The sequence below is a fragment of the Narcine bancroftii genome, chromosome 6 (genome assembly GCF_036971445.1).
Source record: "Narcine bancroftii isolate sNarBan1 chromosome 6, sNarBan1.hap1, whole genome shotgun sequence".
Lineage (NCBI taxonomy): Eukaryota > Metazoa > Chordata > Chondrichthyes > Torpediniformes > Narcinidae > Narcine > Narcine bancroftii.
The window spans coordinates 22,451,931-22,596,109 of NC_091474.1; the positions used below are offsets into that span (position 1 = coordinate 22,451,931).

At 44.1% G+C, this 144,179-nt stretch overlaps 2 protein-coding genes across 14 annotated transcripts; one reads left to right on the forward strand and one right to left on the reverse strand.

Annotated features, from left to right (window-relative positions):
• Positions 1 to 269: 269 nt before the first annotated feature.
• Positions 270 to 61,335, forward strand: ncoa6 (nuclear receptor coactivator 6). Of its 8 annotated transcripts, none has more exons than XM_069884244.1 (16): positions 270 to 289; positions 21,771 to 21,916; positions 23,071 to 23,331; positions 24,030 to 24,185; positions 25,887 to 26,000; positions 27,815 to 27,958; positions 31,645 to 32,406; positions 34,029 to 34,178; positions 34,707 to 35,817; positions 38,159 to 38,286; positions 41,378 to 44,302; positions 53,446 to 53,499; positions 56,107 to 56,172; positions 56,734 to 56,770; positions 57,193 to 57,409; positions 58,740 to 58,829. In XM_069884244.1, exons 3-16 carry the CDS (start codon positions 23,109 to 23,111, stop codon positions 58,740 to 58,742), a joined length of 6,090 nt encoding a protein of 2,029 aa, XP_069740345.1. In that variant the 5' UTR covers positions 270 to 289; positions 21,771 to 21,916; positions 23,071 to 23,108; the 3' UTR covers positions 58,743 to 58,829. The 8 variants fall into 8 exon arrangements, with proteins under 8 accessions (XP_069740345.1, XP_069740343.1, XP_069740348.1 ...); XM_069884242.1 differs by lacking the exon at positions 270 to 289 and adding an exon at positions 475 to 648; XM_069884245.1 differs by lacking the exons at positions 270 to 289; positions 57,193 to 57,409 and adding exons at positions 476 to 648; positions 60,231 to 61,335 and having other exon boundaries at positions 58,740 to 58,897.
• Positions 61,336 to 72,809: 11,474 nt separating this feature from the next.
• tp53inp2 (tumor protein p53 inducible nuclear protein 2) lies at positions 72,810 to 102,761 on the reverse strand. Of its 6 annotated transcripts, none has more exons than XM_069884252.1 (4): positions 102,491 to 102,761; positions 92,521 to 92,790; positions 74,798 to 75,125; positions 72,810 to 73,224 (listed from the first exon to the last, which is right to left on the reverse strand). In XM_069884252.1, the coding sequence occupies exons 2-4, from the start codon at positions 92,636 to 92,638 to the stop codon at positions 72,972 to 72,974; spliced, it is 699 nt and encodes a 232-aa protein (XP_069740353.1). In that variant the 5' UTR covers positions 92,639 to 92,790; positions 102,491 to 102,761; the 3' UTR covers positions 72,810 to 72,971. The 6 variants fall into 6 exon arrangements, with proteins under 6 accessions (XP_069740353.1, XP_069740358.1, XP_069740352.1 ...); XM_069884257.1 differs by lacking the exon at positions 102,491 to 102,761 and adding an exon at positions 102,327 to 102,411 and having other exon boundaries at positions 74,798 to 74,933; XM_069884251.1 differs by lacking the exon at positions 102,491 to 102,761 and adding an exon at positions 102,327 to 102,411.
• Positions 102,762 to 144,179: the final 41,418 nt, after the last annotated feature.

Below are 144,179 nucleotides of genomic sequence, written 5' to 3' on the forward strand. Positions count from 1 at the left end.
CCAACGGTAGCATTCCCTGTCGATGTTCTCAATGGTGGGGATGGTTTTGTTGTGACGTCCTGGGTTGTGTCCACTACCCTTTGCAGGACTTGACGCTCAGGGGTATTGGTGTCCCCATAACAGACTGTGATGCAACTGGACAGCACAGTTTCCACCACGTCTGTAGAAATTTGCCAGGGTTTCCAATTTTATACCAAACCTCCGCAAACTCCTGAGGAAGTAGAGGCGCTGACGTGCTTTCTTCACGATGCCATTAGTGTGTTGGGTCCAGGAAAGGTCCTCTGAAAAGGTGACTCCCAAAACCTCTCCACCTCTGATTCCCCCCAATGATAACTCGTTTCATACTCCCACTGTTCTCTGTCATTGGCAAATCCCTCCAACCTTTCAGTGCTCATCCAGGGGCAAGGCAACAGGAAGGAGGGTCTGTGACGTCATGGCGTCGACGGAGTGTACGTTGATTGGCTGAGTCGCAGGCCTATGGAAAGGCCTCTTACTGCAGCTGGGTCGCATCGAATGGGAGGCAGTTTGTTTGCGTGGTGGGTGAGGTTTCCCCCTCCTGATGCTGTGTTGACGGCACCGGGGGGACGAGCCGTCGGCGTGAAATCAGCGGGGCTTGCGAGCATCCCTCCCGGAGGAGGAAAGCGGTCGGTGAGTGTCCGGGCTTCGCCGCGTTAGGGAAGGGACAACGGGCCCCAGTCGGGGGAGGGGGGCGGGGTGGAGAGAGAGGCCGCCCTTCCCTTCCTTTCCCGAGGGGGTCAGCGGCTGCTGGTGGGGACAGGAGCCCGAGGCCCCGGCTTTGCCTCGTCCTTCACTGTCAGGCTGCGAGGCCACTCTCCGGCCCCCATCCTTACCCCGTGGAGCATTGGGGTGAGGGAAGAGGGGTTGTTGGTCGTAACCCCGGGAGGTGAGAAAGGAGTCGTGTTTATTTACTTTCCTTTTAATTGAACGCAGAACAGCTCTCTGGAGCTTCTCATCTCCAATACGCGCTTCCTACCTGCAGCAAAGACTCTCTTGCTAGCTTTATGATATGTAAATCCTTGTCTGTACCTTTCTCCTGTGTTACGCCTTTGTCAGACTGAAGTAAAACACTAGAATCTGCAAACACCGTGTGTGAAGTAAAAGCACAACGCTGGAGACACTCAGCAGGTCAAACGGTGTACTTTGTATAGCAAAGCTAGAGATACATAACCAATGTTTCAGGCTTGAGCCCTTTATCAAGGATTTTTTTTAAATCAATTTTTTTTACCTTGATGAAGGTCTCAAGCACGAAATGTTTGTTATATCTCTTTATCTTTGCTACATAAAGTTCTTTATCAACCTGACCTTGCTGTGATTGACTTTGAATGATTGGAGCAGTGCCCACCAGCCCATCATTTCTGTATTGGCTCAGGGTATCCTCCCTGTTTGCACGTTCCTGTAACTTGCAAAGATTTGCCATCTAACTCATGGAAAGTTGCTGTTGAATTGGGTTCCACCTAGCTTTTTTATTGCAGAGTGGGCAAGTTCCTCCTGCAAATTACACTTGTTTAATGGCTTGTGATTCTGCAAAACATGCTGGTTTTGAGTATTTTAGGAGGATGTGGCCATGGTGGGAGAATTTAATTGCAAGGAGTGATTGATTGAAGTTGAGGTTATTTCCTCAGGATAAGGGAGGTTGAAGATCAATTTTAAGCCATATAATGTTGCCTTGTGTGAACAAGGGAGATCTTTCCTTGAACAATGTTGTTAATATTGAGAGAGCTAAATTTGAAGGTAATTGACAAAGATTAGAAGGAAGTTGAAGAAAAGAATGCACTTGGAGTAGGAGTGAGTGATGGAGGTATTAATTGTTTTTCTTAAAAAGTACTTTGAGGATTATTTAAAGAACAATAACTTACAAGGCATTGGACAAGAAGCTCTCTTTTTGACAGGTACGTTCAATGAACAGGCCAAAAATTTCTGTTTGCTAATTTAGTGATACTAATATTTTTTTGCTAACACAATAATTTCAAATTGTACATGTATTAAAGCAATTTTTTTTTCCTTTGTTAAATCTTCAACTTTTGGTTTATATAACTGCAAAAAGTAATTATGGAACAAAGGTTGTCTTGCTTAATGTTGCAGATGTATATGAGGCAATGTTTTTTTTTTGGAGAAGAATGCTTTATTGCAGAAGTAGTGGTGTTATTGGGAACAGTACCTCTTTTTTGGTTCTGCTTTCTATGTACATTAATTCTTACAAAAGGTCCTGCATAGCTTATTTCAGGAATTAAGATTTGGAGTCTATACCTTGGCTTATCTCTAGATGACTAAAAGTTGTGCTGTCTTGGTCTTTTTGATTTGCTTTTCACTGATGGTTAATATTTTTAAGTGTATATTTGTAAAAGTCTTTGCTTTAATAACTGTAGTTTTAGTTTTTGTTCACAATATGTGGTGGTTACTATGGTTTGCAGCTTTTTAATATTTCTCATGAAACTTGATTTAAGAGTGCCACTTAGAACTCTTAATATGTGATACTTTTATGACTAAATTGTTAGCATTAACTTTGTAGCACTTGTTTACAGACTGAAATAATCAAGTTTCAGTAAAGGCACTGAGAATTTCAATATACAGATTTTATTTTTGCTTTTAATTTGCATAAGATTGTTTTCTAGATGGTTGCTCCATGCAATTCATTTGATTGTTTAGGCAAATTGAGGCTGTTTTTACAGTTGGGAAAAATTTTAGTCCCTTGAGTACTTCATGCATATTTTTATAAACTTGACATTTGGTGGGAGGAAGAGGAGAATATGAAATATTGAACCTTGTTGCTCTTTTCACCTGTTTCAATGCCTGAAGTAGACATGCTGGTTTTGAGGCACTGTTTTTAATTTTTTAATTAAATCTAGTTAAATGTTTAATAACTAAAATGATCAATCGTTGATGAATCGATTTTTGAACTGTTAACTTGAGGAAGGACTAGTTTATACTCCAAGGGACAAATGTTTCACTTGCCAAAATGAATATCGCTATAACAAATTAGCAGCAGTTTGTTTAATGTGAATAGATTGCCGATCCCTTGTTGCTCTTTAGATGTTGTCACGATCGATTGCTTCAGTCCGTGTGCTGAACAACCTCCCATCGTGCTGTTGTGTAAGTTGTTTCGTGTTTTTGGTGAAGGATCTCATTGCGTTTGCCAATGTTTTGTGCATACTTGAATGTTGTTTCAGTGTCGTCGGCATGGGTCTGCTTCATTTTCTGAGGAGAGCAAATTGAACATCCCATCTGATCAGTTGGGAAGGTTATTGTAAAGTTGAGTGTGGCAGAGCCATGACGAATCCTTGCGGTGACTGGTAATCAGAGTTAGAGAGAGCATTTTGGGAACAGTGATCGTAGCTCCCTAAATTTTCTGATAGTTATGGATAATGATGTGACTGGATTTGTGTGTGTGTCTGTGTCTCTCTCGGTGGAGTGCCAAATTGGTTAATTGTAAATATTATGCTAGATCCTGTCATTTTTAGAGTGGGAGCAGGTGTTATTTAGTAAGTCCATACCTGACGCTGGAGGAAGAAAGACAAACCTGAGGAAGTTCAGGATCTTTGGATGATGAGAAATGTCACAAATGGTCCAAATGAAAAAGGATGCATTTGCAAGATTTAGTACACTGAAATTGGACGGGGAAAAAGAAGCAGTAGAAAAAGAGGGAATCGGGGCCAAACAAGGCCATGAAATGTCTGTGGCCAATAGAATTAAAGAATCCCAACACCTTTTGTACATTAGAAGCAAGAGGGTAACTGGAGATAGAGAAGAACCACTGAGGACAAAGGGAATTTGTGCCTGGAGTTGGAGGAAGTGGGTGAGGTAGTAAATGTGTACTTCTGATTATTCACAGAAAGTGACATCGAGAATAGCAAGATCAAGGAGGGGGGTACTGCTAACAAGGAGGGGGGTACTGCTCTCAAGGAGGGGGGTACTGCTCTCAAGGAGTGGGGGTACTGCTCTCAAGGAGTGGGGGTACTGCTCTCAAGGAGTGGGGGTACTGCTCTCAAGGAGTGGGGGTACTGCTCTCAAGGAGGGGGGGTACTGCTCTCAAGGAGGGGGGGTACTGCTCTCAAGGAGGGGGGGTACTGCTCTCAAGGAGGGGGGGTACTGCTCTCAAGGAGGGGGGGTACTGCTCTCAAGGAGGGGGGGTACTGCTCTCAAGGAGGGGGGTACTGCTCTCAAGGAGGGGGGGTACTGCTCTCAAGGAGGGGGGGTACTGCTCTCAAGGAGGGGGGGTACTGCTCTCAAGGAGGGGGGGTACTGCTCTCAAGGAGGGGGGGTACTGCTCTCAAGGAGGGGGGGTACTGCTCTCAAGGAGGGGGGGTACTGCTCTCAAGGAGGGGGGGTACTGCTCTCAAGGAGGGGGGGTACTGCTCTCAAGGAGGGGGGGTACTGCTCTCAAGGAGGGGGGGTACTGCTCTCAAGGAGGGGGGGTACTGCTCTCAAGGAGGGGGGGTACTGCTCTCAAGGAGGGGGGTACTGCTCTCAAGGAGGGGGGGTACTGCTCTCAAGGAGGGGGGGTACTGCTCTCAAGGAGGGGGGGTACTGCTCTCAAGGAGGGGGGGTACTGCTCTCAAGGAGGGGGGGTACTGCTCTCAAGGAGGGGGGGTACTGCTCTCAAGGAGGGGGGGTACTGCTCTCAAGGAGGGGGGGTACTGCTCTCAAGGAGGGGGGGTACTGCTCTCAAGGAGGGGGGGTACTGCTCTCAAGGAGGGGGGGTACTGCTCTCAAGGAGGGGGGGTACTGCTCTCAAGGAGGGGGGGTACTGCTCTCAAGGAGGGGGGGTACTGCTCTCAAGGAGGGGGGGTACTGCTCTCAAGGAGGGGGGGTACTGCTCTCAAGGAGGGGGGGTACTGCTCTCAAGGAGGGGGGGTACTGCTCTCAAGGAGGGGGGGTACTGCTCTCAAGGAGGGGGGGTACTGCTCTCAAGGAGGGGGGGTACTGCTCTCAAGGAGGGGGGTACTGCTCTCAAGGAGGGGGGGTACTGCTCTCAAGGAGGGGGGGTACTGCTCTCAAGGAGGGGGGGTACTGCTCTCAAGGAGGGGGGTACTGCTCTCAAGGAGGGGGGTACTGCTCTCAAGGAGGGGGGTACTGCTCTCAAGGAGGGGGGTACTGCTCTCAAGGAGGGGGGTACTGCTCTCAAGGAGGGGGGTACTGCTCTCAAGGAGGGGGGGTACTGCTCTCAAGGAGGGGGGTACTGCTCTCAAGGAGGGGGGTACTGCTCTCAAGGAGGGGGGTACTGCTCTCAAGGAGGGGGGTACTGCTCTCAAGGAGGGGGGTACTGCTCTCAAGGAGGGGGGTACTGCTCTCAAGGAGGGGGGTACTGCTCTCAAGGAGGGGGGTACTGCTCTCAAGGAGGGGGGTACTGCTCTCAAGGAGGGGGGTACTGCTCTCAAGGAGGGGGGTACTGCTCTCAAGGAGGGGGGTACTGCTCTCAAGGAGGGGGGTACTGCTCTCAAGGAGGGGGGTACTGCTCTCAAGGAGGGGGGTACTGCTCTCAAGGAGGGGGGTACTGCTCTCAAGGAGGGGGGTACTGCTCTCAAGGAGGGGGGTACTGCTCTCAAGGAGGGGGGTACTGCTCTCAAGGAGGGGGGTACTGCTCTCAAGGAGGGGGGTACTGCTCTCAAGGAGGGGGGTACTGCTCTCAAGGAGGGGGGTACTGCTCTCAAGGAGGGGGGTACTGCTCTCAAGGAGGGGGGTACTGCTCTCAAGGAGGGGGGTACTGCTCTCAAGGAGGGGGGTACTGCTCTCAAGGAGGGGGGTACTGCTCTCAAGGAGGGGGGTACTGCTCTCAAGGAGGGGGGTACTGCTCTCAAGGAGGGGGGTACTGCTCTCAAGGAGGGGGGTACTGCTCTCAAGGAGGGGGGTACTGCTCTCAAGGAGGGGGGTACTGCTCTCAAGGAGGGGGGTACTGCTCTCAAGGAGGGGGGTACTGCTCTCAAGGAGGGGGGTACTGCTCTCAAGGAGGGGGGTACTGCTCTCAAGGAGGGGGGTACTGCTCTCAAGGAGGGGGGTACTGCTCTCAAGGAGGGGGGTACTGCTCTCAAGGAGGGGGGTACTGCTCTCAAGGAGGGGGGTACTGCTCTCAAGGAGGGGGGTACTGCTCTCAAGGAGGGGGGTACTGCTCTCAAGGAGGGGGGTACTGCTCTCAAGGAGGGGGGTACTGCTCTCAAGGAGGGGGGTACTGCTCTCAAGGAGGGGGGTACTGCTCTCAAGGAGGGGGGTACTGCTCTCAAGGAGGGGGGTACTGCTCTCAAGGAGGGGGGTACTGCTCTCAAGGAGGGGGGTACTGCTCTCAAGGAGGGGGGTACTGCTCTCAAGGAGGGGGGTACTGCTCTCAAGGAGGGGGGTACTGCTCTCAAGGAGGGGGGTACTGCTCTCAAGGAGGGGGGTACTGCTCTCAAGGAGGGGGGTACTGCTCTCAAGGAGGGGGGTACTGCTCTCAAGGAGGGGGGTACTGCTCTCAAGGAGGGGGGTACTGCTCTCAAGGAGGGGGGTACTGCTCTCAAGGAGGGGGGTACTGCTCTCAAGGAGGGGGGTACTGCTCTCAAGGAGGGGGGTACTGCTCTCAAGGAGGGGGGTACTGCTCTCAAGGAGGGGGGTACTGCTCTCAAGGAGGGGGGTACTGCTCTCAAGGAGGGGGGTACTGCTCTCAAGGAGGGGGGTACTGCTCTCAAGGAGGGGGGTACTGCTCTCAAGGAGGGGGGTACTGCTCTCAAGGAGGGGGGTACTGCTCTCAAGGAGGGGGGTACTGCTCTCAAGGAGGGGGGTACTGCTCTCAAGGAGGGGGGTACTGCTCTCAAGGAGGGGGGTACTGCTCTCAAGGAGGGGGGTACTGCTCTCAAGGAGGGGGGTACTGCTCTCAAGGAGGGGGGTACTGCTCTCAAGGAGGGGGGTACTGCTCTCAAGGAGGGGGGTACTGCTCTCAAGGAGGGGGGTACTGCTCTCAAGGAGGGGGGTACTGCTCTCAAGGAGGGGGGTACTGCTCTCAAGGAGGGGGGTACTGCTCTCAAGGAGGGGGGTACTGCTCTCAAGGAGGGGGGTACTGCTCTCAAGGAGGGGGGTACTGCTCTCAAGGAGGGGGGTACTGCTCTCAAGGAGGGGGGTACTGCTCTCAAGGAGGGGGGTACTGCTCTCAAGGAGGGGGGTACTGCTCTCAAGGAGGGGGGTACTGCTCTCAAGGAGGGGGGTACTGCTCTCAAGGAGGGGGGTACTGCTCTCAAGGAGGGGGGTACTGCTCTCAAGGAGGGGGGTACTGCTCTCAAGGAGGGGGGTACTGCTCTCAAGGAGGGGGGTACTGCTCTCAAGGAGGGGGGTACTGCTCTCAAGGAGGGGGGTACTGCTCTCAAGGAGGGGGGTACTGCTCTCAAGGAGGGGGGTACTGCTCTCAAGGAGGGGGGTACTGCTCTCAAGGAGGGGGGTACTGCTCTCAAGGAGGGGGGTACTGCTCTCAAGGAGGGGGGTACTGCTCTCAAGGAGGGGGGTACTGCTCTCAAGGAGGGGGGTACTGCTCTCAAGGAGGGGGGTACTGCTCTCAAGGAGGGGGGTACTGCTCTCAAGGAGGGGGGTACTGCTCTCAAGGAGGGGGGTACTGCTCTCAAGGAGGGGGGTACTGCTCTCAAGGAGGGGGGTACTGCTCTCAAGGAGGGGGGTACTGCTCTCAAGGAGGGGGGTACTGCTCTCAAGGAGGGGGGTACTGCTCTCAAGGAGGGGGGTACTGCTCTCAAGGAGGGGGGTACTGCTCTCAAGGAGGGGGGTACTGCTCTCAAGGAGGGGGGTACTGCTCTCAAGGAGGGGGGTACTGCTCTCAAGGAGGGGGGTACTGCTCTCAAGGAGGGGGGTACTGCTCTCAAGGAGGGGGGTACTGCTCTCAAGGAGGGGGGTACTGCTCTCAAGGAGGGGGGTACTGCTCTCAAGGAGGGGGGTACTGCTCTCAAGGAGGGGGGTACTGCTCTCAAGGAGGGGGGTACTGCTCTCAAGGAGGGGGGTACTGCTCTCAAGGAGGGGGGTACTGCTCTCAAGGAGGGGGGTACTGCTCTCAAGGAGGGGGGTACTGCTCTCAAGGAGGGGGGTACTGCTCTCAAGGAGGGGGGTACTGCTCTCAAGGAGGGGGGTACTGCTCTCAAGGAGGGGGGTACTGCTCTCAAGGAGGGGGGTACTGCTCTCAAGGAGGGGGGTACTGCTCTCAAGGAGGGGGGTACTGCTCTCAAGGAGGGGGGTACTGCTCTCAAGGAGGGGGGTACTGCTCTCAAGGAGGGGGGTACTGCTCTCAAGGAGGGGGGTACTGCTCTCAAGGAGGGGGGTACTGCTCTCAAGGAGGGGGGTACTGCTCTCAAGGAGGGGGGTACTGCTCTCAAGGAGGGGGGTACTGCTCTCAAGGAGGGGGGTACTGCTCTCAAGGAGGGGGGTACTGCTCTCAAGGAGGGGGGGTACTGCTCTCAAGGAGGGGGGGTACTGCTCTCAAGGAGGGGGGGTACTGCTCTCAAGGAGGGGGGGTACTGCTCTCAAGGAGGGGGGGTACTGCTCTCAAGGAGGGGGGGTACTGCTCTCAAGGAGGGGGGGTACTGCTCTCAAGGAGGGGGGGTACTGCTCTCAAGGAGGGGGGGTACTGCTCTCAAGGAGGGGGGGTACTGCTCTCAAGGAGGGGGGGTACTGCTCTCAAGGAGGGGGGGTACTGCTCTCAAGGAGGGGGGGTACTGCTCTCAAGGAGGGGGGGTACTGCTCTCAAGGAGGGGGGGTACTGCTCTCAAGGAGGGGGGGTACTGCTCTCAAGGAGGGGGGGTACTGCTCTCAAGGAGGGGGGGTACTGCTCTCAAGGAGGGGGGGTACTGCTCTCAAGGAGGGGGGGTACTGCTCTCAAGGAGGGGGGGTACTGCTCTCAAGGAGGGGGGGTACTGCTCTCAAGGAGGGGGGGTACTGCTCTCAAGGAGGGGGGGTACTGCTCTCAAGGAGGGGGGGTACTGCTCTCAAGGAGGGGGGGTACTGCTCTCAAGGAGGGGGGGTACTGCTCTCAAGGAGGGGGGGTACTGCTCTCAAGGAGGGGGGGTACTGCTCTCAAGGAGGGGGGGTACTGCTCTCAAGGAGGGGGGGTACTGCTCTCAAGGAGGGGGGGTACTGCTCTCAAGGAGGGGGGGTACTGCTCTCAAGGAGGGGGGGTACTGCTCTCAAGGAGGGGGGGTACTGCTCTCAAGGAGGGGGGGTACTGCTCTCAAGGAGGGGGGGTACTGCTCTCAAGGAGGGGGGGTACTGCTCTCAAGGAGGGGGGGTACTGCTCTCAAGGAGGGGGGGTACTGCTCTCAAGGAGGGGGGGTACTGCTCTCAAGGAGGGGGGGTACTGCTCTCAAGGAGGGGGGGTACTGCTCTCAAGGAGGGGGGGTACTGCTCTCAAGGAGGGGGGGTACTGCTCTCAAGGAGGGGGGGTACTGCTCTCAAGGAGGGGGGGTACTGCTCTCAAGGAGGGGGGGTACTGCTCTCAAGGAGGGGGGGTACTGCTCTCAAGGAGGGGGGGTACTGCTCTCAAGGAGGGGGGGTACTGCTCTCAAGGAGGGGGGGTACTGCTCTCAAGGAGGGGGGGTACTGCTCTCAAGGAGGGGGGGTACTGCTCTCAAGGAGGGGGGGTACTGCTCTCAAGGAGGGGGGGTACTGCTCTCAAGGAGGGGGGGTACTGCTCTCAAGGAGGGGGGGTACTGCTCTCAAGGAGGGGGGGTACTGCTCTCAAGGAGGGGGGGTACTGCTCTCAAGGAGGGGGGGTACTGCTCTCAAGGAGGGGGGGTACTGCTCTCAAGGAGGGGGGGTACTGCTCTCAAGGAGGGGGGGTACTGCTCTCAAGGAGGGGGGGTACTGCTCTCAAGGAGGGGGGGTACTGCTCTCAAGGAGGGGGGGTACTGCTCTCAAGGAGGGGGGGTACTGCTCTCAAGGAGGGGGGGTACTGCTCTCAAGGAGGGGGGGTACTGCTCTCAAGGAGGGGGGGTACTGCTCTCAAGGAGGGGGGGTACTGCTCTCAAGGAGGGGGGGTACTGCTCTCAAGGAGGGGGGGTACTGCTCTCAAGGAGGGGGGGTACTGCTCTCAAGGAGGGGGGGTACTGCTCTCAAGGAGGGGGGGTACTGCTCTCAAGGAGGGGGGGTACTGCTCTCAAGGAGGGGGGGTACTGCTCTCAAGGAGGGGGGGTACTGCTCTCAAGGAGGGGGGGTACTGCTCTCAAGGAGGGGGGGTACTGCTCTCAAGGAGGGGGGGTACTGCTCTCAAGGAGGGGGGGTACTGCTCTCAAGGAGGGGGGGTACTGCTCTCAAGGAGGGGGGGTACTGCTCTCAAGGAGGGGGGGTACTGCTCTCAAGGAGGGGGGGTACTGCTCTCAAGGAGGGGGGGTACTGCTCTCAAGGAGGGGGGGTACTGCTCTCAAGGAGGGGGGGTACTGCTCTCAAGGAGGGGGGGTACTGCTCTCAAGGAGGGGGGGTACTGCTCTCAAGGAGGGGGGGTACTGCTCTCAAGGAGGGGGGGTACTGCTCTCAAGGAGGGGGGGTACTGCTCTCAAGGAGGGGGGGTACTGCTCTCAAGGAGGGGGGTACTGCTCTCAAGGAGGGGGGGTACTGCTCTCAAGGAGGGGGGGTACTGCTCTCAAGGAGGGGGGGTGCTGCTCTCAAGGAGGGGGGGTGCTGCTCTCAAGGAGGGGGGGTGCTGCTCTCAAGGAGGGGGGGTGCTGCTCTCAAGGAGGGGGGGTGCTGCTCTCAAGGAGGGGGGGTGCTGCTCTCAAGGAGGGGGGGTGCTGCTCTCAAGGAGGGGGGTGCTGCTCTCAAGGAGGGGGGTGCTGCTCTCAAGGAGGGGGGTGCTGCTCTCAAGGAGGGGGGTGCTGCTCTCAAGGAGGGGGGTGCTGCTCTCAAGGAGGGGGGTGCTGCTCTCAAGGAGGGGGGTGCTGCTCTCAAGGAGGGGGGTGCTGCTCTCAAGGAGGGGGGTGCTGCTCTCAAGGAGGGGGGTGCTGCTCTCAAGGAGGGGGGTGCTGCTCTCAAGGAGGGGGGTGCTGCTCTCAAGGAGGGGGGTGCTGCTCTCAAGGAGGGGGGTGCTGCTCTCAAGGAGGGGGGTGCTGCTCTCAAGGAGGGGGGTGCTGCTCTCAAGGAGGGGGGTGCTGCTCTCAAGGAGGGGGGTGCTGCTCTCAAGGAGGGGGGTGCTGCTCTCAAGGAGGGGGGTGCTGCTCTCAAGGAGGGGGGTGCTGCTCTCAAGGAGGGGGGTGCTGCTCTCAAGGAGGGGGGTGCTGCTCTCAAGGAGGGGGGTGCTGCTCTCAAGGAGGGGGGTGCTGCTCTCAAGGAGGGGGGTGCTGCTCTCAAGGAGGGGGGTGCTGCTCTCAAGGAGGGGGGTGCTGCTCTCAAGGAGGGGGGTGCTGCTCTCAAGGAGGGGGGTGCTGCTCTCAAGGAGGGGGGTGCTGCTCTCAAGGAGGGGGGTGCTGCTCTCAAGGAGGGGGGTGCTGCTCTCAAGGAGGGGGGTGCTGCTCTCAAGGAGGGGGGTGCTGCTCTCAAGGAGGGGGGTGCTGCTCTCAAGGAGGGGGGTGCTGCTCTCAAGGAGGGGGGTGCTGCTCTCAAGGAGGGGGGTGCTGCTCTCAAGGAGGGGGGTGCTGCTCTCAAGGAGGGGGGTGCTGCTCTCAAGGAGGGGGGTGCTGCTCTCAAGGAGGGGGGTGCTGCTCTCAAGGAGGGGGGTGCTGCTCTCAAGGAGGGGGGTGCTGCTCTCAAGGAGGGGGGTGCTGCTCTCAAGGAGGGGGGTGCTGCTCTCAAGGAGGGGGGTGCTGCTCTCAAGGAGGGGGGTGCTGCTCTCAAGGAGGGGGGTGCTGCTCTCAAGGAGGGGGGTGCTGCTCTCAAGGAGGGGGGTGCTGCTCTCAAGGAGGGGGGTGCTGCTCTCAAGGAGGGGGGTGCTGCTCTCAAGGAGGGGGGTGCTGCTCTCAAGGAGGGGGGTGCTGCTCTCAAGGAGGGGGGTGCTGCTCTCAAGGAGGGGGGTGCTGCTCTCAAGGAGGGGGGTGCTGCTCTCAAGGAGGGGGGTGCTGCTCTCAAGGAGGGGGGTGCTGCTCTCAAGGAGGGGGGTGCTGCTCTCAAGGAGGGGGGTGCTGCTCTCAAGGAGGGGGGTGCTGCTCTCAAGGAGGGGGGTGCTGCTCTCAAGGAGGGGGGTGCTGCTCTCAAGGAGGGGGGTGCTGCTCTCAAGGAGGGGGGTGCTGCTCTCAAGGAGGGGGGTGCTGCTCTCAAGGAGGGGGGTGCTGCTCTCAAGGAGGGGGGTGCTGCTCTCAAGGAGGGGGGTGCTGCTCTCAAGGAGGGGGGTGCTGCTCTCAAGGAGGGGGGTGCTGCTCTCAAGGAGGGGGGTGCTGCTCTCAAGGAGGGGGGTGCTGCTCTCAAGGAGGGGGGTACTGCTCTCAAGGAGGGGGGTACTGCTCTCAAGGAGGGGGGTACTGCTCTCAAGGAGGGGGGTACTGCTCTCAAGGAGGGGGGTACTGCTCTCAAGGAGGGGGGTACTGCTCTCAAGGAGGGGGGTACTGCTCTCAAGGAGGGGGGTACTGCTCTCAAGGAGGGGGGTACTGCTCTCAAGGAGGGGGGTACTGCTCTCAAGGAGGGGGGTACTGCTCTCAAGGAGGGGGGTACTGCTCTCAAGGAGGGGGGTACTGCTCTCAAGGAGGGGGGTACTGCTCTCAAGGAGGGGGGTACTGCTCTCAAGGAGGGGGGTACTGCTCTCAAGGAGGGGGGTACTGCTCTCAAGGAGGGGGGTACTGCTCTCAAGGAGGGGGGTACTGCTCTCAAGGAGGGGGGTACTGCTCTCAAGGAGGGGGGTACTGCTCTCAAGGAGGGGGGTACTGCTCTCAAGGAGGGGGGTACTGCTCTCAAGGAGGGGGGTACTGCTCTCAAGGAGGGGGGTACTGCTCTCAAGGAGGGGGGGTACTGCTCTCAAGGAGGGGGGTACTGCTCTCAAGGAGGGGGGTACTGCTCTCAAGGAGGGGGGTACTGCTCTCAAGGAGGGGGGTACTGCTCTCAAGGAGGGGGGTACTGCTCTCAAGGAGGGGGGTACTGCTCTCAAGGAGGGGGGTACTGCTCTCAAGGAGGGGGGTACTGCTCTCAAGGAGGGGGGTACTGCTCTCAAGGAGGGGGGTACTGCTCTCAAGGAGGGGGGTACTGCTCTCAAGGAGGGGGGTACTGCTCTCAAGGAGGGGGGTACTGCTCTCAAGGAGGGGGGTACTGCTCTCAAGGAGGGGGGTACTGCTCTCAAGGAGGGGGGTACTGCTCTCAAGGAGGGGGGTACTGCTCTCAAGGAGGGGGGTACTGCTCTCAAGGAGGGGGGTACTGCTCTCAAGGAGGGGGGTACTGCTCTCAAGGAGGGGGGTACTGCTCTCAAGGAGGGGGGTACTGCTCTCAAGGAGGGGGGTACTGCTCTCAAGGAGGGGGGTACTGCTCTCAAGGAGGGGGGTACTGCTCTCAAGGAGGGGGGTACTGCTCTCAAGGAGGGGGGTACTGCTCTCAAGGAGGGGGGTACTGCTCTCAAGGAGGGGGGTACTGCTCTCAAGGAGGGGGGTACTGCTCTCAAGGAGGGGGGTACTGCTCTCAAGGAGGGGGGTACTGCTCTCAAGGAGGGGGGTACTGCTCTCAAGGAGGGGGGTACTGCTCTCAAGGAGGGGGGTACTGCTCTCAAGGAGGGGGGTACTGCTCTCAAGGAGGGGGGTACTGCTCTCAAGGAGGGGGGTACTGCTCTCAAGGAGGGGGGTACTGCTCTCAAGGAGGGGGGTACTGCTCTCAAGGAGGGGGGTACTGCTCTCAAGGAGGGGGGTACTGCTCTCAAGGAGGGGGGTACTGCTCTCAAGGAGGGGGGTACTGCTCTCAAGGAGGGGGGTACTGCTCTCAAGGAGGGGGGTACTGCTCTCAAGGAGGGGGGTACTGCTCTCAAGGAGGGGGGTACTGCTCTCAAGGAGGGGGGTACTGCTCTCAAGGAGGGGGGTACTGCTCTCAAGGAGGGGGGTACTGCTCTCAAGGAGGGGGGTACTGCTCTCAAGGAGGGGGGTACTGCTCTCAAGGAGGGGGGTACTGCTCTCAAGGAGGGGGGTACTGCTCTCAAGGAGGGGGGTACTGCTCTCAAGGAGGGGGGTACTGCTCTCAAGGAGGGGGGTACTGCTCTCAAGGAGGGGGGTACTGCTCTCAAGGAGGGGGGTACTGCTCTCAAGGAGGGGGGTACTGCTCTCAAGGAGGGGGGTACTGCTCTCAAGGAGGGGGGTACTGCTCTCAAGGAGGGGGGTACTGCTCTCAAGGAGGGGGGTACTGCTCTCAAGGAGGGGGGTACTGCTCTCAAGGAGGGGGGTACTGCTCTCAAGGAGGGGGGTACTGCTCTCAAGGAGGGGGGTACTGCTCTCAAGGAGGGGGGTACTGCTCTCAAGGAGGGGGGTACTGCTCTCAAGGAGGGGGGTACTGCTCTCAAGGAGGGGGGTACTGCTCTCAAGGAGGGGGGTACTGCTCTCAAGGAGGGGGGTACTGCTCTCAAGGAGGGGGGTACTGCTCTCAAGGAGGGGGGTACTGCTCTCAAGGAGGGGGGTACTGCTCTCAAGGAGGGGGGTACTGCTCTCAAGGAGGGGGGTACTGCTCTCAAGGAGGGGGGTACTGCTCTCAAGGAGGGGGGTACTGCTCTCAAGGAGGGGGGTACTGCTCTCAAGGAGGGGGGTACTGCTCTCAAGGAGGGGGGTACTGCTCTCAAGGAGGGGGGTACTGCTCTCAAGGAGGGGGGTACTGCTCTCAAGGAGGGGGGTACTGCTCTCAAGGAGGGGGGTACTGCTCTCAAGGAGGGGGGTACTGCTCTCAAGGAGGGGGGTACTGCTCTCAAGGAGGGGGGTACTGCTCTCAAGGAGGGGGGTACTGCTCTCAAGGAGGGGGGTACTGCTCTCAAGGAGGGGGGTACTGCTCTCAAGGAGGGGGGTACTGCTCTCAAGGAGGGGGGTACTGCTCTCAAGGAGGGGGGTACTGCTCTCAAGGAGGGGGGTACTGCTCTCAAGGAGGGGGGTACTGCTCTCAAGGAGGGGGGTACTGCTCTCAAGGAGGGGGGTACTGCTCTCAAGGAGGGGGGTACTGCTCTCAAGGAGGGGGGTACTGCTCTCAAGGAGGGGGGTACTGCTCTCAAGGAGGGGGGTACTGCTCTCAAGGAGGGGGGTACTGCTCTCAAGGAGGGGGGTACTGCTCTCAAGGAGGGGGGTACTGCTCTCAAGGAGGGGGGTACTGCTCTCAAGGAGGGGGGTACTGCTCTCAAGGAGGGGGGTACTGCTCTCAAGGAGGGGGGTACTGCTCTCAAGGAGGGGGGTACTGCTCTCAAGGAGGGGGGTACTGCTCTCAAGGAGGGGGGTACTGCTCTCAAGGAGGGGGGTACTGCTCTCAAGGAGGGGGGTACTGCTCTCAAGGAGGGGGGTACTGCTCTCAAGGAGGGGGGTACTGCTCTCAAGGAGGGGGGTACTGCTCTCAAGGAGGGGGGTACTGCTCTCAAGGAGGGGGGTACTGCTCTCAAGGAGGGGGGTACTGCTCTCAAGGAGGGGGGTACTGCTCTCAAGGAGGGGGGTACTGCTCTCAAGGAGGGGGGTACTGCTCTCAAGGAGGGGGGTACTGCTCTCAAGGAGGGGGGTACTGCTCTCAAGGAGGGGGGTACTGCTCTCAAGGAGGGGGGTACTGCTCTCAAGGAGGGGGGTACTGCTCTCAAGGAGGGGGGTACTGCTCTCAAGGAGGGGGGTACTGCTCTCAAGGAGGGGGGTACTGCTCTCAAGGAGGGGGGTACTGCTCTCAAGGAGGGGGGTACTGCTCTCAAGGAGGGGGGTACTGCTCTCAAGGAGGGGGGTACTGCTCTCAAGGAGGGGGGTACTGCTCTCAAGGAGGGGGGTACTGCTCTCAAGGAGGGGGGTACTGCTCTCAAGGAGGGGGGTACTGCTCTCAAGGAGGGGGGTACTGCTCTCAAGGAGGGGTTTTTTTGAAGAGCATTAAGGTGGATAAATTCCCAGGGCCTGCAGATCTTTCCCATATTATTGGGAGAGAGAAGTGAGGATGCTCCTGGGCCTTGACATAGATCTTTGTGATCTCCTTTAGCCACAGAGAAGGTTCAAGATGACTGAAAAATAGCTAATATTGTTTCTCTGTTTAAGAAGAGCAGGGGATACAAACCAAGCAATTAGGCTGATCAGTCTTGGATCAGTGGTAGAGAAATGTTTGGAAAAAAATCTTGGAGAATAGGATCCACTCTCATCTGAAAGGCATGGAATTATTAGGGGATAGTTACTATGGCTTTGTGAAGGTAGAGTTATCTCTTGAGGACAAATGTGATCGACCATGGTAGGGAAGTAGATGTTGTATACATGGATTTTGGTGAACTTCTTGACAGATCTCACATGGTAGACTGATCCAGAAGATTAAGACTCTTGAAGGCTTAAATATAGCTCAGGAACAGTCACTTAAGCCCACAATGTCTGTGCCAGCCATGATGCCAATTTAAACTAATCACATCTGCCTGCATATGGTCTGCACGCCTCCATTCTCTGTATATTCGTGTGTTTGCCTAAATCCTGCTTAAACTGTGCATTTGTCCAAAGAGCAGAATATTCCCATATTATTTGTTTTGCCAGGGTTCTTGATGCTGTTGATGGCAGTCTCTGGCCTCTGTGGTGCAAGGAAAAAGCTCATTTAAAGGAAATTCACAGAACTGAGGAGAAACACAAAGACTGCAAATGTTGGAATCTTGACCAAGCATTGAGCTGCTGGAGGAACTCAATGGGTCAGAGAGGATCCATGGGTAGAAGTGGTCTGTCAATGTTTTGAGTTGTGTCCCTTTATCTAAAGTAAAAGGGTGGTAATGACAGGTAAAGGAGGTAGGAAACTTGGGGAGGGGCTTAAGAGGTCTGAGATGTGTAGAAATAGGCAGAGACCACAGGGAGGGAGGGTGGGGATGGGAAGTAAAGAGACAAAAAAGTACAGACATCGGAATAACCTATTCAACACCCTATCACCTGCTGGCCTCTTCCCTCACTTATTGATGCACATATTATTACCATCCTTTTGCTTCCATCTCGATTAAAAGGTCCAGGCCAGTATTTAAGAAGGGTGGTGAGGTCTCATTGAATCCTACTGAATATACACATCGAGGTACTCAAGGACCTGTTATTCAACATTTCCTTGGCCAACTTCAAAACATTCTTTCTTGTTATACTGCAGAAAGTGAGATGATATTCAATGATCAAATTAGCAGTTCTTTGAAAATCACACAGTGATGTCTGTTGTGAACTCTAGTCTATTATGTGATTAAGGTACCATGTCTCACAACTGTCCATTGAATGATGGTTGTGCAGCATTGAAATAGGCCCTTTGTGCAGTTCATCTAGTACATTGCTGAACTGATTCCAGTATCCTGCACTCTGTCCACAACCTTCCATGCCTTGATTTTGAACTATGAGTAAATGGCGGATGGTGTCTTTCAGAAATTTGAAAATGACCAATTGTCACCAGTTGCATTTTCCCATCCAGGTGGAATAGGACTAAAACTTTTGAATCCAGCTTTCCTTTCTAGAAATCAGATCTTTCAATTTTTCACATGATCACTAATCTTCCCATTGATCTCCGATCAATCAGTACTACAATAGCAGAGGTAATAATTCTCTCTCAGATTTGAGAGGTGAATGTTCCTTTCTAGTTTTGGAGCAATTATCCTTTTGCTTCAGATCACCTTGAGTGCCTAGTTAATCTTGCATGGAAATATGGTCTGTGAACAGGTTCCATTTCATTCTGTATCTCTTAAAGCAGATTTGGTTGGCTATGAAAAGGAATGGCTGAATCTTTAAAAATGATTGATGTAGAAAGAAGTTATGAAATGTTTGCTCTTATCTTTGATATCCACTGTGGTGACGAGTATTTTGATAAGGCACTGAGAGGAAATTGTAGGTGCATTAGAGATGAGGCCATGTACAATTACAGAATATGACCGAGTATATTTTTGTTTCTTTTCATGGTGGAGCAGGAGGGGACCACAAGACATTGGAACAGAAATAGACTATTCAGTTCATCGAGTGTATGAGGGAATCTTAGCAATATTAAAGTGAGGAATTGAGAGCTGTAATAAGGAGCATGTGGATTTTTATAAATAGTAACATAGAAATAATAGGTGTGGATACATCTTAAAATCTTAATTCTTTCCAAAGAGAGGAAATTGCAGATTTGTTGGGTCATAATTTCCATGTCATTCTAAATTCAAAAAGCATGAATTTTTTTGGATTGCAGATTTGTAAATGTCAGTTTCTTGTTAGAGAAAGGGGAGAGCAACTGCAAGCTTGGCATTTTAATACCAGTTGTGTTGCAGTACTTGTACAGGATGGATCTGGTTAATCTCTGATGTTGGGAATGGTAGGATAAATTTTCTAATCTACTTTTTGGTGGGTGAAATCTGGATCTGAAAGGCTAAGTCCAACATTTATAATCAACTGGAACTGATTTGTCAGATTCCCTTTCTTCGTGGCTTTTCTCTTGTTCTTTCAAAATCACCACTTTCTTACTTCCATGTCCAAAAATAACTTTTTGAAACCCAGATGTTCAGTCACAAATTAAGAAAAAATTATTTTAAAAACAGAGGTTTTGTGTATGTTGATCCCTGATGGCGAGGTATTTAAGCAAGGATATTATCACTATTCGACATGATAGGCAGTATGTTAGCAACGACAGCAAACTTAAATTGACGAAAACTTGATGAGCATTAAACAAACAATAAATCTGCTGGCCATACTCAGCAAATCAGGTAGCATCTACTGGATAGAAATGGTCAGTCAACGCTTTAGGTCGGGGTGCTATATTGAGATTGATGTTTTGTGTTTCTCTGTAACGATTATTGAACCAACTTGAGCATAAAGGTATGAAATAAGAAAGTTACAGATCCCTGTGTCATTCATTTTATTTACTCAAAAATAAAGGGTGACTAATTGATCACAAGAAAATTGGAACAGATTACGCCATATGGCCCCCTCAGACCTGCTCTGACATTCTAGAAGATCACAGTTGCCCACAAAAATTTCAACTGCTTTTTGTGCCATTTCCCTGTTGCTTTCAATTCCTCGGTGTCCAAAGTGGAGGCACCCAGGGATCGGCACCGTGGAGGAACCCAGGGATCGGCACCGTGGAGGCACCCAGGGATCGGCACCGTGGAGGCACCCAGGGATCGGCACCGTGGAGGCACCCAGGGATCGGCACCGTGGAGGCACCCAGGGATCGGCACCGTGGAGGCACCCAGGGATCGGCACCGTGGAGGCACCCAGGGATCGGCACCGTGGAGGCACCCAGGGATCGGCACCGTGGAGGCACCCAGGGATCGGCACCGTGGAGGCACCCAGGGATCGGCACCCAGGGATCGGCACCCAGGGATCGGCACCCAGGGATCGGCACCCAGGGATCGGCACCCAGGGATCGGCACCCAGGGATCGGCACCCAGGGATCGGCACCCAGGGATCGGCACCCAGGGATCGGCACCCAGGGATCGGCACCCAGGGATCGGCACCCAGGGATCGGCACCCAGGGATCGGCACCCAGGGATCGGCACCCAGGGATCGGCACCCAGGGATCGGCACCCAGGGATCGGCACCCAGGGATCGGCACCCAGGGATCGGCACCCAGGGATCGGCACCCAGGGATCGGCACCCAGGGATCGGCACCCAGGGATCGGCACCCAGGGATCGGCACCCAGGGATCGGCACCCAGGGATCGGCACCCAGGGATCGGCACCCAGGGATCGGCACCCAGGGATCGGCACCCAGGGATCGGCACCCAGGGATCGGCACCCAGGGATCGGCACCCAGGGATCGGCACCCAGGGATCGGCACCCAGGGATCGGCACCCAGGGATCGGCACCCAGGGATCGGCACCCAGGGATCGGCACCCAGGGATCGGCACCCAGGGATCGGCACCCAGGGATCGGCACCCAGGGATCGGCACCCAGGGATCGGCACCCAGGGATCGGCACCCAGGGATCGGCACCCAGGGATCGGCACCCAGGGATCGGCACCCAGGGATCGGCACCCAGGGATCGGCACCCAGGGATCGGCACCCAGGGATCGGCACCCAGGGATCGGCACCCAGGGATCGGCACCCAGGGATCGGCACCCAGGGATCGGCACCCAGGGATCGGCACCCAGGGATCGGCACCCAGGGATCGGCACCCAGGGATCGGCACCCAGGGATCGGCACCCAGGGATCGGCACCCAGGGATCGGCACCCAGGGATCGGCACCCAGGGATCGGCACCCAGGGATCGGCACCCAGGGATCGGCACCCAGGGATCGGCACCCAGGGATCGGCACCCAGGGATCGGCACCCAGGGATCGGCACCCAGGGATCGGCACCCAGGGATCGGCACCCAGGGATCGGCACCCAGGGATCGGCACCCATCACTCTTGGGGGCAGATCATTCCATACAATTTAGTACTCTCTGAGAGTACTAAATAGTTTTAAATTAAATGCTGGTTCAACTTGTGAAGCTTTGATCCCTTGGATTGAAACTCTTATGTAACATGTTGGCAAAATTGATCTTGTTTCTTTTGGGCACCATCTGTTACTTTAGAAAAGTGGTTATTCATATATGAGCTTCAACATTGTCAATAGGATGTTAATTGGTGAGTGCAGTTCACTCAGTTGTTTTCTTATATGTAAGTATTGCAGAATGTCCACTTTTTTAAAACTTTATTTAATATTATAAAAAAAAACTTTTACAAAATCCATAACATAAAAATGAGAACTACAACTATCCCACCCCCTCCCCCCACCTTCAACAGACCCCACAAGGGAAGCATTAAAAAATAGGAAAAAAATGCATACAGCCGTTTAAGATATTACTAAATTCATACATTTCAAATAAGGCGACCACATCTTAATTTAAAAAATCATAATTATCATGCAAATTATTTGTTATATTCTCCATATAAATACAGGACCTCAACTCATTATGCCAACGATTTATATTCTTCTCATCTTCATCTTTCCAGGAAGTCGCGACACATTTACGCGCTACTGCCAATGCTAAACATAAAAAATGCTGTTGGAAACTTATCTAACCCCAAGTTCATAAATGGAACAATATAACTCAACAAAAAATTTTTAGGTTCAAATAAAAATTGAATTTTAAACAAATTTTGGAGAAAATCTCTAATTTTATACCAAAATGATTGAACTTTATCACAAAGCCAAACAGAATGTAAAAATGTTTCAACACATGATCCACATCTAAAACACAACTCTGAATTACTAAATCCATATTTTCTCAATTTCTCAGGGGTTAAATATAACTGATGCAAAAAATTATAATCAATCATACTATATCTTACATTAAACAATTTATTCACACCATCAAAACACATCATCCATAGGTATCATAACCCCAAATAGCAAAGTATTTTTAGCAACAAATACCTGACTAAGGTATTAAGACTTGAATTGGGTTGTAACCTGTCCATGCAATTTAATGTTTGGAATCTAACTATCATTCAAGTGAATCCATACAACACTCTCACCAAAGAGGTGTTTTGCCCAGAGGTGTTCACAGAACTCTGCAAATGGTCTAGTTAGGGCATTCTGTGGCTTTTTAAAAAATTTGTTCCACTCCCCTCTTTGGATACCATACAAATGACAGTTTTTATTTTTTTTGTATTTCTCTACCTGGGTCTTTGCATTTTCGCCTAATCTAAGTTTAGGACCTTGCAAGTTTTTCATCTGGATCACTGCTGGTAAGACTTTTCATCATTTGGGTTGAATTATTCTGTTTTTTAGGTCCAAAGTGGATGACTTCACTCTTCCCTCCATCAAGATCACCACAGCTTGCCAGTCAATTAATGCCCCTTTGAGACCTCCCTATGTCATCTGCAAACTAGGATATGTGGCTTTCTATCCCATCGTGTAAATGATTTATAAATATGGTGAGTAATAATGGCTCTAATATTGCACTATTCACTTCCTATCTGTCATCCCTAGTCAGTCAATTATCCAGACCAGCCATTCTCAACAGGGAGCCCTATGGAACTTCTCCCCCATTGAGGGCCACAGCACAAATGTAAAGGCCTTGTTTTCTTTCTACATCGTAACATAAATTGTTTTTCTTTTATGTAGTTGATCGGAGAGAAGTACAGAAGAAACCAAAACTTGACCACTTCACAGGGAAGGGGACCTGTAAACTTTGAGCAGAGTCCTAATGGGCTATTGCTTTAAAAAAGGTTGAGAATGGCTGATCTAGACAATAAATTGACTTCAGTTAATAAATTTAACAATGTGACTTTAGATGTGAGTTATGATAAATGTCTGCATCCTAGCAGCTCCAGAGAGAACCACCAGTTGGCTGCAATGAATGTGTCAGGGCTGTTTGAAACACCTGTCTAAACACTGCCATGTTGTTCACTGGAGGTCTGATGGCTGTATGCCTCTCTGCCTTCTGCTGCTGCAGTCAGCACTTGAGTTCAGTAGCAGTTCCTGATTGTACTGCAGCCAGACAACGTTTTGTATCTGGCCCCTCTGCTTTACGCCAGCCATAGCTGATGCATCCCAATTTGAATCAGGGTTGCCGATCTTCCTCAAAGGCAAGATGTTTTTAAATTATTGAACAATGAAAATATAGTGGCTGTGAGAATTCCGGAAACATTGCTTGCCTGTAGAATTAGAATTTATTGTCATGAATATGTCATGAAATTTGTTGTTTTGCAGCACCATTAAGAAGAAAATATTGCTATAAAATTGCATTTAAAAATGAATAAATTAGTGCAAAAACAAGAGAAAGTGAGGTAGTGTCTGTCGCTCATTGTCATTCAGAAATCTGATGGCAGAGGGGAAAAAGCCTCTAAGAAGCTTCCTATGGATGTTGCATGACCACCTGAGCTTCTACAACAATTTTGTGTATAGCGTTAATATATCACTACTTTAAATAAATGTCAGAGCAAAATAATTTTATAAAGCTATTAACACCCTTTGACAGCTGGCATGGCTGCTCAGCTTTCTGGGGATCTACAGAGTTGGTATTTTAACTTGTGAATTGTATGAGCTTGCATTACCTGATGTGTTTTTTTTTCAATTTGGCCAACAGCTTCTATGGCTAACCACCTGGCTTCAATCTGAAACGAAATGGGTTCGGCCGACCTACCTAATTTAGAAGGCATGTTTGGCTCCATGTGGTCTTCGCCCATTGAGAAAATGAACCTGGAGCTAGATGAGGGTCAACTGAATCTGGAGGTTAAGGAGGATGACTTCACAGTCTGGGTCGCTTTCAAAGGGAACATGAAGGATGTTGACTTTGCAAATAAGCTAGACCTCATCATTAGTAAAATGCCTTGCCTTCTGAAGATGGGTAAGAATTTCATTCCAAGAAATGCTTACAAAAAAAATCACTTTTGTCAAAACAAAATTGTCCATACTCTTCATGTGAAAGAATTTAGCTGATACTTTTATGAATGCTATTGAATATGGACTTGACGGAGGTTTCTGTGCAATGAAATGTTTAATATCTAATGGTAATAGTTACAACATTGCTCATTTCTAATTTTTAAATTTTGTTCAGTGGGTACTGTGTGAGCAACTGAAGTGGTTTCCTTCTCTCTTCTGGAAAATGATCTGGTGTGGAGCTCCTAAATTACTCTCATTTTTAAACAAAATGTTAATTGTGCTACACTTTCCTGGTACTTCATCTACTGGTCATTTGGAATGAAGATTTTAAGGCAGAAATATTTAATCTAAATTTTCCTGGAATGAGGAAAAATTTGACCAGCAACCATGTTAAAGATTTAAAAAGCCCAAGAAAGTTGGACTGACCAAGTATAATTGCTGTTTGCTATCCTTGGACATTGTTTATAGTCACTTTTGACTGCTGTTCTTTTAATAATGATTAGAATTTGAGAGTTTTAAAAAAGGGTAATCTTAACCCTATATAATCCTATATATGGTATAATCTTTGTAAACCAGCACATAACTGATAAACCGCAGTATGTCCTTTTGTAAGAAAAGGGTTAAAATCATTACAGATCATGAAATATTTGGTAACTTTGCTAGATTCGAAGAAACTGAAGCTTGAGAAAGTGGAACCATGGAACAGCGTCCGTGTAACATTTAATATTCCCCGAGAAGCTGCGGAGCGACTACGACTGTTGGCTCAGAATAATAACCAGCAGTTGCGTGACTTGGGCATTCTTTCTGTTCAGATTGAAGGTATCCTATCTCTTCGACATTTCATTGTGGGATAACTGGATAGTTTAGTTGTTGAGATTCAGCAGGAAGCTACAAGTGTGGATGGAAAGTTTGCAAATAAATACCAATGCACTGAACAAAAACTGAAAATTAATTTTGCTATTCTGAAGTGGAATCCATACAGAATCTGATTAATACCTGATGAGTTCCAACTATATTGGGATTGGGTCAGTTGTCAAAGGTGCAAGTTGTTGGGCTCAGGTCACATTTGGTTTGGTTGTGTCAGGCTTTACTTTTGTCTTTGCGCGTGATGTTTGATACGCAAAGCTATTGCGGTATGAATCAGTAAGATGAGCTATGGTAATTATCTATATAAGCTTCAGCCCAATGTATTGCAAAGGACAAATAATTTGATGGTAAACAAGAAATCTGCAAGTGCTGGGGTCTCATACAATGCACTAAAGAGAAGCTCGGCAGGTCAAGCAGGATCCATGGAAAGTAAAAATGCAGTCAACATTTTTGGCCCAAGCCCTTGTTCTGAAATTCAGGAGGATGGCCAAATAAAAAGATGGAGGGAAGGGAAGGAGCATAGGGTAGCAGGTGATAGGTGGATACAGGTGGGAAGGAAAAGAAAAGAGCTAGGAAGTGATAGGAGGAGAGGAAAGAGGGTTAAGAAAGATGGCTCTATAGGATATGGAAAGGAGATTGAGGGAAAGAGAGAGACTAGGGATGAGGTTAATTGAAATTTATACTTTGTGATTGGAGACTGCCAAGGTGGAATATAAATTAAGATGTAAAACCGGAAAGTCTGCAGATTGAAGTAAAAACACAATGCTGGAAAAACTCAGCAGGTCAAACAGTGTACTTTGTTTATGCATCTTTATCTTTGCTAAATAATGTTTTGGGCTTGAGCCCTTCGTCAACGTATGGAAAATGTGGGCAAGTGTCCGAACAAAGTGGTAGGGGAGGAGCACAATCCCATAGGTAGAAAAGGGGTGGGGGGGGGAAGGGGATAGAGAGCTAAGGGAAAGAAGACAGAGGGAAAGGGGAGGGAGAATGAAGAGTAGGCTAGCAGAAATCGGAGAAGTTGCTGTTAATGCCATTTGGTTGGAGAGTGCCTAGATGGAAAATCAAGTAGCGTTCCTCCAATTTACGGTGGTCTTAGTGGGATAGTACATGAGGCCATAGACAAGCATGTGAGTATGGGAGTGGGACACTAGGAGAACCCTGTCACTGGTGCAGACAGAGCGAAGATGCTCTAAAATCTGTAGATGCAGTGATTGAAGTAAAAATGCAAGTTCTATTCCAATTTGAATGGCTTAAAATTGGCAGTACATGAGACCATGGACAAGATGTCAGTGTGGCACTGGGGTGTGGAATTAAAGTAGATGTCCACTGGAAAGTCCTTGCTGTTGCAGCAGATAGACCAAAGGTTCTCAGAGAAGCTTCCCACCCCACCTGTGTTCAGTCTCCCCGATGTAGAGGAGGTTACATTGAAGCACTGAATTCACATTTCACAGGTGAAGCATTGCTTCACTTGGAAAAACTGTTTAATGTCCTGAATGGTGATGAGGGGTGTAGGTGCAACTGCAACATAGTCACGGAGTAGATACCAGGGGTGATTAGTTGATAAGGTTGAGTGAATCATGGAGTTGCAGTGGGGGCAATCCCTGCAGAAGATGTGTGTCGTTTGTGTGCCAATAATTTAATCTTTTTCTTCAGGTGAAGGAGTTATTAATTTGGCTTTAGTACAACAGAGGGGCCAAGAGATCAGAGTAAATGGGCCAGTGAATCAGATCCGAATGGAACCAGGATTTTCTTTGCAAGGAGGACAAGGTATTTCACCTAAAAATTCTCTTTGGAGCAATGCCAGAGTTGATTCTGATGCATTGCTTGAATTTGGCAGATGCCTGCACCTATGTGTCTGATGATGGAATGGGATCAAAGATCGCCAGATAATTGTGGATAGTCCATTTAAGCCGTCTTCATTCATTCAGTAAGCTCTCTCCATCATCCTTCTTACCCTTTCATTCCAGAATTTTACTTTCAAGCATCATTTTCTTGGGTTAGTTTTTTTTCTCCATCCCTACATATAAAGGTATATACTGTAGGCAGGTAAATATTTAGTATTTCTAATATTATCTGAATTAAATTAAGTAATGGAAGGAAGATGAGTTGTATCTAAATTCCCAAGTGCTGTTAGATATCACTAAATTTGTGGCTGAAATGAAGGCTACATTCACAATGGGATATTCTCAATAGGTTAAAGGATTATGGTGGATAACTAAGGGGAGATGACTAATCTCAAACTGATCATCTTTCACCCGGGATAAAAGTATTTGTATGCAAATACAGTAATTTATTTTAATGCAAGTTGGTCCCTGAATATAATGAGTCTTGTGAAAAGTGAAGTGGTAGTGGAAAATTGTCTGTCAGGTTGGAGGCCAGTGACCAGTGGTGTGCCTCAGGGATCTGTATTGGGCCCATTGTTGTTCGTTATATACATTAATGATCTAGATGATGGGGTGGTGAATTTGATTAGTAAATATGCAGACGATACTAAGATAGGCGGAATAGTGGATAATGAAGAAGGTTTTCAAGGATTGCAGAGGGATTTGGGCTGCTTAGAAAAGTGGGCTGAAAAATGGCAGATGGAATTTAATGCTGATAAGTGTGAGGTGCTTCATTTTGGTAAGAAGAATCAGAACAGGACATACGTAGTAAATGGGAGAGCATTGATGAATACAGAAGAGCAGAAGGATTTAGGAGTAATGGTACATCGTTCCCTGAAGGTAGAAACTCACGTGAATAGGGTGGTGAAGAAGGCTTTTAGTATGCTGGCCTTTATCAATCATTGTATGGAATATAGGAGTTGGGAAGTGATGTTGAGATTGTACAAGGCATTGGTGCAGCCTAATTTAGAGTTCTGTGTGCAGTTCTGGTCGCCTAATTATAGGAAGGATATAAACAGAGTGGAAAGAGTGCAGAGAAGATTTACCAGAATGTTACCTGGGTTTAAGCATCTAGAGTACAGGAAAAGATTGGGCAGATTAGGTCTTTATTCTTTGGAGCGTAGAAGTTTGAGAGGGGATTTTGATAGAGGTATTTAAGATTATGAAAGGGATAGACAGAGTGGATGTGGATAGACTATTTCCGTTAAGAGTAGGAGAGATTGAAACAAGAGGACATAAGTTAAGAGTTAAGGGGCAGAGGTTTAGAGGTAACATGAGGGAGAACTTCTTTACTCAGAGAGTGGTAGCGGTGTGGAACGAGCTTCCGGGAGAAATAGTGGCGGCAGAGTCAATTTTATTATTTAAGAAAAAGCTGGACAGGTATATGGATGAGAAGAAGGTGGAGGGTTATGGTCATTGTGCAGGTAGGTGGGGCTAGCGAGGAGTGTTTGGTTTGGTGCAGACTAGAAGGGCCTAATGGCCTGTTTCCATGCTGTAATTGTAATGTTATATGTTATGTATATTATTTACAGGTTTTAAAATTGCACGCATGTTTGTTGATAATTGTGAAGACCCACCTGAGCACAAAAGGAACTAGGAAATTTATGAAAAGTTCACCCATAATGCAAATATTAAGCTGATTATGATGTGGCAAATTATTCCCAGGATTGTAATTCCATGTTCTATTTTTGGATATAGGTTTGATTAGAGTTAACAATCCACCTGCCCCCATGCTCCCCTCGAGCAGCAACATGGCAGCTACCTTGGTTGGCAGTGGAGCAAGTTCCGAGCTTATGCAAAATAGATTGCCACATCCCTCAATTCGACCCACCATTCAACCTGGTAAGAAGGTTATTATGAGTATTAAAAATGTGTTTCTTGCTGATAACTGCTCTTGGACACACAAAATAGTTCTCATTTTGCAAAGTTAAAAACACAAGGCTGGAGAAACTCACCAGGTCAAACGGTGTAATTTATATAGCAAAGATAAAGATATAAAACCAACTTTTCGGGCTCAAGCTAGAAATTTTGGCTTTGTATCTTTATCTTTGCTATATAAAACACTGGACACCATTTGACCTGTTGAGTTTCTCCAGCATTGTGTTTTTACTTCAATCATGGTGTCTGTAGAATAGTGTTTTACTCTTCTAATTTTGTATCGTTCTTTGGTTTTAACTTTGTATTTTATTGCTGTAAATGGATTTTTTAAACTTTTTCAGAAGGTATTATAGCATATTCTCTATTATGAAAATGTATGTTTTGCTTTATTATGGAATAAACATGGAGTTTTTCACTCTCACTTTGGAAAATATGATATATTTCCATATAAACAATTATCATGCAAATTCTTGAATCTCTACTTTCCGTAACCAGATGTTCCAGTTTGAGCAGAGTACTTTGAACACTGTTGTCAGTGTGTGGTCTACAATTTTCGTTGCAAAGGAAGGATAAGCTATTTCGAAATAGTGGATTATTTAAAATGACACTAGTTGCAGGTTTCTACTGAAAAGCATTGACTATTCACACAGCTTCCTGTAAAATAATGCTGTTGAGTGGGATGACCTACCAGGTACAAGCCATGGCGATCACGTCTCTGGCATGAAGTCTGGTACTGTGGTTAAGAAGTGGTGGGGGGGGGAAGAGGTGGGCTGTCGTGATAGTTAGGAAGGCAGAGGTTTTGTGGAGGAGATCATGGATCACGAATGGTATGTTATCTTCTTGGGTGCCAGGGTACGGGATATCTCAGAGCTCACAATATTCTTAGGTGGGAGGGAGATAGCAAAATGTCATGGGTAGAAAGGGTGAGGAGGTCCTGCAAGGAGAGTTCAGGGAGTTGGGCACCAGGTTGAAGAAGACCTCAAGGGTAGTGATCTCAGGTTTGCTTCCCATGCCACGTACTGGAGAGAGTAGGAATAGGAGGATAAGGAAGCTTGATACATGGCTGGAGACATGGTGTAGGAGGGAGGACTTCAAGTTTCTAGATCGCTGGCCTGTGTTCCAGGGAAGGTGGGATCTGTACCAACAGGACTAATTACATCTTAACTAGAAGGGGATTAATATCCTTGCTGGTACTTTTGTTAGTCTTGTCCTGATGTTTGAACTAGATTTGAAGGGGGAGGGGAACCAGTATCTTAAAGTAGATAGTGAGAAAGTGGAGGATAAAGGTCATGCAAAGACTGCATGTATAGACAGAAATCATAGAAATTTTCTCAGGTGTCTATTTTAATGCAAGGAGTATTGCTAGAAAGGCTGACGCATGGGATTATGATATTGTTGCTATTAGTTTGACTTAGTTGCAAGATAGACAGGAGGACTATGTTCTGGGGTTCCATTGCTTCAGGCATAATGAGGGGGAGGGATGAAAGGGGGGAGGAGTAGCATAGCTAGTGAGGGAAATATCTCAGTTGTGTGAAATCCAGACAGCCAGGAGGACTTGTCTATAATGGCCATATGCGAGGAGTTGACAACGCTATAGGGTCGTATTATAGACTAGCCAATAGAGAGAATTAGAGGAGCAAATCTGGAGACAGCAGACTGATGTAAGAGTGGGAGATTGTGAAAGTAGGAGATTGTAACTTCCCAAATATTGATTAGGACTCCCATACTGTAAAAGGGCTGGATGGCTTGGAGTTTGTGAAATGTGTTCAGGACAGTTTTCTAAATCAGTACATACATAGAGGTACCAAGGGAGGATGCAGTACTTGATTTATTATTAGGGAACAAGACTGGTCAGGTGACAGATGTATGTGTAGGTAAACATTTTGGGACAAGTGACCATAATGTCTTTAGCCTCAATTTATTTATGGAAAAAGATAAGTCTGGTCCTCCTATTGAGATTCTAAATTGGAGGAAGGCAAATTTTGTGGAAATGAGAAAGGATCTAGGAAGAATGGATTGGGATATGTTGTTTTTTGGCAAGTATGTGATGGGTAAGTGGATAACCTTCAAAGAAGAAATCTTGAGAGTGCAGAATTTGCATGTTCCTGTTAGGATTAAAGGCAAAGTTACCAGGCATAGGGAACCCTGGTTTTTCAATGGATATTGGCAATGTGGTTAAGAAAAAGAGGGAGATGTATGGCAAATATAGGCAACATGAGGTTCTTGAAGAGCACCAAAAAAGCAAGAAAGAAATCAGGAAGGCAAATAAAATATTTGCAAGAAATCATAAACATTTTATTATTGCTTGGTAATATTGGCCAAAATATTAGATTTTGGCTTTTAAATGGGCTATTCTCCTTTGTTCTTATCGTTGGTTATCCCACAAGTGGAATGTCTTGTGTATTCAGAATCTTTCCATTACTTAGCTAAATGATAACATGAACTAGTGATTGAAGCATGGAACCTTTTGTGTGTGTGTTGTCTACTACCACATGTTGAACTACTTGTGTGTCTTGGCGGAAGACCAGACAACGCTCTGGCAAGGAGGCATGATTAGCATTGCGGTTAGCACATTGCTATTACAGTGCCAGTGACCTGGATTCTAATCCATTCTGGTCTGAAATGAACGTACTTTTTCCCCGTGTCTGTGTGAATTTCCTCCGCATGTTCTGGTTTCCTCCCACATTACAAAGACAATAGGACTAGCAGGTTAATTGGACATGGGTGTATTTTGGCAGCACAAAGTGTCAATGACCAAGAGCTCTTAATTTTTTTTTATTTTAATTTTTTAAATTAAAATGGTTGAGAACCTCTTAAGGAAACCCCTTCACTTGTCGTGGGTTTTGCAATTGAAAACTTGATAATTTCAATGTCTCAAATCTATAGCACATTGTATAAACTTGGTTTGCACATCCCAGTTTCTAGCAAGAAGGTGAAATTCAAAACCTGAAACCTGTCAAGTGCTGGAACTCAGAAATAGAAACAGATAATGCTAGAGAGAGAGAGAGACGAGAGACGAGAGAGAGGATTAATATTTTGAGCCAAAGACCCTTCGCGCTGAAATACTAAATCCATTTCAAATTTATTGTCAGGGTACATACATGACATCATATAACCCTGAGATTCTTTTTACCCACGGGCGCAGCCGAATTACCACTAATTGTTAGTGCAAAAATCAGCTACACAGCGTAAGCATGTAAACAAACTAACAAAAAGAAAATCCATAAAGTGCACAACTAAGAGTCCTTCAATGAGTCCCTAATTGAGTTTGTTGTTGATCTGATGCTGTTCCTGAACCTGGTGGTGCAAGTCTTGTGGCACCTTTACCTCTTTCCTGATGGCAGCAGCGAGAACGGAGCACGTACTGGGTGGAGTGAGTCTTTGATGATCGCTGCATCAAGCTGACCTGCTTTATGTTTTCAGTCTTCTGCTTTTGATTCTTGGAATCTTCAAAATGCACTCAAAAGTTGTATTTCTTGGTGCCTCTTAAAAAAAGGTAATTTAGCTTTGCTGTGTCAAATTTTAAAAATCTAACATGTTTAATCACAATTTCCTATTTGATTTTTGCTGGAAGAACTTGATTTCTGTAATGTTTCAATTTTTTTTAAATTTAAATTTGCAGTTTGAAAATTTCATTTTTTTATAACCAGGTATGGATTCTGTTCTCTCAACTCTTCACGTTCAAGCATCAGGACACCCCTCTGGATCATTGCCTCAACAGCCTCCCCTTGTGCAAACGATGTCAACCAACCGGCAGGTAGCCCCAGCCAATCTGCAGCAGCACCAATTGCAGGGAGGGCGTCCTGCATTTAATCCAGCTCAAATTTCCATAGCCGGCACCTGGAATCCAGTCCCAATAGCTGCAGTCCAATCCCCCTCCTCTCAGGGAGCCTTAGGAGCTTTGACAAATCCAGTATGGAAGAAGGTTTCTATGCCTGGACAAATCCAGCCTCAGCAACTTCAGGCTAGGCCACCCTTGGCAGCTGTGCAAACCCCTGCTCATCCTCCACCTCCATACCCATTTGGAAGTCAGCAAACATCACAGGCTCATCAAACCTTCTCTCAACCTTGCACCTCACCACAGTTTGCATCACCACCACCCAAAAACCATCAGGGAGGTCCGCCTCGTGTTCCTACGCCTCTGCAGCAGCCTCATCTGACCAATAAGTCTCCAGCCTCGTCTCCTTCTACTTTCCAACAAGGCTCCCCTTCCTCCTCTCCAACCGTCAACCAGTCACAGCAGCACATTGGACCGAGAACACCTCAGAGCAGTTCACTCCCTCAGACGTTTCAGCCAGCAGTGTGCCAGAGTTCTCCAAGTCGAGGTCCCATTGTTCAACAAGGAAACTTGCCTGCTGGATTTATGATGCAAGCAAATCAGGTGGCACAGAGTTCCCATTCTACTATCGGAAGTAAGTATTTTATGTATTTATTTTTAAAAAAACACCAAAGATTCAGTAAGAAAATATGATGCACTTTTACTGTAATTAGATAAAAAACTGAGTAAAATAAGTAAATAGTTTTTAAAGCTGATAAAATAGACACTTCGAGCTAATTCTTTCTATTCTATTTATTGATCTTTTGTCTTATGATTATCACTTGAAAACACAAGCCAGTTATTGTCAAACGGCACAGAAACAGGCCCTTATGCCCATCAAGTCCGCTTCAAACATCTAGCCATTTGCAGTATCCCTTTTCTCTTATGTTTTTTGGCACAAAATGCCTTGCACAATGAAAAGAGATTTTTTTTTTCCAATCAGGCTAATGTTATCTCTAACGTTAGAGGGATCATCTTTACACAGAGTGGTGGAGAGTGAAATGAGCTGCCAGCTGAAGCGGTGAATGTGGGCTCCGTTTTGACATTTAAGGGTAATTTGGATGGGGACATGGAGGGCTACGGTCTGGGTACAGGCAAATGGGAATAGCCAGAATAATAGTTCAGCAAAGACTGGATGTGCCGAAGGGCCCCTTTCTGTCCTGTAATGTTCTATAGTTATATTCATTTAGCCATCTAAAGAACACTATTAGATTTCAGATTTACTGTTAGAGTACAACCATGACATCACATACAACCCCAAGATTTTTTTTTCCCTGCGGGCACGGGATCCTATAAAGTATAGATCCTACATAGAGCAGGGTTTCCTAAACTTAAGGTGGTATTTAAGTGGGGGAAAAAGGTTGAGAATCACTGTTATTGAAATATTTTGCTTGAGAAAAATTGACATTGGTCCATTTCCTTTGAGGTTCTGAAACCGTGCACATAATGAGTCAATTACCTTGTATTTGATGGAGAAGAGGGAAGTTTGTGTTCTGACCTGCATTCACTACCTTCCATAGCTTCAGCTCCTATACCACACAGTGATGGATCAAACAAGTATGCTTCTAATGCGGCACCCATAGAAGTTGTTGAGGAACAATGGGCACATGCCGGATGTCCTTCGTCCTCTGAAAACGAGGCATAGGTGTGTTTTCTTGACCATTGTGTTGATGTGCCTTTCCAAATCAGGTCATAGGAGATGTTTACTCTCAAGAACTTGAAGTTAGTATCTACTCTTTCGACTTCAGTACCAGTAATTTGAGCAGGGGTGTGGACTCTGCACCCTCTCCTCAAGTTGATGACAATCTCTTTCATGGTATTGAAGTTGAGAGAGGTTATTATCATGGCACCAAGCCACTAGTCTGTCAATCACTTTCCTGTATTTAGTTTGATTGTTACCTTCTCACATTCCCATCAACACCCCTCATCTACAATTTATAGTAGCCCTTGCCAACTTGCACCTATTTGGGATGTGGAAAGAATCCACAGTCAGAAAGCATGCAGGCACCACAGGACATCAAGATTGAACCTTGGTGGTTGGAGTTGAACCAGTGGCACTACGTGCTGATTGTATCCTTGGCTGTAAAGTGTTTTGGGATGTCTCAGGGTTGTAAAATGATTTTTACAAATCAGAATTCTTTATATTTCCAGGAATATATCCAGAAATGGAATTAAGTTTGGCAATTGTAGTGAAATGTCCGTTTCTCCTTGTTTCAGGCATGCCAAAGCGTCTTCCCCCAACCTTTCCTACTGGTCAGCCAAATCAAAACTTCACTCAAGCACAGATTAACCAAGCTGTTGCATCTGCCACATCAATTAATAGCGGCATTCTGCAGGTGCAGCCCAATCAGAATGCACCACATACAGGTGGGCTTTCCTGCAAAGCAAGTTGCATTATGTTTGAGTGTTCAGGGAAAAGATTTGGGGCCTAACAATAATGGGCAATAAATGCTGAAATGACGTGGCCCTATTACAGTAAAACTCCCTGTAACCGGCACCCATAGCAATTTGTCGTTGCTGGATAAATTAATTTGCAGATTGCTTGAGATTACGTGTTGTATGATTGGTGAACTAACCGCTAGGGGCGCAATTTTTTTTTTAACCTATTTTATTTTCTCTCTCTTTTTTTTTTGCCAGTTCCTCAAGGCTGCCTGTTGAATTCTGGATAGCATGGATTTTACTGTATTTGTACTTAATCAGCATTTATGAATAGATCTTGCTGTTTTGAATATTGCCTAAAGAAAGGATTTCCTCTTTTAAGAGGGGTAATGAGATTTGCTGAGGCAAGTTGCCTCCTGAGTTGTAAGGAAAGAGGAGAAATGTGAGCAATATAAGAAATGGATGTGCAAGTTTTACTTCAAAAGTTTACAGTTCTTATGCTTTTTTTGTTTTTAGGTGGTCTAAGTAATGCTGCTTCTCAAAATCCTATGAATGTACAGTCTCATGGGCCGACTAGTGTAATGCAAGCTAATCTTCTTGGACTTCACGGGAACGTGGGTAATCAGCAGTCAATGAATACTCAAGTGAATATGGGTAATGCACAAGGGCAGCAAGGCCCTCAGTCACAGTTTATTGGGATGCATCAGCAAATCGCACCATCACAGGTCCAGGTGATGAATGTTCAATCTCAAGGTCCACATCAATCAAATCAGATGATTATTTCTCGCCCTCAGCTCATCCAAAGCCAAATGATGATGGCAACTTCCCAGAGTCACAATGTGGTGGCATCTGGACAGAGGAAGACGCCGCCAAAGCAGTTGCATTCCCAGCAGGGCCAGCAAATCATGACTACTCATGGGCAGTTGATAGGACCTCAGGGTCAAGTCGTTCTGCAGCAGAGCCAGATGATGGGGCTCCCTGAGCAGATTGTTGTCAGTCAGGTGCAGGGAAACAAGCAAGGGTTCAACAATCAGAACCATCAGAATGTAATAGCAGGGCCAGGTCAAATGATGCGGGGGCCTGCTACAAACTCGCAGGGTAATTTGGTTCAATTTTCCACACAGATGATCCAGCAGAATCCTCTGAATGGGAATTCTCAAGGGCTAGGTATACAGGGACAAGGGCTTAGACCTTCAGTACCTCACATAACTCAACACAGTGACCATACAACATCGGCCAGTGACGTTAACGTAACGCAGATGCTACCTGATCTTCAAATGCAACAGAGTGCAGTTTCCTCTCACTTACAAACAATGCAACCAGGCAACACTGCTGGGCCCCATTTTTCAGCCCATGGTATGACTTTCAATGCTCCTTATAGCACCACAGCAAGTGGAAGTCAGGTGTCTTTGGTCACTGCCTCTGGTTTTCCAAACAATAAAGATGTCACACTGACTAGTCCATTGCTTGTCAACCTGCTGCAAAGTGATATCACATCAGCACAGTTTGCTATGACCAACAAGCAGAGCAGCCAGACTGTCAACAAACCCAAGAAGAAAAAACCGTCGCGTTCACAGAAGAAAAAGAACAGTGGAACTCAGCAGCCAGAAGAGCAAATGCAGCATGTGTAAGTTTGAAGCAAACATTGCCAAGAGATCTCTGGGGAAGCATAGCCTTTGAAAGCTTTGGGTGTTGTACTGGTGGTACTGTAACTTGGTTGTGTTTGGGGAGGGAAGACTATCTTTTCATGAGGTTTATAAAAACGAGGCATAGATTGGGTGGATGGTCAGTCTTTTTCTCAAGGGTAGGGGAGTCTAAAACTAGAGGGTATGGGTTTAAAGTGAGGAAAAGATTTAAAGGGAAACTGAGGAGCAAGTTTAATCACAAAGGTGGTGGGTATGTAGAACAAGCTACCAGAAGAAATGGTAGACTGGAGGAAATGTGCAATTACATTAAACTTTCTATCTATATGCCTGTCCAGATTTTTTTTTAAATATATAGAATGCCAAATGCAGGCAAATGGGACTATCTTAGGATTTCACTTTGGTTGTTCTGGATGAATTAGGCCGAAGGCCTGTTTTTGTGCTGTCTGTCACTCTTAGACTTTGTTGTGTTTGCTTCACTCAGCCATTTTGTGATATAATTTTGGGGTGATTGGAATTGGCTAAAGGCTTCTGTGATGATGGGGGGCCTTTGCAGGAAGTTACAGTGGCCCACCTTTTATTGAAATCCCAATAAATTTCTAAAACTAATATTTGATTGTTCTGCACTTTGTATCCTTAAAATAAAATCCAATTTCCCTTTCGCACAACTGTGCGAAAGCAGTTCATGCTGCATTTTTCTAAGAGCTTTCCTGTGGCTCAGCAATGGATTTCACCATTTTCCTGATGACTGTTGTTTAAAAAGCCTAACCTGGCCTGTGGCTGTGTTCTTGTTTTATTGTTTTAAATGTTGATGACATGCTTGTCATTTATCAATCACTGGGACACTTTTGCAGTGACACTTTTAACACCATTTCCTTAAATTGTGCACACTTTTGTTACCTAGCCCTGCCTTGTGGGGTAAATAGCATTTGTACTTGGGAGTTGTTTAAAAAATGTAAATAATGTTTAAATACAAATGTCTTGTGATGTTTCAAGAGTATCAGCAGAAGAGAGAGATGCTCAACTAAAAATTAATTTGAGTATTTATTACACAAACTTCTAATTAGTTTTTTTGCAATACATTTCTGTTCAATAAGACCAAGTTGTATTCCAGTCACATTTTCTCAGTAGCACATGTGGAGACCGTTCCTCAGTTGTATTGGAATATGAGAGGTAGACCTCTTCCCTTTAGGCCGATGGTTATCAATCTTTTTCTTTCCACTCGCATACCACTTTAAGTAATCCCTTAATAACCGCTGAGAATTTATGGCATAGCATGCCATAGGTGCACTGTGGTTAGTAAGGGATTACTTTAGGGTGGTATGTGAGTGGAAAGAAAAATGTTGAGAACCACTGCTTTAGACTAGGCAGTGTACTTGTCCATGGCAGCCTTGATTGGAGCTTCACTCTTTACTCCCTGAGATGTGTGCTGCCTACTGTGCAAAGCAATTATGTTAATTCTTAAAATATATTTTGGTTAAGGAGAGAAAAAATGATTTTTTTTTTGCCAGATGAGAAGTCATACACAATCAAATGTTTTTTGTTTCTTTAAATTTGTGACGTGTGACTATTTTTGGATGTCAGCCCATGCTTGCGCCTGTCACCCTCTGCCATTTTTTTTTAAAGTTGAATGTATAAAGATGATTGCATCCTTTGTTTTGATTTTTCTGCTTGATATCGGTATTTAATGCCCTGATAAAATTTAAATTTAACTGACATGATAAACAAAGCCTCCTACTTCACTAAGGCTTAATTCTTAGACTTTCAACGTGTGATTTCCCCCTTGTCTCTTTCTCAGTAGAGTAAAAGCTTTCCTTTTGAAATCAGATTTGAGTAAAATGAAATGGAAGTATTTCTGGTGTTTTGTGTCTCCCTGACATCTGATCCTTGAATTTAATGTCTTTTATTTTTTTTCTACATGTTTTTATTGTTGCTAATTTATTTTCCCTCATGCAAAATACTTTCCTTTTTCTGTTCTTCCCCTCAGCTTGCTGTTGTGTCATAAATGTCTTATTTTTGTGGCTGGTAAGATTTGCTTGTACTATAAAATTCCATTCTCCATCTCTTCCCTGTTTGCACTATCCTGTTTAATTTGACTGCATGAATTGTATCTTGTGGATAATTATGGTTGAAGTGATTTCAGCTGCAGTTTTCGGGTCCACAGTATTCCATTTTATTTTTGCTTTTAATACCACGACTTATAAATTGCATTATAAACTACCAAATGCAATTCATACAGTTAATTTAAGCAGGATTTCTGCAGTAATGCATGAGAAAAGGCACCATTATGTGGTGGCATAATTAAAACTTCAATACTTGTTGTAGGATTTCAGATACCCGACAGATGCAACCAGGGCTAGATGATGGAGAACCACAGCAAATGGCAGGAGAGCAGGGTGTAGGCATGGATCCAGCAGCCAACAAATTGTCTGAATTTGCAAATCGATCTGCTGGTAAGTAACTTGTGTCATTTGGGTTTTTTTAAAAAAGTTGTATGAAACCTTAAAATTACTGCAAATCTGAAATAGCAACAGGAAACATTCAGTAACTCTTGTCAGCATCTGAATGAGAATGTTTCATTGTCTTGGATGGTGCCCAACCAAATTTCATTTTAGCGCAGAGCAAAAGATTTTTCTGAATAGATAACGTAAGTTTTGAGTAAAACACAAAAGTCTACACACACCCCTGGTTTAAAGGAATCAAATTTCTACTGCTTATGTTGTAGTCTTCTCTACAACAGAGACTGGACGCAGACTGGGAGATGGTTTCGTTGAGCTCCTTCGCTCTGTCCGCTGCAATAGCGGAGACCTCCCAGTTGCCATCCAGTTTAATTCCCCACCCCATTCCCATGTTGTCATGTCGGAGTAGGGTCTCATGCACTGCCAGACTGAGACCACACACAAATTGGAGGAATATCATCTCTTCCATCTGCGCACCCAACAACCAGGTGGCATTAACATAGACTTCTCCTCCCTCCCTCCACCCCATTCCCATGTTGTCATGTCGGAGTAGGGTCTCATGCACTGCCAGACTGAGACCACACACAAATTGGAGGAATATCATCTCTTCCATCTGTGCACCCAACAACCAGGTGGCATTAAAATAGACTTCTCCTCCCCCCCCACCCCCCTCTCTCCCCCCCCACCCCCCTCTCTCCCCCCCCACCCCCCTCTCTCCCCCCCCCACCCCCCTCTCTCCCCCCCCACCCCCCTCTCTCCCCCCCCACCCCCCTCTCTCCCCCCCCCACCCCCCTCTCTCCCCCCCCACCCCCCTCTCTCCCCCCCACCCCCCTCTCTCCCCCCCCACCCCCCTCTCTCCCCCCCCACCCCCCTCTCTCCCCCCCCACCCCCCTCTCTCCCCCCCCACCCCCCTCTCTCCCCCCCACCCCCCTCTCTCCCCCCCCACCCCCCTCTCTCCCCCCCCACCCCCCTCTCTCCCCCCCCACCCCCCTCTCTCCCCCCCACCCCCCTCTCTCCCCCCCACCCCCCTCTCTCCCCCCCACCCCCCTCTCTCCCCCCCCACCCCCCTCTCTCCCCCCCACTCCCCTCTCTCCCCCCCACCCCCCTCTCTCCCCCCCACCCCCCTCTCTCCCCCCCACCCCCCTCTCTCCCCCCCACCCCCCTCTCTCCCCCCCACCCCCCTCTCTCCCCCCCACCCCCCTCTCTCCCCCCCCACCCCCCTCTCTCCCCCCCCACCCCCCTCTCTCCCCCCCCACCCTCCTCTCTCCCCCCCACCCCCCTCTCTCCCCCCCCACCCCCCTCTCTCCCCCCCCACCCCCCTCTCTCCCCCCCCACCCCCTCTCTCCCCCCCCACCCCCCTCTCTCCCCCCCCCACCCCCCTCTCTCCCCCCCACCCCCCTCTCTCCCCCCCACCCCCCTCTCTCCCCCCCACCCCCCTCTCTCCCCCCCCACCCCCTCTCTCCCCCCCCACCCCCTCTCTCCCCCCCACCCCCCTCTCTCCCCCCCACCCCCCTCTCTCCCCCCCACCCCCCTCTCTTCCCCCCACCCCCCTCTCTTCCCCCCACCCCCCTCTCTCCCCCCCACCCCCCTCTCTCCCCCCCACCCCCCTCTCTCCCCCAACCCCCCTCTCCCCCCCCACCCCTCTCTCCCCCCCCACCCCTCTCTCCCCCCCACCCCCCTCTCTCCCCCCCACCCCCCTCTCTCCCCCCCACCCCCCTCTCTCCCCCCCACCCCCCTCTCTCCCCCCCACCCCCCTCTCTCCCCCCCACCCCCCTCTCTCCCCCCCACCCCCCTCTCTCCCCCCCACCCCCCTCTCTCCCCCCCCACCCCCCTCTCTCCCCCCCACCCCCCTCTCTCCCCCCCACCCCCCTCTCTCTCCCCCCCCACCCCCCTCTCTCTCCCCCCCCCACCCCCCTCTCTCTCCCCCCCCCACCCCCCTCTCTCTCCCCCCCACCCCCCTCTCTCTCACCCCCCACCCCCCTCTCTCCCCCCCCCCCCCCAAACTCAAATTCACAGAGGACCAAAATTAAAAACTTGGACTAAGTCGTAAGCTGAACTAAATATTTATTGAAAATTTTCAACAACATCTGCATGTTTTCTCTTCTTTCAACATATGTAATGTTAAACTTTTTCTTATTAAAATAAATGTTTAATAATAGTTTTGGTTAAACTCTTTCCAGAAGAAGGATTAACAAATGAGAAATAAAATATTCAATAAATAATATTTCTCTATAGCCTTTAAGCTCCTTTTAAATGTATTTTTTTTCACAAGCCAACAAGTCAAAAAAATAACAACTTGCTTCAATGAAAATCCAATCTTTCAACTCTGAACAGTCCAAAGTTAACCAAAGAAAATATTAATCCAAGCTTAGCTTGCTACACTGTGATTTACTCTGATGCACCTGGGTCTAAACCAGATACTTGGCATCTCTTCTTAGATGCAAGTTCATCAAACTCTGGTCTCTTTCCACTGGAGCCTCCCACCTGTCTTGAAAGGTCCTGTTTTCTGTCTTTGGTTTGGCCATTTTTCGTAAGGGGTTTATTACATGTGAGTTAGGCGACAGGTCGCAGATGGTAATGAAAGTAAAGAGAGGAGGTGGGGGCGATTAGTGGGCTGACAGGCTGGCGCCAACGCATTTGCAAAGCATTCTGGGATTTGTAGTATTAGCTGTGCATGCGCTATACTGGCGTGGCGGCCAGCGGGCCAGCTCTAATACATATTTCATATGATCTTGCGGGCCAAATTTGGCCCGCGGGCCTGTGTGCTTTAAACTGTTCAGTAACATCTAAATTTCCTAAATAATCATTTTTATTTTGGAATACTGTTTTTCCCAAATCCAATTTTTTAGTTAAGTGGCAAAAATGCCTATTACAATTAAAATGTGTCTGATTTCTCTGCCACCGATATTTCCTCCCCGCCCCCCCCGCCCCCCCCCCCCCCCCACAAAAGCTATAATTTAAAAGAGATTGACCACAAAATAATCATTAGTCATGGGTGAAATTATGTCAGTGTTGTCTGAGCAAGTTCTTATTTGCATTTTTGGCAATTTCCTTGTCATAAGTTTGTTTTGTGTACTCCATGCAGGATTCCATTTGCCGGCAGTTGATCAGAGAGTACTACAGCAGACAAGCATTCAGCCCATCCAACACTCCCAACAGCCACCCCAACAGCAGCAACAAATGATGATGATGTTAATGATGAAGCAGCAACAACAACAACAACAACAACAGCAAGACCCAACAAAATCCATTCGGATTCCAATGACCCCTAATACGCTTGCATCAAAGGCGACCTTAACTCAAGATGTGTCCAGAATGCCCATGGCCACAGCTGGTAATAAAGCAGTCATGGTAAGCTTGCCTGGCCAGAGTGGAGTTCCGCCATCACCAGACAAATCAAGAATGCCTTTGTTAGTTGGCCATCAAGCTGGCAACACGCTAAGGAAGATGACTTTTCAGGAAAATATTCAAAACATCCCATCGTCGGTCCCCGAGGATGGAAATCCAAATGCGCATCATTCTGATGGAATGGGAACTGAATTGTCACTTTCCACTGGAGCCCAAGTTAATCCAGGGCTACAGTCTGTTCCCCTACAAACCCAAGTGCTCATCACCGGGGCTAAGCCTGGACATTCTCAAATCCCAACACCACAAGGTGCAAGTCCACAGCAGCAGGGACCCCTTCCTTTACAAGGCACTCATAACCTTCATTTTCCTAATAATACTACCGCTACGACACAAACATCGAGACCAAAAACACCAAACCGAGCAAGCCCCAGGCCGTATTTTCCCCATACACCAACCAGTCGACCACCTAGTACAGAACCCTCTGAGATAAGTTTATCACCTGAAAGGCTGAATGCTTCCATCGCAGGTCTTTTTCCTCCTCAAATCAACATTCTCTTGCCTCCCAGGCAGCCTCCTTTAAACAGAGGGTTTGATCAACAGGGTCTCAACCCAACTACTCTGAAAGCAATTGGACAGGCCCCATCTAGTATTCCTCCACTTGCCACCAACCCATCTGTTTCCACAGCTTCACAAGCAAATAAACTAGATTCGGTAATAGTCAGTTCGAGTAAACAAGGTGCTGGAAAACGGGCAAGTCCTAGTACCAGCAGGAGAGCCAGCGCTGGGGCCAATAGAAAATCAAGTCAAAGTTCAGGCAGACTAAGTGGGAAAGGCTTGAAATCGACCCTGGCCCTTCAGCAGAACCCAGGCCTTGTCGCAAACATGGATGTACAAAAGAATATTCTAACAAACACTGCGCAAATTCTGTCAAATCCAGTTCCTGGAGGCTTGAATGATCCAGGCAATACAGTTCCAAGTACTCAAAATCCACCAATCTCTGTCCGAATTTTGGCTAATAACCCTGAAGAAGGCAAGGAAGGTCCAACAGTGTCTGGCAACAGTGTGTTGAAACAGATCTCCAAAGAACAAATGGCCTTCGAATGTAATCCTCAAAGCTTAAACAAATTAGAAAAGAAAAATAGTCCCGAGACTCAAATAAAAAAGGGAATTAAGCCACTGGAAGTCGGTAAAGCTGGAGGATGTGGAGATGAAAAAAGCCTCCCACCTTTAAGGGAAATTCCGATTTCACATCATCATCTTCTGGACATTTCTGGTAGTTCCGGTGCTGCTATTAAGGCCACTAGTTCCAATCAAATGGAACAATCTATACCTTCTGGAGATAAAGAGAAAGCAGTAACACTTGATGAACCCATGAAGGACATTCTTAGCACATCATCACAAACTGTTTGTGACAGCAGTTTAGCCCTGATTCGACCAGAGGCTGGAGAATTAAATATTAACGCAACTCAGAGTGGTACAGCAATGGTGCCCACGCCAGTGGTGTCTGCGTCCATTTCTGCTTCAAATCCAATTACAGTGTTTTTGAGTTCTAGTCCCATTAAATCTGCAAATAATATAAGTGCACCTGCACAGTCTCAGTCCCAGCGTGCAGTTGTTTCATCTGTAGTCACAATGCCAACCTTGGGTAACAAAATGGCATCTGATGTACAGCCAATAGTACAAACAGGTTCACAGCCAACATTCATCACCGCACCAGTATTTTTAAATACATCTGTATTTCAGGTTGTGAAAGAACCATTGTTATCTCAATCAACCACTGTTCCTAAAGTAACTTTACCTTCAACTTCTTCATTGGTATCCCAGTCTGTTACTGTAATCCAGGTATCTCACACTGCTCAGAGTTCATTGTGCTCAGCTGTTTCAACTTCCCCACCTGTTAATAGCTCCATTAACTCTTCTCCTGTACCAACGAGTAGAATGCTGGTTCAGAGGTCATCTGCGTCCCCAGTTCAGCCACCATCCACATCTCCATCTCCTTCAAACATCCCCTCATCATCTCCTCACAGGCCGCCTACAGACTTCAACCTCAGTGAATCTCTTCAGAATAACGGTGGCGCAGTTGACCAAAGTTCTTCAGTGTCATCCCACACCACTGCAGTTGCAACATCGCCTACTTCGGCTAGCCCAGGTAGCTCTAATAGTAGTAGGCGAAGTCCAATATCATCCAACAAAGGAAGAGGGAAAGTAGATAAGATTGGTCAATTCCTCATGACCAAGGCATGCCAGAAGGCCTCCCCAGATAAAAAAGATGACCCAGCAACATCTGAATTGGCTTCCCCAGGTGTTGATGATCAGGTGCAGAAATCAGCACTTCCTGGTAGCCCAGAAGGAGAAGTTCCTTCTATAGAAACTCATCCGACCAGTAGTCCTTCTCCAGCTGGTCAACCAGATCTAGGCACTTCTGTTAACATCACACTCGGTACAACTAGCAGCTCTACTACTTCAGTCTCAGTTTCCTCGCCTGCGAGTACATTGAATAGCACTTCTCAAAACAATGTCATGTCATCTGCCAGCCCTCAGAACCTTGAGCATGAATCTGTAGTACCTGCTGGTGATAGCAGTCTTGCAGTCTCCCAATCTGAGGGAAGTTGTTCGTCAGCAGAGAAAGTGGGAACAGATAAAGAACACCTACCAAATACAGGTATCTAATTAGTATTGTGCATGTGTTTGCAAAATTCTGTGTGAATTAAGTAAACATTAGCACAGTTTTATTTGTATTAATGTTAAGTTGCTTACAGTTTAACCATTGTGGCTACATCTTTTGAGTTGCTACTAAAATGAAGATCAATCATTTCCTCCTCTAATGAACCACATTCTGTCATTCCGTTCAGCTTGGAACAGCATATTTTCATTTAGAACCACCTTGCAACTTACTGGACAACTTTAGACTAAAAAGCAAAATTGACAATATAATGTCAAACTTCTAATCCAAAATATTCTTCAACTTTCTGAACTGGTGTTTAGATCCATTCTGGGTATGGTTAATTCATTACCAAATCTATGGACATTATTGTACAATTTCTGTCCATCTCTGCATGTCCTCTCCCATACTATTCAAAAGTAGATGTTTTGATAAGAATATCAATCATCTTACCTAGTTGAATCTTAAAAAGAGTATTTGGATTAAAATAGTGCCTTTTCCAAGCATGGAACATTCCAGATCCATACAATTTTCATTATTTTTTTTTCTGCAGGAAACTTTTAGCTTTTTGCTCATCAAGGTCCCACAAACACCATAAAGATCTAAATGTGCAATAAATTGACCAGACCATCCAGCTGCTTAGATAATGGCTTGAATTCTTTAACATTCATCTGAGAGGGAGCTGCTCGTGATTTTTGGTCTCTTCTTCCAAAAGGCAGAGTAATCCCTCCAATAGTTTGTGTCTAAATGTAGATTTCACTTCCAAAGGGCTTGGTTTTACACCCTGTTTATTACTTCTGGAACTGCCATCTGTATTCTGTGGTCGGTCAGTGCTCCAATATAAACAGTCATTCCCTTGCTTTAGTCCTGAGCAAACAATGAGCTACGGAAGGATCTCTGCAGCTTCAGCAGCGTCCATGGGTAGAAATGGCAAGTCAAAGTTTCGGGTTTGGGATTTTTTATTGTGTCTCAATAAAGGGTCCTGACCCACAGTGGTAACTGGCTGGTTCTATGCACGGATGCTTCCAGATCCGCAGAGTTCCTCCAGTGGCTCATTTAATAACAAAGGGTTATTCCGACCATCCTTGTTTAATTATTCAAATACATAGCCCACCGTCACAGCTTCAACTGTTGAATGACTCCAGGCTTGTGTGTATAAATTTTCAATGGTCCTTTGCTTCATCAAAACATGCCGCTATGCATTTCTTAAATTTCTCCACTGGTTGGTGCTGGAGAGATTGTTTCCACAGAGTATTTCCAGCAGGTAGATTGAAGTGTACCAAGCTATGATTCAGACTTGATTAAGCACCAATGACATTTAAAATACCGTATGCAGCATTTGTATAATTAATAATAATCTAATTTCCCTTGCAACCGCTGCAACCATGTCTGCCTGTCCCGCATCGGACTTGTCAGCCACAAATGAGCCTGCAGCTGACGTGGACATTACCCCTCCATAAATCTTCGTCCGCGAAGCCAAGCCAAAGAATAATCTAATACCAATGCTGTTTCCTTTGGAACAGGAGCACAAAGTTTTTTAGTTTATGGAAGGGTTTGAATTTGATGAATACAAAGTTTTTCCATTGAAGAAGTGAGAGGCCATCGATGTAAAGTTGCTTGTGCACAAAATTGAGAACTTTTCTGCAGAGGATTACTGGAGCATGGAGGGCTTGGCAGGAAATGGTTTAGTTAGTGGCTACTATCTTGAAGGGGAAACTAGTCAAATACTTTGAGTGCATCTATTGATTTGAAATTGCTTTAGTACATCTTGGTGTATACATAATGATCAGCTAGTCGTACTCTGTACCATGGTTGAATGCCTCTGAGAGCTAGGATAAGCAAAGAAGGCCCTTGACAGGGTTTGTATTCAACTTGTAGTTTTGTGGAAGGAGCAGTTGGATTCTCTCCATTAAAACAAGAAGATGGCGCAAGGCATTTTCTGACCTAAATATACTTGTCTTCTGATTAAGGATCTAGTATACATGTACTTCTAATGTTGCTCTGGTTTAGAAAGTAATGTTAATATCAGAATTGTGTGGCGTATATAGCATAGAATTAAGCTGTTTGGCTCAGTGGTTCATGGAATTTGAGCTCCACAAGCTCTTCCCATCATGCCACTTCTGGCCCTATCAATGTGATGTGCCTAACTAGTTCACTTTCATACATACATTATTTATCATTCACAATGAGTTCTACATACCAAATACTCTGGGCAAGTACATTTCATATGAATTATTCATTGAATTTAATATCTTATTACTGGCAGGCAAGTTTGATTCTTCTTGTCCCCCCTTTCTTTACTTTCTACTCTCCCCTTGGAAACAAGTAGTACTGTAATGTTAATATGGCTTGATTTATTTCAATTTTCTGTCGTCTTTTTGCTCATTTCACTGGCATTGCTAACTGCCTGGATGCTGTGAGATGTATCTATTGTATGATAAGATTTTATTTTTTCCAACACCTCAATCCTGACCATGTGTCTGGAAATGTACCATTTGGAGAAAGGCTGAATATGTTGTTTCACAAGTGGCTGGGATGTTGTGAATGCCCATGCTTGGAGAAATGTAAAATTGACCCCTTCTCATGTTAAAACAGTTTTACATTGAACAAACTCCAGTCATTTTTTGGTTACCTCCCTCATCTTCCTGCCACAACTAAAATCACTGCACAGAGATTGATTATTCTGTTGAAGAAAATTTTCAGCTTTAAACTTGCAAAGGCCCAGCAATGTCGCCGTATTGAAAATCAATTTTCTGAAACTGTTCAAGATCATCTGCTAAGAGATCTCTTCACTTGAAGTAGAAGTAAAGCTCCCTTTTGAAGCATATCTTGAATTAACTCAACATCTCAGCAGCTAAATCTAGATGGATATTAAAGAACATCTTTATGAGGAGTCTTGTTTAAAACCAAAATTCTAAAGAAGAGTAGAACTATGTGGGTAATCTACATCCACAATTCTATTGTGTATAAAATTAGATCTGGGCAGAAATTGTTTGCACTAAATTACCCAGTATTTTTAAAGTACACATTAATTTTGCCCCACCCTGCCCATTTTTCAGCTATTGAGGCAGTCTGTAAGGAGTTTATGTTCTCTCTCTGTCTGCATTGGTTTCCTCCCACCCTTCAAAGTGTAATGGGAGTTGTCGGTTAATTGGGGTATTTGGGTGGCACTGACTTGTGGGCCAGAAGGGTCTGCTGCTGTGCTGTATGTCTACGATTTTTTTTAATTAAAATATTTTGGATGATAAATGTAATTTTGTTTTAAATGTAGAAAGACTATCACCATTACATTCTTTAAGATGGATTACAAGTGCCAACAAGTCCTCTTTTAAAAAATTAAAAAAAATAACTAATAACTAGAAAGAAATCAGGAAAGATAAAAATAGACATGAGGTTGCTTTGGCAGACAATGTGAAGGAAAATCCTAAGGGTTTCTACAGGAATATTAAGAGCAAAAGGATTCCCTTGAAGATCAGAGTGGTTGGCCTTGTATGGAGCCAAAAGAGATGATAAACATTTTTTTAATCAGTATTCGCTCAGGAAATAGGCACAGAGTTGTGGAAAATTAGGAAAACGAGCAGTGAGGTCATGGAACCTATACAGATTAAAGAGAAGGAAGTGTTTGCTGTCTTAAAGCAAATAAGGATGGATAAATCCTCAGGGTCTGACAAGATATTCCCTCAGTCCTTGAGAGATTAGTGCAGGGGCTCTGGCAGAAATATTTGAAATGTCCTTAGCCATGGGTGTGATGCCAGAGGATTGGAGGGTAGCTCATGTTGTTCCATTCTTTTTAAAAACAAAAATGCTCTAAAAATGACCCTAGATATTATAGGCCAGTGAGCCTGATGTCAGTAGTAGGTAAATTATTGGAAGGTGTTCTAAGAGATCGGATATACATTTATTTGAATAACCAAAAAATTAATAGTTGGCATGGCTTTGTGCATGGTAGGTCATGTTTAACCAATCTTGTGGAGTTTTTTGAGGAGGTTATCAGGAAGGTTAATGAAGAAAAGGCTGTGGATGTTGCCTACATGGAGTTTAGTAAGGTTAGTTCAGAAGATTCAGACACTATGTATTCATGGTGAAATAGTGAACTGGATTTGAGAATGGCTGGATGGGAGAAGGCTGAGAGTAGTGGTAGAAGATTGCTTCTCAGACTGGAGGTCTATGACTAGTGGTGTGCCTCAGTGATTGTTGCTGGGACCATTGTTGTTTGTCATCTATATCAGTGATCTGGATGATAATATGGTAAATTGGATCAGCAAGTTTGCTAATGACACTAGAATTGGAGGCTTTGCATACCAGGATAGCAGGTTTTCAAAGCTTGCAGAAGGATCTGGACCAACTGGAAAATGGCAGATGGAATTTAATGTAGACAAGTGTGTGGTGTTGCATTTTGGAAGGACAAACCAAGCAAGAAAGGACAAACCAAGCAAGAAAGGACAAACCAAGCAAGAAAGGACAAACCAAGCAAGAAAGGACAAACCAAGCAAGAAAGGACAAACCAAGCAAGAAAGGACAAACCAAGCAAGAAAGGACAAACCAAGCAAGAAAGGACAAACCAAGCAAGAAAGGACAAACCAAGCAAGAAAGGACAAACCAAGCAAGAAAGGACAAACCAAGCAAGAAAGGACAAACCAAGCAAGAAAGGACAAACCAAGCAAGAAAGGACAAACCAAGCAAGAAAGGACAAACCAAGCAAGAAAGGACAAACCAAGCAAGAAAGGACAAACCAAGCAAGAAAGGACAAACCAAGCAAGAAAGGACAAACCAAGCAAGAAAGGACAAACCAAGCAAGAAAGGACAAACCAAGCAAGAAAGGACAAACCAAGCAAGAAAGGACAAACCAAGCAAGAAAGGACAAACCAAGCAAGAAAGGACAAACCAAGCAAGAAAGGACAAACCAAGCAAGAAAGGACAAACCAAGCAAGAAAGGACAAACCAAGCAAGAAAGGACAAACCAAGCAAGAAAGGACAAACCAAGCAAGAAAGGACAAACCAAGCAAGAAAGGACAAACCAAGCAAGAAAGGACAAACCAAGCAAGAAAGGACAAACCAAGCAAGAAAGGACAAACCAAGCAAGAAAGGACAAACCAAGCAAGAAAGGACAAACCAAGCAAGAAAGGACAAACCAAGCAAGAAAGGACAAACCAAGCAAGAAAGGACAAACCAAGCAAGAAAGGACAAACCAAGCAAGAAAGGACAAACCAAGCAAGAAAGGACAAACCAAGCAAGAAAGGACAAACCAAGCAAGAAAGGACAAACCAAGCAAGAAAGGACAAACCAAGCAAGAAAGGACAAACCAAGCAAGAAAGGACAAACCAAGCAAGAAAGGACAAACCAAGCAAGAAAGGACAAACCAAGCAAGAAAGGACAAACCAAGCAAGAAAGGACAAACCAAGCAAGAAAGGACAAACCAAGCAAGAAAGGACAAACCAAGCAAGAAAGGACAAACCAAGCAAGAAAGGACAAACCAAGCAAGAAAGGACAAACCAAGCAAGAAAGGACAAACCAAGCAAGAAAGGACAAACCAAGCAAGAAAGGACAAACCAAGCAAGAAAGGACAAACCAAGCAAGAAAGGACAAACCAAGCAAGAAAGGACAAACCAAGCAAGAAAGGACAAACCAAGCAAGAAAGGACAAACCAAGCAAGAAAGGACAAACCAAGCAAGAAAGGACAAACCAAGCAAGAAAGGACAAACCAAGCAAGAAAGGACAAACCAAGCAAGAAAGGACAAACCAAGCAAGAAAGGACAAACCAAGCAAGAAAGGACAAACCAAGCAAGAAAGGACAAACCAAGCAAGAAAGGACAAACCAAGCAAGAAAGGACAAACCAAGCAAGAAAGGACAAACCAAGCAAGAAAGGACAAACCAAGCAAGAAAGGACAAACCAAGCAAGAAAGGACAAACCAAGCAAGAAAGGACAAACCAAGCAAGAAAGGACAAACCAAGCAAGAAAGGACAAACCAAGCAAGAAAGGACAAACCAAGCAAGAAAGGACAAACCAAGCAAGAAAGGACAAACCAAGCAAGAAAGGACAAACCAAGCAAGAAAGGACAAACCAAGCAAGAAAGGACAAACCAAGCAAGAAAGGACAAACCAAGCAAGAAAGGACAAACCAAGCAAGAAAGGACAAACCAAGCAAGAAAGGACAAACCAAGCAAGAAAGGACAAACCAAGCAAGAAAGGACAAACCAAGCAAGAAAGGACAAACCAAGCAAGAAAGGACAAACCAAGCAAGAAAGGACAAACCAAGCAAGAAAGGACAAACCAAGCAAGAAAGGACAAACCAAGCAAGAAAGGACAAACCAAGCAAGAAAGGACAAACCAAGCAAGAAAGGACAAACCAAGCAAGAAAGGACAAACCAAGCAAGAAAGGACAAACCAAGCAAGAAAGGACAAACCAAGCAAGAAAGGACAAACCAAGCAAGAAAGGACAAACCAAGCAAGAAAGGACAAACCAAGCAAGAAAGGACAAACCAAGCAAGAAAGGACAAACCAAGCAAGAAAGGACAAACCAAGCAAGAAAGGACAAACCAAGCAAGAAAGGACAAACCAAGCAAGAAAGGACAAACCAAGCAAGAAAGGACAAACCAAGCAAGAAAGGACAAACCAAGCAAGAAAGGACAAACCAAGCAAGAAAGGACAAACCAAGCAAGAAAGGACAAACCAAGCAAGAAAGGACAAACCAAGCAAGAAAGGACAAACCAAGCAAGAAAGGACAAACCAAGCAAGAAAGGACAAACCAAGCAAGAAAGGACAAACCAAGCAAGAAAGGACAAACCAAGCAAGAAAGGACAAACCAAGCAAGAAAGGACAAACCAAGCAAGAAAGGACAAACCAAGCAAGAAAGGACAAACCAAGCAAGAAAGGACAAACCAAGCAAGAAAGGACAAACCAAGCAAGAAAGGACAAACCAAGCAAGAAAGGACAAACCAAGCAAGAAAGGACAAACCAAGCAAGAAAGGACAAACCAAGCAAGAAAGGACAAACCAAGCAAGAAAGGACAAACCAAGCAAGAAAGGACAAACCAAGCAAGAAAGGACAAACCAAGCAAGAAAGGACAAACCAAGCAAGAAAGGACAAACCAAGCAAGAAAGGACAAACCAAGCAAGAAAGGACAAACCAAGCAAGAAAGGACAAACCAAGCAAGAAAGGACAAACCAAGCAAGAAAGGACAAACCAAGCAAGAAAGGACAAACCAAGCAAGAAAGGACAAACCAAGCAAGAAAGGACAAACCAAGCAAGAAAGGACAAACCAAGCAAGAAAGGACAAACCAAGCAAGAAAGGACAAACCAAGCAAGAAAGGACAAACCAAGCAAGAAAGGACAAACCAAGCAAGAAAGGACAAACCAAGCAAGAAAGGACAAACCAAGCAAGAAAGGACAAACCAAGCAAGAAAGGACAAACCAAGCAAGAAAGGACAAACCAAGCAAGAAAGGACAAACCAAGCAAGAAAGGACAAACCAAGCAAGAAAGGACAAACCAAGCAAGAAAGGACAAACCAAGCAAGAAAGGATGTGCATGGTAAATAGTAGGGCACTGAGGAGTGTGGTTGAACAGAGGGACCTGAGAATACAGAAACATAATTCCTTGAAAGTTGCATCATAGGTGGATAGGGTTGTAAAGAGAGCTTTAGGCATCTTGGCCTTCATCAATCAAAGAATTGAGTATAGTAGCTGGGATGTTATGCTAAAGTTGTAGAAGACATTGATGAGGCCAAATTTGGAGTATTGTGTGCAGTTTTGGCTGTATAGCTACAGGAAAGATATCAATAAGATTAAAAAGAGTGCAGAGAAGATTTACTAGGATGTTGCCTGGACTTCAGGAACTGAAAGGTTAAATAGGTTAGAACTTTATTCCCTGGAACGTAGAAGAATGAGTGGAGATTTGAGAGCGGTATTTAAAATTATGAGGGGAATAGACAGAGTAAATGCAGATAGGCTTTTTCCACTGAGGTTATGTGAGATACAAACCAGGGGGTCTGGGTTAAGAGTGAAAAGGGAAAAGTTTAGAGGGAACATGAGGGGAATTTCTTCATACATAGAGTGGTGGGAGTGTGGAACGAGCTGCCATCTGAAGTGGTGAACGCGGTCTCAATTTTAACATTTAAAAAGAATTTCGCCAGTTACATGGATGAGAGAGGCTATGGACTGGGTGCAGGTCAGTGGGACTAAGTTTAAAAAAAAAAAAATGGTTCGGCACAGACTTGAAGGGCCGAAGAGGCCTGTTTCTGTGCTGTAATGTTCTATGGTTCTAACATTGGTGCCTTGAACATTGACAACTGGTCATTTTGATGTGTTGATTGAGGCAGCTCAAGGCTAGAAGATAGGTACCATAACCTAATCCTAATCGTGACTTTATTTTCCCCCCCCCCCTCCCCATGAGTGAATCATTTATAAAAGTAAAACATGTTCTTCCTGATGGGATTTTTTTTCTTGTTTTCCATAATTTGTAATCTTGATTTTCAGAGAAGAACATGATCTAGTTCTATGCAATTGAATATCACACAAAATAACTTCTCACAATTCTGAATGTTTTTCCTTTTCGAGGTGCAGTCAATTTCCTTTGAGTTGCTGTTAAATCTGCTTTCACAACTTTCAAACCAATTACACCATGCTGCAAAAAACTTTTCAACAATTATATTACACCAGCTCCTCTAATCGCTGATTTTCATGTCACTGGAAACATTGTCACGAACACAAAATATTTCAGTGGCAGTACTTTTAACTCTGGTTTCTGCGCTAATCTGATTTGTTAAATTGGTTCATGCCAGTGGAGTCAAGATCCAGATATAATTGCCCACAGAATAAGGCAGAGGTCATGTGTTTATTTTCTTTGCCCCAATCCATTTGGAATTAAAATTGTAATTCATTTATTTTCTTTATTACTGAAATTGGATGTTCTTAAATTGTATTTTAGTTGAACTGTGGTTCAATAAGCAATGTACTTCATCAGCTTGTTATTAAGCCAATAGTACCTTACCCATTGTTTATGAATGACAACCAGTGAAAATCCTGCTTTTTTTTGGGGGGGGGTGTCCAATTAAAAATGTATTTGATTCCCATTTATAATTGTTTCTGTGAACATACAAAATGTTGGCATCCCATCTGCTATTTTTATGCACTTCTCTTTTGCTAGTTGAACAAAGGAAAGAATCTTTGGAACATTTGGATGTGGGATTGACAGCCACAAGTAAGTAATTGTGCTTTTAACGATCTTTTGGGTACATTTGGAGTTCCTCCTGGTGGTTATATCTTTTAGTTAGAAATATCTTAAACTGACCTCCAGTTTAAATAAAAATGGAAGTTCATTGATAATATAATTTCCTCATAACAGTGCTTCCCACGATGTGGCTTGCAATACGACTATACTTACAGACTAATGGTGGCCATTTGTACTGAATTTTGGCTGATTTTACTGTTTTTGAGATAAATGTGTCCATGTCCAAGAACTGAAGGATATTCATCTGAACATTGTTTAACAACTTAGGGTTATGAAAAGTAGAATTTAATTACAATGCATTTTATTTTTGTTCCTTTCATTTATTTTCTTCCCTCTTTCTTCTGCACGCCCTCCCACCCCACCCCCCCAAAAATGTGGAAATATTCTGCTTTTGCTAAAAATGGAATAAACAAAAAAAGAATTCCCACCGTGAGTTGGCCTTTGATTTGCTTGATTGGGGCTTTCTTTTAGTGTGACTCAACCCCATACAACTTTTTTCATTTTCTGTGTCAGAGAAGGAAGCAATTTGGCTCTTTGAAACTTGATTCGCTCTCCGAATATTCCCATCACTCTCTGTTTCCATTTAATTCTTTGTAACTCATTCTCACTTGTAATGCCACATGATGCTCTTTCTGAATCCAGGCCAATCATGTATCCAGGACAACCTCTTTGTTCTGCTGACCATGACAGTCATAAAGCGTGGGGAACTCCCTTTGGCCCTACTCGTCCATGTTGACCAAGTTGGCATTTTGGTTTATTCATTTTCCTGCATTTAATCCGTACCCTGAAAAGCCCAACCTATCCATATATTTGTCCTTGTGTCTTTTGAATCTCTAAATTGTGTCCGCTTCTAAGGTTTACTCTGGCAACTCGTCCCAGATGTGGATCACCCACTGGAAAAAGTTGCTCCTTGGATCCTTCTTAAATCTCTCTCCCCTTATCTTACACTTATGCCCTTGCAGAATTATCGACCCCAGGGGAAAAAAGACTGGATAAAGAGAATGCTCATACACCTTATGATTTTATAAACTTCCAAGGTCATCCCTCAGCCTCTTGTAATAAAGATGCAGCTGAACTAAACTCTCCCTTTTACTCAAGCTCTCCAGTAACTGTAAAGTTATGAAAACATGCTTATCTCAAGGTGAAAAACACAACACAAAATAACCTACAAATTTTTGTATCCTCCAAAGCATAACTTAAATTTTGAGCTTAATTGAAACTTCATTGTCAACCTCTGCATCGTTGAAAGAAAAATTTTACAGGAGCCATTGATTGTGTGAACGGCCAAAATCTTTTCCCAGGGCTGAAGTTGCATGGTTTTAAGGTGCTTGGGAATCCGTACAAGCGGGATGTACGAGGAAAGTTTTTCACGGTGGTGGGTGCATGGAATGTGCTGCCAGTAAGGCAGGTGGAGGCAGGTGCAATCAAATCTATTGGATAGGTACCCAGAACTGAGAAAAACAGAGGGTGTTGCAGTAGGGAAATTCTAGGCAGTTGTTACTGCCAAGAGTAGGTTATTAGGTCAACACAATATTGTGGGCTGGAGGGCCTATGCAGTGCTATAGATTTCTGTGTTCTAAACTGAAATTGCCATTTGTTCTTCAATCAACAGCAGAATTAGTCATGAAAATGAAAAATTTGGGAATGCTCAGCAGGTCAGGTGGCAGTAAATGTAGCATTTCATGAGCAAGACCTTTGGTTACAACTAGGTGAGAGAGGAAACAAGGCAGTTAAAATTGGCTAATTGATCACTCAGGATATGGCAACTTAGTGGTCAAGATGGGCAGCACGGTTGGCGTAGTGGTTAGCCCAACACCTTTACCGTGCCAGTGATAGAGACCAGGGTTTGTATCCTATGCTGTCTGTAAGGAGTTTGTATATTCTCCTCATGTCTGCGTGGGTTTTCTCCGAAGGTTTCCTCTCACCATTTCAAATGTACCAGGTTTGTAGGTTAATGGGTGTAAATTGGGCGGTACAGACTCATGGGCCGAAATGGCCTGTTACATGCTGTATATCTAAATTTAAAAAAAAAATTAAAGTTCCTCTGCCAGCCGTGGCAGTTGTGGGCCATTGATCAAGAGAGGTGAATAATTCACCTATGGCATCTTGTAATGAAATATCAATATAAAATGTTCTCGCATTCATGCAAAGTGTGAAACTACTGGATTATCACAAAATCCCATATTTCACCATCTTTCTAGTATCTGCCAATGTTGTTCAATCTTTGCTGTGTCTTGAGTTCGGGAGCAACTCTGAATGGGCCATTGCAATCCAGCATGACCGGCAATGTACACCCACTGTATAAGGTGCCAAGGAGTGCCTGAAGGTGAAATTGCTGGATCGTTCCTGTCATTAATGCTTCGTTATCTGTGACTGACGTTTTTTGTTTGCAAATTAATTGCTGTGTTTATCAACCTGAAGAAAAGCTACATTTCAAAAGTGGCCCTGAGTGGGGATAGAAAAAAAAAGTACATCTTTCAACGTATCCATTTATTATTTCTCTATCTTGTGCAGTGATCCTAGTATAATCCTGCCTGAATGTTCACTGAGCTATATTCTATTTGCTTTTGTGTTCAGCACGTCCAGTTGTTCCAGAGCAAATATCCCCCAGTTCAGTGCAACAAGGGACCATGATGAAAAATGGTAAGATCACATTCAAAGCATTAATCTCCAAATAAATAAATACAAGCACTTGATTGCCACAGACAATTGCCTTATTACAATGAAACAATTTGCATTCTGAGCAAATTATATGGCAGCTTAATGTTGATATCCATTTGCATCAAAGAAACCTTTTATAAGAACTTCCCTGATTCTTCAGTCTTGGTCATTGAGGCATGCAGGGTTTTGTTAGATTCCTTTTCTACTTTGAGCTACCTGGTCTCAGCTAAAGTAGTAGTGGGGAATCTAAAATTATTATGGAAGCAAACCATTCCTTCGGATTCCCATTAGTGGCATCAAACATATAAGTAACATTGCAGTGACATTTAAATTAGTATCAGATTTAGCCTCCCAGTCAAGGACGCATGGTGCTGAGGTTCAAAAGGGGTTTTGTGCGCCTTCCCTTTGTTCAGTTTCTTTTTTTCTTTCTTTCCATTTTGTCTCTTGATCTTTCTTTATCAAAAGTGGTTAGCAGCTGTGTAATGAGCATTTCAAAATTAAAATTGTGTGTTTCATTAAGCAAATTGCCTTTCTTTTGTATAGGAGAAGATTTGAATATTGCAAATGAAATGGATCAGAGGTAAGCATAAAAATCAATCAAATAACTTCACAATGTTAGAAATGTCCTCTTTAGAACATTTCATGAGATTTAAAACTAAAGCAACAATAAGTTGCATGCTAATCCACACACTTGTCTTGGAATTTTCATTTTTAAGAAAGGATTTTGATTTTCAACTAGGATAATCCAATGAAGCATAATTAATCAACTGCTTCTGCATTCCAATTAGTTTTAATATTTTCAGCCCTCCTTTGCTCGCCATGAATTCCACGAGGCTGTCCGTTCTCCATTTGACAGGAGAAGTCACAGCAATCTGTTTGCAAAGTTCCTTTTATTGTCATTCCATAATGCTTTAAAAATGTAATATGCATAATATACGTTAACTTTTGCCTGCTATAAAGCAGCCAAAGAGTCACCATTAGTATTGCTCTGCACCCTTACAGGTGCAAGAGAAAGAGAAGCAAAAGAGAGTCCCTTCAAAAGCAGAGTGTCTGTGGATTCACCTCCAGAGCTGCTGCAGCCACACAGACTCCTGTTCGATTCACCGGCAACCAATGTTCCAGATCCAAACCTCCTCCACGATCAGGAATCCTTGGCCCAGTACCTTCCCATAAATTCTCTCTGCACAAAGCAGCTAATCAACTTTTCAGCTCACCACTGGTAATCTAGCAGAGATTTTGAGCTTATTTAAAATGTATACTCTAATACTACATTGAACCACACTGAATTCTAAAGATTTTTTTGGGAAAAATAACATTTTTTGATTTTTATTTAATTCAATATTTATTGTTTGAGGAAAAACAATGTTGATGGAATTCTGTAAATGTTCTCATTTATATTAAAAAAAAATCTTTAGCTGGAATGCTAGGATGAAATGTTCTTAACTGGGTACATGTCGGGCTGAGTCATTATTTTCCTTTTATATCAATGGTTTTGGGCATGTCATTCAGGATGTGGATGGGAAATTAAAATGTTCTGTTTGTGTAGCTTTCCAGTTTATTTTTAAATTATTTTCTCTCTCTAGTGATAAGTGAAGCAAAAAACACCAGAGAAATTTAAAAAAAAAAAGAAATTCCAAATAGCAACTATGTGGAGTCTGGCTTGCTGTCTTGTGGTGGTGTCTACACTGAGCTAAAGTGGTTCTTTTACAAGAGTGGTGTGGTCAAGAGTCACTGTCCTTCCTCAGATGCTGTGTATCTGGTGACAGTCAATCTAAAAGTTACCCAATCAGTGGTCACCAATTGCTGAGGTAATCATTGGGGATGCTGGAGCTGTTGCAAACCCGCGGAGAGCAAGGAGTGGAGACAAAACACTTCCGCAGGGTCCAACCGCCCTCTGTATAGGCTTTAAAAAGCCTGTTAAAAGAGCCAACAGTGGTTTTATTTAGGGGTCTGCACCCAAGATTGGCAGTAGCCACAAGGAGTTGCAAATTCCGGGGAACTGCAGGACTGTGGCAGGTCACCAGAAAACAGGGAGACCACCCATGAGACGGTGAACCAGTGAGGAACATATAAGTGGTGGGCCGTTTGTGACTTGAGGAGAGAAACCCATGCAGGCTGCTGGAGACTGGCTAAAGGGGTATCGGGTATCAGTCTGGGATGTGAGAGTGCCAAGGTTGCTGAAGGGTTCCTAATCGTGTCAGAGGTTGGGATCTGGACCCTAGGTTACCTATAGTTTGGACCAGCCTCTGTGGCTGCAGCAGCGATGGAGGTGAATTTATAGACACACAGTGGCTCTGGGGGAAACTTCTGCTTTTATTTTTAAGACAAAGAGGCACTTCAGGCAATTTCTGCCGGCCTTACAGCAAACAAAAGGCAATTTTGTGTAGTTTGACAGTTTATTTATTACATGATAATAAACTGAATCTTGAATTGTGATCTTGGTCAATGTAAAACAGAGCGATCGATTAAGACGAAGGTGGGAAATTTAACTTGCATCTTTAAATTTATTTGTGTGAATTTCTAATTTCTTTGGCTTTTTTTGTACACAGTGAAGCAAAAAATACTCTGGAGAATTCAAAAAGCCCCACCAGAAAAAATATAAGAAGTGAAAAAGAGAATGAGGAGGCTTCATCTCTCCAGGATTCTTCTGAAAATGGGCAAAGGAAGAGACCTTCACGGCCAGGCTCTACAGTGGGAGGCGCAAAAGGTACTCCTCATACTGCTATGCAATATTCCCAGCATCTTGCTGTTTAGTAGTCAGAGTCTTACAGCAGAGAAACAGGCCCTTCAGCCCTTCGCTTCTATGCTGACTGTTGTGACTACCTGTTCTAATTGCACCTGCCTCTGCCCTACTCATCCTGGTGCCTATCAGATGTCTCTAAAATGCTTTACTATTGTGCCTCCACCATCTCCTCTGGCAGCTCATTCCCATATACTCTTTTTACATGAAAAATTATGCCATGGATCCCTTTTTAAACCTCCTGCCTCACACCTTAAATCCATACCCTCTCATTTTAGCCATCCCTATCACGGGAAATGGATTTGGGCTTTTCTATGCCTCATTTTAATACCTGTATTTTCTCTTGGTAACTCAAACCTTCCAATGCAGGCAACATCATTATGCATCTTTTCTGCCACCTCTTTAGCTTAATCACATCCATCCCGTATCATGACGACCTCTACAATTGTAACATGTCATTTCAATTCTTGGTGCCTCAGATGAAGGGGGAAAATATATTTAATCCCTTATTAACTCCATTTTCAATGAACTATATACTTGTCCCAGAGCCCCGTCATTCACTACGTCCTATCGTGGTTTAACTTTCCAAAATGCATGATTTTTGCAAATGCTGGTGTAAAATTCCCCAGTTGATCTATATCCCTGCTGCAACAATTGGATAACAATCTTCACCATCTGCTATATTGCTAACTGAAACACATATCTGCAGATGCTGTGATTGAGTAAAAGTGTTGGAGGAGCTCAGCAGGTCTCACAGCATTCATCGGAGGTAAAGATATATTACTGATGTTTCAGGCTGGAGCCCTTCCTGGTTTTTTTTTGTTACTTACACCTTGAAGGGCTCCGGCCTGAAACATAATTTACCTTTACCTCCTGTGGGCATTGTTAGCCCTGCTGAATACTCTATTGTTAATTTCAGTGTCTTCTGCCAAATCTGCTAATCTGGCTGCCTATGTTAACATCCAGGTCATTAATCTATATGACAAAACAAAGGATCCAGCAGCACTCCTTGTGGTACACCTCTCATTAATTTAATTCAGAGATACAGAAACAGGCCGTTCCAGCCCACAAACCTATGCTGTCTGTGATTAATCTATCTCTGTATTCAGTTTGAGAAATTTACTAACTGTTTCCAATGAACCTAACTCATGCCTGCTAGTAATCCTTTAATTGTAATTAAATAGATAACTTATTAAGATCTGAACATTTAACACCAGTATATATACCTCCCAATTGGAACACAGATCTTGGCCTGAGGCTCAAACATAATGCTTTAACATTTTGCTGTTCTTTTTCCTAGATACCAGTACAGCCACCAGCCCTACACAAACTAAAAGGAGGAAATCCAAATAAAATCTCAATTGTAAACCTGTGAAGTGTAAATGTTTGTGAATTTAAATAATTTTTCCAAGCTACTTTTCTAGCATGAAATTGTGTATAGAGTACTGTTTTAATATTTGTCCCACTGAAATGTGACTTAAAGTTGTTTTTGAATCCTGAAACTGTTTAACAAGGTAAAAACCTATTGTGCAGCCAGTAAAACCCCACTGGAAATAATCGTACTGGTAATTTCTGTTGCAAAGCTAAAGTAAGTTGCCAGCCTTTGTCACTGTCATCCACCTTGGTAAAATATAGTATGTTATTTTTTGGTATTTACTGACTGTTAAATTGTGTTGAAGTCTTAAATACTGTATGTGAATATTTGTACGAGGGTGTAATAAAGCCCATCTCCACTGGATGTTAAGTGTGAATCAGTATCCCTTATCAGCCAGTCTATATAGTTGCATACATCATTTCACCTTGCCTTTTGAAAAGGAAAAACTGGCCTGTATCTGTTTAAGATACTAGAAGGTGGAATTGATTCTGGAAATTAGCCCTGCTAATACAGTTGTTCTCATGCCTTCAACCAAAAACCCCAGATCACTGCGTCAAGGGAGGGTGCTTATTGATGAGATTGAGATCCTTCCCAAACCCCTAGGATTTTTAAGTGATAAATAGAATTTTTTTTGTCAAATTTGGAACCTTGTTTTACATATCGTTTGTTTATTGCATCATCACACTACAGATAATTTTGAAAAATGCCACTGTTAGATTTTGATGCCTATGCATTATAAACCACTGGGATTGGAGGGGCAGCACAAGCTGAGCTAACTCAAATTTTCCATGTGTGGAATAGATGAGAATGAACCGTCACCCCCTCCACTATCTGTTGTTGCAAAATTAGATAGCAAAGGCTAATTGTAATAAATGTTAAATATCAGTCGATAGTTTGCAAACACTTGTGATTTAATTATGTCTTCACTCCAATCTGCAATATTTCCACCAATCACCCCTCTTAAGATTTTGTACAGCTATGTAGCTTACTTCCTTGTATCAATAACATTAAATGTTTAACTGAAAATTAATTGCAAATCTTGGTAATAACAGTTTATTGCATCTGGCAACCTAGATCTGTTTGGTCTCCCAGGCATTAGAGAATGCAAATTGTCCCAATGACATTTGTTCAGATTTTCGGGTTAGACAAAAGTGGCCTTAAACTCAGCACTATTTTCCTGTTCTAATATCATCCTGTGGTTGTCTTTAATATTCAAAATGGTTTTGTCCTTTGAAACATTGTACTTTGCAACTGTGTAAGTCAAGAAATGTCTCATTCCAGTCCTGATTTGGTCTGTCAGATGCCATTAAGATGTGTTCCTATGAGACTAATTTGATACCCCCAGTCAAGAAACAATGCATCCCTGAATCTTGGAGTGAAACATGAAGGTCTGCAGACAGTGATTGCAATGAAAACAATGCTTGTGTAGGTAGACCAGACCTGTGTCTCGTATTCCAGGTACAATCTCAACAGTGCCCTATGTAATTACAGTAAGAAACTACTCATACTTGAATCCTTTTAAAATATCATTTAGATTTTGATGCTTGTATATTATTACCACTGAGATTGCAGTGACAGCATATATTAGTTGCCTTTATTACTTCCACATTAATTCGAGTTTGAGGAAGCTTGGGTCCATTTGACTACCAAAACCAAGTTCTTGCCATGCACAATACCTGCCTATCTAATGTAGGTGACCTGACATTTTTCTGCATAATTATCAATCTATGCCCTCACCTATTCACTCAAGGTGACCTTTCATTCTCTCTGCTCCTCATTTGGTTCTCCAGCAAACTTGCAGTTTGTGAACAACTAAGATGTCAAGTACTCAAGTCCGTGCTTACACTGTCATACTGAAGTGCCTTGTACCATTTCCTTTAAAATACAATTGAGGCCACTTTAATCTTTAACAAGGTACATCTATTGTCAAATTAACATTGTGCTCACAGTCAGATTATCACTAACCTTCATTGTAAAAAAAAACTTTCTTGAAGAATTAGAAATTCCTCTGTACACCTTCAGTTTTAAACAGTGTGGCAGGAAATAGAATGAACACTGGCCTACCACTTTCTAGTTTTCAAAAATAATTTTCTACAACTATTTAGACTAATATGAAGGAAGGTGTGGATTCTTTGTTGCTATTCCATTTAAATGGAGAGCTTTTTGAAACTGTTGTAGCACATTGATTCTGACATCAATTCCTAAATCTCTGGAATTATAAAGTAGTCACATGGATAGAAATTGAGTTCCAAAACCATTCCTGTTGGAACTTGTGGATAGGTCTTGAATAACAGGAGGTCATACAATATTGGAAGATATAAAGCACAACATTGAACTATTCTACTACAGTAAAACTCTTGGCATCCAGCACCAATGGGGATTGGTAGATGCCAGTCTTGCAATGCTTAACTAATGCATTAAGAATAAACAGTTTAAAAACAAACGACAAAAATATTAATCTTGCACTGAACAAACTTCACTTGCATGAATAGATAAAGCATTTTACTTTATTTTCTGTCACATTCTTTGAAAACATTTAACTGTAGCGGCAGCTACACTGCTAACTGAAGGATCGCACAACCAGACGGGTTGAGTTTAGTGAGTAAAAACTGATTTATTGCAGGCTGCCTGGCTGGTCTTGTACTCCCAGCCCGGACCTGGCTAAGAACCGCGCTGGGGGGCCCCGACATCACCGGGGCATCACATGGGTCCTCAAGCGCAGGCTTCTGAGCCCGGTGCCAGTTCTGCCTAATGGCGTACTGCCACACAGCCCCCCCCCCCCCCCAGAAAGGGCAGCCTCACTTCTTGGGTTGGGCCACAACTACTTGTCCACCGTAAACAGTTCCCTCTTACCACCGATGTCCAGTGTGAAAGTAGATCCTGAATCTTAGATGACTTCTTTGTACAGCCCTTTGTAGAGATGCTGTGGACAGGCCCCGCCTGACAAAAAGGTACTCCGAGGAGTACAGCTCGCTGGGGACTTAAGAAGCCAGTGTGCCGTGTCTGGGTGGGGGTGAGAAGGAATCCAACTGGGCCCAGAGGTGGGGAAGTAGACTGTGCGGTAACTGCTAGGGGTTGAGAGGTGTGTTGACGAACTCACCGGGTAGGGCTAGCGAAGCACCTTAGACCAGCTTGGCTGATGGTGCTTGTAGGTCATATTTGGGTGTCGAGCAGATGCCCAGGAGCACCCAAGGCAGCTCGTTCATCTAGTTGGGGCCGGTGAGGCGGGCCATAAGTGCCGTCTTAATGTGGCGGTGCAATCATTCAACTAGCCCATTGGCCTGTGGTGTGATGTAGCTCGATCCCCAGCCTGTTGGTGAGCTGTGCCCAGAGCGCAGAGGTGAAATGGGCGCCCCAATCACTGGTGAGGTGGTTCGGGACGCCGAACTGCGCAACCCAACCGTTCAAAAGCACTTGGGAGCAGGAGTCTGTGGAGGCATCGGGATCGCCTCGGGCCAACGAGTGGTGCAGTCTACCACTGTGAAAAGGTAATGGTTATCTCGGTAAACAGGCAAGGGTCCGACGATGTCCACATGTATGTGGCTGAACCGCTCCCGGACGTGTTCAAAATCTTGTATGGGTGCTCTGGTGTGCCTGTGTACCTTGGAAAGCTGGCAATGGATGCAGGTTCTGGCCCAATCCGGTCTGCTTCTGAAGCCTGTGCCAGACGAAACGTTTTGCCACCATACGGACCATGGATATGGTGGAAGACTTACCTGTGCCACTGCTGGGGAACCACTGGTCACAGGGTGCCCATGGAGACATTGCATAGGATGGTGCCCTCACTGTGAGGAGTCAGGAGATCTTGGAAACGCAGGCCCGCGTCAGAGCTGGTTGAAGTAGAGGCTGGGTGTCAACGCACAAATGGCCAGTCATGAGAATGTGTCGGTGACCATGTTGCCTTTCCCCGGCTTGTGCCCAATATTGGTGGTGAACTCTGGCACAAAGGAAAGGTGACACTGTTGGCAGGCCACCAGGGATCTCTTGCCATAGCGAGCACCTGAGTGAGGGGGTTTGTGGTCGATAAAAATGGTGAAAGGCCTCCCCTCCAAGAAATAGCAGAAATGACACACCATCTGGTACATGCCCAGCAACTCTCGATCAAAAAAAAGCACTATACTTGCGCTCTGGTGGGCGAAGAAATCGGCTAAAGAATGCCAGTGGTTTCCACTGTTCATTCACCTGCTGCTCCAGGATAGCGCCGACAGCTGTGGCAGAGGCATCAACGGAGAGCGCCATATGCAGATCGGTGTGTGGGCAGACGAGCAGGGTTGCCTTTGTGAGGGCATCTTTCATGACTTTGATTGCCCTGCTGGCCTCTGGAGTCCAGGTGAATGTCTTGTCTGCCGAAGTCAGCCAGTCAGGAGAAGAGGGTGCGCAGGTGAGTATTGTGTTGCGCCTGACTCTGCTTGTGACAAGGATGCCGTCCAGGTAAACGAATACAAAATTCAAATCCTGCCCACTGTGTCCATAAGATGCCTGAAGGTCTGGGTGGTGTTCTTGAGCCCGAACGGCATGCATAGGAACTCGAACAAGCCAAAGGGGGCGATGATAGCTGTTTTGGGTATGTCCTCGGGGTGCACCAAGATTTGGTAATACCCGCGCACCAGGTCAACCTTGGAGAATACCCTCGTGCCATGCAGGTTGGCTGTAAAGTCCTGGATGTGTGGGATCTGGTAACAGTCAGGTACTGTCGCGTCATTAAGCCATCAATAATCTCTGTAGGGGCGCCATCTGCCAGAGGCTTTCGGAACCCAAGGACTGTTGCAGCATTGAATGATCCCCAGCTCCTGCAGATGCGAGAACTTTTCCTTCACTATCTGGAGCTTGTCTGGCGGGAGCCGACGTGCCTTGGCATGGACTGGTAGGCCTTGGGTGGGGATGTAATGAAACACCCCGTGGCATGGTGAGGTAGCAGAGAACTGCAACTTGAGGAGGGATGGGAACTCATCCAGGATGTGCTGAAATTTGTCCTTGGGTGTGCTGATCGAGGCCATCTGTGGCTGCTCTGTGTGGGAGGCGTTGAGGAGAACAGATTGAAAGGTATGGGCATCTACCAGTCGCCTACTCGAATGTCGACCAGGAGTCCGTGGGCGAGGATGGCAGTTGGAAGGGACAAAACTGTGAACCTCCATGAGAACTTCCGCTGGCCTATATGGAAGTGGACGGTCTTGTCTCCATACGTCAGGATCTCTGTCGAATTGGCTGCACGGAGCGGAGGTCCTGGAGGCCGGTTCTGGGACTCTATGGCTGTGGCCGGGATGAGGCTGATCTGGGCCGTGGTGTCGGCGAGAAAACGTCGGCCACTGACTGAATCCCACAGGTAGAGGAGGCTGTGTTCTTGGCTAGCCGCCGCAGCCATTAACTGTGGCCGGCCTGCTCTTTTCCCTGGAACGAGCAGGGCTGACAACACTTCCGAGTCTTGGCTCCCCAGCACTGGTGGAAGAAGCAGAGGCCTGAAATGGATGACTTGCTTCTGGCTATGCTCTTTGAGGCCCCTGCAGGGGCCCAGTGTTCCACCGTAGCGCTAGAGGTCGTGCCCATGACTCATAACCTGCTGGACTGCTGAGCCCTCCGGGAATCATTCAAGCCATCGCTCCTGAGCCTTTTGAGCGACCTTCCTAGGGTCCACAAAGCACTCCTGGGAGAGTAACATCCGGATGTCTTCAGGCAAATGGTCAAGGAAGATGCGTTCGAAGAGTGGGCAGTTGGTGTGATGCCCCATGAGCGCGAGCATCTCGTCCATCAACTCTATTGGAGTTCTGTCCCATAAGGCGTCGAGGCGCAGCATCCGAGCAGCACGCTGGCGCCTGGAGAGACCGAGGGAGCCAGTGAGCACCTGCTTGATGGTCCCATACTTACCTTCCGTGGGTGGGTGCTGAATGAGGTACAGCACTCGTTTAGCAGTAGCCTGGTCCTGGGGGGCGACCACATGGTAAAACTTGGTCGAATCTGATGAAATCTGGCGGAGGTGAAACTGAGCCTCTGCATGGCTGAACCAGGTCTCTGGTTCCTGAACCCAGAAGTCAGGAAGCTTGATGGCTATAGCATTGATCATTCATGTTGAGTTCAAAGACGTTTGAACCTGTCGGGTTCACCAATTGTAGCAGCGGCTATGTTGCTAACTGAAGGATTGCATAACCAGATGGGTTGAGTTCAGTGAGCAAAAACTGATTTATTGCAGGCTGCCTGTCTGGTCTTATATTCTCAGCCTGGACCTGGCTGAGAACCGCGCTGGGGGGTCCCGACGTAACTGGGCATCACGTGGGTCCCCAAGTGCAGGCTTCTGAGCTCTTTTCCGAGGTCAGGAGGAAACCCCCCCCCCGACGGCACCATTTTGGCCGGCTGCCCCACCTCGTGCATGACAAGCGGGGCCGATTCGCCTGCCTAATGGCGTACGGCCACATAACCATCATTGCATCTGCAGGTTCCTCCTCTTCCACAGAGCCATTCAAATGATCAACATTATAGATAATTACCCCTCCCAAGTTTACAGAAAGGAAACATCTGACTGGGGTAAGGAGCATCAACCTGGGCATTACCATTTCAAACACCTGCTATGAGCAAAGTACGACCAAGGTACTCCACTGGCTGAATATTTGTTCCCATCTTTAAAGGTTTGTTACTTTTGAAAACAAATTTTAAAGTTTTTTTTAAAACCTATTTATTCTTCTTTAATTTCCAGTTGCTTAAATTCTGGATACCAGGGGTTTTATTCTAGTATCAATATTCTTCAGCAAGATCTATTAACTGGGGATACTAAGCCAACTTAAATAATGATTCTTGGAGAGAGAGAGAAAGGCCAAAGTCTTGTACAACATGTCTCACAAATCTAAGGGAAAAATAGTATTGTAAAGTCTCAAACTATTACAAAGCTCATCAAGGACACAATGCACTAGATTTTTATGAAAATAAGGCTATTACTACAACCATAATCCAGATCCAGTTACATTTCACACTTCCAACATTTGGAAACTGATGAGAAAAAAAAACACAAGCTGCCCTTTGTTTTGCATAGGACTTTACTGTTGCCATTCAAGTGTCAATTTCTGTTCGAGTACAAACACGTCTCAGATTAACCCCATCACTTCAGGCCCAGAATGGAAGGCACATACACATATCAACACATGAGGTAATGTACTGAAGAACACAAGCTGGATTACTGATTTTAAGTACAAATTTTACATTGCTGCACATTGTAACGATAATGCGCCCAGCTATAATGTAGCCGTTTGACATGGAAATGACCCATTCAAGCTTAGGTGGTCACTCTCCCATGACAGATACGCAACAAACCATCACGTCTGCCCGCAGAAATGACACTTCTTGGGTGTGTGGCTGGAGATGAGCAATTTCACTCAACTTCACAATAGGCCTCACCGCAAGTCGGAAGTTCTACCATGTCCAACTCAATAGTCAGTAACATCCATAATGTATCTGATGACATTCAAATTGTAGTTAGGACAATGAACCAGATACGACTTAATTCTAACACAAAAATGTGCTTTTTTTTTGGTAGGAATACACATAGAACTACAAAGTTTAAAAGACAACACCCTCTAGTATCATGTTTTATTCCAGCAAGAGTAGAATGGCATTGTCGTGCGAATAAGATGTGCACGTCGTAGTAGAATTAAATATTATACATCAATAACAAAAACAAACATCTTGGAAAAGCAAGCAAGAGTGAAATTACAATAGGGAGCTCATGTGAATACCTATACTAGCTGAGAGTTGATGGATTAATTAGTCCATTTCAATCTTGTAACATTCTCTTTGAATTTCAGTGCACCGAAATTCAAATTGTTTTTGTTTGCATTGAAGAATTGACTTTACATTTCAAAGCCACTGCTTGGTGGGGAAGAGGCAAAATGTCTTTTTCACATTAACTCCACCTCTCCTATAAAGTATTGCTTCAAGTTCAGGCAACGTACAAACTTAAAAGCAACGCACAGAGGACTGAACATTGGACGCCAACCCGTACATTAAAAATGAGCTACTTAGCAAGTGGCAATTTATAACAATTCAAGGACGTATCGAAAGATATGGTCCTCTTAAGTAGATCAATTGTGGTTTAGAAGTCCACCACAGAACAAGTGAACAATGTAAAACAAACGTGTTTTGAAAGGTGGAGATTCCATCTGCAAGTGTTTAACCAAGTACATTACCCCAGTTACAAACTGGGTACAATTATTTACTCTATATACTAGTGTAATCATTGATACTGTGCAATAGTTGACCCCACCCCCTTTTTTGGCCCAATAATTGGGTGTTTTTGTATGATCCATGTGAAAGTTGATCTCTCTTCCCCCCGCTACTTTTTAGCCCAAGTGGTCCAAAACAATTTAACGATTACACGAGTATACGGTAATCAAATCTGGATTCTCAAAATAGCACAGGTGGAAAATTATTACAGTAAATGAAGTTGCTGTTTTAACAGGAGCAATCTTCATCCTGAGAAAAGTTACTATACTTTTTATTAACCACCCAGAAAACATTGCTGAATAGAAGCCAGAGATAATGTACAGAAGCCTCATGTGATATTTTAAATTAACACACTGCATTGTGGTGTATTGTCCCTGAGAGAGCCTGTGCTGTGTAGTTTAATGTGGAAAAACTGCAGCTCACACAATCACATATATCCTTAAATAAATTATTCAAAACATACATCAGCAGAACACTCTCATCCCAAACATCGACAAGCAATTCTATTTTGGAGCGCTGGTCTCACAACAGCACAGCAGATACTTCAAAACCTTTAGTTGTCATCATATTCAAGAAAGTATAATACTGTCCACAAACTTACATGTTTTCAGTTACAAAATAAAATTGTATAATTCTAATCAGTTCAGCACCACACTTTGTTGACCCAAAGTCAAACTTTTGTCCTTTAATAACAAGGCATTCAGTACAAGTTAGTAGGTAGATTGCTCTTGAAAGCCCCAGTTACACTAGTATAGGTTCAGTGCAGCATTAATATTTAATCAGAGCATCTGACAAGCACCACATTTAGCTTCTTTTGAGAAACACTTAGATAACTACATGAATAGAGGGGGATTGGAGGAGCATGGACACCTCCTCTCCTCAAGAAGCATTTGCCAATTCAGGACTGGAAAGAGTTAATCTACAGAGTAGAAAACAAACAGTATTTTGTGAAAGCTTTAAAAGAGGTTGGAATGGAGTCAATAGACTGCAAAACCAAAAGGCCCAAGATTCATCAGGAAGAGTTGAAATGGAAGAAATCAACCACAAAAATAACGTTTGTCCCAAATGCACAGTAGCACATGTCAACACCTTGAATGCAAAGGTCACTCAGTATAAAAAAAAGTGACTTCTTTTATAACAAAGGACTTATTTTGGTACATTTCAGATTTGTGCATGCAATCTGGATTGCATGTTATTTTTGTGTGTGTGCATGCCCGTGATTAGTTCTGCTACACGGTTTTGGAGTACTTTCCTGAAGCCAAGCTCGCTTTATTGTGGCTAATTATGTGGCATTGTGGGTTACAAATTTCAATTAGTGCCCACAAGTACATAGCGCATGTTCATTAGTAAATCGCAAGGTGATAAATGCACCAATACATCATCCAGGACATTGTTGGAGCTCATAAGACACGGGATCTTCCGCAACAGGCTGGGAATGTAATCAGCTGTTTAAATGTAGGACAAGAATTGCAGATTCATGAATGGGAAGGGTGTAGAATGATATGGCCCAAATGCAGAAAAAATGGAACTAGCCTAGAATACCAATTTGGCTGACGTGGACAAATTGAGCTAAAAGGTTCTAGTCTGTGCAGTAGGACTAAGAATGATCAAATGTTTAATAAAGATGATTCTTAAAGATAGGATCGATGAGCATTTGGAGAAGTCCAGTCTACTCAAGGATAGTCAGCATGGGTTTGTGAAGGGAAGGTCGTGCCTCAAGAGTCTGAGGTTTTTTTTTCGAGGAGGTAACAAAAGACAATGAAGAGGGTTGGGCAGCAGATGTGGTCTACATGGGTTTTAGCAAGGCATTTGACAAGGTCTCCATGAGAGACTCATCCAGAAAGTAATGTCGCGAGATCAGTGGAACCACAGCTGTGTGGATTTTAAAAATTGGCTTGCAGGAAGAAAGCAGAGTAGTAGTGGAAAGAAAGTATTCTGCCTAGAGGTTAGTGACTTGTGGAGTGCCGCAGGGATCTGTTTTTGGACCCCTGCTCATGATTTTTATAAATTACCTAGATGAAGAGGTGGATGGGTGGGTCTGTAAGTTTGCGGATACAAGAAAGTTGGAGGAGTTGTGGATGGAACTGAAGGTTGTCAAAAGTTACAACAGGATACAGACAGGATGGAGAGTTTGGGTGGAAAAGTGGCAGATGGATTTCAAACTGGATAAGTGTGAGATAATGCATTTTGGAAGGACAAACCAGAAGGGTGCGTGTAGGGTTAATGGTCAGTTAACTAGGAGTATGATGAACAGAAGGACCTTGGGGTTCAAATCCATGCATCACTCAAAGTCGCCTGCACATTGATAAGATAGTTAAGAAGGTTTATGGGATGCTGGGCTTCATTATAGGGGGATTGAGTTCAAGAGTAGAGAGGTCATGTTTCAACTCTACGAATCTCTGGTGAGACCACACCAAGTATTGTGTTCCGTTCTGGTCATCTCATTATAGGAAGGACGTGGAAGCTATGGAGAGGGTGCAGAAAGAATTGGAAAACAAATCTTATGAGGTAAGATTTATGAGGTAACTGGGACTTTTCACTTTGGAGTGTAGAAGGATGAGAGGAGACTTGATAGAGGTCTACAAGATTATGAGAAGCATAATTAGGAAATAGGCTGCCCACCCTAAGGCAGGATCAGCAATTACCAGAGGACATCTGTACAAAGTGAAGAGAGGGAAGTTTTTTTTTAAATATACACAGAGAGCTTTGGGGGCCTGGAATGCCTTGCCAGGGATGGTGGTGGAGGCTGAAACATTGGGGGCATTTAAGAGACTTTTAGACAGACACATGGGTGAAATAAAAATAGAGGATTATGGGGTAGGTAGGATTTAGGTTTTTTTTAAAAAGGAAGGAAAACATGGGTCAGCACAACATCAAGGACTGAAGGGCCTGTACTGTGCTGTATTGTTCTATGTTCTTTAATAGAAAGTTATCTGAGCAAAATTTTAAGATCAAAATCATAAAAGAGAATGGGAAGGGAATAGAGTTAAAAGAAAGGATTAAAAGGCAAGAAGTTGCAAATCTCTCAACTCCCATTAAAGTAGAGGGCAGGAGAAAAAAAGAAAAGCAAAGGCATTTTGTAGAAACATTACCTGTAGGTGATCCCAGACAAGGTGACTTTATTAGGTGTGTGTTGATTATATTGGGGCCTGACCTAGCAAACAAGTGCAGATAAATAGCATTGATGGAGATGGTTTTGATGAAGACACTGTTACCTTAAATATAGATTGAATGACTATTAGTGAGGCTAGTAATGTAGCTCCAAGTGGGGACCACAATCCAGTGGTCAAATTATGGTAGTGTTGGATTTGGACAAGGTATTAGCTAAGGTAGTATTTCTATTTTTTGACTGTTGAATAAAGCTAATATATTATCTGATCAAGGTGTGTGCAGTAAAAACAAACCTGATGAATAAGACCATTGACCTTGTGTGGAGGCATGTGAAGCCTAGCAAAGAGACAACTTTTCATTGATGTCAAGTGTAACAATAGGTAAAAAGAGAGGTCTTCAACTCTGGGCCCAGAAACATGCCTGCAAGGTCTTGGAACTAAGGTTCAGGAGTTGTACGAAAGGATAAGACTTTGTTGAACTAGGATATTACAAGTAAAGGTGAAAAGAACCAGGAAAAAGCAGGCATTCAAAGGAAATTTCTTGATTGGGGAGAAAACCCAGAGTAATCTGTAAACTTAGTAGCAATTCTTTACAAACTGGCAATGAAGGCAATTATACCCACTTAAATCTTGAAGCATTTTCCCCAAGTAAAGCCACACACAAAACACTGAGGGAACTCAGCAACCACAGAAGGCAAAAGATACTCAACGTTTTGGGCCAAGACCCTTCATGAAATTCAGGCATCTGCTCCTTTCTTGTTATTCCCAGACCTTAGATTATCTATTGCTTTCCATGGATGCTGCCTGACCTGCTGAGTTCTCCCAGCATTTCGTGTGCTGCTCCAATTTTGCAGCCCCTCCTGTTTAACTTCCCAAGTGAGATGGATTCAAGCAATAAAGGGTCAATCCACTCAAGTTCCAATCTTAGTCAGGCCAAGTCAAGCCCACACAGCTGAGTGCTGCAGGCTGGGATATGCAGGTGTGGTAAAGGGTTTGCTACTTCCTCATTGGCACATTTGCATTTCAATATGCCTGTATGCATCCACAAAGCAAGCAAAGCACTGGGGTTCTCCTAGCCAATGTAACTGAGGCTTAATTAGGGAGGAAAGCAAATGCCCAAGCTCCTTTACATGTGCCTACCAAAAAAAACGTGAGCCAAGCAGAAAGTGAGAAAAAATCCTGAATGACGTTTTCTTGTTGGCGCATGGAACAACTTTTATTTTAAAAGAGCCACGCTCAGAATGGAGAGGCTAGCTAAAATGAAAACCTTGTGCGGTGAAGTGCACAGTTTGTCCAGTGTTATTGTTAATGCCGTCTGACTGACCCAAACACCCGGCTTTCCTGAAGTGCTTTAATAGTTGCATTGGCGTCGGGGCGGCTGGTACACAATTTTGCCTTGGTGTTTGGTCCGGTGGGAACGACACTCCCTTGCAAGGTTCTGCCTCTGAATTCTGTTACGGCTCAGCTGACGCTTCTCAACCCGTTGTCTTGCCCGTTGGATGCGGCGGACCTGACCTGCCGCCTTCTGCAAGATGACATTTCGCCCCAAAACTGCCGCAGGAGCTGGGGGTCCCCAATGCTCTACCCTGGTCTGAGCTGCGCTTCTGCAAAGAGAAAACAAAGGAATGATTCAAACTTTCTCCGCAATCAGAATTTTCAAACACAAAGCCTTCAGCCCATAATATTCAAATTTCCCTTGACAATCTGATGGCATAATAGATGTAAAAGAGGCATTTTTACATTTATCAGGATAGTTACCATATTTGATGGCATACAAGACCCCTCACCATTTTACACCCCCCCCCCCCCCACCAGGTCTTGTAAGTGAAGGTGATATTTTGGTACTGCCATTTTGGGCACTGAAATACAAATTTCATCCACAAGATGGCGACAGGAGGAAAGTGCTCAAGCTACATTATTGCATACAATCTCAAAGTTGTCAGGTTAGCTAAGGACCACCATAATAGGGTGGCAGCTAAAGTTTTTGGAGCATTGCCCACAGCAAAAATGGTTTGTGCATGGAGAAAGCAAGAAAAAAAGGCTGGAGGCTGCTAAAAGGGGGAAAACATAACCTTTGTCATCTAGCCCCATATTGGCCACAATATGAGGAGGAGTTTAAAAAAATAGGTTGATAAATGAAAGGGAATCAAGGAATTGCATTTCTACCAGGATGATAATTCATGAGGTCAGGAGATTAGGAGAAGATCAAAAACATAAGGAATTTGCTGGAATCAGAAGGTTGGCGTTACCAGTTCACGAAATGGCACGATTTATCATTGCGTACAAAATCACCACACAGAAAATGCCAATGAATTATGAAGACAAAATATTAGAATGCCATAAGTTTGTAATAAATGCACAAAAAGGAGCTTGTTTTGAACTGGGCCAAATAGGGAACATGGATGAAGTTCCAGTAACATTTGATGAACCATCCAACAAAATTGTTAAAGGAGCTAAAACCTTCGTAGTAAAAACCACTGGTCATGAAAAGTCACACTCTACAGTAGTTCTGCTCTGTTGTGCTGATGGCACAAAATTGCCACCGTTTGTAAATATTTAAAAGAAAGACTCCCCCAAAGGAAATTGCCACACGGCGTCTTTGTTGAAGTTCATCCAAAAAGGCTGGATGAACAAAGCTGAAATCAATTCATGGTGACAGAAAATAAGGCGAAGGTGTCCCAATGAACTCTTCAAACACACCAAAAAAACCTGCACTTCTAGTCTGGGATCAGTTCATTTGAAAAAGGTGCAAGAACTGAAAACCTAGATGGCTGTTATTCCTGGAGGTCTTACGAGCCAATTGCGGCCTTTAGATGTGTGTAGGGATACAGCATGGTAACTAGCCCTTCCAACCCATGCCACCCAAATACACCCATGTGACCAATTAATCTACTAACCCTGTATATCTTTGGAATGTAGAAGGAAACCAGAGCACCCGGTGGAAAAAATTCAGATTTGTCAGAGTAGATACATGACAACACATTCAATCCGAAAATTATTTTTCCTGCAGGCAAGGTACATCAAGAACAAGCAAACTCCATGCAGGCAGTGGCGGATTCGAACCCTGGTCACTGGCTCTACAACAGCATTGGGCTAACCATCACATTGAAATTTTTGCACCAGGGGAGAAGGGGCATCCGATCATGGAGGCTTTTCCCTCACGCATGTAGTGCTTACCCATCATTGATCTTCTCGCTTGCCTCCTCCAAAGTGCTGATGTTGGTGTTGCTGTCAGCATAAACAGACATGCTCGGGTGCTCAATGAGCAGGTTCTCCAGCGGGCTGCTCTCCACTTGTATTTCATCTTGGCCTTCTGCAGTAAAACAGGGGGGAGGGGTGACAAACCAACTCTCTGCCAAAGTGCAGGGCGAAGTCTGCAGAGGACTGGAGTTACTGCTGCAGTGACAAAGCACCTCCAGAGAAGAAGGGGCCAGTGGATAGGTTTCATCAGGCACTGTGGTGCAAACCTTCACCGCCACTTCTTCACTTGAGGAGGTACTGCAATCTAAATTTGCAAGGTGCAGGGAGAGAGGGTGGAGGGCATATGTGATCAGTGGTGTGAATGGTGATTGGAACAGTTTGTGTCAGGCATAAGAATGAGGTTGAATGGGTTTGAAGGGAAAAGGAGGGAAGGGATAAAACAAAACAAAAAAAAACAAAGACTGATTAGTCATTTTTTTCCCCCCCAGAATGATACACATTGTGTTTCTTTTAAATATTAAAAAAAAAACTCAGAAGTCTATCAAGGGCAAACTACTTCAAAACAATTTGCTCAAAATCACAAAACTAACACTGGGCTTCTCTTCCCACCAGTCCAACGAGAATGAACAAGTTGCATGTTAATTTTGGATCAGGGATAATGGGCGGGGTGGGGGGGGGCAGGTAGTGGGTGGAAGGAGACCTCATCTCGCAGAATCTGTATCAGGCAGAGAACAGGGCCAAACTCAATGGAAGCGTGGAGGAACACAAAAATCAAAACAGGAGTTGTTGGGACATTGTGCAAATAGAGAATGTTGGGAGTCAGTGGGTCAGGGAGTACCCGCGGAGAGAAATGGACATGCAACGTTACGGGTCGGGAAACCTATATCAAAGCAGATATCCATAAAAGGTCCTGACCTGAAACATTTCTACTCATGACTGGTGCCCGATCCGTTGTGTCTCCAGCTTCTCGTTGCTCACTCAATAGATTTGCAACCTAGATGTGCTCAAATTACCTGGGCCAACCTTCTACACCTCATCTTGCCACCACTTTTGATGACTCGCTCCATCTTAAAGTTTACAAACAAGCAAAAAACATTCACTCTCTCTTCCAGAGGAGTGGTTTACATCTCTAAGCATCAGACAGGTTTTGATCATATATTAACATTTATTTTTCTTTCTACATGAATGCAAAATTATAAATGAAAAATTGGATAAAGTTTCGCAGAAGAAGGGGCTCGGTGGTCAGACATAAAGCCATAGTATTTGCAGAGTTAAATGCTAAAAACAATAGTGAGAGACATTAGAGTTGATAGCTGTTCTGTGTACACCTATCAAGAGGAAATGAAGAGCACGGTGTGAAGCAAATTTCATGTCATACAGGTTCAGCCAATCTCCATAATGCAACTTCTGACTTGCAGGTAACCAATTATCTTATGGTACAAGTGGAAGTAGAATTATGCCATTCAGCCCATCAAATCTGCTCTGCCATTCAAATCATGGCTGATATATTTTGCCTTTCAACCCCATTCTCCTCCCTTTCCCCATAACCTTTGACACCCTTACTAATCAAGAATCAACCAATCTCCACTTTAATCTACTTGTCCATTTGTGGCAATGAATTCCATAAATTCACCCCCCTCTGGCTGAAGAATTTCTTATAATTTCTGTTCTAAAGGGATATCCTTTTAATCCAAGCTGTGTCTTCTGATCTTAGAGTTTGAATGTCTTAGTGGCCATTCAGAAGGATCTCTCCCTGTTCGAATGGAGAAGGCCATTTTCCAGTGTGAAGTGAGAGTGGGTACTCGAGTAGGCTGCCAACTAGGATTCCAGGATAGGCGTAAAACTCAAGGCAGAACCAGACGAAAGAGTGCCTTGAAACACAAAACTCCCCTGCACTTGGTTCCTGAACATAACCAATCTTTTTCATTCCAGAGCATGGCAATCTTTAGCAAGCCCTGCATTTATTGGTTATCCCAGATGCCCTCGAGGAGATTTGACCACGGAGCTTATAAAATTCATGAGAGGTGTGGATAGTGTGAATGCTCAGTCTTTTTCCCCCAGGGTAGATGACTCAAGAACTAAAGGGCATGGATTTAAGGTGAGAGTGGAGAGATTCAAGAGGGACCAGAGGCTCAACCCTGTCACTCAGGGGGTGGTGCACATCTGGAACAAGCTGCCAGAGGAAACTGTAGAAGTGGGAAACATTCAAAAGATATTTAGACAGATATACAGATTACATAGAATCCACAGTTGTCCAGACCTATATAAACCCATTCCACAACAATCTAATTTTTCCTCCCATAAATCTTATTTTTCTTACATCCATGTGCTGATCTAAGAGTCTTTTAAACTTTCCTTTTGTACCAGCCTCCACGACCACCCCCAGCAATGCATTCCAGGTACCCACAACTCTTCTTTTAAAAACTTTCCTCCCCTCACCTTAAACAGACATCCTCTGGTATTTGCTATTTTCACCCCAGGATGTCCACCCTATCCATGTCGCATAATCTAATACACATATTAAGTCACGCTCTTTTTGTCCAAAAAGCCCCAGCTCAGTCAACCTTGCTTCATGTGTTCTCCAAGCCAGGAAACATCCTGGTAAGTCCCATCTGCATCCTTTTCAAAGGTTCTACATCCTTCCTGTAATGAGGTGACCAGAACTGAACACAATGCTCCGTGTAGTCTAAACGTAGTTTTATAGAGCTCATGGCTTTTGAACTCAATCCTTTGACTCATGAATGCCAGCACACCATATGTCTTCTTTGCCACCCTAATCAACTTGTGCAGCAACCTTGAGGGATCTATAGACTTGGACCCCAAAATCCATTTGTTTCCCCCCCCCCCCCCCCGCCCCACCACACATAAGAATCCTGCTGTTAACCACATACTCCACCTTCAAGTTCTATCTTCCAAAGTGCATATCTTCATACTCATCAGGATTAAACTTCATCTCCCACTTCTCTGCCCAACTCAGCATCCTGCCTAGGTCCTGTTGCAACCAACATTAACCCTCTATACAGGATTGAAAGAGTTTAGAAGGATATGGAGTAACAGCAAGCAAATGGGACTTGTCCAGAAAGCCAACCTGGTCAGTATTTTACAAGTTGAGCCAAAGGCCCTGTTCACTGCCACATGTCTCCATGACCAAGTAATGTTGAGCCACTATGTTGAACTTCCATGGCCATAGACATAACTCAGCAATGAATTGAGCAAATTCAATGGACACTTTAATGGGAAAGATCAATAAATTAATATGAAATGCACATTTCAATACCAACGAAGTTACTCTGTGCTCCTGATATTTAACTGCCACATACATGATGTTTCTTCTTGACTCATTCACCTTCACACAAAATATAATCAGCTAATTTAATCCTGTTACTCTCCAGAGCAGATTACATTGATATGAATATTGGACAAGATTAACAGACATGATTAAGGATCAATGTGGGCTTTTTTTTCCAATGATCAAGGAGCAGGTTTGATTTTTTGGAATTTAAGGGTTTTTATACAAATCTAAATCTGTTACAATGTTTTATTTTATTGCAATTAAGTTCATTGAAGAGCTTCAGTGTTTATTAGATAAACTGCAAGTGAGTGAAATGAATGTCAATTCTCAAACTTGCCAACAAATTCATTTGTTATCTGGGACAGGAGTGAATAAAATGGGCTGTAAAGGATTGGTGTAAATGGGAGCTTGATGGTTGCGGTTGTCGGCTTCTGTGCTGTCTTTCTGTAACTAATCTTCATGAAAGGCAGAGCAAGCTTGAAGGGACACAAGTCGGCCATCTGATCCCACTTAATACTTCTTACTCAGTGGCTTTTGAAACCCAAGATCAAATTGTTCTGTCAACCCTCCTAAATAATGTACATCTGGCTGCACTCTCTATCCATTACCAACAGTAAAGGTTCCATTATTGTCACATAATAATACTATATATAGAATGTAACATACATGAAATTCTTTAACTATAATCTTCCATAGGCAGACAAGAGTCACCACTGTGTCCAGTGGACCTCACAGCACCTGGTGTTCCTAGGCGGTCTCCCCTCCAAGTACTGACCAGTCCTGTGCCTGCTTAGCTTCCAAGAACAAACAATCTCGGGCGTATTCAAGCTATTTGGTGCACCATAGTAACAATGTGTGTTTCTGGTCACAAGTGAAGCAGCTGATTCAAGAGATGAATCATCAGGTCAGAACACTTGCATCCTGATACTGGAACAAGTACGTAAGAAATAGGAGCAGGAGTCGGCTGTCTGACGCCTGAGCCACCATTCATTAAGATCAGTATAGCATAGGAGCTGGGATGTTACGTTAAAATTGTACAAGGCATTGGTGAGGCCAAACTTGGAGTACTGTGCACAGTTTTGGTCACCAAAGTATAGGAAAGATATCATCAATTTAGAGATGGCAGAAATTTACTCGAATGTTGCTAGGGTTACAGGGTCTAAGTTAATGGGAAAGGTTAAATAAGTTTGGTCTTTATTCTTTGGAGCACAGAAGGTTGAGGGGGATTTGATTGAGGTATTTAATTTTTTTTTTTATGTTTTTTTTTTATTTTTCACACCATAAATCACATTAGCCATGACATACACTATTTCTTTTTCACACATATACAGTGACTTTTTCTCCCCCCCCCTTTCCTCCCAAACCACCCCCCACCCCCCACCCTCTCATCCATTTTAGGTATACAATCTAGGTTGCATTAAGCCAGTCAGACAATGTTGTCATTCAACAAAATTACACCAGAAATTCTACTGAGTCCATTCTTTTCTTTCCTTCTCCTTCCATCAACTTAGGTAATGTTTGTCCCCGGTAGGTTTTCGCTATTGTATTTAATGTAAGGCTCCTATACTTGTTCGAATATTTCAATATTATTTCTTAACCTATATGTTATTTTTTCTAATGGAATACATTTATTCATTTAAATTTAGTAGTTTCTTCCTTTTAATTTGGTTATGTATTCCATTAATATTTAAAGACATATAGTTCAGCGTAGCCCTTTTATATTTTGTTTATCTTCTCTTTCCGTTTTTCCATCATTACCTTTCCTCCTTTTCCATTTCTGTTTTCTTATTTTCAACTCTTTATAAGACAACATTCCTACAACATCCAACATTTTCCTTATTCTCCTATTTCTATCTTATTTATCCCCAATCTCCCCTTCACCTCCTGAGTTGTCCTTTATCCCTTGTCGGACAACCACATCTCCCCTCTCCATTTGGATTTGCGATTCCACTCGCAAGCGTCAACTGATTTTGCAGTGACCGCTATTTCCCCCCACCCCGCCTCCTCCAGAAAAGATTTCACTTTTCATATGTCACAAAGGTCACTCTTTTAATTCCCTCCTTATTCTCTCTATTCCATTACCTTCCCTTATTAATTCTTGTCTATACTATCTATATTTTCCTCTAAGTACAGATACATTCATGTATGCTCATTGTCTCTATTCACTCTTATACCTCTTTACCCGCATACATATCAATCGTGATCATTTTAACTCTCATTACCCGTCTTCCTCCCTCAGTCTATTTTTGTAATTGTTCTGCAAATTTTCGTGCTTCTTCTGGATCCGAGAATAGTCTGTTTTGTTGTCCTGGAATAAATATTTTCAATACCGCTGGATGCTTTAGTATAAATTTATACCCTTTCTTCCATAAAATCGCCTTTGCTGTATTGAACTCTTTTCTCTTCTTTAGGAGTTCAAAACTTATATCTGGATAAATGAAGATTTTTTGCCCTTTATACTCCAGTGGTTTGTTGCCCTCTCTTACTTTTTCCATTGTCTTCTCCAGTACCTTTTCTCTTGTAGTATATCTTAGGAATTTTACTACAATAGATCTTGGTTTTTGTTGTGGTTGTGGTTTAGAGGCCAATACTCTATGTGCCCTTTCTATTTCCATTTCTTGCTGTAGTTCTGGACATCCTAGGGTCTTAGGGATCCACTCTTTTATAAACTCCCTCATATTCTTGCCTTCTTCATCTTCCTTAAGGCCCACTATCTTTATGTTATTTCTTCTGTTATGGTTTTCCATTGTATCTATTTTTTGAGCTAGTAGTTCTTGTGTCTCTTTAGTTTTTTTTATTAGATTTCTCCAATTTCTTTTTTAAGTCTTCTACCTCCATTTCTGCTGCTACTGCCCGTTCTTCCATCTTGTCCATTTTCTTTCCCATTTCTGTTAAGGTCATCTCCATTTTATTTATTTTCTCTTCTGTGTTGTTTATTCTTTTTCTTAAATCCTTAAATTCCTGTGTTTGCCATTCTTTAAATGACTCCATGTATCCTTTAATAAGAGCAAGTATATCCTTTACCTTGCCTTTCTTTTCTTCTTCTATTTCACTGTACTCTTCCTCTTCCTCTTCTTCTTCCTCTGGGTTGGCCATCTGTTGTTTCTTTGGTGCCCTTTCCTCCTCTTCTTTCTTGTTTCTATTGTCTTCTGTGGTCTCTTCTTGCTGCAGGTGTTCTGCAGCTGTCGTTGCCGGCTGTGGAGATCGACTCCCCAGCTGGTCCCCCCTCCCGTTGGTGTGTTTTTTTCCCATTCGCATACTTCCCGCATGCGCGGTTGCGCACTTTTACTCGGCTCTGCGAGCCATTTTTGTAGTCCATTATTTACCGACCTGAGGGAGCGGGTTTCTCTCTCCGCAGCGGGCCTCTTCGGACAGGTAAGGCCTTCACCTTTTTCCTCCTTTGTCTTCTCTTCCTCTCTTCTTACCGTTGCTTTCGATTTTTCTTTTTTTGTCGCCATCTTCTTTCCACCTTTATACTCACTTTTCTGTAACTTTTATTTCTGTGCCTTTGTGTTTTTCTTTGTTTTTCCCGACTTTTCTGGAGAGGGCTGGAGTTCACCGTCCGGCCACTACTCCATCATGTGACTCCCCGAGGTATTTAAAATTTTTAAGGGTATAGATAGAGTTGACATGTAGATGCTTTTTTTCCCTTTAAGGGGCAGATACAAACAAGAGGGCTCGAGTTAGAAGACAACACGTTTAGAGGAAACATCAGGGGGACTTCACTCAGAGAGGGTTGGTGTGTGGAATGAGCTTCCAGATGAAGTGGCGGAAGCAGGCTTGATATTAGCATTTTTTGTCTTCATTATATTCTTCTCCACCTTATATGTTTGTAGTGTTTCATATTTTATTTTTTTATCCGCCAATTCTCTTCTTTTAGTTGTATCTTCCTTCATTGCTAATTTTTTTTCTATATTTACTATTTCCCTTTCCAACTGCTCTGTTTCCTGATTATAGTTCTTCTTCCTCTTGGTTGCATAACTTATTATTTGCCCTCTAATGAATGCTTTCATTGCATCCCATAGTATAAACTTATCTTCCACTGATTCCGTATTTATTTCAAAATACATTTTTATTTGTTTTTCAATATTCTCTAAAATCCTGCCTTTTAAGTAACATGGGGTTTAATCTCCATCTATACATTCTTGGAGGGATGTCCTCTAGCTTTACTGTCAATATTAAGGGTGAATGGTCCGATAGTATTCTAGCTTTATTTTTGTTTTTCTTACTCTATCTTGCCTACTAGCTGATAACAAAAATAGGTCTATTCTTGAGTATGTTTTATGTCTAGCCGAGTAATATGAATATTCCTTTTCCTTTGGGTGTTGTTTCCTCCATATATCCACAAGTTGCATTTCTTCCATTGATTTAATTATAAATTTGGTTACTTTGTTCTTTCTGTTAATTTTTTTCCCAGTTTTATCCATATTTGAATCCAAATTCAGGTTGAAATCCCCTCCTATTAATATGTTCCCTTGCGTATTTGCTACCTTCAAAAAGATATCTTGCATAAACTTTTGATCTTCTTCGTTAGGTGAATATACATTGAGTAGATTCCAAAACTCCGAATATATCTGACATTTTATCATTACATATCTCCCTGCTGGATCTATTATTTCCTCTTCTATTTTAAATGGCACATTTTTACTAATTAATATAGCCACTCCTCTTGCTTTTGAATTATATGAAGCTGCTGTTACATGTCCTACCCAATCTCTCTTTAATTTCTTGTGTTCCAATTCAGTTAAGTGTGTTTCTTGCACAAATGCTATATCAATTTTTTCTTTTTTCAGTAAATTTAGCAGTTTCTTCCTTTTAATTTGGTTATGTATTCCATTAATATTTAATGAAATTAATATAGTTTAACGTAGCCATTTTATACTTTGTTTATCTTCCCTTTCCGTTTCTCCATCATTACCTTTCCTTCTTATCCATTTCTGTTTTCTTGTTTTAAACCCTTTATAAGACAACATTCCTAAAACATCAAACATTTTCCTTATTCTCTTATTTAAAACTTCTTTAACCCCAATCTCCCCTTCCCCTCCTGAGTTGTCCTTTATCCCTTGTCGGACAACTACATCTCCCCTCTCCATTTGGGTTTGCGAATTCACTCGCAAGTGTCAGCTGATTTTGCAGTGACCGCAACTCCTCCCCACCCAGCCCCCCCCAGAAAAGATTTCACTTTTCATATGTAACAAAGGTCACTCTTTTAGTTCCCTCCTTATTCCCTCTATTCCATTTCCTTCCCTTAATTCTATCTATATTTTCCTCTAAATACGGATACATTCACGTATGTACATTATACATATACACACTTATACCTCTTTACCCACATACATATAAATCGTGGTCATTTTTACTCTCATTACACGTCTTCATCCCTCAGTCTATTTTGTAATTGTTCTGCAAATTTTCGTGCTTCTTCTGGATCCGAGAATAGTCTGTTTTGTTGTCCTGGAATAAATATTTTCAATACCGCTGGACGCTTTAGTATAAATTTATACCCTTTCTTCCATAAAATCGCCTTTGCTGTATTGAACTCCTGTCTCTTCTTTAGGAGTTCAAAACTTGTATCTGGATAAATGAAGATTTTTTGCCCTTTGTACTCCAGTGGCTTGTTGCCCTCTCTTGTCTTCTCCAGTACCTTTTCTCTTGTAGTATATCTTAGGAATTTTACTAAAATAGATCTTGGTTTTTGTTGTGATTGTGGTTTAAAGGCCAATGCTCTATGTGCCCTTTCTATTTCCATTTCTTGCTGTAGTTCTGGACATCCTAGGATCCTAGGGATCCAATCTTTTATAAACTCTCTCATATTCTTGCCTTCTTCATCTTCCTTAAGGCCCACTATCTTTATGTTATTCCTTCTGTTATAATTTTCCATTATATCTATTTTCTGAGCTAACAGTTCTTGTGTCTCTATAACATTTTTATTAGATTCCTCTAATTTCTTTTTTAAGTCCTCTACCTCCATTTCTACTGCTACTGCCCGCTCTTCCATCTTGTCCATTTTCTTTCCCATTTCTGTTAAGGTCATCTCTATTTTATTCATTTTCTCTTCTGTGTTGTTTATTCTTCTTCTTAAATCATTAAATTCCTGTGTTTGCCATTCTTTAAATGACTCCATGTATTCTTTAATAAGAGAAAGTACCTCCTTTATCTTGCCTTTCTTTTCTTCTTCTATTTCACTGTACTCTTCCTCTTCTTCTTCCTCTGGGTTGGCCATCTGTTGTTTCTTTGTTGCCCTTTTCTTCTCTTCTTTCTTGTTTCCATTGTCTTCTGTGTTCTCTTCTTGCTGCAGGTGTTCTGCAGCTGTCGTTGCCGGCTGTGGAGATCGACTCCCCAGCTGGTCACCCCTCCCGTCGGTGTGTTTTTTTTCATGCGCGGTTGCGCACTTTTACTCGGCTCAGCGAGCCATTTTTGTAGTCCAATATCTACCGACCTGAGGGAGTGGGTTTCTCTCTCCACCGCGGGCCTCTTCGAACAGGTAAGGCCTTCTCCTTCTTCCTCCGTTGTCTTCTCTTCCTCTCTTCTTACCGTTGCTTTCGATTTTTCTTTTTTTGTCGCCATCTTCTTTCCACCTTTATACTCACTTTTCTTTAACTTTTATTTCTGTGCCTTTGTGTTTTCCTTTGTTTTTTCCGACTTTTCTGGAGAGGGCTGGAGTTCACCGTCCGGCCACTACTCCATCACGTGACTCCCCCTCGATATTAGCATTTAAGGAGAAGTTGGATATGTAAGTGGACAGAAAAGGAATGGAGGGTTACAGGTTGAGTTAGGTCACTGGGGTTAGTTGGGAGAATGTGTTCGGCATGGACTAGAAGGGCCAAATTGGCCTGTTTCGATGCTGTAATTGTTTTATGGCTGATCTGGCTGTGAATTTTGCTCCATGTACTCCATTATCCCTACAATGCAAATACCTATCTAATGAGTCTTAAACAATTTTAATGAGGCAGCCTCTACTGCTTCCTTGGGCAGAGAATTCCACAGATTCACCACATCAGTTCTTCTCATCTCAGTCACAGAAAACAGGCCATTCAGCCCTTCTAGTCTGTGCAGAAACATCATTCCGCTAGACCCACTGAATGCACCATTCCATAACCCTCCAGACCTCTCCCATCCATGTATCTATCCAATTTATTCTTAAAATTTGCACCCCTGAATCTTGAGGCCATGGCCCCCAATTCTCACCATCCCGGACTCTACCTTATCAGGAGTAAAGAAGCCATTATCCAAGTCCAGCAGAAACTTGGGATGAGAAAGCATATATGAAGTGTACCAATAAGGAGGAAAAGGTGGGGTTAGGGTCATAGCTTCCTTTTGTTCATTTGGCATCCTGTGCCAGATGTTGGCAAGATATTTCATTACCAGGACAATGGCCCTTGTGTTTCTCCAGTCTGTGTGAATAGGTCACTAATCAGTAAAGCAGCTCTCACATTCCTGCAATGGAGTTGGCATAGAGGCAAGGACAGGTTTCCCAACAGCAATGATGATAGAAGCACAAGGTGCTGGAATTTGGAGCATTTATGGCAGAGACCGATAGGTTCTTGATTAGCCAGCGCATCAAACTTATGGGGAGCAGGCCAGGCAGTGGGGCTTAGTAGAAAAATGGATCAGCTCATTATTAAATGGCGAGGCAGACTCGATGGGCTGAACTGGCTGCATCACAGGGCTACCAATACCCCTGACAAAAAATGCCTCCCCACCATCAAGAACATCTATAGGGAATATTGTCGTTGGAGAGCAGAAGCAAACAACAAGGATCCACACCACCCAGCACACACTGTTCTCCCTGCTGCCATCAGGAAAGAGGTATACATGCCACAAGACTCGCCCCACCAGGTTCAGGAAGAGCTGCTCCCCCTCCACCATCAGACGCCTCAACAACAAACTCAATCAGAGACTTATTTAAGGCCTCTCACTTTTGCACTTTTTTTTTTTAACCCTTCTCTGTATTGCAGTTTGTTTACATTTCTGTATTTGTTTACATGTTTAAGTTGTGTACAGTTTTCTTGCACTACCAATAAGTGGTAATTCTGCCCACAAGAAAAAGAATCTCAGGCTTGTATGTGATGTCATGAATGAACTCTGACAAGCCAGTTTCTCCTCCTATTTCCTGTGGAAATAGTGGAGGAAGTTTAAAGATGTGCCATAGCTCCATCTATCTGTTAGAGAGTACGTGCACACATACATGTTCAGTGATGGCAGTATATTTATTACCCATGAGCCTCTGTAAGTGATGAAAGGAATCAAAGAGGAGTTGTTGGACATGCAGGAAGTTGCAGTCCCACGACAAACCAAAGAGCAATTATGTGATTGATTCAGTGGCTGCCATCATGGCCCAATGATCCTCTTTTGGATCTAAGGTTGTAATCAGATCAATCATTAAAATGGTGGAACAGGAATGGAGATGTCAATGCGAGGGTGCTGTGGGTAAGGATCATAGTCTAGAGAGACCTCCCATTACCGGGAACTGAGGGGAAGCCCCTCAACCAACAAGGTGCCACAGTGGTGGCAATGGTATATTGAGAGAACAATGTACATGACATTATGAATGTAAAAGGTCTCGAACTGTTTTCTTGTTTGTAAATAATTTATTGAGAATAAAGTATATTTTTGGAACGCTGCCGACTGGCACATTCCAAGCTGCAGTACTTACTGAGGGATGCATTGAGGCTTGGCGCAGCCAACGTGAGGGCACTGTGGGGAAAGAGCAGTCTAGAATCCTCCCAACACCGGGCACCGAGTGGCTGAGATGGAGGGGAAGCCCCTCAAACAATAGGGGAGAGAAGCAACAAGATGCCACAGTGGTGGTAATGGTGTATATGGAATTGAATGTAACAATGTTCGATGATGGGAATGTATGATATGAAAGTAGGGGTAGGAACCAAATGTACAGTTTTCCTTTTTTTTTTAAAGAATTTATTATTAATAAAGTCCACTTTTGGAAGAAAAAAATTTCTGATTCTGATTTGTTTGCAAGACCAGATGCTATGGCCACCCAGATGCAAAAGGCTGCCTCCTCTTGCTCTTGGCAACCAGATGCCACGTTAGGTGTGCATGTGCAAACAGCAGAGGCTGATTAATCAGTTGTCGTTCAGGGCAGAGAATGTCTGTCTCAGCACCAGAACTCTTAGCTGCACTTTAAATATTCACCTGTAGGAGGCAGATGTTCCTAGATCCCAGTTAAGTGAAGAAAAAGATTCACCATCTGATTTTTGACTTGACCCTTTACTGCACTTTTATTATAGTGAATCTGTATTTAAAAGAAAGGGAAATGTGGGGAAAGAGAGTGGGAAAGGGATTAATTGCCCACAACCAGAGAGCTGATGTTAACATGTTGGAAGTCAGCGACTCATGGAGTACCACAGGGATCTGTTCTGGGACTGCTGCGCTGTGATTTTGTTTAAATGACCTGGATGAAGAGGCAGAAGGATGGGTCAGTAAATTTGCAGATGATACGAAGGTTGGAGTTGTAACCTTTGACAACCTTCAGCTCCATTCACAAGAGGATATAGACAATGCACAATTGGGCAGAAAATTGGCATGTGGATTTCAAACAGGAAAAGTGTGAGGTAATGCATTTTGGAAGGACAAACCAGAAGACTGAGTACAGGGTTAATGGTCAGTTAATTTGGAGTTTGGATGAACAGAGGGACCTTGGGGTCCAAATCCATACATCCCTCACGGTCACCTGCACAGGTTGATAGGATAGTTAAGGCCTATGGGATGCTGGGATTCATTACTGGGGGATTGAGTTCAAGAGTAGAGAGGTCATGTTGCAACTCTACAAATCTCTGGTAAGACCACACTTAGAACATGGTTTTCAGTTCTGGTCACCTCATTATAGGAAGGATTGGAAGCAATGGAGAGGGTTAGGAGATTTACCATGGATTGAAAAACAAATCTTATGAGGCAAGTTTAGTAGAACTGGGATTTTTCACTTTGGAGCATAGAAGGATGAGAAGAAACTTGATAGAAGATTATGAGAGGCATAGATAGGGTGGACAGCCAGCACCTATTTCCCAGGACAGGATCAGCAAACACCAGAGGACTTATTTATAAAGTGAAGGAAGGAAAGTTTAGGAGAGACATCAGGGTTAGTTTTTTTAAAAATACACACAGAGAATTGTGGGTGCCTGGAATGCCTTGCCAGGGATGGTGGTTTGGTGGCATTTAAGAGACCTAGTCAGGCACATGGATAAAAGAAAAATAGAGGGATACTGGGAAGGGTGGATATAGTACTTTTTAAAAAAAAAGGAATACATGGTCAGCGCAACATTGAGGGCCAAAAGGCCTGTACTGTGTTGTAGTGATCAATGTTCTATGATGGGAAAGATGGACTCCTGCTTTATACAAGTCAACATTTTGTTTTTTCCAACATACAGCTGGAATAAATGACGACATTAAATGATATTGTTTGCATACTAATACCCAGGGACAGTTGCAGACCCCTTCAACTTGTTTATTCTGAAGCACAAAACAACAAGGAAAGCAAGCACATAATATTTGATCATAACAACATTAATGGCAAAGATTCTCCACTGGCAAATTGAACCGACAGGGGAATTAAGATTGGAGAGGGTAGGTTGCAGGGAAAAGATGATGTTCTTTAATCCCTAATGCCATTGGTCACTGGTGAGACTAATGCAACACACAAAAGTGCTGGAAAAACTCAGCAGGGCACCCAGAAAGTAAATGGGAACCAACATTTCAGACTTGGGTGAAACGAGGCCAATTAGTCCAGTGTGGGCATTGTCATTGACACGGGGGCCCTTCAATTACAGTGTGGCCTTTTCTCGATTAAAGAGACTGGGCGCAGACTGGGAGATCACTTCACTGAGTACCCTCACACTGTCCACATCAATGACCGGGATCTCCCAGTGGCCAAGCATTTCAATTCTGCACTCCTGACATGTCTGTTCATGGCCTCATGCACTGTCAAACCAAGGTCACCCATAAATTGGAGGTGTAACCAGATGGCATTAACTGACCTCTCTGGTTTCTGCTAGCCTACTTCCTGTTCTCATTATGACTTCTTTCCTTCAGCTCTCCACACCCTTCCCTCTCCATTCACAGAGCCATCTCCCTTCCCCCCCACTTACTGGTGCACCTTCCCTCCCTTATCCTCCTATCCTGCCTGTGGGCCCGTATTCCTCCCCCTCATCTTTTTGTTCAGGTACCTGCCGACATTTTGCTCATACCTTGATGAAGGGCTCAAAGCCCAAAATGTTGGTTATGTATCTCCATCTTTGCTACATAAAGGACACTGTTTGACCTACTGAATTTCTCCAGTCTTTTTCCTTCAATCACAGTGTTTGTGCTTTCATGTTTTACTTTGGACCTTCAATTACAGACTGCAATGGCACAGGCCATTCATCCCATGCCAACCAAGTTGCACCTCCCCATCATACTAGACTGGGTCAAGGGATCAAGTTCCAGAAAACTGATCTTTATGTTCCAAAAACTGAATCAGAATGTATTGTCAGAAATATGTTATTTTTGCAGCCACATTACATGTGTAAAATTGCTATAAATTACTTTTTAAAAATATACTGTAAAATCCCTGTTATCCGAAATTCAAGCAACCAGCAAAAAAAGTACAAAAAAAGCATTTGAAATTGGCACATCTCGCCATTAATTCACCAATTACATGACACACTGTCTCAAGCAACTGGAAAATTCATTGATCCAGCAGCTATCAATCCCTATAGGTGTCAGATACCAGGGGTTTTACAGTAAATAGTACATAGTACATTTCATTGTTGGGGTCTTTCATGGCTTGGTTCAGCATCATGCTGAAGAAGATTGAAAAGAGGGTTGGTGCGAGAACACAGCCTTGCTTCACGCCATTGTTAATGGAGAAGGGTTCAGAGAGCTCATTGCTGTATCTGACCCGACCTTGTTGGTTTTCGTGCAGTTGGATAATCATGTTGAGGAACTTTGGGGGACATCCGATGCGCTCTAGTATTTGCCAAAGCCCTTTCCTGCTCACGGTGTCGAAGGCTTTGGTGAGGTCAACAAAGGTGATGTAGAGTCCTTTGTTTTGTTCTCTGCACTTTTCTTGGAGCTGTCTGAGGGCAAAGACCATGTCAGTGGTTCCTCTGTTTGCGCGAAAGCCGCACTGTGATTCTGGGAGAATATTCTCAGCGACACTAGGTATTATTCTATTTAGTAGAATCCTAGCGAAGATTTTGCCTGCAATGGAGAGCAACGTGATTCCCCTGTAGTTTGAGCAGTCTGATTTCTCGCCTTTGTTTTTGTACAGGGTGATGATGGTGGCATCACGAAGATCCTGAGGCAGTTTACCTTGGTCCCAACAAAGCTTGAAAAACTCATGCAGTTTGGCATGCAGAGTTTTGCCGCCAGCCTTCCAGACTTCTGGGGGGATTACATCCGGTACCGCACGGATGGCAGTCTCTTCAATCTGAGGCGCCTGCAAGCTCACACCAAGACACAAGAGAAACTTGTCCGTGAACTACTCTTTGCAGATGATGCCGCTTTAGTTGCCCATTCAGAGCCAGCTCTTCAGCGCTTGACGTCCTGCTTTGCGGAAACTGCCAAAATGTTTGGCCTGGAAGTCAGCCTGAAGAAAACTGAGGTCCTCCATCAGCCAGCTCCCCACCATGACTACCAGCCCCCCCACATCTCCATCGGGCACACAAAACTCAAAACGGTCAACCAGTTTACCTATCTCGGCTGCACCATTTCATCAGATGCAAGGATCGACAATGAGATAGACAACAGACTCGCCAAGGCAAATAGCGCCTTTGGAAGACTACACAAAAGAGTCTGGAAAAACAACCAACTGAAAAACCTCACAAAGATAAGCGTATACAGAGCCGTTGTCATACCCACACTCCTGTTCGGCTCCGAATCATGGGTCCTCTACCGGCACCACCTACGGCTCCTAGAACGCTTCCACCAGCGTTGTCTCCGCTCTATCCTCAACATCCATTGGAGCGCTCACACCCCTAACGTCGAGGTACTCGAGATGGCAGAGGTCGACAGCATCGAGTCCACGCTGCTGAAGATCCAGCTGCGCTGGATGGGTCACGTCTCCAGAATGGAGGACCATCGCCTTCCCAAGATCGTATTATATGGCGAGCTCTCCACTGGCCACCGTGACAGAGGTGCACCAAAGAAAAGGTACAAGGACTGCCTAAAGAAATCTCTTGGTGCCTGCCACATTGACCACCGCCAGTGGGCTGATAACGCCTCAAACCGTGCATCTTGGCGCCTCACAGTTTGGCGGGCAGCAGCCTCCTTTGAAGAAGACCGCAGAGCCCACCTCACTGACAAAAGGCAAAGGAGGAAAAACCCAACACCCAACCCCAACCAACCAATTTTCCCTTGCAACCGCTGCAATCGTGTCTGCCTGTCCCGCATCGGACTGGTCAGCCACAAACGAGCCTGCAGCTGACGTGGACTTTTTACCCCCTCCATAAATCTTCGTCCGCGAAGCCAAGCCAAAGAAAGAAGAGTACATAGTACAAAAGAAAAGTGAGGTAGTGTCAAAGAGGGATTTCTATCCCAATATTTGGGGGGGGGGGGGGGGGGAGTTCTAGAAGGAGGCCAAGAATGAGAAGAGGTCATAGGTCACATAGCACCTGATGATAGAAGCACAAGGTGTATAGCCATCCAAATAATCTCATCCTGGCTCAGAAATGAGAAGGGGAAACTACCCCCCACCCCCTCCTCCATTCACACATTCAGGTACAATTATTACATTTAAAAATATATATATTTAGACAGGTACATGGATAAGGTTTAGAGGGGTATGGGCCACAGACAGGCAAATGAGACAAGCTGAGGTACGCAGAGGCCAGTGTCACTGTGGTTCAGAGAGCAGTGAGATTGGTAAAGCTTTGGTCCTCAAACAGGGCTAAGGCAGCTGAGGTGGATTTTATCGTCAACATCAGCTGTCAAGGAGCATCCTATGACATGGGAAATGATCCATGTTTATCAAGTTCTCATGGGTGGTGATTGGCCATTTCTTTTTTGGGAGAGAAGAATAAAGTGAGGTAGTGTCAAGAAGGAATTTCTATTCCAATATTAAGAGAAGTTCTAGAAAGAGGCCACGAATTAGAAGCAGTCATACATCATGAGGCTCCTGAGGGGAATATTAGTTTCAGTGGGGCACTTCTAATCACTAGTGAAGGAATTGGCATTAAACTCAGGCTCCACACTTGAACACATGTAATACTTCATTTGCACCCTTGAAGATCAATGACAGGAGTTGATGTGATTTAGGTTCTGAGGTCCAAGTGATGAAGGTTGAACAGTTTATATATACTTCACAGTAAAATGGTTTCCTACTAATTGGAAAAACTTTATTGAATTCATTTCAAAAAGAGATTCCCAAAATAACTCTGCTGTCAGCAACTGGGATTACAGGCTTCAAACTCACCTGGAAAGTCAACAATTAGCCAGCCATCATCTTCCTTCTCAATCAGGCTGGGGTCAGGAGCCTGTGTGCAGATCTCTTCAGATTCCCCATAGAAAAAGCTGGCGAGTCGGTGGAACATGGTAGTCTGGCTGCGAGGACGGCCTGTAATTTACTGCACAGGCAGATGACCAATCGCTGGCAAGAGGCTGGTGGGTGAGCTGGTGATGGGTGGAGAGCAGAACTCAGAGGACCCTCATAAGGTGTTCACTTGGGTTTTCTTGCAAAGAAGGCCTGGAACAAATCAGAACAAAAAGGTAATTCAGCCTTTACCCATGATAAGTTGCCAGATGTGGTGTTCTGTTAACCCTGCAAGACCAACTCAGAGTTTGAGATAACAGAATGACAGTGTTAAAAGTTCAAATTTATTGTCAGAGTACATACATGACATCACATACAACCCCAAGATTCTTTTAAATCATCATGTTGCAGAAGTTCAAGACAGCTAATTAACAGCCCAGTTTTCACATGGGTAGTTCATGCATCTTGGGTTAATGTGTTGTGTTTGAACTCCTACTGGGATCAGAAGTATTATCTTATTGCTGAAAATCACTGTTCTTTGTTTCCAGTCTTAACCCCTTCTTTCCCTGTGATGTATTTTTTGGTCCATTGCCCATTCCTGCAGATTCTTGCCTTGGCAACTAGACTGAAACAGTGGAGACACAGTTAGTTTAGCGGTTAGCACAACACTATTACAGCGCCAGTAACCAGGAATGGGGTTGGAATCCCACGCTGCCCGCAAGGAGTTTGTACATTCTCCCCACACCTGTATGGGTTACCGTGCTGCTTGTCTAAAAAAAAAGCCTTGGATTTGTACATCCTTTCCTTGGTGATGGGGGCCCTTTAGGATGTTGGCTGCTTTCTTAGGCAGTGCCTCACATCGATGGCTTCAATGGATGAAAAGTGATGGTCTTGGCTAGGAAAATCGGGATGAACATTAGAGCATTTGTGGGGGCAGGGTGTGGTTGTGGAGCAGGGATGGATGGGATTGCTCAAGGCAAGCACTGGGCTGAAAGAGTCATCCAAAACCACAAAATTAATTGACCAAAAGCACATGTGAACATAATATAATTACAATGGAGGAGCAGGCTCGATGGGCCTACTTCTGCTCCATATCTTGTGATCCCAAAGTGTTGGAAGAATTTTTTTTTAATGTTTGAAAGGATTTGCCTTTAGATTTAGTATCCTACTAACTACTGGAAACTCCAGACAGCAGACACAGGGACTTATTTATTGTATTTTGTACAATGGAATGTTTCACTATAGACTGGTGCAAAGCTCAAAACAAAAAGAAACTCTCTGTATAATTGGCACTTTGTTTTGCCATGCAGTTTCACATGCTACTAAACTCAGATTAACAAAACTAATTCTTTCCAGAAGAAAGGGTGGTTCGATCAGTTAAAATAATTTAATTTGTGTCATGGAGACATAACAAAAACAAAGTTAAAGTCACAGAGGTCTCCTCCATGAAATCCACTGAAACTTTGAATGGGCAAACTATTGAAAGTAATGCAAAAAGGGAAAAGAAAAGCAACACATTAATTTTTTTAAAATATTTGCTCTTATTTGACTTATGGCACATCTTCCTGCTGTGTTTGACTGCCTCAGCTTTCACACAGGCATGTGGGGAAACTCTGATCACAATGTTAGAGTTGAAAGGTAAAGATATCCATTTCATTTCACTGGAAGGAACAGGCAGGGAAGGGCAGGGTTTCCAACACCCTGCAGGAAGACTACATAACTACATCTCTCCACCCCACCTTGCTTGACTTCAGAGGTAAAACAGAATTCTGTGGACACCGTGACTGAAGGAAAAACACACAAACAGCTCTTCAAGGGATGCCTGCCCTAAAGAAAGTGCCTTTGCTCTCCGAGCCTCTCCAGCATTGTATGTGTTTTAATTATTTCAACTTTACCTTGGTACAGAAAAAAATTAGGGTCTCGTTGCATCATGCAGGACTTTGACAGGACTAAAACTGCGCACATCACACAGTGCCATTTCTTCCCACGACAAACACACAAAAATCAAACTCAGCAGTTTAAGCTGGATTTGGAGAGGCCTACAGACAAATGGAGGGTTATGGGCTGTGATGGAGGGAAGGAATAGGTGGATCATGGAGTAGGTTCACAATGATCAGCACATCGTGGGCTGAAGGGCCTAATACAATGTTGCATTGTTCCAAGTTCTATGTTCAAAGGGAGACCTTGCAAAAGCTTTTTTTTAAAAAAACATTCTTATGGCCCTTTTACACTGCCTTTAAAAGATGGGAATTCACCATCACCACCGCTTCACTTACCTGCGTGAAAGCAACAACCGCAGGATGGGGGTCATTTTCATCTTGGTAATTACCCACCAAGCTAGGTAGTATCAGAGCCAATGCGTTTTGCATCTGCTCCTGTGTAAAAGGCTTACCTGCCTTCCCTGGTCGCCGACGCTGTAATGCTGCAGGTCCCACCTCCTTTTGCATTGGGATGCTGGGTCCCTATGTAAAAGGTTGCACTGACCCAACTTCTCTTGGTTCAGTTTGAACGACCAAAGCTGACTTTAAACACAGGTCATTCACATGCCAATTAAATGGGATCGCTATGTAAAAGGGGTATTAGTGTCCTTTGTCTATACATTCAGGTTCTCTGTTCAAGGGTTAGATTAGCACCTTTAACACTCAGTGGGCTCTTGACGTGATGCACCCTTCCATTGGTAGAGAGCTTCCCAACCAGATTCAGCCCATGACCTGTAGCAGAAGGACCCTAGACTCTGGTCCTCCCTTGCATTGACTGTACCAAGCTTCAATGCATTCTACAACATGAATTCCTGCAGTCTGGAATGTGCCAGTCAGCACATGAGATATCCTCATGGATATCTCACTGTATTGGAAGACCAACAAGTTTCCGGCTAACCAAAGAATGTCTTTCTCAGAGATAATCTTCCAGTAGCATTTAATCTCCTCTGCAAGTGCCTCGGGGAACAGTCTGTAAATTGGTCTTTGGAAGTCAGCTGATCAGGAATAATAACAGTGGCAAGGCAGAGGGATAGATGACATTTCAGAGGAGGGAAAGGAACATTCTGGAATCTGATAAGGAAGAAGGTGCCAGATGGAAACAAGAGAGGGATGATGGGTAGTTGGAACCAGTGGGTGAAGGCCCAGTGAATTGTGTTTGGGTGATGAGCAGATGAAATAAGATGAGGAAGGGGAGATAAGAGAACAGAGAAGGTGCAAGTTACATGAAATTGGAGAATTCAAATGTCCATAGCATTGGGTTGTAGACTCACTGGAAAGAATACAAGGTACTGTTCTAATATAATAACGTTAGACAGAGTACTCCAGATGTAACCTCACCAGTACTCTGTAGAATTGTGGCATAACTTCCCTGCTCCTAAATTCAATCCCTCCAATAATGAAGACCAAAATTCAATTTGCCTTCTTAATGGCCTTCTGTACCTGCAAACCAACCTTTTTGCAATTCCTAAATCCTTCTGCATGACAGCACGCTGCAATTGCTTGCCATTTGAACCTAATGCATGTTTGGTGGAAGTAGGAAATGAGGTACAAATATAATGTGGCTCAGATGCTCTGAAAGAGTTTGTTTGAACATCAAGATTGCCTCTGGAAAGAATGTGAAGTTAACAGTGACTCACTAAGAAGCACAAGCCTCTCATTGTCCTACATTTGAACAAATCACAGAATTTGTATTCAACTCTGGAAGTTAACAGTTGTCTTCAAGTTTTTAAACTTAAGGCTACAGGATCTTAAATGAATGCAAGTCAACGGCAGGCACCCATCAACTACAATCCACTATAGCTTCGCCTGCTTCTTTCTCATTGAGCCAATTCTCCGTCGCCAATGTTTCCTCCCACTGTGTCCTAACACACTGTCCGAGAGATATCAGTCAAGGAAGTGTGACTCCCTAACACGAGATAACAATTTCTCCCCCACCCCAAATGTTTGATTCTTGAAAATAAATTGGTGATTATGCTGAACACAAATATCATTTCAGATTTGCTGTATCACGTAGGAAGTTGGAGAAGCATTAAATTAACTTTTATTAATTTTAACACGTTTAATCGCATAATGATGCCAACACATTGCGTTAGTTCAACTGCTCTAAAAATGTTTTGCAGCCAATTTTCATTTGTACTCAGCATCTGATGCCTCTTGTGCCAGTGTCCAACAATAGATGGCCACCATAGATGGATTCCAATTGCCCAGATACCGCTTTTCTATGATCGGAATGTCCTGGTGAAACTTTTCACCATGTTCATCACTGAATGCTTCAAGATCAGCAGGGAAGGAGTCCAAGTGTGAATGCAGAAAATAAATTTTCAGTGACATGTTGCACTTCACGGTTTAGTATGCTTGAAGCATGTTGTCGGTCAACGGGATGTCATTTGGTGCTCTGTAGTTGCCAAGAAAATTCTCAACATCTTTAAATACCTTCCATGCTATTCCAGGCCTAAGACTATATTTGAATAGCACCTGCACTGAGTACATGCCCAGGCATGCTTGGACTGACCAAAACAGCTTGCTTGTGGGCAATGTACAAGTAGACTTAAAATGTGACAGGAAATCACAAAAATTGGTTACATCTTTTTTTTTTTTAAACTATGTGATAGGAAACTTTTATAGTTTATTTTGTGATCTGCAGCCCAACATCCACAAAATACACCCAAAAGTGTTCTGGAAGCAAAATCTTTGTGTCCTGTGTAATTAGTTATTTAGCTAGGGTCTGGGTGGGCCAAGAGGGGACCATACCATACGTGTTTAGGATGTAGGGAGAGATCCACATGGTCACAGGAACATCACACGAACTCCACACATCAGAGTTGTATGTCACCATATTCTAAAACTAACCCAAACAAAGTCTGACACATTTGATCTTTTTATGCCAATCATTCTCCATAGGCTTGGGCAACTTACTGCATGTTACTCTCTCTTCCACTGATCTCCCTGATGTGCTCCTCTTGACAAATTCAAATGTCTGCTTGCACCCAAAAACAAAGCAACAATGCCAGGGGCTGGAAGAATTGGGGCATTTGGCACATTTTAGTAAAAGGCAAACTGAATATGAACAGAATCTAGTGAAACATCAATGCAGGTTCATCTTTGTCACAATCAGAGCCCTGTACATTCTTGTGTGAAGGGAATCTGAGCGAACTATGGAGGTCTACAAATGCTGTAGTTATTTTTTTTTTAAAACACACAGTAAATGCTGGAGGAACTCAGATGGCCTTCTTCAAGGTATAAACAAAGAGCAGACAGGTGTCTGAATAAAGACATGAAGAGGAAAGAGGTAAGAATGAGAGGGGGAGGAGGCCAGACCCACAGACCAAACATGTTAATTGGATATGATAAGAGGAAATGTGAGATTGATTTTGGCTCTGTAAAGGGAGACAGAGGGAGAAAGGAAGGGAGAAACAGAACTAGAGGAAAGGAGAAAGGGGGGAAAAGATTGGTGGGGGGGGTGATTTAACAGAAACTGGAGAAGTCGATGTTAATGCCATCAGACAGAAGTTGAGGTATCGTTCCTCTACTTTGCAGGTAGTCTTGGTCTGGCAGTGCATGAGATCACATCAACGAGGGAATGGGACAGGGAACTGAAATGGTTTGCCACTGGGATATCCATGTTGTTGCAGAGCCGAGGTGCCCAACAAAGGAATCCGATCCCAAGGTGATTTTATGGTCACTTGTACAGAGACAGTGAAAATAGATAGTGGCCCTTACTCAAAACCAAGTGAGCATCAATAACCTCCACTTACACACAGTGCCTTCGTTTGACATGAAAACTTTAGTACAACACAAATTTTACTTCTATTAATTTTGTAGCACAATGTGGTGACATTCTATAAACCCACACAGGCTGATCATGCTTTATAACTGCAGGAGAAGGTGTTCCATCTCTGTTCCAAGACACTTTGCATTCCAAATTCAAATGAGAAAGCTCTTCAACTCACCCAAACAGGACAATCTCAATCGAACAGAACAGAAAACCAACTCCTTGCAAAGTCATTAACAAAATGTAGCATTCAGCAGTAGTCACAATACATACACAAATGCACACACCCACAAGATGATGAAAGTTTCAAGTCAGGTTACATGATGTTCTGAATCACTGTGTTGCATTCAGGAAATTGCATGATTATTTGGATAATAACAGGTCTCAAACAAATTGATCAATTCCATTTCTACCCATTAACATTTTGTTCACTTGCAATATGCAAAGTTATTGCATTGACCCATTTAAGAAATGTCAAATGTGATGTGAATAACTCCAAGGAAATAAAACAATAGCACTTAAGGTGCACACTGAAACTAGGTTAATAGGATACTCCAGTGTCAATTTTATCATGCATCTCTAGGATCATGGTAGTCACGGTACTGAAACTTGTGAGACCCGTCAGTCAATAAAATTTAAAGTGTGCAGAGATTTACTAGATTGTTGCTGGGACTTCAGGAACTGGGTGACAGGGAAAGTAAACCAGTTAGGACTTTATTCCCTGGAGCATAGAAGAATGAGGGGAGAATTGATAGAGATATTTAAAATTATTAGTATAGATGAAGTAAATGTAAATAGGCTTTTTTCCACTGAGGTTAGGCGAGCTACAAACCAGAGCACATGGGTTAACAGTGAAAGGGGGGGAAAAATTAAGGGGAACATTAGGGGGAACTTCTTCACAGAGTGGGAGTGTGGAACGAGCCGCCGTTTGAAGTGCTGAATGTGGACTCAATTTTAACATTTAAGAAAAATTTGGTCAGGTACATGGAGGGATAGGAGTTGAGTGCAGGTAAGTGGGACTAGGTAGAACAATAGTTTGGCACAGACTAGAAGGACTGAAAGGCCTGTCTCTGTGCTGAAATGCTCTATGGTCCTATGGGTCCTTTTGGAGACTGAAGAAGGATCTTGGATTGGAAACTCTATTACTACAAGTACAAATGCTGCCTGACATGCTGAATATTTCCAGCAATTATATTTTAGATTCCCAACAAACTTACTGATAGTGCCATACAGGACCAACACACCAGGCTTAATCTCTGGTGAAGGTGAAAAGGAAAGTCCACAGCAATCTTTAACCCTACACCAATGATTAAATACCTCACACAACCACTTCAAGAATTCATAGAAACCCAAGATGGGATTATATTGTCATATTGTTATATTGTCCTCCATCAGTCAGCTCCCCACCATGACTACCAGCCCCCCCACATCTCCATCGGGCACACAAAACTCAAAACGGTCAACCAGTTTACCTATCTCGGCTGCACCATTTCATCGGATGCAAGGATCGACAACGAGATAGACAACAGACTCGCCAAGGCAAATAGCGCCTTTGGAAGACTACACAAAAGAGTCTGGAAAAACAACCCACTGAAAAACCTCACAAAGATAAGCGTATACAGAGCCGTTGTCATACCCACACTCCTGTTCGGCTCCGAATCATGGGTCCTCTACCGGCACCACCTACGGCTCCTAGAACGCTTCCACCAGCGTTGTCTCCGCTCCATCCTCAACATCCATTGGAGCGCTCACACCCCTAACGTCGAGGTACTCGAGATGGCAGAGGTCGACAGCATCGAGTCCACGCTGCTGAAGATCCAGCTGCGCTGGATGGGTCACGTCTCCAGAATGGAGGACCATCGCCTTCCCAAGATCGTATTATATGGCGAGCTCTCCACTGGCCACCGTGACAGAGGTGCACCAAAGAAAAGATACAAGGACTGCCTAAAGAAATCTCTTGGTGCCTGCCACATTGACCACCGCCAGTGGGCTGATAACGCCTCAAACCGTGCATCTTGGCGCCTCACAGTTTGGCGGGCAGCAGCCTCCTTTGAAGAAGACCGCAGAGCCCACCTCACTGACAAAAGGCAAAGGAGGAAAAACCCAACACCCAACCCCAACCAACCAATTTTCCCTTGCAACCGCTGCAATCGTGTCTGCCTGTCCCGCATCGGACTGGTCAGCCACAAACGAGCCTGCAGCTGACGTGGACTTTTACCCCCTCCATAAATCTTCGTCCGCGAAGCCAAGCCAAAGAAAAAAAAAAGACACAAGTACACTGTACATATAAACCAAAATTCTTCCTTTCAGCAGCTACACAAATGCACAATTTACATCAGCTATAACAACATAAAACACCATAGTAGAGGCTCTTCAGCCCTTGATATTGCACCAACCTATATATTCCTACAAAAACTAAACCCTCCCTCATAACCCTCTGTTTTCCTTTCATCCATATGCCTTTCTAAGAATCTCTTAAACGCCTCTAATGTTTCAGTCTCCACCACCACAGCTGGCAAGGCATTCCAGGCACCTACAACTCTCTGTATAAAAAAGTCTTACCCCCTAATGTCTCCCCTAAACTTTCCTTCCTTCACTTTATGCAGATAACCTCTGGCATTTACTATTCCCACCCTGAGAAAAGATGCTGGCTGTCTACCTTATCTTGTAGGCCTCTATTGTCACCTCATCCTTCTTCACTCCAAAGAGAAAAGCCCTAGTTCTGCTAACCTTGCCTCACAAGACTTATTTTCCCAATCCAGGCAACATCCTGGTAAATCTCCTCTGCACCCTCTCCATAGCTCCCTCGTCCTTCCTCTAATAAGGTGACTAGAACTGAACACAATATTCCAAATCTCTGGTCTCACCAGAGATTGGTAGAGTTGTAGCATGACCTCTCGACTCTTGAACTCAATCCCCCGAATATGGAGGTCCAGCATCCCATTGGTCTTCATAACTATCCTATTAAACCTGCACGAAAACCTTGGGTGATGTATGGATGTGGACCCTGAGGTGTGGAAGAAATTCTTCCACACTGTTCTGACCATTAACCCTGTACTCAGCCTTCAGATTTGACCTTCCAAAATGCATCATCTTGCACTTATCCAGATTGAACCCCACCCACCACTTCTCTCCCCAACTCTAACAGTACAAATTACACAATATACAAAGGCACAAAAAGATACCAACTATGAAAGCACAAGTAGAAATTCTGCCAGCAGGAAAAAAGGAATCTCAGGTGCATGTAATGGTCATGTGTGTACTCTGAACTTTGAAATAAATATTCACAGTTAAACCAGCAGTTTTCTTTCCACTCACAGATCACTTTAAGTATTCCCTATGCCATAGGATAGATGCTCTGAGACCAGCTCAGTTCGCCTTAGACGCGGAGCAGAAAACTTTGCACAATTGCGGAAAACTTTCCAAAGCGACAAGAACAGTGGGGTCTTTATTGAGGAGATGCCCTCGTGGCTCCGCGATTTGGTTGGCAGGCAGGGTTGCAAGAGCCGCGGCTCCTTTAAGAAGCATTACGTCATCGTGCGGCTGTGTTTGATGTTAATAACCTTCACGTCACCTTATTGACTAATCGCATCTGGCCAATCCCGAGAAAAATCAGCTGTTTTAACAATAGCAGGGCGAACCAGGCTGCGATCAAACTGCATCGGTTCGAACGGGGAGGAAAGGTGCTGCAGCGAGAACTTCCAGTTTATGGGCTCCCGATCTGATCCTATCCCACGAGCACAGTTAAACAGCCCGGAGGGGAAGAGGGGGCACTTCTTTGATTTCAATGCAAGGTCATTATTTGCTGCAAACGACCTTTAGAATTGATGCGCCCACCCGAGTCCGTGGGAGAACATGTAGCGACAGTTGTCCTTCCTGGGGGGTGGGGGGGGGTCACAATAACGAGAATCCTACTAAAAAGGAGCAGAGGAGCTATTTTAGGATAAGGCAACGCGTTTCCAGGAAGCCACACAAACTATTCAACCCAACACACAAACCTCACACCAACTGCATCCCCAAGTGGCTCAGGCGGCAGTTACATTGAGACAGAGGAAAAAAACTGCCCTGACATGCAAGGAAAGATGTCACAATACTAGGGCTGAGGTGGGGGGGGGGGGGGGGGGGGGAGGGATCATTCCAAGTCAGCGCAGTTTGGGCTTACCTGCCTTCTTCCAGTTGTCAGTCTGCACCAGCAGACACTGCAAACAAAACAAAAACACACAACACACTTGACGTGAGGTAGAACGATATCATTTAACAGGAGGGGGGGGGGGAGTGCAGTCAGCTCATTTATAAGGAGAGCGAGGGGAAAGAAGTTCTTCTTGGAAGGAAACCTCCCGAGGCACCACCTCCCTCATCTGTTATTTTACCCCAGCTGGACCCACGGAGCGTATCAGATTTTAGAATGTAACTGAACAGCTGATCGACCGTCAGAGGGGAGGGAGGAGGCAGACCACATTGTGACGAAACCCAGGCCTGCCCACCAATCAACGCCAACCTCACCTCGCCCACGTGACTTTACCCTGGCCCATTGGTTTGAGGGTGCCGGCTGAGGGAGGCACACAGTCGGAATAACACATGATGTCATTTTTTCTAAAAAATGGGGATGCAACATTTTTAAAACTAAACTATTTTTAATAAATGCATTAAAAAAAAAACCCCTGCCTTTCTTTCTCCCTAAAGGGAGGTTGCTAGGCTGCAGAAAGAACGTCATGTAGTTGGAGAACCAAGGAGTTCTCACGACTATTTGTGTGCAGAGAGTCCAGGCCAATGCACAGACAGTTCAAGGACTGGCGTAACGATGAATCACCTCATTTCTGCTGCATTTCTAAGTTTCGGAATATTGATGAGGCTTCTTCTTTCCCCTTCACTTTTGGTGGAAAGTCAAATCAAGTTTATTGTCATCTGATTGTACAAGTACGACCCAGCGTTCTCCGAACCTCAGTGCAAAACACGCAGACACACAACCAGACATAACACACTGACGGACAAGTATTCCTATATGCAAATGCATAAATAAATAAATGTTGATTCATTTATATGAGAGTCTCGGTGGTGAGTGTGAGCAGTTCCTTTGGTCGTTCGGCATTCTCGCTGCCCGTGGGAAGCAAGCTGGTGGTGCTGGTTCTGATGCTCCTGTATCTCTTCCCTGATGGGAGCAGCTGAGAAACCCTGTGTGCAGGGTGGAAAGGGTCCTCGACGATTTTGCACACCCTCTTCAGACAACGATCCCAGTAGATCACGTCCATTGGGGTGGGAGGGAGGGAGACTCCAGTGATCCTCTCTGCCCCTTTTATAGTCCTGTGCATTGATTTCCGATCTATTTCTCTGCAGCAACCATACCACGATACTGTTCTGATGGTAATTGTATCCAGCAATGCAAGAAAGTTGGTCTGTCACGGTAGTTGTAACGCATAGTCAAAGAGGCATAACCCCCCCTCAACGTGATCTACCAGGATCATTGTCTGAAGAGTGCGCACAAAATAATTGAAGACTCCTACCACCCCACACACAGCATCTTTCAGTTACTCCGGTCAGGAAAGAGAGACAGGAGTATCAGATCCAGAACCACCAGGCTGAGGAACAGTTTCTTCCCATGGGCAGTGAGACTGCTGAACAACTGAATTAAATGCTCACACAAATGGTACAATTTACTAAACAATATTTTTTTATTTTTACATATGTATGGTTTATGTGTGTTATGTCCCAATGTGTGTTTGGACTGAAAACCGGAGAATGCTGTTTCGTCGGGTGGTACCTGTACAGTCGGATAATAATGAACTTAAAACTAATGTCATTGAAAAGGTGACATTTTAACCAATTAAACACGATTGTTTTAGATTAACAGGCACACTGCACAATGACAGCAACTGAGCTAATTGATCATATTAGTATGCCTCAGGTTTGGTTTCAGTGCCTTGGCCTTTTTTTTTAATGCCTCTTTGACTATGAGTTGCAACTGTATTAGTTACTTGTGACAGACAAAACACTTTTGCATTGTTGGACACAATTGCCATCAGGACAGCAGTGTGTCACAAACTAAACCACACACTCTCTGAATAATCTCCAATACGTTCTTTAATAAAACAATGTACCTGTTAATTGTCACATCCTGTTTCTGGATCCTTGAGCCAAGGTTAAAAGTTACATCTGCCAGTTACAGTATGTATTAAAATCACCTCCCAGTTTTTACACAATGTCTTTAAGCAAAACTAGAATGCCAACTGCCTACTTTCAACCCTGACTGGTTGAGTTCCTGCAGTGATTTCAAGTTCAGGGTCATTAGCATCTGATTGTACAAGTACAACCTGATGAAGCGATGCTCTCCTGTCCTTGGTGCAAAAAAACCACAGGCACACAACCAGACATAACACACCTACAGACAAGCAATGCATGCGGAAGACAGATATGCGAAGATAAAAATAAATAAATACATATTGTTTAGTAGATATTAGAGTCCTGGATTTCTATTCATTTGACAAAAAAGCTATTTGTTCTCAAGCTCAATCGTACATGCTGAAACTCCTGATGTTAGCGTGAGGAGTTCCTTTGGTCTTTCAGCATTCTCACTGCTCGTGGGGAGAAGCTCTTCCTCAACTGGCTCTGATACTCCTGTATCTCTTTCCCAGCAGCTGAAAGATGCTCTGTGCAGGGTGGAAGGGTTCCTCAATAATTTTACACACCTTCTTCGGAAAACAACCCCAGTGAATCACATCATTCGGGGGGAGGGGAAGGGTCAATCCAGTGATTCTCTCTGCCACTCTTATGGTCGTGTTGATTGACTTCCGATTCAATTGTCTACTGCAATCATATGGCACTATGATGCAGTTGGCCAGGAGACTCTTGATAGAGCTCCCCTAGAAAGCTGATATAATGGTGGTCAGTAGCTTTGCCCACTTCATTCTTCTCAAGAAGTATAGTGGCTGTTGCTCCTTCCTGAGTTTGCCTTGGTATCGCTCTAGATTCCAGCATCTGCAGCTTTTCTGTGGTGACCTCATTCATCTCATTGCTCTTAGCCCAATCTCCAAACACAAAGGTGTGCATTACTTTTGGGTTCCAACAATGTTACTTGATCTTTCGTCCTTGAGGATGTTGTTGCTTTAAGGAAAGTTTCAATTTATTTGACAAAAAAACTGAATTGTTCTCAAGCTCAATTTTGCATGCTGAAACTCCTGATGTAGCCACTCCTATTGCCAACCGTCTCTTATTCAGCAGGGCTGCAGCTAAAGGTTGCACTTACGGAGTTTGTAGGTTAATTGGGGTATTTGGATGTCATGGGCTCTATGGCCGGAAGGGCCTGTCCTGAGCTGTATGTCTCAATTTTTTAAAAATCTGAAAATCCAATGATTGATCAATGCCACCGTCCCTTGTTATTGTAGTCCCACATGATATACATTCAGGAGTCTCAGATAAACAAATTTCCAGGATCTGTTTTTCCTGTTTCCAAGATGGTAAAAGGGAAAACAGGGATATACAACGTGATCCCATCACCAATCACATCTTTCCTTTTCTGCTTTCCACAGGGACTGTGCTCCCTCCGGGACTTCCCTCATCAATTCACCCCTTCCCACTATCACCCCCTCAGTACCTATCCCTGTGACTGCAAGAAATGCTACATTTGCTCCCACATCTCCTTCCTAACCACCATTCAGGGCTCCCACTTGTCCTTCCAAGTGAAGCAACACCTCACTTAGAGAACCTGCAGGTCATATACTACATCCGTTGCTCCCATTGTGGTGTTCTCTATATCAGAGAAACTTGGCACAGACTGTGAGAAGGCTTTGTTGAACACCTAAGCTCTCTTCGCTAAGTAACAGGGACTTCCCAGTGGCCAACTATTTTAATTCCAGACACTGTTCAGATTTTGATTTATTGTCAGAGTACATACATGACTTATCATACAACCCTGAGATTTCTTTTTCCTGCCGGTGCAGCAGAATTACCATTTACTGGTAGTGCAAAAAATAAACTGTACACAGAGTAAAATACGTAAACAAAGAAATGTAAACAAACTGACTGCAATATAGAGAGAACAGAAAGAAAATCAATAAAGTGCACAAATAAGAGTCCTCAAATGACTCTCTGACTGAGCTTGTCCTTGAGGAGTCTGATGGTGGAGGGGTAGCAGCTGTTCCTGAGCTTGGTGGTGTGAGCCTTGTGGCACCTTGACCTCTTTCCCAATGGAAGCAGTGAGAACAGAGCATGCATTGGGGAGTGAGGATCTTTGATGATGGCTGCTGCTCTCCAAGGGCAGCGCTCCCTTTAAATGTGCTCAATAGTGGGGAGGGTTTGGCTGCAATGTACTGGCTGTGTCCACTACCTTTTGCAGGGCTTTACCCGCAGGAGTATTGATGTTTCCATACCAGACCGTGATGCAGCTGGTCTGCACACTTTCCACCACACCTCTATAGAAATTAACCAGGCTTTCTGACGTCAGACCAAATTTCCACAAACTCCTGAGAAAGTAGACACATGTCTGTCCATAGCCTCATGAACTGCCAAACTAAATCTACCTGCTAATTTGAGGAACAATACCTAACATTCCATCTAGACAATCTCCAACCAGATGGCATTAACGATAACTTCTCCATTTTCTGTTAAACCCCTCCCCTGAGTCTATCCTTCTATCTACTTTCCTCCAATTCCACACCCTGTCCCTTCCTCTCTCTATTCAGAGAGCTACACCTTCCCCCATCACTTTTCAGTTTTTCTCTCTTCTACCTTCTCACCCATATCCATCTATGACCTCTGTACTTCTATGGCCTGTACTCCTCTCCCTTTGCCCCTTGTTTCCTCCTCCAATTACTTTATTGCAGGCGCATGCTGCTTAAGCTCAGATCTTGATGAAGAGCTCAGGCCTGAAAAGTTGGATAACATTATTTCCTCTCGATGCTGCATGACCTGCTGAGTTTCTCCAGCACGTTTGTGCATTGCACACATTTAGGGTTCTACCTGCTATACCTGACTCCTGATGAAGGGCTCAGGTCCGAAGCATTGTTTACCCTTTTAATTTCCATGGATGCTGCATAACTTGCTTAGTATCTCCAGCACTTTAGTGTATTGCACAACCATTGCAGCATGCTGTTGTACAGAGAGATCTGGGAGGGTTTGTACACAAATCTCAAGTTGTTAGTTTGCAGGTCATTGTGACATCGCCTTTCATTGCTACCGGTATTAAATCCAAGAGGAGTGAGGGAGCACCTGGAGTTCTGTGTGCAGTTCAGGTCTCTTGACTTGATAAAGGATGTATTGGCTTTGGAGACTGCAGAGGAGGCTCACCAGGCTGAGTTTGGAAATTAAGGTGTTAGTTTAAGAGGAGAGATTGAGCAGCCTGACACAATAATAATTGGAGTTTGGAAGCAAGAGAAGGGATCTTATGGAGACATATAAAATTATGAAAGGAATCACTGCATAATAAAGGAAGGTGTTTCCACTGGCAGGTGAGACTAGAACTAGGGGACATAGCTCAAGATTTGGGGGAGGAGATTTAAGACAGCGATAAGGAGGAACTGCTTCTTCCAGAGAATAGTGAATCTGCGGAATTCTCTGGCCAAAAAGTAGTAGAGCCTGCCTCATTGAATGTTTGTAAGACAGAGACAATAAATAGAGGAACTAAGGGTTTTTGGGAGTAGATGGGTAAATAGAGCTGAGTCCATGGCCAGATCTGCCATAATCTTATTGAAATGCAGAGCAGGTTTGATGGAACAGATGGCCGACTCCTGCTCCTGTTTCTTATGTTCATTACATTATGAAGTTATCTCAATGGAAGGTGGCTGCAATAATACAGTATCTTCAGTTGGGATCGTTTGTGTCCTGTCATGTGTAAGTATGCTGTGTAACATTTACATATTATTGAATGAGGGATTGAAGTAAAATACCTACCTTTTTTCTCTGCAACCCATTTCTCCCTATTTCTGCCCTCATATTTACTCTAATTGCCTTCCCTTTCTCCCATCCCAGATCATTCCCTTTAGACCAGTCACCAGTCGCCTGAAGTGCATCACGATCGGGTATGGGGACACCAATACACCTGAGCATAATGCCCTCCAAAAGGTAATGGACACAGCCCAGAACATCACAGCCAAAACCTTCCCACCTTCAAGAACATCTACAGGAAACACTGCCCTCAAAGAGCAGCAGCAAACATCAAGGATCCACGCCACCCAGGACATGCTCTATTCTCAATGCTGCCATCAATCTCAACATCAAAGTTAATGAGGGACTCTTTTAAGGAATCTTACTTTGCACTTAATTGATTTTTAAAACAATTCTCTCTCTGTATTGCACATTTTGTTTACATTTCATTATCTGTTTACAGTTTTTTAATTGCTTAATTGTGTACAGTATTTTTTGTAATACCATTAAGTGGTCATTCTGCCTCACCCGCAGAAAAAGAATCTCAAAGTTGCATGCGATGTCATGTATGTACTTTGATAATAAATCTGAAATCTGAATCTGTGTCTGGGATGAGCCTTTTATCAGAGCCAATTGCATGTGATTGCAGTAGGGTTGCCTCTGCCTGGTTCAACGAGGACGGGGGACACTTGCCTTGCCTTGCCATGCCCTTTCTCATGATCATAATGGTGTGTAGCGTTGAGAAGGCCATTGTCTGATGCAGTTGTAGTCAGTTAGCCCAGATCAGTGACCAGGTGTACACTGAGCACTTCAAGTCTCCACAGACTCCAAGGGATGGAAACATACACAACATTCTAAAGAACCCACTCATCTACTCTTGTCAGCCGTCACTGGCCCGACCTGTGACAGTCTCCGGATCTTGCACAGTCACTTCAGAATGAGAGTGGTAGCAAGTTATTCAACCCAGAGGAACAACATCTACATAGTTCAGGTGTTAAGTATTCTGTCTTGTTCATAAACCTTTATTAATCTATTAGTGATTGTACCCACCAGCAGAAGGTATGATAGCTGCCATTAAAAAGTCAATTGTTTGCAGGAGTTGCAGTGTTTGTTTTTTATTTAGTAAAAAATGCTAGGTTAATGCCAACTTCAAAGAATGGCTGTGTGATTCAAATTGCTGATTGCTCCAACAACTGGTATTTAATTACACTTCCCTAATAAGACCTTTTTCCTCATTCAGCTCTGTTGAGCTGCAGAAAGTCTTGTTCAGTTTATTTTCAATTTGTCAAGAGGAGGATTTGCAGAGCCCAAGATGTTTGATGCTTTTGTTTACCTTGCGTCAGACAGTGAGCATGATGGTGGGAAAGTGCCAGAAGATCAACATATGTCAAAGTCGCATCATTGCCAACAACAAGACTCTTATGGGCCAAAGCAGTGACGCAGATTGTAAAGTCGGAGGGTGTGGTGTGAAGGTGTAGGGAGAAGACGTGGAGAGACACCGCCCCCTGGCAGAACTATCCAAAACCCGTTTTAAAGTTTTACATTATTTTTAGAAAGTATTGAACATATTGTTGTAACACCCTAGAAGCAACTATGAAGGAAACAAAAAGCTCAAACAGAAAAGAAAATGTTTCCTAAACAGCTAACAAGTACTGAAGAATTTGGGCCTACCTTTGAAGTGGATCCTCATCCCCTTCCACAGTGCCAGTCCTCTGGTAGGATTCATTCTACACCAGCACCGACTTTGCACAGTGCTGCAGAAGATGGCACCGGCACCCAACATCGTCCTCCTCCGGATCATGAGGAACAATCGCACATGCGCGAAGCTTCCGTTACACTGCGTGTGGCCCAGGCTATGGACTGACTGACCTCTTTCGGCCGAGCGATCCTGGGATGACGGGGGTGGGGGGTTCCGCATCTGCAGTCAGGCAGAAGCAACTTCAGCATCAATGGAGGAGGAGGAGGAAGGAGACATTGGAGGACTGGAAAAAGAAGAAGATCAAGGTATGGAGGAGGAAGAAACATATATAAGGGTAGGCCCATGGTTAAACAGGCTTTAAAGTTTAAATCTGATCCTCGTCATTCAGATTCAACTTTACAAATTGATTTACCTCAACAGATGAAAAATTTGGCAATTCAGATTGGTCAAGGGTTTTCATCTGTGAAGGACAACTTGAAGGGGGAAATATCTACTAATTAAGTTGTGGATAAGGTGCAAGACAAATTTAAGAAGATTGAAGAAGATTTTATTGATTGTAAAGATGATGTGGAACAATAAAAAAGAAAAGATGGGACAGATGGAGGATTCATTTACTGGCTGGGAAATTCAGAGAAATGATTTGTTGAAGAAAATTGATGCTCTGGAAAATCAAAGCCAAAGGAACAATGTAAAAATTGTTGGTCTTCCGGAAGATTTTGAAGGTTCAATTTTTTCAGAAGTGGATTCCCAAAGTTTTGGGAAAGGAATATTTTCCGAATGGTCTGGAACTGGATAGAGCTCATAGAGCAATAAGACGGAAGCCTCTTCCTGGTCAAGCTCCACGTTCTATTTTGATTAGATGTTTATATTATCATGTTGATTTTAAGAGATGCTGTTCAGAATGCGAGAAGCAATAAAGGCCCTTTAGTAGTTCAAAATTATACTTTTTTTTAAATGCTGATTTGAGTCAAGCTGTTATTAAACATCGCAGATTGTAAAGTCAGGGGTCAGAAGGAGCTTTTATTGCCTTTTATTGCCTCTGGGAGTACATCATGGAAGTCCTGACCCCCATACTCCTCCCCCCATTATTTCATTAAGAGCATGTCTCAAAGCCTTCAGCTCAAGAGCATTTAGGGAAGTGTAATAGTTACTAGAGCTACCAGGGATGCCTGCAGCTGGGAAACAAGGTTCCACCACTCCTTGCAGTCCCTCCCTATCATCCTTTACCCTCAAATACAGTTTGATTACTTCACTTCTGAAACTCTTCTTTAGAACCAAAGAACCAGAGAACTTTACAGCACAGAAACAGGCCCATCGGCCCTTCCAACCTATGCTGAAATATTATTCTGCTTTCACCCAGTGACCTGTACCCAGGCCATACCCTTCCAAACCTCTCCCATCCATGTACATGTCCAAATGCATCTTAAAATTGAGCCTGTATTCACCACTTCAGCTGGCAACTCATTCCATACTCATGTGAAATTCCCCCATATGTTCCCCCTAAACCTTTCCCCTTTCACCCTTAACCCATATCCTTTGGTTTGTATCTCTTCTACTCTAACTGGAGAAAGGCTATTTAGATTTACTCTGTCTATACCCCTCACAATTTTAAATACCTCTATCAAATCTCCCCTCATTCTTCTACTCTCCAGGGGATAAAGATCTAACCTGTTTAACCTTTCCCTGTAACTCAGTTCCTGAAGTCCTGGCATCATCCTAGTTATTCTTCTCTGCACTCTTTCAATCTTATTGATATCCTTCCTGTAGATCAAAACTGCACAGAGTCTGCACAGATCAGAGTCTGCAGAGGGATATAGTTAAGCTGGATGAGTGGGCAAAGGTCTGGCAGATGGAGTACAATGTTAGTAAGTGTGAGGTTATCCACTTTGGCAAGAAAAATAAAAGAGCTGAATATTATTTAAAGGGTGAAAAACTACAGCATGCTGTTGTGCAGAGGGACTTGGGAGAGCTTGTGCATGAATCGCAAAAAGTTAGGTTGCAGGTGCAGCAGGTTATTAAGAAGGCAAATGGAATGTTGGCCTTCATCACTAGAGGAATTGAATCCAGGAGTAGGCAGGTAATGTTGCAACTGTATAAGGTACTGGTGAGACTGCACCTGGAGTACTATGTCCAGTTCTGGTCTCCATATTTGAGGAAGGATATACTGGCTTTGGAGGCGGTCCAGAGGAGGTTTACTAGGTTGGTCCCTGGGATGAAGGGGTTGACTTATGATGAAAGATTAAATCGTCTAGGATTGTATTCGCTCGAGTTCAGAAGAATGAGAGGAGATCTTATAGAAACATATAGGATTATGAAGGGTATGGATAGGATAGATGTAGGAAGGTTTTTTGAGCTGGCCGGGGAAACTAAAACCAGAGGACACAGTCTCAAGATTCGGGGGAGTAGATTTAGGACAGAGATGAGGAAAAACAATTTTTCCCAGAGAGTAGTGAATGTTTGGAATTCTCTAACCAGGGAAATGGTTGAGGCTGCCTCATTAAACATATTTAAAATTTGGTTAGATAAATTTTTACATCATAGAGGAATTAGGGGATATGGGGAGAAGGCAGGTAGGTGGAGTTAGGTCTTAAATTAGATCTGCCATGATCGTATTGAAGGGCGGAGCAGGCTCGATGGGCCATTTTTGGCCTACTCCTGTTCCTACTTCCTATGTTCCTATGTTCCACACAATACTTCAAATTTGGCCTCATCAATGTCTTATACAATTTTACCATAACATCACAACTCCCATACTTAAAACTTTGACTTATGAAGGCCAATATGCCAAAAGCTCTCTTTACAACGCTATCTAACTGTGACACCACTTTCAGGGAATTATGTATCTGCATTCCCAGATCCCTCTGTTCTACCGCACTCCTCAGTGCCCTACCATTTTGTCCTTCCAAAATGCAACACCTCACACTTGTCTGCATTAAATTCCAGACTTTCATTTCTCGCGCTCACCCGAGTTAGCAAAAATAATGCATTTTTTAAAAAAATCTGAGCTACTGATTCTCCCTTGTGGCCATTTCCATTCTTACACTGACCAAATAGGATGGATCCTGGCCGCTTTATCATCAGGGTAGAGACCACCTGTTGCCTTGATTTCACTCATTGTTCAATTCTTGTATATGCCAATTAGGTTGACATTGTCATCAATCAAACTCCAATTAACAAAATAGCTGTTCTAAAGAAGCACAGATATTGAGCTTAAAATGACAATGGAAAACAAAAGGAAACAGGATTAAATCCAAAAATGATACAGTGTTTCAATGATCTGATTCAAGTTCATTTGTCATCCAATTGTAACAGTGCAAACTGACAAAACAGTGTTCTCCAGTCCACGGTGCAGAACTGTGCAAAGCACGTGTACAGGTATAACACACATGCAAAGAAACGATACACAGTACATGCTAAAATAAATATTCTTAATAAATAGTGTCATTTAGCAATCATTCTGCAGTCTCATCACCCATGGGAATTCAAGGGCCATTTCTTTCTTGTTATCGGAGTCTTGAACAGACCTCTCATTGATAAAAGACCACTTCTTGATCTCACAAACCCGACCGAATCAGAGCCCTTGCACTGTTTTAACTGAACTCTAACTAGTAATTTTGTTTTAATTTAGCAATACCTGTTGTACTTAAGTCTGAGATGACTTGCCTGGACACTACAGAAAACAGTCTTCCACTGTATCTTGGTATTCATGACAGTCAGACAAAGATAGATAGATAAACTCCTCTTGTGCACATCAGTCCTGAAATAGCTCAAAAAAGATGTGCAGATGACCTCTTGTTCAAACCCAATGACCAGTTAATCTGTTGCACTGATTGTATTATTCCACCTCATCATCTTGGATTTATCTGGATTGTTTGATATATTCACCGTTTCATCTGTCACCTTTTGTTCACTTCACTTGTTTCCATCTCACCCATCCAGGTGCAAATGAGGCTGTTTCTGCCAGGGACTTGTTTCATGCCCCATATGTTGCAATGCCTGAATTAAAAAGATCCCATGTGTTTAAACCTCTTCATTGAGATTTAGGAAATACACTGTCCCTTTCCACAGTTACCTAATTGCACAGAAAGAAATGTTTCTCCAGTGCATAGTGCAACCGAATGTATCCTTCTCAGTAAATGCTGACTCCTTGGAACAGCCAAGACAAATATCCCTCTCATAATAAGATCCCCCACCTACCTTTCACTTGAATTCCAGTGAGTATAGCCCCACCTGACTCAATCTCTCCTCATAGACTAACTTCCCCATCTCCAGTATCAGTTCTGGTAAACCTGCTCTGCATCACCTCCAAAGCTATTATATCCTCTCTCAAGAACTCTCCACAGAACTCCAGGTCCTGCCTTATCAATATCCTGTACACTTGCAGAAGAACCTCCCTGCTCTTAAATTTAATTCCTCTAGCAACAAAGGCCAATATTCCATTTGCCTTAATTTTTAAAAAAATGTATTCATACAGGACGATAACAGGCCATTTTGGCCCACAAGTCCGTGCTGCCCAATTTACACCAAATTAACCTACACCCCCCAGTCTGTTTTGAACAGTGGGAGGAAGTGGAGCCCCCAGGGAAAACCCACTCAGACATGGGGAGAATGTACAAACTCCTTATAGACAGTGTGGGACTCAAACCCCAATCACTGGCGCTGTAAAGGCATTTTACTAACCGCTGCACCAATCGTGCTGCCCGTATTAATGAATAATTATTAATAATAATAAAAGCTAATAACAGTAACAAAATAAATTAACAGAACATACCTGCTGGTAGTTTGTGCTTTGTGTTTAAACTGGGAATATGCAGTACTTTATACCAGTTGTGTCGATACTTCTAAGAGAATTAGAATTTGGTTTAATCTCAAAATATATTATTTTATTAGAAAAAGTTTTACAACTGTTCATTTCAGATTGCCTTATGGCTGAGACTGTTCTCAGATTTTAGATTTTATTCTTTCGGTCCTTCAGGGGAAGACCACAGTCAGTATGAATTCTCCTTACTTATCTTCCTCACTAATGATCAACACAGGTGTACTTCAAGGGTGAGTGCTTAGCCCACTGGTCTACTTCACTCTTCACCCACAACTGTGTGGCCAGACACATTTCCAATGCAATCTATTAATTTGCCAATAACACCACAGTTGTCAACAGAATCATAAATGGCAACCCTGTAGAGAAGCATACAGGATAAGGATAGAGCAGCACATCGAGCGATGCCACAACAACAACCTTGCACTCAATGTTAATGAAACTAAGGAGATAATTGTGGACTTCAGGAGGCAATTAGAAGAACACAAACCAGTCCTCATCGAGGGCTCAGCAGTGGAGAGGGTCAAGAACTTTAAATTCCTGTTTGTCAACATCTCTGAGGATCTGTCCTGGAGCCTCCAGGATGATGCAATCGCGAAGACGTCTCGCCAGTGTCTATACCTTTTGAGGAGATTCGGTATATCACCAAAGACTCACAAAAACTTTTGCAGGTGTACCATGGAGAATATTCTGGCTGGTTTCATCACTGGTCAGGTACAGAGGTGCCAATGCTCAGGGCAAGAAAAAACTCCAACGGGTTGTTAACTCGGTCTGCGACATCATGGGCACCAGACTTCACCCCAGCAAGGATATCTACAAGAAGCGGTGTCTTAAGAAAGCTTCCTCTATCCTCAAGGACCCCCACCACCAGGCCATGCCCTCTTCATTCCGCTACCTTCAGGAAAAAGGTATAGAAGTCCAATGACGACACAAAGACAGCTTCTTCCCCACTGCCATCAAATTCCTGAATTAACAATGAACCAAAGACTTCTTTTTCTTGCAATAATTTTCATTTACTTTGTAATGTGGTTTATATAAATGTTTGCACTGTGATGCCATGAATTTCGTGACATGTTCATGACAATAAATTATTTTTCTCACTCTGATTGACTCTGATTCTGGACGTGGGCTTCGTAGGCTGAGCCAGCTTGCAATTGCCCATCTCTAATTGCCCTAAAGTAGGTGGTGGTGAACAGCTTTCTTGATCCACTGCAATCCTTCAGGTGTGAATATACCAACAGTGCTGATAGGGGAAGGAGTTCCAGGATTTTGCGCCAGCAATGGTGAAGGAATGATTATAGATTTCCAATTTGGGATGTTGAGTGACTTGGAGGGCAATTTCTAGATGGTAGATGGAAAGTTAATCACACTCTTCAACTCAGTATGTTACAGAATGTACCTGGACCCAGTGTTAAGTGAGAGGTCTATTAGACTCTCATCTCACATCTAATGTAGTCCCTATATTTACCAACCAATGCTTAGGCATGGAAGTCCGAGAGATGTTGACATTCACACTATAGGTAAGCAGCTCATCAACAGCTGTTCTTATCAAATATTGTGTGTACCTGCACAGTGTCATCCAATTCAATGGAGGAAGTTATGAACTACATTTAATAATTATTTCTGAACTATTTAATGTGGCAAGCAAAGTTCCCTAATACTGAACAGATTTCCTTATTCTGCCAACTGTGACTCATTTGGTAGCAATTTGTGGTTTGTGAGAAGATTATGCATTCAAGGCCTTAAGAAATAGGAGCAGAAATAGGCTACTCAGCACATCGACTCTGCCCTGCCATTTAATCATGAGCTAATTCATTTTCCCACTCAGCCCCAATGCCCAACCTTCTCTCCATATCGTTTGATGCCTTGACTAATCAAGGACATATTAATATCTGCCCGTTGACTTGGCCTCCACAACTGCCTGTGACAACAAAAATTTACCACCCTCTGGGTGGGTGAAATTCCTCCACATCTCTGTTCCAAGTGGGCACTCTTCAATCTGGAAGCTGAGCCATCTTGTCTTTGACTCTCCCACCATGGGAAACAACCTTTCTATATCTACTCTATCCACACCTTTCAACGTTCAAAATGTTTCTGTGAGATCCCACTCATTCTCCTAAATGCCAACAAGTACAGGCCAAGAGCTGTCAAATGCTCCTCATATGATAACCCTCTCATTCCCGGAATCATCCTTGTGAACCTTCTTTGAACACTCTCCAACATCACCACATCTTTTCTTAAATGAGGAGCCTAAAACTACTCACAACACCCCAAGTGAGGTCTCGCCAGTGCCTTATAAAGCCTCACCCTCACATTATTTAAGGCCCTGTACCTTAATGCAGAGTCTTGATCAGTGGTTTTCAAACTGCCTCCTTAAACTTACATTCCACTTTAAGCAATCCCTATGCCATAGGTGCTTTGTGATTAGTAAGGGATTGCTTACGGCGGTGCATGAGTGGAAAGAAAAGTTTGAAAACCACTGTTTTAGTTGTACCTATTTGACTCATTATGTGTACAGTTTCATAACTCCAATGGGCCAGTGACAATTTTTCTCAAGCAAAATACATCAGTAACAATTGGGTCTAGAGCAGTGATTCTCAACCTTCCCTTCCCACTCACATCCCACCTTAAGTAATCCCTTACTGATCACAGAGCATGTATGGCATAGGGATTACTTAAGCTAGAATGTGAGTTTCCGGAGGGGGGGGTAGTTTGAAAACCACTGGTCTAGATCATTATTTCAATGCAATACAAAGGGAGCTCAAGGCTATTGAAGATTTTTACTTTTAAATGTAATGTTTGCTCTGTTAGATGTAAAAGATTCTGTGGTTTTATTTGAAGAGGAGGGAGGTTACCCCCTGGAAAAAAAATCAATTTTTACCACTAAATATCAACTTCCAATTATTATGCTCTTCTTTGTGGGAGATTGCAATGGACAAATTGGCTGCCATGGTTCTTCCATTCACTACACTTCCAAAAAAAATCTCATGGCTACAAAAATGTTTTGGGTTTTCATGGAAATGATAAGAAAGATCTAAATCAGGTATTAAAGATAGAAATTCACTTTTTTTTTCTGGGGTATGCGTCTATCCCTCATTAATCTTATACATACAGCACAGTAACAGGTCCTTTTGGTCCATGATTCCATGCCGCAAAATTAGACCCAATTAACCTACACCCCCGGCACGTTTTGAATGGTGGGGTGGGGAGGAAACTGGAGACCCCGGGAAACACCCATGCAGACATGGGGAGAATGTACAAGCTCCTTACACACAGCACAAGATCTTTTTCAATCTAGTTTCAAGTCCTTCATTTGCCCTTGTCATTATGACAACATAAATAATTACATTTGGAGGCATTTTACCATTCAGTTCTCGTTCAAAGAGAATTCAGCTTTGAGGCTTCCTTCATAAATGACAGATTGAATTAATAATTGGTATAAAATGTGCAATAGAGTAGCAATTCCATTAAGTATTGAACAACTTCAAATATCTTGAAAATGTTAAGTATGTTATCTACCTTTTTAAAATGTTGTTAATCATCTGAAATATATTGAATCTATTTTTTTCCCATCCTAAGCCTTCCTCCTTGCAATGTTTACTGAGCAAGTATTCCACCTTGAGACTCTCTCACACCACACTCATGTCCTGAGACACAAGAATCTAATCAAACTTAAAAGTTCAAATTTATTATCAAAGTAGATACAGGAGATCACATATAACCCTGAGATTCTTTTTCCTGTGGACCAGGCAGAATTTCTACTTATCAGTACGGCAAAAAAATTGTACTCAAGGAAAGATACGCGGTTACACAGGTTATATATCACACCCCAAAAGTTAAAAAAATGGGATCCACCATTATCGGATAGATGTTTTCGCTGTAAGAAGGAAACGGAAACAACAGTACATGCAATTTGGGCATGTACGAAAGTGAGAAAGTTTTGGGAAGATCTAAATCAGGTATTAAATAAATTCACAAAAAACAACATACCAAAAAATCCAGAGATCTTCCTTCTAAGTAATATAAGAAGTAAGGAATTAGGCCTCAAACTAGATGAAGTGCAAAAAAGATTTATTAGGATAGCCTTAGCTGAAGCAAAAAAATGTATAATGTCAACTTGGAAATCAGAAGAGAGCCTGAGAATACAGCAATGGTACATAGAAATGAATAAATGCATTCCATTGGAAAAATAACATATAATTTAAAAAATAAAGTCACATTATTTGAACAAATTTGGGAACTGTACATGGAACATAACAGAGAGGGCTTGCCTCGGACCTTCACCCCCTAAAATGATAAGAAGACAGAATGACTTGATCCAGTATGTAAAAGTAGATGACACATTTTTCTTGTCTATTTTCATTGTGTGATGACATTGTTTAATGGTTTTATTGTATTGTATATGTTGAATTGGTTTTGGGGGGGTGGGAAGGGGGGAGGGAAGGTAGGGAGGAAAAAAGGGGAGAAAATGCCACTGTGTATATTTAAGAGGGAAACGTTTGTATGTATTTTGATTGATATGGTTCACAGTGTGAAAAATTTAAAAAAAAAATAATAATAAAAAAAAGAAAAGATACGCATGCAAAAGAGAGAAATGTAAGCAAAGAAAGAAATGTAAACCAACTGACTGGCCAATACGGAGATAAAAATAAATATTCAGCAATTAATAATGTGAAAATAGTCCTTAAATAAGTCCCTGGTTGAGTTTGTTGTTGAGGGGTCTGATGGTGGAGGGGGGAGCAGCTGTTCCTGAACCTGGTGGTGTGAGCCTTGTGACACCGAGACCTCTTTCCTGATAGCATCAGCGGGAACAGAACATGTCCTGGGTCATGTCCTGGATCAACTCAAGTGTTTGTAATCTGTGGCTCAATTGGTGATATTCCCAGTTCAATGGCAGATGGTTAGGGGGAAGGAGGGGTGGGGAGTGGTGGTGGTGGTATTCTACGTTTCCCCATCACTGAAGTCAAACTTACTGGCCGATGACTTAAACACAAAAATCTAGGCTACCACTCCAGGAGAGGGCTGTACTGTCAGTAGTCTGTGTTTTGAAGGTAGGTAAACCAAGGCTCTATTGGTTTCTGTAAATGGGTTGAGAAGACCACATGGCACTACTTGAAGATGAGCAATAGAGATATTCCTGCTGTTTTGGAAAATGTATGCATTTTTTAAAGTTTATCTTCTCCACCTGTACTTCCCAGTAGTCACCCCAAATGGCCGTGGATAAGATAGCAGTCTCTTGAGCCTCATGTTGAAGCTGCTCTCACAGACTTCCCGCTTTGAAAAAGGCTTTTGCATGGCACTTTGTGGCTTATATACTACTCATTACTTATGCCTGAATGTTGTCTAGATCTTGCTGCATAGAGACATGGACTATTGAGGAGTTGTGAATCAAATTGAAGGTTGTATTATCATCGGGGCACATTCCTAATTCTGAAACAGTGATGAAAGGAAGGTCATTGGTGAAACAACTGATCCTTGGGCCTGGTGATGTCCTGGACTTGGGATGATTGACAACCACAACCATCCTCCTATGTGAGAGGTGATCCAACTACAGGAGCATTTTCCCTTTTATGCCCGAATGCAACCTTGATGTCAAGGTGGTTAGTCTCACCAGATGGCTGCAATTCAGATCTCTGGCCTTCTGACTGAGATCAACAGCACTTAGCCACTGATGGAAAATTCCCTGATCATACATCATGCTTTACCATGTCCAAATGTTGATGCAAGCTGCACTGCTGTCATTATGAAATACAGAAGATTAATGAGTGCCTTATCATCTTTGACAGTTATTGTTTGAATGTGGAAATAAAATACACGTAAAGCAAATGGTAGATAATTTCACCAGGATGTTACTGGGATTGAAGGGCTTGAGTTATATGGAGAGGGTGGACAGACTGGGTCTTTATTCCCTTGAATATATGGGGCTGAGGAGTTACCTATTACAAGTATGGATAAAGTTAATTCTCACGTTTTTCTTCCCAGAATAAATGATTTTAGAACTAGAGGGCTTAGGTTTAAGGACCCTCATCTTTCACCTCAAACCTAAGCAACTTGTTTCACTCAGAGGATGGGCTGTATCTGGAACAAGCTGCCAGAAGACGTTCAGAAGACATTTGCACAGATACATAGGTAGGGATGTTTGTCCTGCGCTGGGCAGGACATGTTGTCAGAATGCTTGATGGAAGACTGCCCAAGGACATCTCGTACGGCCAACTGTCCAGTGTAACCCAAAAATAAGGAGGCCAGTGACTACGGTACAAGGATGTTCTACACAGGAGCCTCAAGAAAGCTAGCATTGCCCCATCAACATGGGAGGATCTGGCTCAAGATCGCTCGCAGTGAAGGAATACCATCAGAAAAGGCATGAACGCTGCTGAAAGCAAGCTCAAAAAGGCAACAGAGGAAAGGCACTGGAAGGGCCACAACAGAGCTTTTGGCCCTGCTGCCCCTCCAGGCTTCACTTGCCAAGTATATGGCAAGCAGTGCCCGTCAAGGTCCGGCCACTCCAGGATGCACCTATCATAGCCCATAAACTGACTGAAAGGAGCCATCATCATTCTATGGGATGGATAGTCGGAAGAATGTAGGGATTAGTAAAGTGAGGGTCTTGAAGCTTGTAGGGTCAATAAAGATGGATGTCTCCTGGTCTTGATGGGATTTTTCCCAGGACATTAAGGGAGGTCCGGGAGCAAATAGCGGGGACTCTGACAGTGATTTTTTTAAAGATCACTGGAGGAGGGTGTGGTTCTGCAGGATTGGAGGGTTGCAAATGTAGTTCTGTTGTTTAAAAAAGGCCTAAGGTGCAGGCCAAGTAATTATCGGCCAGTAAGTTTGACTTCAGTGATGGGGAAAGTTATGAAGGGTGTTCTTCGAGATAGTATATACACATATCTGGATAGGCAGGGATTGATTAGGTTTGTAAAGGGAAAGTCATGTTTGACAAACCTCGTTGAGTTTTTTGAGGAGGTGACAAAAAAAGTGGATGAAGGTAGGGCGGTTGATGTGATCTATTTGGATTTTAGTAAGGCTTTTGATAAAGTTCTGCATGTAAGGTTAATAAGGAAGGTTCAGTCACTAGGAATTAATAGAGAAATAGTGACATGGGTTCAGAGATGGCTAGAAGATAGACAGCAGAGAGTCATGGTGGACAACAGTCTGTCAAGTTGGAAGCCTGTGACAAGCAGGGTGCCTCAGGGATTGATGTCGGGTCCCTTGTTGTTTATCATTTATATTAATGATTTTTAGGAGGGTGTAGTTAACTTGGTGAGCAAATATGCAGATGATACAAAAATAGGGGGAGTGCTGGATAGTGAGGAAGTTTTTCTTGGATTACAGAAGGATTTGGTTTGTTTGGAAGAGTGGGCTGAAAGATGGCAGATGGAATTTAATGTAGACAAGTGTGAGGTGCTGCATTTTGGAAAAAAATATCCAAAATAGGACATATAAGGGGAGGGCATTGCGGTACGCAGAGGAACAGAGGGACCTGGGGTTATGGTACAGGGTTCATTGAAGGTGGATTCCCATATAGACAGGGTGATTAAGAAGGCATATGGTATGCCAGCTTTCATAAATTATAGTATAGAGTATAGGAGCTGGGAAGTGATGCTGCAGCTGTTTAAGGCATTGGTGAGGCCAGGTTTGGAGTATTGTGATCAGTTCTGGTCTCCAAATTATAGAAAGGATATAGATAAGATGGAGAGGGTGTAGAGAAGATTTACAAGGATGTTGCCTGGCTTACAGCACCTAGAGTACAGAGAAAGATTAAGGAGACTGGGACTTTATTCATTGAACATAGACGGCTGAGAGGGGATTTGATAGAGGTATTTAAAATTATGAAGGGAATAGATAGACTAGATGTAAATAGACTCTTTCCCCTGAGGGCAGGGGAGGTTGGAACAAGAGGGCATAAGTTAAGGGAAAGAGGGCAAAACTTTAGGAGAAATGTTAGAGGATGCTTTTTCACTCAGAGAGTGGTGGCAGAATGGAATGATCTTCCAGAAGAGATAGTTGCAGCAGGGTCCCTTCTGTCATTTAAGAGAAGATTGGATGTGTACATGGATGTGAGGGGGTTGGAGGGTTATGGGTGGAGAGCAGGAGGAGGGAGCTAATGGTGTTGTGCAAGTGAACCGGCGCAGATCGAAGGGCCAACATGGCCTGTTTCCAAGCTGTAAATGGTTATCGTTATATGATTTAGACAGGCCCAGATGGCCTAGCTTTGTTGGCATGGATGAGATGGGCCAAAGGGCCTTCTACATGCTATTTGACTTGATGATTTTATAAAATCTCTGGGACTTGATTCAACTCAACACTGGAAACATTTCCTTCCTTTATCCACTGAAAAGCAGTGACTAGTCCAGCAGCTTGATTTAGACTTGCCCTTTGCAGAACTGAGGAAATTTGGAACCAAAATAATGTTAAAATTGGCAAAAGAAGAGAGGAAACATTGGTTTTTCTTTCCACAGATACTGCCTGGCCTGTTGAATGTTCCCAACAGTTAACCTTTTGATTGTGAAGCATTTTGTTTCACGAACAATTTTTTAATTTAAAAAAAAATTTTGCTGTGTGCTTGCTGGTCATGGTGTCAAATCCTTCCCTTTGGATCATTCCAAAAGCCATTAGCTCTCAGCCATGGATTTACTTGCCTGAATATCAGGTCCAGTATTTTTCCCCCTTAAGTCTTCTCGTAATTCAATTCCTGTTTCAGTTAAGTGCAAATGTAACTTCTAGCTCACAATAAGGTTGAAATCGATGCTGATAACTCTCTTCCCCTGCCCCTGTGGCTCAGTGAGTGGTACATTTGATCCATGAGTCAATAAGTTCAGGGTTCAAATTCCACTCCAGAGACTGCATCAGAAAACACTAGTGCACTAATGTTCCAGGTACTACTTTCAGGTTAACTTCATTTACTCTCTTGAGTGAATATTAGAAGATCCCCTCAGACTACTTTGTAACAGAGGAGTGAAGCTATGCCTTCTCTCCTCTCCTCTGACATTCATCCTGTGTTTATCATGACTAACACAGCTGATCAACAGAATGTTACTTGTGGGAACTCGCTGCACCCAAGTTGCCTGGCCCATCTCCTATGTGGTAACAGTGGCTGCATTTCCTAAAGCACGTCAGGAGCTGACAAGTACTTCAAAGTTGCCATACAAATGCAAGTCTTTCTTTTGTGTATGTTAATTGAGTCTTTACTGAAACACTGCATTCTCTGTAGTGATTTGGATTCCCCTACCAATAAATTCTTAAAACCTGAGCACAACTTTCGCCTAAACATTGGTTTATATTTTCGCTTGGACCTGCCCCTGTTTTCAAATGCACACTTCTGTGGAGAGAGAGTTAACATTGAGCAGCCATTCACAATGGGGTCACAGCCCATTTCAGTAAAAGCCTTTTTTTTTTCAACTCACGTAACATAGAAATATTTTTAATTTTTCTTATGTCGTCGGTAGAAGAAACCAAAATTTGACTGCTTCACAGGGAAGGGGTTCTGTAAACTTTGAGCATAGACCTGAGGGGGGGGAGGGGCCATGGCCGATAGAAGGTTGAGAATGGCTGTCCTAGAGCATAGAGACAGTGAGGACAGAAGCAGTCCCTTCGACACACCACCTGCTGACATTGTACCTATCTCCATTAATCCCATTTACCCATTTGAGTTCCATAGCCTTCTATTCCAAAGTGATTCAAGTGATTGTCTCGATGCTTCTTAAATGACACGCATCTCTGCCTCCACCACTTCTTTGGGCAGCATATTTCAGATTCTAATTGCCCTATGTGTGAAAAAAAATCCTCACATCTCTCCTCAACCTCAGCGTTTAAAGATTTCAGAATTCAGATTTCATATCTATTGTCAGAGTACATACATGGCATCACATACAACCCTGAGATTCTTTTTCCTGTGGGCCAAGCAGAATTACCACTTATTGGTAATGCAACGAAAAAAAACCTATTCAATGTACACATGTAAACAAATGAAGAAATGTAAACAAACTGTGTGCAAAACCAAGAAGAAGAGTAATCAATAAAGAGCAAAATTAGTCCCTGATTGAGTTTGTCATCGAGGAGTCTGATGGTGGAGGGATAGCAGCTGTTCCTGAACCTGGTGGTGTGAATCTTATGGCACCTATACCTCTTTCCTGATGGTAGCAGTGAGAACAGAGTGTGTGCTGGGTGGTGTGGATCCTTGACGATTGCTGCTGCTCTCTGATGGCAGCGTTCCCTCTAGATGTTCTTCATGGTGGGGAGGGTTTGTCCTGTGATGTCCTGCGCTGTATCCACTAACTTTTGCAGCCGGTGAGCACATTTTCCACCACACATCTGTAGAAATTTGCCAGGGCTTCTGGTATCATACAAAACCTTTGCAAACTCCTGAGCAAGTAGAAGCATTGACATGCTTTCTTCATGATGCCAATAGTGTGTTCTATCTTTATTTTAGATTTCCAGTTTTATTTCTGATTTTCCAACCAATGGCATTTAACAAATTTTAAACAGTTTTTTTGAAAAATTCAATAACCTGAACAGTAATTACTGCTGGAATGCTTGTTTGGACAAATGTTGGTGAACTATGTAAGACAAGTCCAAACTTCATTTTTAATTTAGTACAGTTTGTTTGGGAAAGGACCCAATAGGCCTCTTGTATGATTCAGTTGTGCAATTCATCCACTTTGCAAAGACCTAATCTCAGCATGAGAGACTACCTACCTCATACCTATGGCCTTGTGTTTTTGACATTCCCACACTGGGAAAAATATATTCACTATCTACCCTATTTATAATTCTATGTACCTGCATCAGCTTGCTCTGCTCCTGAGAAACAAACCTATTCAGTCTTTCCTGATTACTGTAATACTCCCAATCAGGCAAGATCCAGGTGTGTCTCCTCTGCATCACATCCTTCCAAATGGCGTGGAACTGAGCACAACTGACTAGAACTGAGCACGAGCACCCAGAGGCATGAGGACTGCTTCTTTCCCTCTGCCCTCTGGATGGACAATGAACCACAGACACCACCTCATTTTCTCCTGTGTTCTTCCACTATTTATTTATGTTTTAAATTTCATTTAGAGTAATGTTTACACTGAAATTGCTGCTGCAAAACAACGGATTTTGTGTCACGTACATGACAATAAATTTTGATTCTCTGTGTGGTTTTTAATCAGTGTGTTTAAAACTGTGCAAAACACAAAAACTGCAGATGCCAGAAGCTTGAATGATCGAAGAAAAGTGGTCAGTCAACCTTTCAGGTCAGGACCCTTTATCTTTTTTATAATTTCTTATTTTTCACACTATGAACCATACTAACCAAAATACACACAAACATTTCCCTCTTGAATATACACAGTGTCATTTTCTCCCCTTTTCCCCCCTCCCTTCCCTCCCTCCTTCACCCCCCCCTCCCCACCCACTCAACGTTCAACATATATGATACATTAAACCCATTAAACAATGTCATCACACAATGAAAATAAACAAGAAATTTGTCTCTTCTACTTTTACATACTGGGTCAGTTCATTTCGTCTTCTTCTCCTTCTGTCATTTTAGGGGTTGGTGGTCCACGGTAGGACTTCTCTATTGTGTTCCATGTACGGTTCCCAAATTTGTTCGAATACTGTGATGTTATTTCTTAAATTATATGTTATTTTTTCCAATGGAATACATTTATTAATTTCTATGTACCATTGCTGTACACTCAGGCTCTTTTCTGATTTCCAGGTTGACATTATACATTTTTTTGCTACAGCTAAGGCTATCATAATAAATCTTTTTTGTGCTTCATCCAGTTTGAGGCCTAATTCTTTACTTCTTATATTACTTAGAAGAAAGATCTCTGGATTTTTTGGTATGTTGCTTTTTGTGATTTTATTTAATACCTGATTTAGATCTTCCCAAAACTTTTCCACTTTCTCACATGCAGGTCAGGACCCTTTATCGAGACTTCTCCCAACCTGAGTCATTGGCTGACCATTTTCATCCCTGGATACTATCAGCCCCTCCAGCTTCCCTTCATTCACTGAAAGAAAGCTGTGACATGGCATTTCAAGTAGAAGATGTTTCATATTTCCACAGACGCTGACTAACCAGCAGAGTATAATTTGTCGAAAGGCATAGTTACCCAAGAGCTGGCAAAGAAATTTTCCTCTGCAGGTACAAGTACTTAACAATGAATTTCCTGTGCCGTAAATGTTAAAAATGACTGCAACATCTATATCATGGGCACGGTAACCATGGCATTATATTTCCTGATGAAAATTTTAAATTTAAAATGACTAATTGTGTGCTGGTTTTTCTATTGATTTGGACAAACGTTGGAGAACTATTGATTCACCAATTGATTCACCAACTATTGATTCTAAAGTGCCTCTTCAAACAATATATTTGCCCGTCAATAATTTGATGTAAATTCAGTTTTGAAACTCTTTGTCCTGTCTCCACATAAATCACCATCTGACCTCATCATAAGATTTCAGTCGATTAGAACGAAAGAGCAAACGTAGAATAATAGTCTGAGGATGTTCACTCATTTCAGATGACCTAAGGAGGTCAGGAAAGGGAATGAGGAGATGGAGCTGCTTCAATGTATGCAGGATTCCTTTCTGAGCTGCATCGTGTGAGCCCCGGATAAAATGGATTTACCACCGAACTGGAAATGAATCAGAGCGCACAGGAGAGAGACAAGTGGTAGGGATCACTGGTCAAAATCTGACGGTTCTCAGATTGAGAAGGGTGTGAGTGCAATAAAAAGCGGAGTGGGTTGGAGAAAAGAACGGCTTCTGAGGAGGTGAGAGTAACATTTGGCAAACAAATTTTCAACTTTAGCAAAAGAGAATTTAAAAACACAGTGGGTGCCATCTGTTAAGAGGGTCTGGGAAAATTTAATTTCTTATAAAACAAGAGGCCAAACACGTTAAGACATAAAGATATAAAGAGGAAAAATAATGAACAATGATTTACATGCATGTTGGGACAGGATGGCAAGAGACAGCAGAGAAGTGAAATAGAGACCAGGTTCAGTTAAATTATATTATCAACGAATACAAAATACATTTGTGAAATATTCTCCAGGCATATAAGTCATTGTAAAATAATGCCCGAAGCAACGGTCAAATCAGTGATACTGATTTGGCAGAAATGTCATTCTTCGCATTTCAGGGTTTTGTCAGAGATGATTCAAATGCGGATGGCATTAGATTATGAGATTAGAATGATAAGGCTACGTTTATAAAAAAAAACAGGCAGAAGTAGTAATGCCAACCAAAAGAAAAGCATTAAACCCAGAGCTGCATGCATTTTAGATGACTCAGTGGAAGAGGTAGCTGGGGGATACTGCACATATTAAATATTAATTGGGAAAGGTCTTGCAGGATGTGATTGGTGGATGGCCTGCAGAGTAGTTACAGTTAGGGAATAGGAATATGTTGAGGAAGCACATTGAAATCCCTAATGAATGAGTAAAAGGGAAAATGAGCATCTTGCGATATCCTGTGCAATACTCTCGCCACTCTCTCTGCAATGGAGAGGTTTGCTACCACTGCTCAATGGGTACCAGGTGGGATATGGTCACATCCCCTTCAGCGTTTGGCTTCTGTAGGTCCACGGTTAGTGTTATAGTTAGAGCAGCACTGTTACTCTCACTGATTCGAATCCGGCGCTCTCTAAAAGGAGTTAGTACATTCTCCCCGTGTCTGCGTGGATTTCCTCCAGGTGCTCCGATTTCTGCCCGCCATTAAAAACGTACTTGGGGTGGTATATCGATTGGCTGGAAGGGCCCATTACCTGCGGTAGTCTACATTTTTTTTAAAATTAAAAATAAAAGCACATGCTGGAGAAACTCAGCAGGTCAAGCTGCATACTTTAAAAAGCAAAATTAAAGATGTATAACCAATACTTCTGCCCTGAACCCTTCATCAAGGTATGAGCAAAATGTAGACAGGCACCTGAATAAAATGGTGAGGGGGAGGGGCAGGGAGAGGAGAACAGGCCTACAGGCAGAAGGGAGGGAAGGCACATTAGCAAACAGAGGGATGGCGAGGGAAGGGGGTGGAGAGCTGGAGGAAAGGAAACAGAGAGATGGGGGAGAATGGGGTGTGGTCTAGAAGAAACGGGAGAAGTCAATGTTAATGCCATCCAGTTGAAGAATGCCTAGAAGGAATATTAGGTGTTGCTCCTCCAATTTACAGTTGGCCTTGGTTTGGAAGTGCATGAGACCATGGAGTGGCATGTTGGCATGAGGGTGAGGCACAGAATTGAAATGGTTGGCCGTAGGGAGATCCCTGTTATTGCAGTGGACAGAGCGAAGATGCTCAGCAGAGCGATCTCCCCATCTACGTCCAGTCTGTCCAATGTAGAGAAGGCAACAACAGGAGCACCAACCGGATGCAGAAGATGATTCCTGCAGGTTCACAAGTGAACTGCTGCTTCACTTGCAAGGACTGTTCGGAGCCCCGAATGGTGAGGGGGGAGGAGGTGTGGGCGCAAGTGTGGCATTTCTGCGGCCACAGGGGTATTAGTGGGAAGGGATGAGTGGATGAGGGAATCACGGAGGGAGCAATCCCTCTTCTAAGTGGCCAACACACCCAGGAATGTCTATGTTATGGCTGCTAACTATGGCAATAACAGGTAGTCCAACCTGTGTATTCTTGTTAATGACGTAAAGTTAAGTGGAATGTCAAGTTACCTGAATACTGATGTTGGATGAGTAATGGAAGGCAAATGGGTAGTGTGGGGAGTGGGAAGTCATCTGATGAAACTTCCAAAGATATACTGACACCAACTCAACACCCCAACATTTCCTTTCAGTTTCCAAACCAGGCCATTGATCTCTCAAAAACGTTTGTGAAGTACTCAAACCCTGTATGTGACGTATTTAGTTATTTTAAGGTGATAAGCCTAAATGTCGAGCTATTTTGAGTTGGCACCTCATCTGGCTCTATCTCAGTTCTTTCAAAGCGTTTCTGAGCTTTATAGGATGGTATGTCTGCCAGCGCTTCCCTCAGCAACATTTCCAAAGAGCATTCCCATCTTAGAAATGCTCATGCCTTGGCCTAGATGTCCTTTAAAGGAAGGCAGGAGATTCCGGAGGATTAACACGTTGTCCTTCCAGCACACAGTGAAATGCTTCAGCGGTCACAGCACTGAACACCTTGGCAGCTAGAGGTTTAAACCAACCCAAGCAGACTGATTGGATGGGATTGGAGCTGTCACTTGCGGAGTCATCAGGGATGAATTGGGCAGTTAAAACAATGTATGCATTATCTATTTCATAAAGGAAAGAAGGTTGCTATTTTAAACTATGTATATGCCAATGTACAGGACAACTTATGTATAGGATGACCCTAGAATTTCCACCTAGAATGTCAGTTTTGAGCGATACCCTTTGTATAAAATAGACACCCTCTCCCCCCCCCCAAAAAATCTGCCACTTACCCCTGACCAGTGGATGCTGTTAAAAACAAATCATAATATTTTAATAACAAATTACCCTTGTAAAGGTTTTAATTTTATAAGCATATTTTTAAATAAACAATTGTCATCTCCTGTAACTGGCCGTTTAAAGTTAGTGGTAGTCGGACTGGGCGGATGGACCCCGTGGGGGAACGCTGAAACTTCATCGATAACTAACAGGGCACATGCAAGATTGCTTCGCAGCTGGCAGGAAGATGGTAGTGGTGTTGAGCCTTCGTGTCAAGGTTCGGATTCTAGACCTGATTTTTGAGGTGACATTTTTAAGTTTCGAGGATCATCCAATATGCTGACATATACAGTAATTGTCATTGTTAATGTGGGTACTCTCACATCGTTAAATTTGAACCAATTCTATCCAATTGGTCCCACCCAACTTGCATTTAACAGCATCATAGGAAAGGCCATTCTGCCCATCAAGATTGATCCAACATTCAATGAGACCTGTTGCCCAACCCATTTTGCTACGTTTAATGTAATAATTTCCAATTTACCTGGTTTTAGTTTCCAGTTGTGGAAGAGAGCTCCAACTTGATACCACTCTCTGCCTCTAGAAGTGTTTTCTAACTATGCCCTTGAAAGGCCCCAAAACCAGTGGTGATTGCAGAAAGATACAAATTCTACACCTGAAAGCAAAAGACAGGTGAAACGGTGAGCCAATATTTTCCCGAATTACGTAAGTTGTCGGGCACATGTAGTTTTGGAAATTTTTTTGGACAAGGCCCTGAAAGATATTTTGGTCATCGATGGGCTGACCGCCATGCCAGGCAATGATTGTTGAGCAGGAAAAGCTTGGACATTAAGTCCGCCTATGAGACAGCATTGAGTTTCAGAATGGCCGATTGTAACATTGATATTGTACAAGGGAACACACGGTGGAGAGAATGGACTGACGAGGAATAATCACAGCCCTGATAACTGTTGTCACAAAAGGGACAAATGCTATTTATGTGACAATGTGGGGCACATCAAGTCAGAATGTCCAAGACAGAAAGAAAATAGAGAAAAAGAGGGTCACTGAGAGAAGGAAAACCAGAAATTGAAGTATAAAAAACAATCTTCCAAACTAAATGAAAACCTCAGGGGAAATGACAAAAGTTGCAGCAGTGACCCAGAGTTCCAAAGTGACTCTGAGGATGACGGGGCATTGGAAGTAAAGTACATCCACAGTGTAGTTGATCGCAGGTCAGAATTTTTTGTTTGTATTAAAGTTAACAGATGGAACTTGATGTTGGGGCAGTTGTGCCATTAATGTCAAAAGATCTGAAAGACAAACTACTGCCCAACTTTCAAATGAAACGGTTGGACATAGTGTTAAAGTTGGTTACCGGATAGAAGGTCAAAGTGCTAGGGAAATGTAAAGTAGACATTGAATATAAGGGTTCAACAAAGAAAGGATTACCCCTTTACATTGTAGATACGAAAAGGGCCTGGCTTGTTTGGAAGGGATTGGTTGTCGCATATCCAACTGGATTGGAAGACAATTAGTGTGGTGAAGAGTGTACAAGCTGTGGGTGAAAAGAAATCAATGCTGAAGCAGGTGCTTCAGAAGTCTCAGACAGTTTTTGAGAAGGACTTGGGGAAAATTCAGCCAGTCCAGGTCAAATTACAATTGGAACTGGAGCCAAAGCTAAGTTCTTTAAACCAAAGATGGTACCTTTTGTGATTAAAAAAAAGGCCTTGAGATGGAGCTCAACAGATTAGAAAATGAAGGAATACTCGAGAAGCATCAGTACAGCTACTGGGCAGCTCCTATTATGCTGGTCAGAAAACCCAATGGTGTAATTTAAATTTGTGGGGCCTATAAGGCCACAATTAACCAAATGCTGCAAGTTCCCTTATAAATGAGTAAATTATTACAAAATATTTATGCATATTTATTTCATATTATATTATACTTTTATGAATGTATGTAATTATTATGTATTGTGTGAGCACTGTGGCCTGGAGAAATGCCGTTTCATCAGGTTGTATTTGTGCAGTCAGATGATAATATAATTGAACTCTAACTGGAACGTGGGAAGAACAAAATGTCAGAATTGTGTAAATTTAGACTGCAGCACAGTTCCAGAACATTTCAGTCCACTAGCCTGTGCCGCCCAATTACATCCTATTAACCTACAAGCTCCCCAGTGTATTTCAAACAGTGGGAGGAAACTGGAAAAACCCACGCAGACACGGGGAGAATGTACAAACCTCTTGCAGTCAGCGCGGGTTTTGAACCCCGGTCCCTATTGCTGGTGGTGTGACAGCATGGCACGAACCGCTACGTCAACAATGCCGCCTTAAATGAGCTGTTTCCATGCTATTTTTCCCCATGACTCTCTGAATCTATTCCAGTGTTCCTTCTTTTGCTTAGTTGTGGCATGGTTTCAAGAGTTTTTGTAAACATTCAAATATCAAGTCTACCACTGTAGTTGTTTTTTTAGTTGTTTTTTTTCCCAGTTATTTTTACAAAGTACCTGTTTGGCTGCAGCAAGTAAGAATTTCAGTGAATATGTACAGTAAAACCCGAGTATCTGCACCTATGAGGATTGGTAGATGCCAGTTAAGTATATTTTCTGGTTGCTTGAGACTTTCTCTTACAATGAGTAACTAATGTACCTGCATTAAGAATAAACAGTTTAAAAGACAAAAATACTGTACTTACACTGAAGAAACTTCGCTTGCATGAATATATAAACCTTAATGCATTTTACTTTATTTTCAGTCACATTCTTTTAAACCATTTAATCGTCACTGCATCTGCAGGTTCCTTGCTCTCCAGGGACCAGCCTGAAAGATGAACAATGCCATCATCAATAATTAACCCCCTCCCCCCCAAGTTTACAGATAAAGCCTCTGACCGGGGTGACTCATACTAAGCTGGGATAAGGAGACACTGTAACAGAGTCAGCCCAATGGTGAGTGGCATCAACCCGCTCTTCATCCCAGGAGACACCATTTTATTCAATCGCAACTTTATTCAAAAACAGCTGCTACAAGCAGAGCATGACCAAGGCACCCCGCTGGCTGAATATTTGCTCCCATCATCACCAAAGGTTTATGTGTTAGTTCAGAGAATATTTACAATTTTAAACATGTATTTTTACCTATTATTTTATTTAAATTTTATTAATTTATTTTCCTCCATTGTTTTTTGCCGGTTGCTTGAATTCCAGATATCAGGGGTTTTACTGTATATGACAATAAATTTGTTATCTTATATCTGGCCTTAATTGATGTCAATGGAGCTGGGAATGTGGACCTAAGAAATCAGCCATGATTTTGTTGGACACTTCTCACAGATGCTGTCTAATCAGCTGAGTGGTTTTAGAATATTCTGTTTAATTTCAGAATTATATTTGCCCTTTTGACGTGTCTCTCAGAGGTTCTGACAGGGTTGTTGCTCTCCCATTGATATTAAAGTAAAAATAGAACTGTAAACTGCTTTTGTGGCAGGACGATGATAACTTTTGAAAGACTGGCAACTCCTGTCTACCCAAATAAAATAAGCTAAAGTGTCCATCATCTCTTCAATGTTTTGTATGGATGCTGGGCTGAGGTAAGAACACAGAAATGCTGGAGGAACTCAACAGGTCTCCAAAGGAGGTAAAGATATGTAACCGACATTTCAGGCCTAAACCTTCAAGGTATAAGCTAAAAGGTACCTGAATTAAAATGCTCAGGAGAAGGAAAGACAGAGCAGGGGGAGGAGTGCAGATCAATAGACAGAGGGGGATAATTGGTCAAGGATAGGAGGACAGGAGAGGAAAGGTGAGAATTGATTGACGGAGGTGATGGCTCTATGAATGCAGAGCTGGAGGAAAGGAGAGAAATGGAAAAGAGAGAGGGGGTGGCACGGTTTGTGTAGTGGTTAGCGCAACATCTTTACAGTGCCACTGATCGGGACTGGGGTTCAAATCCCGCGCTGTCTGTTAGGAGTCTGTATGTCCTTCCATGTCTGTGTGGGTTTTCACCAGGGGATCCAGTTTTCTCCCACCGTTTAAAAAATACCAGGGTGAAGGTTAATCGAGTAGTGTAGATTCATGGCCGAAATGGCCTGTTACCGTACTGTATGTCTAAATTTAAAGAAGATGGCGGGGTGGGGAGAGAGGGGGGGAGGGGGAAGAGAGAGGGGGAAAAACAAAGAGAGTGAGAGAGAAAGAAAGAGAGAGAGAGAGAAAAGAAGAAATATGAATAGAGAGAAGAGGTGACCTATGGAAACCAGGGAAGTCGAGGATATAATTCCAGCTTCAAACAGACCCTTTGTCCTATAATGGACACTTGCTAGAAAGGTCGTTTATATACACAACACACAAATCTCATTCTGAATGTGGGCACATATTTCTATGGGCCCTGATGCTACTTTGAGGTATAGTTGACTTTTTTTTTCTGCTCGATATGCTCCTCGTAAATGCCAAATCTTGAGTGTGGCACCAGGTCCTGACCTGTCAGAGGGCAAAAGTAGCAGATGGTTAATGGGAGAAGGCAGCACATATGTGAGTGCCAGAATAATCTCATATATCTAGCAAAGCTATCATTCATAAACATAACCATGGCTAAGGTTTAAAATCTTCAATACATTTTGAAAAACAGAGATAATTGGCAATAAATAATTATTTGGACATTTGGAATGTCCTTCAGATTGCAGTGGAGAACCCCTTTGGCAGAATGGACCAAGATATGGTGAGTTGCCACCCTGTTTCATCTTTTTCTTTGAGCCAAAATATTTTTCAAACCCTGTTGTTGCTATGGCAATGATGCCCATTTAAAGTGTCCTTTTAAAAATTAAAATTCTCATTCCAAACTCGTTCTGTTTACAAGAATGCTTGTTTAAGATGTGGGATCAAGGGACGAAGATTTCTGTGCTTCCAATGGAGTTTGAAATGCACCATTTCTATTTGCAAATGAGATTTTAAAATTCTGGTTCGGTGGCAAAATGTGCAACCTTGTCCCTGTTCTAAAATGGGAAAGTGCTGATAATGAAGCAAGCTTTGTACATTCTGAGCAAACCACGAAAGTGAGTGAATTAAAAACGCAAAGCTGGAGAAAATCGGCGGGTCAGGCTGTGTACTTTATATGGCAAAGATAAAGATAACTAACTTTCAGACTTCATCAGGGATTGAGCAAGCTGTAGGCAGGTGCCCAAACAAAATGGTGGGGGCGGGGGGTGGGGGGAAGTGGGGAAGGGGCAGGGGGAAGAGCATAGTCCCACAGACATGATGAAGGGCTTAAGCCCAAAACGTTGGTAAGTTCATTGTCTGACCTGTTGAGTTTCTCCAGAGTTTATGTTTTTATTTTTTACATCCTCGTTTTGTTTTCTTCATTGGCTCTACTTTAAATGAGCTACTTCATTAATGATGGAAAAGAATTGCCACTTATTAAACCCTCTTATCAAGCAAAGTGTTCCTTTCTTGACACAATCCCCTGATGATCTGACTACATCCATTCAATGGTGCTTGAGCCTTGACCCAACACTGCAGTGTCACTAAAATTATGAAAGGTTTGACCATTTCTTGGATTAAGAACGCTCAGTGTGACGACACCAGCTGATCAGGACACAAGACATGTTATAAGAGTCGGTCTGCCTGCACTCCCGAATTGATCAACAGACAGCCTAAAATGTTCTCAGAATCCTGACGGGGAGTAGAAAATGTGAACCCAGTTGAGTTCTGTACCCTATCTCAATGATGAGATCATTTCACAAAACATTTCATTCCCAGAGCTGCGGAGAAAACATCATGAGTTTGTCTGGGTGGTGGTGGGCAAGGGTTTTCCCAGGTGACCCTGTTGACTAGCTTAAAACCTCACCAGCACCCTGAAGGCTGCAATGAGGAAGAGTCCATCCGCATAGAACCACAGAACACAACAGCACAGAAAAAGGCCATTCAGCCCACCTAGTCAAACTGTTATTCTGTCTAGTCCATTAACCAACACCCAGACCCTAGCCCTCCCATCCTCCCATGCATGCGCCTATCCAAATAAATCTCAAAAATAGAGCTCAAATTCACCACTTCTGCTGGTAGCTCGTTTCAAGTTCTTTGAACTCTCTACATGAAGAAGCAGCTCCTAAAGGAATTTCACTTTGCATGCAATATATTAGTTTTTTAATATATGTGCACCCCCGTGTGTTCTAAGACAGTTGTAGTAACAGGCTGGGTGTACAGAATAATACACCATAATCTTAAAGGAGTGTTAGATGTAAATGAAGTTCTTTTCAGATCACCTATATGCACACAAAAATACACACATGATATAACACTAATTTACATATTTACAACGCTTCCGCCCTGAATAAAACAAATGAGAAACTCTTCAACAACATTTAAGTTCACAAATTTAACTGGATGTCAAAAACTCTTCAATGTTGGTAACTGTGTGGGTATTATTTGTGTTACCATGAGCAGCCATGTCAGATCACAACTGTTCTTTGAATACATCTCTACCTTCAGTACCATTGTCTCCACCAAGCTCATCCCCAAACTTCAAGATCTTGCCCTCAGCACCACCCCTCTGCAACCAGATCCCCATCTAACAGACAGCAGTCAGTGAAGATTGGCTGCAACATCTCCTCCACGATCACACTCACCACTGACGCTCCACAGGGATGGGTATTCTGCCCTCTGTGACACTCCCTCTGCATGCACAACTGTGCAGCCAAATACCATTCCAATTCCATCTTTAGGTTCATTGGCAATACCACTGTTGTTGGCCTAATATCAAATAACAATGAGATGGAACGCAGAAAGGAGACTGAATGTCTGGTGGCATGGTGCCAAGATAACTACCTCTCTCTCAACCTCAGTAAGGCAAAGGACATTGGGGTGGGAGGAGTGTAGAGCCAGCACATCAATGACACTGGAGACAGTAGATAGCTTCGTTCAAAGAGGTTAACATTTCCAGCGACCTGACCTGGACCAACCATCTTGATGTGATGGGCAACAATGCAACTCTACTTCTTGAGAAGGCTAACGAAGTTTGGTAATGATCCCCACCCCACCCCCACTCCCACCTCCCATCCCTCAACAACTTCTGGAAATACATCAACAAAAGCATAATAGCAAGATAGCACAGAACACTGTGATCTAGGCGCTGTTCCCAGGATACACACGCTAAGACCAATGTCAATGGCTGCCGGAAAAGTCCCTGTGATCCATCCACGCAGTCCTGATCTTTCAGCAGAAGGGGACAGCCACATCTGAGTGTTGCTGAATAACACACCCGAAGGTGCTGCAGAGGATGCGTTCAACCTCGCTGCAGCTTATCCTGAGGTTCAGTGGGAAAAGGCAACTGAGAAACACTCGAGTGAACAAAGAGAAGCTGCGGACAAAGAGGGGCTCAGCGGGTCAGGCAGCATCCATGGGTAAGAAGTAAAGACACAATGCTGGAGAAACCGAGCAGCTCAAACAGCTTACTTATAACCAGCGTTTCGGGCTTGAGGCCTTCATCAAGGTATGAACAAAATGTAGGGAGGCACCTGAACAATATGGTGGGGTAGGGGAGGGGCAGGGGGAGGAGCACAGTCCCACGGTCAGGAGGTGAGCATGGCTGTAGAAGCAAGTCTGGGTCATAGAGCTTGAGAGCAGCAGGGGTTACAGATGGGGAGCAGGGACAGAAAATCTCATGGAGATCAAAGGAGAACTTCTTTCAGGGTAGGCATCCCTTGAAGAGAACTCGAGCAGTTTTGCAGTAGAAAGCCCAAAAGTCTGTTGACACTGTGATTGAAGTAAAAACACAATGCTGGAGAAACTCAGCAGGTCGAACAGAGTACTTTATATAACAAATACCTTGATGAAGGCCTCAGGCCTGATATGTTGGTTATGTATCCTTATCTTCACAATATAAAGTACACTGTTTGACCTGCTAAATTTCTCTAGCTTTGTTTACTTCGACCACGGTGTCTGCAGACTTTTGTATTTTACCACTGATCAACATTTCAGGTTGGGACCCTTTTAAATACTTGACCCACTAAAACTTCCCAGCACACAGAGACAAAATCTGCTTGCTTTCTTAAAAATAATAGGTTGCTTGATGTAACAGTAAGAATGACTGCAATGTACTAATTCATTCCTGTGTAAAATATGTCAGAGTGGATTGTGTACATATATATTTTTCATTGTATTATCCATGAAAGTCTAAAGAAAATTATAATGCCTTTGGCTTTTTCCAGAGAGTTACATAATTGCATCAGCACAAAGGGAGACTGCTTGGGCCCAGCTGGTCACTGCAGGGATTTGCCTGGTCAGTCTGCTCATTAGTCCCAAGCCACGACCAACATATTTCCCTGCTCCTCGCTCCATGTAGCTTCCATGATACTTACCACCATGCTACATTCTCTCCACTCCCTGCTTAAAGGAGTCTCTCCTGAATCCCTTCGTGAATTCAGGTCCCGTCTTTGTGGAGTTTGCCTGTTCACCATGTGCGGGTGTCCTTCAGATGTTCTGGTTTCCTCCCACATCAGAAGATGTGCATGTTGATAGGTTACCTGGCCATTCAAAGTTGTCTTTGGTGTAGTTAAGTGGCAAAAGAAGCAACGGTAAGATCACCATGTGAATACAATACAGGGAAATAAGCTTTGAAAGTAGATTAATGGGATTGTCAGCATAGACTTGATGGACCAAATGGACGTTATTATCATGAGATGTTATCTCATATATGGACGCTCAAGAGATTGCAGATGTTGGAATCTGGAGGAAAAAAGACAAAATGCAGTAAAAACCCCTGTTATCCAGAATTCAAGCAACTGGCAGCCTCAAGCAATCGGCAAAAAAAAATAGCAGAAAGTAATTAGGTAAAAAATACAGGTTTTAAATTGGTGCCCTTCATCATTAGTTCACCAATCCATGCAACACGCAATATTAAGCAACCAGAAAATTCATTTAACTGGCATCTACTAATCCCCAAAGGTGCAGAATACCAGGAGTTTTACTGTGCTTGAGAAACTCAATGGGTCAGGCAGCATCTGTCAAGGCAAAAGGGATTTGAATCGAAACCATACATAGGCCCGCTTTTTGATCTTTTTATCTTAGACCTCATTACCAAACTCAGTGGGTTGACCAGTATCTGTGAGGATGAAGGAAGAAATTGTCGACCTTTCAGACTGAGACCCTGATTCACGCTCCTCCCTCACGTTGTTTTCTTACTCCAGAATCAGAATCAGGTTCATTGTCATGACCATGTGTCACAAAATTTGTTGCTTTGAGCCAGCAGAAATGTGTATTACAGGTGCAAAAATATCTGTGTTACATTTCCAAATATACCATTTAAAAAGAAGAGAGAAAAAAATGAGGTAGTGTCTGTGACTCATTGTCCATTTAGCAGAGGGGAAGAAACAATTTGTTTGATGTGGTGCACTTTAAGAAAGTGATGAATTCTGACTATATAAATGCAAGTCCTTCTCTCACCTCTGGAACATATCAATGATTCATCTTTTCTATTATCATTTGGAGACTAATTTAACCGCATGATGTTGTTCACTATCAGGTCCCAATCAGGAAGTTCAATCATAAACCTCATGGTTCCTGCTTCCTTAGAGCCTTTGAGCCTATGCTGGATCTACAAGAAGAATCGAACAAGGATCATCCTGAAAATGTCAGGGTAACTTGGTGGATGGCAGCTTCAATTGACAGAACTCTTGTCTGTGAACCAAAGTCTTGTGGATTCAAGTTCCCTCTGGAGATCCGAGTGCAAGGCAAATTCTCCAGTGCAGATTTGAGGCCAGGCTGCACTGCCATTCAAGTGAGCTGTGAAAAAGGCCCTATGCTGGGGAAACTCACCAGGTCAAACAGTGTACTTTATGTAGCAAAGATAAAGATACATGTGGTGCGCTGTTAGCCAGAAACAGACACACACACACAAGGTCAAGACTGTACAACAGGCTTTAATCCACAAAGGCTTCCACAGAGCCAGGCTGGCTGTAGATGCAATAAATCTGAGTGAGCCTTGGGAGGTCGGTGCAGGCTTATATCCCAGAGGGTGATTGACACCCGACCGGGTGGGGCTTGAACCCTTCAGGCCGACTGATTGACAGCCGGCCAGGTGTAGTCCTGTCCCCTTTACACTCCTGCAGGTACAGAGGTTTCCCCCTGCAGTAGGCCGGTGGTGTACCACCACAATACATAAGCAATGGTTTGGCCTTGAGGCCTTCATCAAGGTATGAGCAAAATGTAAGCAGTTGTCCGAACAAAATGGTGGGGGTGGGGTGGTGGAGGACAGGGAGAGGAGCACAATCTCACAGGCAGGAGATAATAGGTTTTACCTTGATGAAGGACTCAAGCCCAAAATGTTGGCTACCTCGATAAAGGGTTCAAGTTCAACACATTGGTTATGTATTTTTATCTTTGCTATACATGAAAGACCTCAACAATGAAGACGCTGTTTACATCCGGTACCGCACGGATGACAGTCTCTTCAATCTGAGGCGCCTGCAAGCTCACACCAAGACACAAGAGAAACTTGTCCGTGAACTACTCTTTGCAGACTATGCTGTTTTAGTTGCCCATTCAGAGCCAGCTCTTCAGCGCTTGACGTCCTGTTTTGCGGAAACTGCCAAAATGTTTGGCCTGGAAGTCAGCCTGAGGAAAACGGAGGTCCTCCATCAGCCAGCTCCCCACCATGACTACCAGCACCCCCACATCTCCATCGGGCACACAAAACTCAAAACGGTCAACCAGTTTACCTATCTCGGCTGCACCATTTCATCAGATGCAAGGATCGACAACGAGATAGACAACAGACTCACCAAGGCAAATAGCGCCTTTGGAAGACTACACAAAAGAGTCTGGAAAAACAACCAACTGAACAACCTCACAAAGATAAGCATATACAGAGCCGTTGTCATACCCACACTCCTATTCGGCTTCGAATCATGGGTCCTCTACCGGCATCACCTACGGCTCCTAGAACGCTTCCACCAGCGTTGTCTCCACTCTATCCTTAACATTCATTGGAGTGACTTCATCCCTAACGTCGAAGTACTCGAGATGGCAGAGGCCGACAGCATCGAGTCCACGCTGCTGAAGATCCAGCTGCGCTGGGTGGGTCACGTCTCCAGAATGGAGGACCATCGCCTTCCCAAGATCGTGTTATATGGTGAGCTCTCCACTGGCCACCGTGACAGAGGTGCACCAAAGAAGAGGTACAAGGACTGCCTAAAGAAATCTCTTGGTGCCTGCCACATTGACCACCGCCAGTGGGCTGATATCGCTTCAAACCGTGCATCTTGGCGCCTCACAGTTCGGCGGGCAGCAACCTCCTTTGAAGAAGACCGCAGAGCCCACCTCACTGACAAAAGACAAAGGAGGAAAAACCCAACACCCAACTCCAACCAACCAATTATCCCCTGCCACCGCTGCAACCGTGTCTGCCTGTCCCGCATCGGACTTGTCCGCGAAGCCAAGCCAAAGAAAAGATACATAGTACACTGTTTGATCTGCTAAGTTTCTCTAGCATTGTGTTTTTACTTCAATCATGGTGTCTGCAGATTTTACAAAAGATATAATGGGTCTGTTTTGAAGGGAAAGCAAGGATGTTTCCCTGGAATTATTGCTCGGTCAACATAATTTAAAAAGCAGATGATCTTGACATTGGCATACTGGTTTTATGGGAGCTTGTGGTGAACAATTTGTCTCCACTGTGGCAGTGACTTCATTTGAAAAATGCTTCATTGGTTGGGAAAATGTTTCTATTGTTCAACCACAGGCAGATTTTATATTCAATGTAAAGAATAAAGTGTACACCTGAAATAGCCTCTTCAGACAATTTATTTCTCTCTTTCAGCCCTGTTTGTCTGGGTCATGTTATATTCCAAACATTACTATTTGAGCTGCAATAGAATGAATGGAACAATGTACCTATTGGATCAAGGATTAGCCACAAAGTCAGAACTGATTATTGTGTCCAGATAAATACATCATTCAGATTCAGATTTCAGATTTCAGATTTATTTGTCAGCTGATGTAGTTTTTTAAAAATGTTAACTTTGACGATACAGCATGGTAGAAGGCCTTTCCAACCCTTGAAACCTGTGCCGCCCAATTACACCCAATTAAACTACCAACCCCATACGTTTTGAAGGGTGGGAGGAAACCGGAGCACCCGAGGAAAACCCACGCAGACACAGGGAGAATGTACAAACTCCTTCCAGACAGCTGCAGATCCAAATGTGGGTCACTGGCGCAGTAATAGCGCTGTGCTAAATGTCCCACTCAGATGTATGCTTGAGATAGTTAAACAGTACCTCAGTCTTCAAATAATGGTTGCACCCTTTCCCATTTCCATCATTTCCTCTGGCCCCAATGACCCAACAAATATCCATACACTCCTATTCTCTTAATCATTTCCAAATTTAATTATCCCAGTTAGGGAGACATGACTTGCCCCTCTGGTCCCAAGCTCTGGAGGCCCTCCTTAAACTTTTATACTTCACTTCTCCACCTCCTCTAAGATGTTCCTTAACATCTACCTCTTTGGCCAAGTGCTAGATCAGCCTGAAGAAATAGTGGTTGGTAGGATGGAAATGTAAGAAAAAGCAGACACTGGAATATGGAAAGTTGTTAGGAGTTTGAGGAGATTTGGTATGTTACCACAGACTCTTCCAAACTTCTACAGGTGGAGAGCATTCTTACTGGTTACATCACTGTCTAGTATGGAGGTGCCAATGCACAGGACAGGAAAAGGCCACAGAGAATGGTGAACTTGGCCAGCGTCTTCACTCCATCGAGGAGATCTACAAGAGGCGGTGTCTCAAGAAAGCAACTCCTATCCTCAAGGATACTCTAAGTGTGGTCTTACCAAAGATTTCTAGAGTTGTAACATGACCTCTCTACACCTGAATTCAATCCCCCATTAATGAATCCCAGCATTCCATAGGCCGTCTTAACTATCCTATCAACCTTTGCAGTGACCTTGAGGGATGTATGGATTAGAACCCCAAGGTCCACACTCTTAAGTAACCAACCATTAACGCTATACTCAGCCTTCTGGTTAGAAAATGCATTACCTCACACTTATCTGGATTGAGCTCCACTACTTTTCTGCTCAACTCTGCATCCCGTCTATATGTAACCTTCAATCAATTTGCAAATGTTCCCAGATTTTAAGTACCTTGGGGAAAATGGCAAATTTAAACATCATTTAAAAATGTTCTCCTCCAGGAATCCCTGTTCCCACAAGAATTGGAAAATTATCTAAAAGGGAATTGTATAAACATTTTTGCAACCTCACATCACAAGACACATTGAAATGCAATGTTGGCTATCAACATATAGTGAGGAAAACCTGGCAACTGCTTTTCATACATCCATGGACTTTTTTTGTATTGGACATGGAGCACGGTAACAGGCCCTTCAGGCCCATGAACCTGTAGTCCCCAATTACACCCAATTGACCTACAAAACTCAAATATTTTTTGAAGGGCATGAGGAAACCGGAGCATCCAGAAGAAACTCACACTGACAAGGGGAAAACGTACAAACTGCTTACAGCAGGATTCGAACGCAGGTTGCTGCTACTGTAATAGTATTACACTAACTGCGCTTTAATATTGCTTGTGTCCAGGTGACTAGCTTTAATGATATTGGGTACAGGATAAATATTTCCAGACACGCCAAAGATGGATGCCCTGCTCTCCTCGTTAATGGATTCAAATGTAGCATCTCTAAAAGTGCGGACCTCCCTCGGTGCTGCAGTGGGGCCTCCGTGAAACTAGAAGAAAGAGGAAGAGATTTAAGTATCTGGTCACTATCTTCTGGAACAAATGGAACATCCTGACTGATTCCTTCAAACCCTTGGCCATGATCACTCAAAGAAAAGAAAGAACATTCAAGTAAGCACAGTGAAGCTCAAGGCTAAGTGCACACACAGAAGCCCTATGTATATGGCAGCTAGCATACCGTACCCACCCATGACAAAACTTAAGCATCTCCATTGGTCTCATCTGTTACCTCAGAACCCAATTAGTATTGGATGATGCTTGTACTTTTCTATTTAGCACTATACCCTGCACTTTTGTCTTATGTGAAACAATACCCAGAACCTTTGCT

Excerpts from the sequence above, each read along its gene's own strand:
- tp53inp2 (XM_069884252.1), bottom strand. The coding sequence starts at position 92,638 with ATGTTCCACCGACTCGCCAGCTTTTTCTATGGGGAATCTGAAGAGATC. Across the intron at positions 75,126-92,520 it reads GCTAATTGTTGACTTTCCAG|ATTGCAGTACCTCCTCAAGT; the intron begins GTGAGTTTGAAG and ends TTGCAAATTTAG. Across the intron at positions 73,225-74,797 it reads AGCGAGAAGATCAATGATGG|AAGCGCAGCTCAGACCAGGG; the intron begins GTAAGCACTACA and ends TTCTCTTTGCAG.
- ncoa6 (XM_069884244.1), top strand. The coding sequence starts at position 23,109 with ATGGGTTCGGCCGACCTACCTAATTTAGAAGGCATGTTTGGCTCCATG. Across the intron at positions 34,179-34,706 it reads TCAGAATGCACCACATACAG|GTGGTCTAAGTAATGCTGCT; the intron begins GTGGGCTTTCCT and ends TTTTGTTTTTAG. Across the intron at positions 38,287-41,377 it reads ATTTGCAAATCGATCTGCTG|GATTCCATTTGCCGGCAGTT; the intron begins GTAAGTAACTTG and ends TACTCCATGCAG.